General features: G+C 42.6%; 2 long non-coding RNA genes across 2 annotated transcripts; both read left to right on the plus strand.

The window, feature by feature from the left end:
* The first annotated feature begins 25,285 nt into the window (after nt 1-25,285).
* LOC142741018 (uncharacterized) lies at nt 25,286-76,723 on the plus strand. Its single transcript, XR_012880968.1, has 3 exons — nt 25,286-25,368; nt 39,636-39,705; nt 76,649-76,723. It is a non-coding gene; the product is annotated as an uncharacterized LOC142741018 (long non-coding RNA).
* Nucleotides 76,724-83,006: 6,283 nt separating this feature from the next.
* Nucleotides 83,007-107,977, plus strand: LOC142741026 (uncharacterized). Its single transcript, XR_012880972.1, has 4 exons — nt 83,007-83,155; nt 91,442-91,532; nt 99,400-99,551; nt 107,861-107,977. It is a non-coding gene; the product is annotated as an uncharacterized LOC142741026 (long non-coding RNA).
* The last annotated feature ends 36,202 nt before the right edge of the window (nt 107,978-144,179 follow it).

Here is a 144,179-nt window from a genome sequence, read left to right on the forward strand (position 1 = left end):
GATACCTCCAATTAAGACTCAATGCAGAGTTGAGTAATGTTTCTACGCTCCATCATACAGAAGGAGCTGCAGGTAGAAATAAATATTTACCTCCAGATGCTGCTCTGGTGCGAGTTGTCGAAGGCATTGAAAAACAAGGACCTTTATCTCGTGATACTGATTTGCCACGAGTTGTAGAAGATATTGAAAGAAAGGAAAGTATTTATGGAGATGATTTGCCAGGTGAAAACCAAGAAGCTCCTCATACAGAGAATGATGGTTTGAATAATATGAAACCAGTGCAACGAGTCCCGCTTGTTAGACGCAGTCAAAGAGCAAGGGTTAATTGGAGCGCGGCAAAGATGTATGGTGATATAGAAGAAACGTATAGTATAAGAAATAAAGCAGGTAAGCTGTCTTTTTTTTCACAAATATTATATTATATTATATGCATATTCCTTTTTATTTAAAACATTTCATTATCAAAGATGTTTTTTTATGTATTTTATTTTTTTTATAACATAACTTTGACTTTGGATGGGGGATTACATGTGTCTTTAATCCCATGTGAGTAAATTTCTGTTTAATGGATGGGCACCCAGAGTTTTTAGTTTGCAGGAATGCATTGCTACAAGATTGGATTTACCTATTGTATATACACAGAAGAATGCCTGCTAGCGGGACAATTGACATAGTAATTGTATTCATGTTATGTTGGCATCTCAGTGCTGTGTCGAGAAGAAGAGCATAGCTGGGGGGTTTCTAGGAAAAGATTGCAGAGGGTGCTGGAAGAGGATAGCTGCCGGGATGAATATTTAAAAGTTATCCCCCCTATTGGGACTATGAAAAAATGACAAATATATTAGGCTCCATTAATTCCAGGGCTCTGTACATATGAGGGGTTTAAGTACATGACATGAGACCGTAAAAACAACAAGCACAATAGACATGAGATAAATAATTGACAGACTGGCACAGTAGGTGAGAGGACCCTGTCCAGTGGCGTAACTATAGGGGTCGCAATTGCGACAGGGACCCGAATCTAGGGTGGCCCGCCGTCCCCCACACCACATCAATGTAAAGTTACTATTGTAACTGAGGCCTATTTCATATAGTACACGGGCCCCTGTTACTATAGTAACTGACAATACTTACCCTCCTTGTTCCGGAGTGCAGTGGAGGTCCTGACGTCACAGCGCTATGCGCTGCGCACAACATCCCGACCCTGGAAGGAGTCAGGATCTCCGCTGCAGCCGAAGACTAGGGTAAGTTTAATACCACGGTCTGCTAGAGCTGATGGGTCGGGGTCCGACTCCCGGGACCCCCGCCAATTAGCTGTTTTGAAGGGGGATCAGTGCTCGTATGAGCGCTACATCCCCTTCATTCTGGTCACTTTCTCACACTGAATCGATGACACGGACGTGTCAGCGATTCACAGTGTGAGCAAGTAAGGGAAATTAAGGGGAAGCAGCGCTCGTACGAGCGCTGCACCCCCTTCAAAACAGCTGATTGCCGGGGGTCCCGGCAGTTGGACCCCGACCCATCAGCTATTGATGGCCTATCCTGAGGATAGGTCATCAATGTTTAATGACTGGGACAACCCCTTTAATCCCTTAGTAACCAGCCCATTTTAGGCCCTAATGACCAAGCTTTTTTATTTGTTTTTTCTATAGTCGCATTCAAAGAGCTCTAACTTTTTTATTTTTTCGTCTACATAGCTGTATGAGGACTTGTTTTTTGCGGGATTAGTTGTACTTTTAATAGCACCATTTTTAAGGTACATATCATTTTTTTATTAACTTTTTCTGGGGGATTATAAAAAAAACCCCCCTGAAATTCCACCATTGTTCTATGCGTTTTTAAATTGTTGCCGTTCACTGTGCGGCGTAAATAACATGTTACCTTTATTCTATGGGTCTGTACGATTACGGCGATACCACATATGTAGAGGTTTTTTATGTTTTACGACTTTTGCACAATAAAAACACTTGAACTAAAATTATTTGTTTTTGCATCGTCGCTTTCCAAGAGCCGTAACTTTTATTTTTCCATCGATGTAGTGATTTTTTGGGCTTGTTTTCTGCGGGACGAGACTTAGTTTTGATTGGTACTGTTTTGGGGTGCATGGGACTTATTGATTCATTTTTATTATGACTTTTTTGGGGGGCAATGGATTTTTTTAAAATTTCGCCATTTGTTTTTTACGTTTTTTTTTACAGTGTTCACCTTACGTTTTAAATTGCATATTAACTTTATTAATGGAGTCATTACGGTCGCGGCTTTACCATATATGTGTACTTTTATTTATTTTTTACACTTTTACTAAATAAAACCACTTTTTATGGAAAAAATGGTTTTATTTTTTTTACTGTAATTTTTAATAATCTTTACTTCACATTTATTACTACTTTTATTAGACCCACTATGGGTCTTTACTGTGCGATCGCTGCTATAATGCTTTGGTATACTCGTATACCAGAGCATTATTGCCTGTCAGTGTAAATCTGACAGGCAATCTATTAGGACGTGCCTCCGGCGCGTCCTAATAGGCATATGTCCAGGGCAGACCCTTTTATTAAGCCCCCGGCTGCCATGACAACCCATCGGAGACCCGCAATTACATTTGCGGGCCGCCGATGGGTGACAGAGGGAGCTCACTCCCTCTGTAAACAAGTTAAATGCCGCGGTCGCTATTGGCGGCATTTAACGGGTTAAACGGCCGCGATCTAAGTAAACTTCGATTGCGGGCGTTGGAGCAGGAGCTCAGCTGTCAACAGACAGCTGAGCCCCGGCTCCAGCCTGCACGGGAGAACCGTGCAGGACTTAGACTAGGCGAACGTGAAAAGGCGTCAGCCTAGCCTAAGACCCCTTAGTGACGAACGTGAAAAGGCGTATTGTTGGTCACTAAGGGGTTAAGCCTACCATGTGGTAGTCTTGGATACAGGCCCCCAGCAGACAGTAATCTTATACTGTATAATATTACTGTCTGCTGGACCCTGTATCTAAGCCTACCTTGTGTTAGGCTGTGTTCACATCACCATTGCCCTTTTGTTGAGGGGTTCCGTCGCAGGTTTCCGTCGGGTAACCCCTCAAAGGAAAGGCAAATTGAAACCTCAGCTTCCATTTCCCTCACAATTGATCTCAATGGTGGCTGAAACGTTGCTAATGATTTCCGTTTGTCACCGTTGTGACAGGGTTCCGTTGTTCTTGACGGAACGTTGAAGGGTTACCCGACGGAACCCCTCAACGGAAGGGCAACGGTGATGTGAACGGGCACTGGGGTTTCCCACCCTAGTAATCCTACGCTGCTGCTTCTATGTTGTATCTGGCTGGTTATGAAAAATGGGGTGGGGGACAGTAGATGGGTGTACCTGGCTCCCACTGGTTTCTGTCAGTCCTGAGCTGACTGCACTGCTGGACATTTTCCGATTTAAAAGGGAAGAAACCATGATGTGTCTTTGATCTGCTGCTTTAACTTTCCTTGACCGACCACAGTGTCTACGGTCCTCAGCATTGCACGTTTCTTTGTGTTTCTTCAAAAGAGCTTGAACAGCACATTTTCAAAACCCAGTCTTCTTTGAAATCTTTGCCTGGGAGAGACCTTGCTGATGCATTATATCAACCTTGTGTCTTGTGGTGCTGAGTCTTGCCACGATGGACCTGTGACCTGAAACGGTCTTCCACAACCTCACCTTTGTAGCAGTTTGGCTGTTCCTCACCCTTGATTAAGCCTCCTACACAGCTGTTTCTGTTACACTTAATGACTGTGTTTCAACCTACATATGAAAATGATGATCGTTATCACCTGTCTGGTATGATTGATTAATCATACACCTGACTGCAATCCTACAAAACCCTTGACTTTGTGCAAGTGTATCTAGAAGAATTGATGCTGTTTTGAAGACAAAGGGTGGTCACACCAAATATTGATTTGATTTAGATTTCTCTTCTGTTCATTCACTTTGTATGTTGTTAATTGATATATATATATATATATATATATATATATATACATATATACATATACAGTACCAGTCAAAAGTTTGGCCACCTTTTCAGTCGATGGTATTGTTTTTTTGTTTTGGTTTTTAATGCTACTTAGGACAAATTGGTGCAGCCAGTCCAATAGATATGGCTTTCACTTTCCTAGAAAGTTTTGTTTTCTTCCAGTGGTGAGGGAGAAACTGCACATTCTCCTGTACTAACATGAGTCATGTAAGTTAATAAAATTCCTTATCCGTTTTTGTATATTTTTTGTGTATTTTTTAGGAAAAGGTAATGCAAAGTCACGAGTGGCTGTCAAAAAGGCAAAAATTTCAAAACAACCTGATAAGAAGCAGGAAGAACTTTTCCAAGGAAAGTCCAGAAATTGATAATGGTAATGGACGACAGATAGTGACAGGTGTGGGTCTTCCGTCAAAGGAAGTATTAAATATTTTCAAGGCTTTTTCCGCGATCGTAAAAAAGGGTGGGAATGCGATAAAACAATAAAAGCCATTGCACACTGGTCCTTTCAGCCATGACTAAGGACGCTTGGAGCGTCTGAAACGCGTAGGCTCTTTATCTACCACTACCACAAACTTTTCCCCACTATATCAGGACGTCACACCGTGTTCTCCATTCCTGATTTTTAATCCGCCAAACATTGGCCCATTAAACTTGGAAATAGTTTTCCATTTTAAACAACTGTCCGTGCTGGATTCAACCCTATTTCTTCTGGTCCTTTCTGCCGCTCTTTGTTCACAATGCTGCAGCCATAATGTACCCACATACCCACTTGATCATTTCAGCAACTCCCTAGCATCAGTAGTATACGGGCACGTCATTTCTTCAGCACTGTGAACAAAGAGCAGCGGGGAGCAAAGGAACTGCTGCGCTGGATGTGTCAAGTGAGTAAGGCTGGGTTCACACGACCTATTTTTAGACATAAACGAGTCGTATTATGCCTCGTTTTACGTCTGAAAATAGGGCTATAATACGTCGGCAAACATCTGCCCATTCATCTGAATGGGTTTGCCGACGTACTGTGCAGACAACCTGTCATTTACGCGTCGTCGTTTAACAGCTATCAAACGACGACGCGTAAAAATACAGCCTCGTCAAAAGAAGTGCAGGACACTTCTTTCAGACGTAATTTGAGCCGTACTTCATTAAACTCAATGAAGCACAGCTCAAAATTTACGGCTGTCAGAGAAGCCTCGCAAAATGCGAGGAGGAGAAATTACGGCTGAAACGAGGCAGCTGTTTTCTCCTGAAAACAGTCTGTCTTTTCAGACGAAAAAGCCTCTCATCGTGTGCACATACCCTAAAGGTTATTTTATTGTTTTATGACATCCTTTTTTTTTTTCTCCGATCTCAGAAAACCCTCCTTTTTATGTTTCACATATGTCAACTATACCATGCAGTTTTGTTTTTCTCCCATCTTTAACACATTGTTTCCTCAGGCTTTTTCTTAGCTTAACGTTAATGAGGCTCTGTCACCACATTATAAGTGCCCTATCTCCTACATAAGGAGATCGGCGCTATAATGTAGGTGACAGCAGTGCTTTTTATTTTAAAAAAACGATCTAGTTTCACAACTTTATTAGCGATTTTAGAATTATACTAATGAGTTCCTTAATGCCCAAGTAACCAATCGGCGTCATGCACTCCTCTCCATTCATTTACTCAGCGCATAGGGATCCTGCTAGATCCTTATGTGCTGTCTTATACTAACACATTAACGATACTGAAGTGAATAGACATACCACGAGATGTCTATTTACAATCTTTGTACTTCGTTACTGTTTCTGTGGTATTTACAGCAGAGCAAACGTAATCTCGCGAGATTACGCTGTAGATGACAGGTTTCAACGGGATTACGCTTTGCTCTGCTGTAACTACCATAGAAACAGTAACGAAGTGCAGAGATTGTGAATAGACATCCCGTGGAATGTATTCACTGTCTAAACACTTCAATATTGTTAATGTGTTAGTATAAGACAGCACATAGTGATCTAAAAGGATCCCTATGCGCTGACCAAATGAATGGAGAGGAGTGCATGACGCCGATTGGTCAGCGTCATACACTCCTCTGTACAACGCCCACTTGGTCGAAAGTAAAAACAAGCCCACTTTGGCATTAAGCAACTCATTAGCATAAATCTAAAATCGCTAATAGTGGTGAAAACAGATAGTTTTTTTTTTTTTTAAATAAAAAGCACCGCTGTCACCTATATTATAGCGCCGATCTCCTTATGTAGGAGATATTGCACTTATAATGTGGTGACAGAGCCTCTTTAACCCCTTCAGGACTGAGCCTCATTTTTTAAATCTGACGTGTGTTACTTTATGTGGTAATAACTCGGGAATGCTTTTACCTATCCAAGCGATTCTGAGATTGTTTTCTCGTGACATATTGTACCTTTCTGTTAGTGAAAAAATTTGGTCCATATATTCAATATTTTTGTGTGAAAAACACCAAAATTTAGAGAAAATTTGCAAAAAATTAGCATTTTCTAAATTCAAATGTATTTGCTTGTAAGACAGATAGTTATACCACACAAAATAGTTACTAGCTAACTTTTCCAATATGTCTACTTTAGAATGGCATCGTTTTTTGAACATGCTTTTATTTTTCTAGGACGTTACAAGGCTTATAAGTTTAGCAGCAATTTCTCACATTTTCAAGAAAATTTCAAAAACCCATTTTTTGGGGGAACAGTTCAGTTGTCAAGTGGCTTTGAGGGCCTTATATATTAGAAACCCCCACAAATCACCCCACTTTAAAAACTGCGCCCCTCAAAGTATTCAAAACAGCATTCAGAAAGTTTTTTTATAACCCTTTAGGCGTTTCACAGGAATTTAAGCAAAGTAGCGGGGAAATTTACAAATTTCATTTTTTTTTGCAGAAATTCCATTTTTCCTGTAATACTGAAGGTTTTTACCGGAGAAGCACAACTGAATATTTATTGCCCTAATTCTGCAGTTTTTAGAAATATTCCACATGTGGCCCTAGTGCGCAACTGGACTGAAATACCGGCTTCAGAAGCAAAGGAGCACATAGAGGATTTTAGGGCCTTGCTTTTCTTAGATTATATTTCAGGCACCATGTCAGGTTAGAAGAGGTCTTGTGGTGCCGAAACAAAGGAAACACCCCAAAAAATACCCCATTTTGGAAACTACACGCCTTGAGGAATTAATCTATGGGTGTAGTGAGCATTTTGACCCCACAGGTGTTTCATAGATTTCATTAGAATTGGGCAGTGAAAATGAAAAATTACATTATTTTCCAATACCATGTAGCTTTACCTCAAAATTTTTAATTTTTTCAATAAATGATGAAAAGCACCCCAACATTTGTAAAGCCACTTCTCCAGAGTACGGAAATACCCAACATGTGGTCATGCGGCTGTTTGGGGAAGCGGCAGGACTCAGAAGGGAAGGCACGCCATTTAGCTTTTGAAGTACAGATTTTGTTGGTTTGATTTCTCGGCACCATGTCGCATTTGTAAAGCTCCTAAGGTACCAGTACAGTGGAAACCCCCCAAAAGTGACTCCATTTAGGAAACTACACCCCTTGAGGAATTCAACTAGGGGTGTAGTGAGCATTTTGACCCCCACAGGTGTTTCATAGATTTCATTAGAATTGGGCAGTAAACATGAAAAATTTCATTTTTTTTTCCACTAAGACGTATCTTTAGGTAAAAATGTTTCATTTTCTCATCAAATAAAGGAGAAAAATCACCGTAACATTTGTAAAGCAACTTCTCCAGAGTACGGAAATACCCCATATGTGGTAATAAAGTACTGTATGAATACACATCAGGGCTCAGAAGGGAAGGGGCGCCATTTGGCTTTTGGAGAGCAGATTTTGCTGGATTGGTTTTTCTGCGCCATGTCGCTTTTGCAAAGCCCCTTGGGTACCAGTACAGTGGAAACTCCCCAAAAGTGACTCCATTTGGCAAACTACACCCATTGAGGACTTCATCTAGGGGTGTAGTGAGCATTTTGACCCCACAGGTGTCTCATAGATTTTATTAGAAATGGGCAGTGAAAATGAAAAATTACATTATTTTCCAATAAGACGTAGCATTAGTTAAAAAATTTTCATTTTCTCAACAAATAAAGGAGAAAAAACACCGTAACATTTGTAAAGCAACATCTTCAGAGTACAGAAATACCCCACATGTGGTCATAAACTGCTATTTGGACACACAGCAAGGCTCTAAAGGGAAGGAGCGCCATTTAGTATTTGGAGTGGAGATTTTATAAGATTTGTTTTTTGACACCATGTTGCATTGAGCTATAGTACCAGTACAGTGGTACCCCCGAAAAATTACCCCATTTTGGAAACTAGATCCCTCAAAGAATTGATCTAGGGGTGTAGTGAGCATTTTGACCGCACAAGTGTTTTGCAAAAATGAGTAAACAATAGATGTTGCAGATTGAAAATGGCTGTTTTCAACAAATATGCCATTTCAGTGCCCAATGTGTTGTGCCCAGCTTGTACCATCGTAGACACACATCCCATGAATTGTTAAGCGAGTTCTCCAGAATACCCCATATGTGGTCATAAATTGCCGTTTGGGTACACTGCCAGGCTCAGTTGGACCTCCATTTGGCTTTTGAAGCGCAGATTTTGCTTGGTGTATTAGTAGTATTTCAGCTTATAATGTGGGGGCATATGTGAGCTGGGCGGCGTACATCAGGGTATATGTAAGCTGGGCGGAGTACATCAGGGTATATGTAAGCTGGGCGGAGTACATCAGGGTATATGTAAGCTGGGCGGAGTACATTAGGGTATATGTAAGCTGGGCGGAGTACATCAGGGTATATGTAAGCTGGGCGGAGTACATCAGGCTATATGTAAGCTGTGCGGAGTACATCAGGCTATATGTAAGCTGTGCGGGTACATCGGGGTATATGTAAGCTGGGCGCAGTACATCGGGGTATATGTAAGCTGGGCGCAGTACATCGGGGTATATGTAAGCTGGGTGGAGTACATCAGGGTATGTGTAATATGTGCGGGTACATCAGGGTATATGTAATCTGTGCGGAGTACATCAGGGTATATGTAATCGGAAAAAATCGAGCAAAGAAGCAGCACTCAATAGCAAAAAATGAAATTTATTCACCCAACACAGCAACGTTTCACTTCCTCCATGGAAGCCTTTTCAAGCAATTAGTGAAAAGCACACACAGGTATATATAGGGAGCACAAAGCTCAATTAACAAATCATCTAAATAGCAGCAATTATACACTTCATATTGAAAAAAATACCCCGTGTAACAGTGTAACAAAATATTATATATATGTGTACAAGAGTCAAACATTGACAAATGGTATGAAGAACTTTAAAATTCCAACGAGTGTAATACGTGCCTATAAAATAGTGTAATGCATTAGTTGCATATTGATTAATAATCACATTATAATACACAATAGCTGGCACTCACCAATCTGGAGAAACAAGGACATCCTGAACAGAACATGTTTGGAATTAAAATTTCCGGCGTTACAAACACCGAACTGCGCATGCCCCAACTCTATCTGTCCATTGGGTAAGGCTATCACATGTGATCTGACTCGCCGTGACGATGCACAGCGACGCAACAGCTGACATGATTACATCACTAGCAGAGGCCCATCAAATCGCACAGTTGTGTTAGGGTCAATGCAACGTAATACGCCATGTTTGTTAAGGGCAAATATGCCAGAACTACAGTTTACAGGGTAGAGATACCACTAAAATACCTCTAATGAAGTCGTGAATAACACATTCCGCTAGTCTAGAAGGAGTGTATGAAAACTGTGTATAAGATGCACAGTGGTAGGTTTTGCTCAATTGGAATACCTTATGTCCCAAGAGACAAGAGAACGCCCGCTCACATAGCGTGCAGAACTCAAGTCCCACGAAGAAATGCTCAACCAATGCGATGATCTATCATCAACACAGAGGCGCATAGTATTACTCCTATTAAGGGATCTCTGGAAAATGAGCAAAAACCTGTACCTTCAAATCAGAACTCCCTCGTTGCGGAGCTATCATTCACGGCTCAAAACGTGTATATATATATGAGTCAATAAGCAACTCAAATGATACTGAACAAACATAGATGGCAGATGTCGTGTAGCTGTGCAAAATCAACAACATTATTGCAGTTCACATAGATAAAGAAAAATCGAAATAAAAATTTAAATGACATTTTTTTTATTCAATAACACTCTCCTATGACAGAAAAAAAGAGGCCACATGTGTACAGAATTCCTTGTTCCAGTTGGCAAGTGTCTTCCAATATCAATATCGAGACTTCAATCTATAAAAAAGAAGAAAGTATATTAAAAATTACAGTATAATAGCTTTCCTATTCCTATACATCAGACAATATCTAGAGTAGTGAAGGGATCATGAACAGATCTCATTAGGCAAAGGAATCCCCAAGATGTAATAAAATACTTATTTGAATACATTCAAGGGGTAATCAATATTGAGACCGTTAGGGTAGAGGGAATTTAGTCTATTGATCCACTGAACCTCCCGTTGTTTAAGGATCAATTCCCTATTCCCTCCCCGTTTGAGGGGGGGGGGAACCCTATCAATGATGCAAAATCTAAGTTGTACACTATGACCCATTTCCACAAAATGTCTCGCTACAGGGAGTTCTACCTTCTTTGTACGTATGCTAGACTTATGATTGTTTAATCTCAGTCTACATTCAGTTGTGGTCTCCCCCACGTAAATCAAATTACAAGGACATTGAAGAACATAAATAACATAGTCACTTCTGCATGTATAGTAGGAGGTAATCTTATAAGCTCTACCGGTAGTAGGATGCAAAAAAGAACTGCCTTTGAGAATAATCGCACAACTATCACAGGACAGGCAGGGAAAACAACCGTTCCGTGTCGAGTCCTGTTGTCTACCTCTGCCCTGAACATTCCTTGTACTGACATCCGTCACAACCAATCTGTCCCTTAAATTGCGGGGTCTTCTGTATGAAAATAAAGGAGGGGATTGAAATTCTATCACTTTATCATAGTAGTTACTAAGAATTCCCCAATGTTTTCTGATATTTGCCACATTAGGACTGCATACACTGAATGTGGAAACCATAGGGAGTCTATCCATTTTCTGCTGAATCTTCTTCCTATCCTGCCCTAGTTGGGCCCTATCCACTCGTTTAACTCTTTCCAGATGTGTCTTAAGAAGACGCTCTGGGTATCCTCTGTCTATGAACTTCCTAACCATCGTATTGAGTTTATGGTCTAAACTAATGGGATCATCAACAATCCGTTTAACCCTCAATAGCTGACTATACGGTAGGGATTTGATCATCCCCTTAGGGTGATGACTGTCAAAGCTGAGTAGATAGTTGCAGTCCGTGTCTTTAACAAATAAATCAGTTACAAGTTTATTATTTTGTATGCATACCAAGGTATCAAGAAATTGGACCTGACTATCAGAAACAACCATAGTGAATTGAATGTCGGAGTCTATCAAGTTTAAATGCTCAAAAAAACTGTTCAAACCAAGCAGGTCCCCTGTCCAAATGAGGAAGACGTCATCTATGTATCGCCACCACCCAAGTACCGAAGTGAAGTGGTGGGATACATAGATCGACGTCTCCTCCATGTCAGCCATGACAATATTGGCATACGTAGGGGCCACATTGGACCCCATAGCCGTTCCACGAAGTTGCATAAAATATTCATCATTGAACAGAAAGTGATTACAGGTAAGTACTATATCCAGCAAGCCCATCAAAAACTCTTTGCACTCACAGGAAAATTCAGTTCCATCAAGTGCTTTGCTCACACTCATCATACCCCTCGTATGGGTGATGGAAGTGTACAAGCTGGTCACATCAAATGAGACCAGCAAAGCCCCATTAGGAATCTCCATATCTCTAATTCTGCTCAGAAAATCCGCCGTATCCCTAATATAAGATCTAGCAGATACGGCAAAATTTCTCAAAACCTTATCAAGGAAAATGGCAGGGGGGCTAAGAAGCGATTCCCTGCCTGAGACTATGGGTCTCCCTGGGGGGTACTTTTATGTATTTTGGGCAGACAGTACAGTATAGGAGTTATCGGATATGCAGGTGTTAAAAAGGTATACAGATCCCTGTCTATCATATCATTAGCAAAGGCATTGTCAACCAACACTCTTATTAGTTTCTGAATATAAAAACACCGAAAAAGGCCATACTTACAAATGGACACAGCCAGGCCAGAAATGCTGATGAAAGGGCGAGCAGGTGCTTTAAATAATAATAGCCACTCCCACTAGTCTTGAGGGGAGTGGTGTGTGGTGCATGGGATGTGTAGTAAGAAATAATAAATGAATAGTGTGTGTGCAAGTGTAATACTATAAGTGAAATATAGGGGGCAGTAATAAATGAAGTGCCTCAATAGAAATAAATGGATAATGGGGTGCAAGTGAGTGAAACATGGAGGGATAGTGTGTACGTCATGAGGCACAACGTGTATAGCCAGGTAGAAGCCTATTTGTGACGCCTTGAAAATTCATAGAGCGGGCTACCCTGCTTGCTATGCCAAACAACAACACACCATGCTCTCCCAGCATCAAAGACCCGGCTGTGTCCAAGAGAAGCGAATATACATAATAATGTTGTTGTTTGGCATAGCAAGCAGGGTAGCCCGCTCTATGAATTTTCAAGGCGTCACAAATAGGCTTCTACCTGGCTATACACGGTGTGCCTCATGACGTACACACTATCCCTCCATGTTTCACTCACTTGCACCCCATTATCCATTTATTTCTATTGAGGCACTTCATTTATTACTGCCCCCTATATTTCACTTATAGTATTACACTTGCACACACACTATTCATTTATTATTTCTTACTACACATCCCATGCACCACACACCACTCCCCTCAAGACTAGTGGGAGTGGCTATTATTATTTAAAGCACCTGCTCGCCCTTTCATCAGCATTTCTGGCCTGGCTGTGTCCATTTGTAAGTATGGCCTTTTTCGGTGTTTTTGTATACGTCCCTGTGTTTTTATCGGTTCGTTTCTGAATATCTTTCATAGGATCTATCGAAATCCTCCTATATACAGCTGTGTCATTCAACTGTCTATAAACTTCCTGTAAATAAAGGGATCGGTCCATAACAACGACCGCACCCCCTTTGTCGGCAGGTTTGATGATGAGGTCACCGTTATGGATCAACCCCTCAAGTGCCACTTTTTCTCTAACGGATAGATTGTACGGAGTGTGCAAAGATAGCCCACAGCGACATTCACGGTTAAAATCTACAACATCCTTCAGGACGGAGGAGATAAACGTTTCAACCACCTGTATACAAGTTGGCGGCTGTGAACTGCTTTTATTAAACAAACCCCAACGTTTTAAACATAATTCATAATCGGGTTCTGTATTAACATTACTCACAGGATCAGGCTGTTGGGAATACCATGTCTTGTTTCTCACCGACCTGAAAAAATTATTCAGGTCAATGTCAAGCTGCAGCCAGTCCATATTTTTAATGGGGCAAAATGATAGCCCTTTATGTATATGTAATCTGTGCGGAGTACATCCGGGTATATGTAATCTGTGCGGAGTACATCAGGGTATATGTAATCTGTGCGGAGTACATCAGGGTATATGTAATCTGTGCGGAGTACATCAGGGTATATGTAATCTGTGCGGAGTACATCAGGGTATATGTAAGCTGGACGCAGTACATCAGGATATATGTAAGCTGGGCGCAGTACATCAGGATATATGTAAGCTGTGCGGAGTACATCAGGGTATATGTAAGCTGTGCGGAGTACATCAGGATATATGTAAGCTGGACGGAGTACATCAGGGTATATGTAAGCTGTGCGGAGTACATCAGGGTATATGTAAGCTGTGCGGAGTACATCAGGGTATATGTAAGCTGGACGGAGTACATCAGGATATATGTAAGCTGGGCGGAGTACATCAGGGTATATGTAAGCTGTGCGGAGTACATCAGGGTATATGTAAGCTGTGCGGAGTACATCAGGGTATATGTAAGCTGTGCGGAGTACATCAGGGTATATGTAAGCTGGACGGAGTACATCAGGCTATATGTAAGCTGGGCGGAGTACATCAGGCTATATGTAAGCTGTGCGGAGTACATCAGGGTATATGTAAGCTGGGCGGAGTACATCAGGATATATGTAAGCTGTGCGGAGTACATCAGGGTATATGTAAGCTGGACGGAGTACATCAGGGTATATGTAAGCTGTGCGGAGTACATCAGGGTATATGTAAGCTGTGCGGAGTACATCAGGGTATATGTAAGCTGTGCGGAGTACATCAGGGTATATGTAAGCTGGACGGAGTACATCAGGGTATATGTAAGCTGGGCAGAGTACATCAGGGTATATGTAAGCTGGGCGGAGTACATCAGGGTATGTGAGGTGGACGGAGTACATCAGGGTATATGTAAGCTGGGCGGAGTACATAAGGATATATGTAAGCTGGGCGGAGTACATCAGGGTATATGTAAGCTGGGCGGAGTACATCAGGGTATATGTAAGCTGGGCGGAGTGCATCAGGGTATATGTAAGCTGTGCAGAGTACATCAGGCTATATGTAAGCTGGGCGGAGTACATCAGGCTATATGTAAGCTGGGCGGAGTACATCAGGCTATATGTAAGCTGGGCGGAGTACATCAGGTCATAATAGGATGATGTAATAATGGGCCGGGTTTATTGGGTATTATACACAGGCCGGGTTTATTGGGTATTATACAGAATATCTGCGCTCCAGTGTTGCCTTATATTTGACTTCTTCATTAGCCCTATAAGCCGCACAAGGCCCTAAAGTTTCCTAATCTCCGCTGCGTCTACGGGGTCCACCTGTGGGGTCCAGCAGATGAGGATGTGGGGTATTTAGTGAAATTCTACTGGACCTAAAAATGAGTCTGACCGTCATTTAGAATCATTTTGCATCATTGCGTTTTGAGAGTTACAACGTATTATTTTTCCGGTGACTGAGCTGTGTGAGGGCGCGTTTTTTGTGGAACGAGCTGTAATTCTTATTGGTTCCATTTTGGGGTGCATGAGTTTTTTTTTTTTATCACTATTCCATTTTTTGGGAGATGAGGAAACCAAAAAACAGCAATTCTAGCACGGTTTTTTTTTTTTTTTTTTTTTTTTACAGTGTTCACCGTGCAGTATAAACAACATGTTCACTTTATTGTGCGGGTCGATACGATTACAGCGACACCAAATTTATATTGTTTTTTTACGTTTCACTACGTTCCCACAGTAAAAATACTCCTTTTCTAATAAAATCATGTTTTAATGCCGCCATTTTCTGACAGCCATAACTTTTTTTTATTTTTTCGTTGATATCGCTGCGGGAGGGCTTGTTTTATGTGTGACGAACTGTTTCTATTGGTACCATTTTGCTTTACTTGCAACTTTTTGATAATTTTTTCTTAAAAATTTTTTGAGACAAGATGACCAAAAAATAAAATGCTGTCGTTGTTTATTAAAAAATTTAAGGTGTTCACCGTGCGCTAAAAATGTGATATTTTTATAGATCAGGCCGTTCCGAACGCTGCGATACCTATTATGTATAGTTTTTTTTCGTATTTTCATTTTTTTTCTAATAATAAAGGAGTTGATCAGGGAAACAGGGCAAGTGTTGTTTTTATTATTTATTTATTTTATTTTTTTCTTTCACATTTTTTACTTTTTCTTTTACACTGACCTGGGGACTTGAAGATCTGGTCTTCTGATCCCCAGTACGATGCATTGCGCTACTTATGTAGTGCAGTGCATCGCAACTGTCATTCTTCATTTGACAGTTAGCGTATTAGGTCTTGCCTCGGGCAGGACCTAATAGGCTACCGTACCTTGGCAACCAGGAAGCCTAGTAACGGCTTCCTGGTTGCCATAGCAACAATCGCCACACGCGATCCATCGCGGGGGGCCCGGGGGTTACAGAGGGAGCTACCTCCCTCTGTCAACCACTTCAATGCGGTGGACCTCATTGACAGCCGCATTGAAGGGGTTAAATGGCTGCGATCGGCGGTAACCGCCATTGCAGCGGCATGTCAGCTGTGTATAACAGCTGACAGCCGCTGAAGATAAAGCGCGCACAGCTCCTGTGCTCGCTTTATCTGCCGGGCGTAACTACGCCCGTCTGCGTCAAGTCACTTGGTTTTCGGACGTACAGTTACGCCCAATAGCGGGAAGGGGTTAAAGAGGCTCTGTCACCACATTATGAGTGCCCTATCTCCTACATAAGGAGATCGGCGCTGTAATGTAGGTGACAGTAATGCTTTTTATTTTAAAAAACGATCTATTTTTACCACTTTATTAGCGATTTTAAATTTATGCTAATGAGTTGCTTAATGCCCAAGTGGGCGTATTTTTACTTTCGACCAAGTGGGTGTTGTGCAGAGGAGTGTATGACGCTGACCAATCGGCATCATGCACTCCTCTCCATTCATTTACACAGCAGCATTGCGTTCTTACTAGAACACAATGTGCAGCCACATACACAGACATTAACCCCTTTAGGACACAGCCTGTTTTGGCCTTGTGGACACAGATGATTTTTTCAAATCTGAAATGTCCATTTATGTGGTAATAACTCCGGAATGCTTTTACCTATCCAAGCGATTCTGAGATTGTTTTCTCGTGACATATTGTATTTTATGTTAGTGAAAAAATTTGGTCAATAAATTCAATATTTATTTGTGAAAAACTTCAAATTTTAGCAAAAATTTGCATTTTTCTAAATTTAAATGTATTTGCTTGTAAAACAGATAGTAATACCACACAAAATAGTTACTAGTTAACATCCCCATATGTCTACTTTATGTTTACATCATTTTTTTTCACATACTTTTATTTTTCTAGGACGTTACGAGGCTTAGAACTTTAGCAGCAATTTCTCATATTTTCAATAAAATTTCAATAGGCCATTTTTTCACGGACCAGTTCAGTTCTGAAGTGGCTTTGAGTGCCTTATATATTAGAATGTCCCCATAAATCACCCCATTTTGAAAACTGCACCCCTCAAGGTATTCAAAACCACATTCAGAAAGTATTTTAACCCTTTAGGCGTTTCACAGGAATTAAGGCAAAGTAGAGGTGAAAATTACAAATTTCATTTTTTTTACCGAAATGAATTTGTAATAAAAAAAAAATCTGTAACACAGAGGGTTTTACCAGAGAAACGCAACTCAATATTTATTGCCAAGATTCTGCAGATTTTAGAAATATCCAACATGTGACCCAAATGGACTGAAACACAGGCCGCAGAAGCAAAGGAGCACCTAGTGGATTTTGGGGCCCCCTTTTTTTTTTAGGAATATATTTTAGGCACCATGTCCGGTTTGAGGAGGTCTTGTGGTACCTAAACAGTCGAAACCCCCAAAAAGTGACCCCATTTTGGAAACTACACCACTCAACGCATTTTTCTAGGGGTATAGTTAGCATTTTGACCCCACATTTTTTATTTTTTTTTGCAATATTTAGTGGAATTAGTCTGTGAAGATGAAAATCACCTATTTTTCTGTGGAAACATAGAATTTTTTTCATTTTTACAAGGAATAAAGGAGAAAAAGCCGCCCAACATTTGTAAAGCAATTTCTCCCGATTACGGCAATACCCCATATGTGATCGTAAACTGATGTTTGGACCCACAGCAGGGCTCAGGAGGGAAGGAGCGCCTTTTGGATTTTGGAGCGCCGATTTTGCTGGATTGGTTTTCAGTGCCATGTCGGGTTTGCAACGCCCCGGAGGGACCAAAACGGTGGAAACCCCCCAAAAGTGACCCTATTTTGGAATCTACACCCCTCAAGGAATTTTTCTAGGGGTATAGTGAGCATTTTGGCCCCTCAGGATCTTTTTTTTTAGAACGAAGGTGACCAAAAAACAGCGATTTTTGGCGCTTTAAATTCTTTATTTATTACAGCGTTCACCGTGCGCAATAAATTACGTTTGAATTTATTCTGCCGGTCGGTACGATTACGCCGATACCATATGTGTATCGGTTTTTTTAAAGTTTTGCAGCGTTTGTACAATAAAATTAAGTTTCTATAAAATAATTTATTTTCTGAGACACGCTATTCTGAGCCGTAACTTTTTTTATTTTTTCGTCAAAAAAGCTGTGGGAGGTCTTGTTTTTTGCGGGACGGGTTGTAGTTTTTATTGGTACCATTTTGGGGTAAATGCGGCTTTTTGATCACTTTTTATTCTATATCTTGGGAGGGGTGGTGACCAAAAAATAGCGATGCTGACAGTTTTCCGTTTATTTTGTTTTCGGCGTTCACCGTGCGGAAAAATGAACATTATAGTTTCATAGTTTGGGTCGTTACGAACACGGTGATACCAAATATGTGTACTTTTTTTTTTTTAACATTTTCATTTTTTCCCTATAATAAATGACTTATTATAGGAAAACAAAACCTTTTATTTTGACACTTTTATAAAACATTTTTATCAACTTTTTTTTACTTTTTACACTTTCTTTTTTTGACCTGCAGCTCTGATCGCTGCTAGAATACATTACACTACCTAGGTAGTGTAATGTATTCCAACTGTCAGTGTGACGTCACAGTCACTCTGACAGTTGGTCTACGAGGATCAGTAGAGGCTGATCCTCATAGGCTGACATACAAGCATCAGAAGCCCCCACGATTGCATGGGGGCTGCTGATGCGCTACAAACTCGCTACATGCGGAGATCGCAATCGAGCCCCGCATGTAACGGGTTAATTGCCAAAATCGGCGGCGATGAGCCGCTGATCGGCAACACTGGAGTGTCAGCTGTCGGGGACAGCTGATCTTCAAGTTCCCGATGCACACTGGGAACGACACAGTGACTTTCTGTCACTCTGACCGGAAGCCTATCAGGACCAGCCGAAGGTTGGTCCTGATGGGCTTCCGTCCATGGCAGACCCGGAAGCCATTGTTTGGCTTCCGTTTGCCATAGTAACGGCAAACCCCGCGATTTCGGGACCGGGGTCTGCCGATATGTTAGAAATCCCCAAAATTCGGCGATTGCACCTGATCGCTGAATTTAAGGGGTTAATTTGGCGAAACCAGCGGCACCGGGAAAAACTCAGTAACTGTACGTCCTCGTGCGGGAAGTAACCTCCCGCGACGACGGACAGTTACGTCCTGGTGCGGATAGGGGTTAACGTTAATCTAGTGTCCTGATAATGAATATACATGACCTCCAGCCTGGACGTCATGTGTATTCAGAATCCTGACACTTCTGAATCTTTTCTGTGAGATTCCAGCAAGCCATGCGTAATCTCGCGAGATTACGAGGTAAACGAGATTTCGTTTCCCTTGCTGGAAATCTCACAAAAAAGATTCAGACGTGTTAGGATTCTGAATACACATGACGTCCAGGCTGGAGGTCATGCATATTCATTATCAGGACACTAGATTAACGTTAATGTCTGTGTATGTGGCTGCACATTGTGTTCTAGTAAGAACGCAATGCTGCTGTGTAAATGAATGCTGCAGGTTTTGTTTTTTTGTTCTTTGTACTCTCCTCCGAGTACTGCTTTTGGACATACCATGGTCTATGTCTTCCAATGACACGGGGGAGAAGAGAGAATATTTTTTTTGTTACTAGCCTGTAAAATTCCGTTCTTGCTGACTTCATTGGGGGACAGCCAGTTATTTTTTTGGAATTTCTACTGGATGGGTTTCTTTTGTTCTTGACTTTGTATGTTGTGTATATTGTGTTACATCTAAATGTTGTGCTTTTTTCTAAGTCATTCATTTGTTAACTCGCCTGAAGGAGCCTGTGTGCTCTGAAAGCTTGCATATAGAACTTTTATGGTTAGCCAATAAAGGTATCATACCTATTATACTTTTGACACAAAAGTATTTAACATTTCATATTATCTCTGGCTAACACGGTACTACACTATTTTTTACTGTACGTCGTGACTTTGTATGTAAAATTAGATTTATTTCCTTTCCCAACTATTATGAACATTGTAAACCGTAATAACTAGACAACATTTCTCTTAGGCTTTGTTCACACAGCTTATACGTTAAACATATCCCCAGGCCCACTTTCAACTGACTGACGCAAAAAGACCTTATATACTTTTTTTTTTTCTGCCGGACAGTATAGAGCAGTCGACTGCACTATTATATCCAGAGGCATCCCGTAAGAAACACATATGCTGCGCAGTATATGTTTTTTTTTAACTTCGGAGCCTATGGGTGACCTGCAACTGTATGGCATAAATCACAGGCATCCAGTTAACATAGGCAGCGTTCATTTTTCAATAGTTTTAATTACGTAATAGCCTGTGGTTAGCGGATGCTTTTGAGGCTATCCGTTTCACATATACGTCATGAAAAGATCTGGAGCTTCTCGGGGCATATATGTCGAACGGTGACCCTAGACGCCGTGTGAACATTGCCTAAATAATGTCCTGAATTTCCAGTCATATTATTTCTTCCAGTGCCTAGACAAATATGTTTAATTTTTATCTTGTTTGTTTCATCATTCACAATTACATTTGGACTGGAATCACACATGCAGTATTTGAGCAAAAAAGAAAGAGTGGATATAATAGAGAGGAGATAGATTTGTTTTTATTCCTGTGCTTGGCTCAAAACACTGCATCAATAACTGTCTCCTTATGATGCTCTTTTTCTTCTTTCGAAAATGAAAGTGACCTTAGTGTATTTACTTTTACAGAAAAATAAGCGCTAATATGAAGGATGTAAGAACACCATGTCCTGTTAACGACAACAAAGTCTTGTAAGTTATTGTATTTGATGGCATAAGATAATGAAATTTAAGTTTTTTCTTTTTTTTTACATAATGGTGGAACGTTCATATTCTACAATTCACTACAATTTTCATTCCTTAAACACCAAGTGGCCAAAGTATCTGGAGACTCCTCCTATTTATTGAGTTCAGGTGTTCCAGCCACACCTATTGCAAACCGGTGCATAAAATCAAGCACATAGCCCTGCAATCTCCATAGACAAACATTGGTGCTAGTAGTATGGGTCATACTGAAGAGCTCAGTGGCGCTTTTATAGGATGCCACATGCCAGTTCATAAACTTTTTGATCTGTTAGATCTACCTCGGTCAACTATAAGTAGTATTATTGTGAAATGGAAGCGTCTAGGAGTAAGAACAGCTCAGCCACGAAGCGGTACACCACACAAACTCAGCGTGGCCGTCAAGTACTGATGTGCGTGGCACATAACAGTCGCCGCAGCATCTGCAGAGGGCACTGTGGCAGCATCTGCAGAGGGCACTGTGGCAGCATCTAGGGGTGTGTGCCATGATCTACAGAGGGGTGTGTGCCATGATCTACAGAGGGGTGTGTGCCATGATCTACAGAGGGGTGTGTGCCATGATCTACAGAGGGGTGTGTGCCAGTATTTTTAGAGGGCTCTGTAGCACGATCTAAAAAGGGGCTGCCTAATCTTGACATTTGTGTGTCTGCCAAACGCTGCCAACTGAGCCGTCAGACTGCGTAGCGACACTTATCCCGTTAGTAACTGCCAATACGCCTTTTCACGGCGGCCACTAATGGGCTTTATTCTGATGCATAAGCCCTTTTACGGAGCTGCATCAGAATAAATAAACAGAGCAGGGAGCCGTTAACCCCTTTAGGACACAGCCTGTTTTGGCCTTGTGGACACAGCCTATTTTTTCAAATCTGACGTGTCGCTTTATGTGGTAATAACTCTGGAATGCTTTTACCTATCCAAGCGATTCTGAGATTGTTTTCTCGTGACATATTGTACTTTATGTTAGTGAAAAAATTTGGTCGATAAATTCAATATTTATTTGTGAAAAACTTCAAATTTTAGCAAAAATTAGCATTTTTCTAAATTTAAATGTATTTGCTTGTGAAACAGATAGTAATACCACACAAAATAGTTACTAGTTAACATCCCCCACATGTCTACTTTATGTTTGCATCATTTTTTTTTCACGTACTTTTATTTTTCTAGGACATTACGAGGCTTAGAACTTTAGCAGCAATTTCTCATATTTTCAATAAAATGTCAAAAGGCTATTTTTTCAGGGACCAGTTCAGTTCTGAAGTGGCTTTGAGGGCCTTATATATTAGAAAGTCCCCATAAATCACCCCATTTTGAAAACTGTACCCCTCAAGGTATTCAAAACCACATTCAGAAAATATTTTAACCCTTTAGGCGTTTCACAGGAATTAAGGCAAAGTAGAGGTGAAATTTACAAATTTCATTTTTTTTGCCGAAATTCATTTGTAATAAAAAAAAATCTGTAACACAGAAGGTTTTACCAGGGAAACGCAACTCAATATTTATTGCCCAGATTCTGCAGATTTTAGAAATATCCAACATGTGGCCCTAGTGTCCTAATGGACTGAAACACAGGCCTCCGAAGCAAAGGAGCAGCTAGTGGATTTTGGGGCCTCCTTTTTTTAGGAATATATTTTAGACACCATGTCAGGTTTGAGGAGGTCTTGTGGTACCTAAACAGCCGAAACCCCCCCAAAGTGACCCCATTTTGGAAACTACACCCCTCAAGGCATTTTTCTAGGGGTATAGTTAGCATATTGACCCCACAGTTTTTTTGCAGAATTTAGTGGAATTAGTCTGAAGATGAAAATCACCTATTTTTCTGTGGAAACATAGAATTTTTTCATTTTTACAAGGAATAAAGGAGAAAAAGCACCCCAAAATTTGTAAAGCAATTTCTCCCGATTACGGAAATACCCCATATGTGGTCGTAAACTGATGTTTGGACCCACAGCAGGGCTCAGAAGGGAGGGAGCGCCTTTTGGATTTTGGAGCGCAGATTTTGCTGGATTGGTTTTCAGTGCCATGTCGGGTTTGCAACGCCCCGGAGGGACCAAAACAGTGGAAACCCGCCAAAAGTGACCCCATTTTGGAATCTACACCCCTCAAGGAATTTTTCTAGTGGTATAGTGAGCATTTTGGCCCCTCAGGATCTTTTTTAGAGCTAGGGTGACCAAAAAACGGCGATTTTGGCGCTTTAAATTCTTTATTTATTACAGCGTTCACCGTGCGCAATAAATTACGTTTTAATTTATTCTGCCGGTCGGTACGATTACGCCGATACCATATGTGTATAGTTTTTTTTTACGTTTTGCAGCGTTTTCACAATAAAATTAAGTTTCTATAAAATTATTTATTTTCTGGGACACGCTATTCTGAGCCGTACCTTTTTTTTTTTTTTTTTTTTTTTTTTTTTTTTTTTTTTCAAAAAAGCTGTGGGAGGTCTTGTTTTTTGCGGGACGGGTTGTAGTTTTTATTGGTACCATTTTGGGGTAAATGCGACTTTTTGATCACTTTTTATTCTATATCTTGGGAGGGGTGGTGACCAAAAAATAGTGTTGCTGATAGTTTTCCGTTTATTTTGTTTGCGGCGTTCACCGTGCAGAAAAATTAACATTATAGTTTCATAGATTGGGTCGTTACGAACGCGGCGATACCAAATATGTGTACATATGACATACATGGCAGACCTGGGGGCCGTTGTCTGGCCCCCGGGTGCCATCACAAGCATCAGAAGCCCCCACGATTGCATGGGGGCTGCTGATGCGCTACAAACCCGCTACATTCGGAAATCACAATCGAGCCCCGCATGTAACGGGTTAATTGCCGAAATCAGCGGCGATGAGCCGCTGATCGGCAACACTGGAGAGTGTCAGCTGTCGGGGACAGCTGATCTCAAAGTTCCCGATGCACACTGTCGCCGACAGTGTGCATCGGGAACGGCACAGTGACTTTCTGTCACTCTGACAGGAAGCCTATCAGGACCAGCCGAAGGTTGGTCCTGATGGGCGTCCGTCCATGGCAGACCCGGAAGCCATTGTTTGGCTTCCGTTTGCCATACTAACTATCGGCAGACCCCGCGATTTCGGACGGGGGTCTGCCGATATGTTAGAAACCCCTAAAATTCGGCGATTGCACCCGATCGCCGAATTTAAGGGGTTAATGCGCCAAAATCAGCGGCAAAGGACCGCTGGCCGGCAAGAGGGGAGTGTCAGCTGTCGGCGTCAGCGGTCGGCGACAGCTGACCTCCTGGTTCCCGGTGCACACTGTCGCCGACAGTGTGCACCGGGATTAACTCAGTAACTGTACGTCCTCGTGCGGGAAGTAACTTCCCGCAACGACGGACAGTTACGTCCTGGTGCGGATAGGGGTTAAATCTCCCTCCTCTCAGCTGCCAGAGGTAGCTGAGGGCTGGGAGCATCCCTGCTCGAACGTGTGAGATCGATATAAGTATCGATCTTACCCATTTAACCCCTCAGATGCGAGCGCCGCATCTAAGTGGTTTTGGAGAGAGGGAGGGAGCTCCCTCTCATTCCACCGGCACCCAGCGGTAATGTCGCATTGTTATAGTAATGTTGTATTATTCTAGTAATGTCGTATTGTTATAGTATTGTTATATATAGTAATGTCGTATTGTTATAGCAATGTAGTATTATAGTAATGTCGTATTATTATAGTAATGTATTGTTACAGCAATGTAGTATTATTATAGTAATGTCGTATTGTTATAGTAATGTCGTATTGTTATAGTAATGTCGTATTGTTATAGTAATGTCGTATTATAGTAATGTCGTATTATAGTAATGTCGTATTATAGTAATGTCGTATTATAGTAATGTCGTATTATAGTAATGTCGTATTATAGTAATGTCGTATTATAGTAATGTCGTATTATAGTAATGTCGTATTATAGTAATGTCGTATTGTTATAGTAATGTCGTGTTATAGTAATGTCGTCGTGTTATAGTAATGTCGTATTATAGTAATGTCGTCGTATTATAGTAATGTCGTATTGTTATAGTAATGTCGTATTGTTATAGTAATGTCGTATTGTTATAGTAATGTATTGTTATAGCAGTGTAGTATTGTTATAGTAATGTCGTATTGTTATAGTAATGTATTGTTATAGCAGTGTAGTGTTATAGTAATGTAGTATTGTTGTAGTATTATAGTAATATAGTACTGTTCTAGTAATGTTGTAATGTCGTATTGTTATAGTAATGTCGTATTATTAGTGTTATAGTAATGTAGTTTTATTATAGTAATGTAGTGTTATAGTAATGTAGTATTGTTATAGTAGTTCAAATTACTAACTAACAATAATTTTGTAATGTATCAAATTTGAAAGTAATGCGGCCTGTCAACTTCACATTTTTTCAGTATGTGGCCCACCTACCCGGCCGAGTTTGAGATTCCTGGTTTAAATCTATAAAAGTAACTCGTTTGATCATACTTTACTTGTAGTAGAAGGTATTTTTTTTTATGTAGTTAACTATTGTGCTTGTCTTATTTTTCTACAGTCAGAGCGGGCCTGTTAAACGCCAAAGAGTAGTTCAATTTCCTAGACTAGTGAAATCACTTGCATGTGATTTGGATTTTCCAGGTAATTTTGTGTTTGTTTGAATGTATGTGCGACATTTTTTTAAATTATGTTTTAAAGCCAAGGAACCGAGGTTAGAGCAGGATGAAGTGGGAGCTGCATATAATTACATAGTTACATAGTTAGTACGGCTGAAAAAAGACACATGTCCATCAAGTTCAACCAAGGGAAGGGAAAAGGGAAGGGAAAAATAATTGCACTTGCTCTCTGATTGCCTAATGAGTGCGGGTCGTTTTTGTTTTCTTTTTTTCCAGATCTGCCATCTTTGTACTCCTTTAACCCGTTAGTGACTGCCCCATAGTGTTTTTACGGCAGCCATTAACGGGCTTTATTCCGATGCATAGGCCTTTTTACGGCGCTGAATCAGAATAAATAAACAGAGCAGGGAGCTGTTAAATCTCCCTGCTCTCAGCTACAAGAGGTAGCCCCCAGGTCTTCCTGTAGTGAATGCTTGCTAGGTAATGCCGGAGGCATTTTAAACGGACAGTCAGTAATACACTGCAATACAAAAGTCCCCAGATGATCGCATATTAAAGTCCCCTAGTGGGACTAGTAAAAAAAAAATAATAATAATTTATACATTTTTTTTAAATAAAAAGTGGGAAAAAAATAAATAAATGAAAAACCCACTTTTTCCCCTTACAAACTGCTTTATTATTAAAAAACAAAATAAAGTAGAAAATTTGGTATCGCCACGTCCTTAACGACCCCAACTATAAACTTATTACATAATTTAACCCGCAAGGTGAACACAGCAAAAAATAAAATAAAAAATCATACAAAAATTGCTGTTTTCTTTGAATTCAGCCTTAAACAAAAATGTGACTAAAAAGTGATCAAAAAGTCGCATATACTCCAAAATGGTACCGATAAAAAGTACAAGTGGTCCCGCAAAAAAAAAAAGCCCTCGCACAACTGTATCGGCGAAAAAATAAAGTTATGGCTCTTCAAATATGGAGACACCAATTTGGTATGATTGCTATTGCAACAACCCACTGAATAAAGCTATTGTGTTGTTTATACCTCACGATGAACGGCGTAAATTTAGGACACAAAAAAGTGTGGCGAAATTGCAGGTTTTTTTTCTACTCCAGGTATTTATTTCTGAAAAACACAAATTTAGAAAAAATTTGCAAAAATTAGCATTTTTCTAAAATTTAAACGTATCTGCTTGTAAAACAGATAGTAATACCACACAAAATAGTTACTAGTTAACATTTCCCATATGTCTACTTTATGTTTGCATCGTTTTTTGAACATTCTTTTATTTTTCTAGGACGTTACGAGGCTTAGAACTTTAGCAGCAATTTCTCACATTTTAAAGAAAATTTCAAAAGGCTATTTTTTCAGGGACCAGTTCAGTTCTGAGGTGGCTTTGAGGGCCTTATATATTAGAAAATCCCCAGAAGTCACCCCATTTTGAAAACTGCACCTCTCAAAGTATTCGAATCAGCATTCACAAAATCTTTTAACCCTTTAGGCGTTTCACAGGAATTAAAGCAGAGGTGAAATTTACAAATTTTATTTTTTTTGCCATAATTAATTTCTAATAATTTTTTTTTGTAACACAGAAGGTTTTACCAGACAAATGCAACTTAATATTTATTGCCCAGAAATATCCCACATGTGGCCTTAAGTGTCCTAATGGACTGAAGCACTGGCCTCAGAAGCAAAGGAGCACCTAGTGGATTTTGGGCCTCCTTTTTTTTTTTTAGAATATATTTTAGGCACCTTGTTAGGTTTGAAGAGGTCTTGTGGTGCCAAAACAGTGGAAACACCCCAAAAGTTACCCCATGTCGGACACTACACCCCTCAAGGAATTTATCTAGGGGTATAGTTAGCATTTTGACCACACAGGTTTTTCGCTAAATATATTGGAATTAGTTTGTAAAAATTTAAATCTAATTTTTTCTGAAAAAACATCGAAATTTTTTATATTTACGAGGAATAATGAAGAAAATCACCCCAACATTTGTAAAGCAATGTCTCCTGATTACGTAAATACCCCATATGTGGTAATAAACTGCTGATTGGACCCATGGCAGCGCTCAGAAGGGAAGTAGCGCCATTTGGATTTTGGAGCACAGATTTTGCTGGATTGGTTTTCGGTGCCATGCCGCCTTTGCAACGCCCTGGAGGGACCAAAACAGTGGAAGCCCCCCAAGTTACCCCATTTTGGAAACTACACCCCTCAAGGAATTTTTATAGGGGTATAGTGAGCATTTAGACTCCACGGGTCTTTTGCAGAATTTATTAGAATTAGGCGGAGAAAATTAATATCAAAATTTTTTTCCACTAAAATGTTGAATTTCCTCATTTTTCACAAGGGATAAAGGAGAAATAAACAACCAATTTTTGTAAAGCAAATTCTCCCGAGTACGGAAATACCCCACATGTGGTCAAAAGTTTTTTTTCATTAGAAATTAATTAACCCTTTCAGGACTGATCCATTTTTTGCTTTCTTTTCGTTTTTCACTCCCCGCCTTCCAAGAGCCATAACTTTTTTTCTTTTTCCGTCAGAGTGATGTGAGGGCTTATTTCTTGCGGGAGGAATTGTAGTTTCTATTGATACCATTTAAAGTGCCATAAAAAGTACTGGGAAACTGAAAAAAAATAGGAAAATATAGGAATATAGGAAAAAAATCTGATTTCATTTTTTGGGGTTTTCGCTTTTACAGCTTTCGCCGTGCAGTAAAAATGACAGCGATTTTGGCGGTTTACATTATTTAAATTTTTTACGGTGTTCACCGTGGAAGTTAAATAATGGTATATTTTGTAATAGTTCGGCCTTTTACGGCCGTAACGATACCAATTTTTGTTTATTTTTTTTACATTACTTAGAAGAAAAATGGGAAAAGTTTTTTGTTTTTTTTAACTTTAAACTTTTTTCTTTCTCACTACTAATAACTTTAATTCTTCTACACATTTTTTTTTTTTAAACTCGTTTTATTGAAGGAGATACATAAACACCATGATACAAGACATTTCTGGGCCCCCGCACAGCGGACATGCCCTACATTAAATACAAAAGTGCGTGTTACAATATCATATCAGCAATGCATGGCATTACAATCTCTTTCAAATTTAAACAGGTAATAAACTAAAACATAGTATACAAAAAACCTTTTCACAATCGTTCATAGTGCATGGTGCTCCATATTTTAGAAGCAATAATATATCACCATATGCAGAAGACAGAGATCCCACAAATCTCGATTCCATCTAAGCGATCTAGGGTACCTATAATATCTCATCTCATCTTAAAGCTTATACATTACCCAAACAGATAGGAGAGGCAACCTCCTCCCTTCCCTTTACAACACACATTAAGTGGGGGCTGCTTCAAGAGCCCTAGATAAAGCATTGTTGGAGTAGGATGTGAGTTCAGAATTACACCACTGATCCCACACCCTATGAAATTTATCCGGACATCTTCTATTAACATACACAATTCGTTCATAAGGTATCATGGAATTAATCATTTCTATCCACATAGATTTAGTGGGAGTACGAGGATTCATCCACCTAATAGCAATAGCCTTCCTAGCTATAAATAACGTCTCTCGAAGGCACGTACGTGTTGTATGAGCATACATCCCATCCTCCACCAATCCAAATAGACAAACTCCTGGTTCCAGTCTAACTGGAACTTCCAATACCCGGGATAACAGGTCAGTAACTTCAGTCCAGAAAACCTGAAGCAGAGGACATTCCCATATCATGTGATGAAAATCCGCAGGTTCATAAGGACACCTATGACAACTGGGGTTAGGCAGTCTACCCATTTTAAAAAGACTGACCGGGGTAAGATAGCTCTGGTGTATGATGTAGAGCTGTATAAGCTTGTTGTTAATGGCAGGAGAGACGAATCTATGTGACTCTAGTAGATCCAATCTAGAATCCTCATCTAGGGATGGGATCAAGGTCTGCCACCTGCCCATTGCTGGGAGATCCGCTTTATTTGCCTTCGCATGTATAAGGTAAGAATAGATAGATGAGATTAATCCTCCAGGTCCCTGTGATCTAATAACCCCAATCAAGGGATAGGTGGAAATAGGTGTTTCTCTTCCCCTATACTGGGTCAGTAGTGAATGGCGCAATTGTAAATACTTATAGAAAGCTCTTCTCGGAGCTTGATAGGTTTCCTCAACTTGAGTAAAGGACAGCATCACATTATTCACAAATAGATCTCCCACCGTATTTACCCCTAGTGTCGACCAAAATGTATCATCCTGTGAGGAGAGTAACTGATCTAGTGCCTCATTCTGCCATAGGGGTGTTTCCGCTATTATTTGGTCTTCTCCTGAGATTTTAAGTGCCGCCGACCAGACATTACGAGCCACCCTATGTATCGGTAAAGATTTCCTACTAAGGGGAAGTGAGGGTTCTAATACAGGCCAGAGTTTAGGAATATCTAAGTATTTTGCCAGACATAGTTCCAATCCTTCCGGTACTTCAGGTGACACCCAGGCAGCCATATACTTGAGCTGACCCGCCAGGTAGTATAAATATAAATCAGAGAGGGCCATTCCCCCTAGATCTCTGGGTCGTTGCAATTTTGCTAGCTGTAGCTTAGATCTAGAAGATCCCCATATGAATTTAATTAGTTGCGAGTCTATTTCTTGGAAAAATGCCCTTGGGATATATACAAATATGTGTTGCAGAATATAAAGACATTTAGGCTGAACCACCATTTTGATAAGATTGATACGTCCTGCTACGGAAAGAGGTAATCCTGACCAAATCTTAAATTTGTCTCGAAACATCGGTATTAGGGGAGCAACATTTGCCTGTATCATGTCAGCATCCAATCTCGTGATTTGAATTCCCAAATACTTAAAACTAGGAACCACCCTCAAACCCCCTACCAATGATCCCACCATACCATTTCTGCGCGGGGAAAAGTACATCAGACACGACTTGCCCCAGTTAATGGACAGTCCAGAAAAATCTCCAAACCTATCAATTATGGTCATTGCTTCATCTAGGGACTCATCAGGAGATGACATAAATAGCAACAGGTCGTCAGCATATAATGCCACTCGGTGTTCCGCAGAGTCTAGGGGTATACCCCGGTAAACCACATCCGATCTAAGTCGAATAGCTAAGGGTTCTACCACGATTGCAAATAATAAAGGTGAAAGCGGACACCCCTGTCTGGTACCACGAGCCAAATCAAAGTATGGGGAGAGCTGTCCGTTTAAGAACACCGCTGCTCTGGGATGAAGATACAATAAGGAGACCCAATGACAGAACACAGGGCCAAATCCAAACCTCCGCAGAACTTGAAGTAGATATGGCCATTCAATAGAGTCAAAGGCCTTTGCTGCATCCAAAGATGCCAAGGCCCAGTCCGCACCCTGCCGCGATGCAATCTGAGAAACAATTTGGACTCTGCGTAGGTTGTCCGACGTACTTCTCCCCTGTATAAACCCGGCCTGATCAGGATGGATAATAGAGGGCATAATACCATTAAGTCTATTTGCCAATACCTTAGTTAAAATTTTATAATCTACGTTAAGTAATGCTATAGGCCGATAGGAAGAACAGTCCAAGGGATCTTTATCTGGTTTAAGTATCACCACTACTGTGGCTTCATAGAAGGAGTCGGGCAGGGACCCCGCTAACAAGGATTTATGGTAGGTCTGAAGGAGTTCTGGGAGTAACTGCTCTTGGTATTTCAAATAAACTTCTAAAGGTATTCCATCCGGTCCCGAGGCTTTCCCCTTAGACATATCAGTCACTGCCTCATTCAGCTCTTCTATCGTGATCATACTATCAAGTAGGAGACTCTGTTCATTAGTTATAGAGGGGCAGGGGACAGATTCACAATATACCTGCAACTCTTCTGCCGTTTCCGTAGTTCTAGAGACATATAAGTCTTTGTAAAAAACAGAAAATGCAGAAAGTATATCTGACGTAGCAGTGAGAATAACCCCATTAGGGCTTCTAATTTTCAAGATAGCTGGGGAGGAAGTATTCTGATGGATGAGGTGTGCTAACAGGCTGCTGGATTGGTTTCCCTGTTCAAAATACTTCTGGTTTGCAAAGAACATTTTACGCTTGCTTTTTTCCGTCAAATACAGCAAATATTGTCTTCCCGCTTTTAACCAGCTGACCCTATTGTTCTCCGATGGGTCCGAGACATAAGTGGCCTCTAGTACCTTGCAGAAGTTAGCTAGTTCCTGTTCCCTTTTAACCGATTCCTTTTTAATATAAGAAATGGAGGACTGGAGACAGCCCCTCAAATAGGCTTTTAATGCATCCCAGTAAGCTGAGTGATTTGTACCATTTCCGTTGCCCTGTGTGTAAATATGAATTTGATCGGGAATGCGATCCTGCTGGGTAAATTGAGTTAACCAAAATGGATGTATTTTCCTACAGATATGGCTCCTTCTCTGGGACGTGACCAATTTAACCATCATAGGGGAGTGGTCAGAAAACACCCGGGGTAAATGTTCTACAGATGAGAGCATCGAACATGCTCGTACATTACCGCAAATGTAGTCAATCCGGGACAATGCATTTCTCCCCGGGGTATAACAAGTATATTCTAGAACATCCGGCCACATATACCTCCATAGATCATGCCATCCCACCTCTTCCAGAAATAGCAATAAAGAAGGGGGTCTAGCTATACCGGGGGGATCTGTCCCCACATCCGGACGAAATCTGTCCAATGTAGGATTTGCTACAGTATTATAGTCTCCCATGCAGAGGACCGTAGCTTGGGGATACTCTGATGCAAATTTGGCTGCCTCATATAGTACCGCTAGGGATTGTGTCGGGGGAATATAAATACCCAGTATGACAAAAGGATGACTCTCTATCCAGGCATGTACAAATATATATCTCCCATCTGGGTCTTTTTGCATAACTCCTGGCTCCCACCTTAGGGACTTGTGAATTAACAAGGAGACCCCCCTGGAATATGAGGAGTGCGTGGAGTGAGCTGACCATTGTATCCATGGCTTCCTCATAAATTTAATAGTGTCTGACATTAAGTGCGTTTCTTGCAAACATATTATTTGCGGGCCTCTTGCCCTGATCTGTGAGAAGATTTGATTGCGTTTACGTGGCTCTCCCAGTCCCCGCACATTCCAAGACATAACACTTAGAAACATCATGCACCGCTAAATGAACGATCCTTAAAATACAAAAGTAGAAGATTTAACAAAACAACAATAGTAGGAGGGTGAACTCAGTCGCCCTATCAAGAAAATCTTCCGAACTAGGGGAATATATCCCTTCTGAATCACGGGGGTAGCCTGTGTGAGACTGGAAACTCCACACAGACTATTACTCCAACTTCCCTCCTCCAGCGTCTCCAACCCACATAAGACAGGCATACAACCCGTCACATTAGAACCCGCAATAATATGGAGTATCTAGTCGCCTCAGATCGGTCTAGCAACCCATTCATGGACAATCCCAATCCAATATCAACAATATAAGCAAAAGTAAAATACAGTGGTTAGAGAGAGCATACATTCAATGAAAACGTATCAGATATGCATATATTATACCACAACGCAGCAACCTGGATCAACATCAAGAGAAGAGGATAATAAAAGTTCCCGGAGCAGTCCTCGGCTCCACAAAAGTCCCAGAGTCTCCGTGTCCACGATTCTAGGTGTCGGATAGTAAAACCACAATCATGGTCTGGGGCCTAGGTTATTTCGGCTGTTCAGCCATTCGTCAGCCTCTCCCGGAGTATTGAAAAAGATAGATTTATCATGATGTACAACTCTGAGCCGTGCTGGGAAGACCATGGAGTATTGAATCTGAAGATCTCTCAACCGTCGTTTAATGCCGACAAATGTAGCTCGAGCTTTCTGGAGTGCTGCAGAGAAATCTGGAAAAATCGTGACCGTAGCGGCGTTGTGTGTGATCTGGCCTTTTTGGCGCGCAGCTCTCAAAATGGCGTCTCTATCTTTGCTGCTGAGTAAGCGAACCAACATAGGCCTAGGCATGGCCCCTGGCGGTGGTGGTCTGGCGGGAACGCGATGTGCTCGTTCAACCGCATAGGCCGCAGACAGTGTAGCATCAGGCAGCGTATCTTTGAGCCATTGCTCCATAAATGTCCCTGGATCTCTGCCTTCAGCACGCTCTGGCAGGCCCAGGATACGAACATTATTCCTGCGCATCCTATTCTCAAGATCATCCGATCTTTGCGCCCATGCTTCTGCAGCCCTTTCCAAGGCCCCGATTTGCCGCGCCACAGGAGCAGAATCATCCTCTATTTGCGAGATCCGAGTTTCGGTATCACGAACCCGGTCTCTTAGCTTCTGGAGATCCTGACGCATCAATCCAAGGTCCACCTTAACCTCATCTATTTTCCCAGTAAGAGAAGTAGTAGACTCACGTATAGCAGTCAGGAGCTGTGCTGTGACTTGTTTCAGTGATGGTTCCGGATCCTCATCTCCCTGAGGGTCCGCCTCGTCATGCTGCTGTCCAGGAGTAACGGCGCCATGATGGCTACTTGCTCTGGCGAACTCTTTAAGGCGGTCAGCGGCCGCCGAATTGCGTGTCTTGCTCATTTTGAGCTCTCCTCTACTGTGCCTGCGATTGCCCCACGTTCAAGAAGTTTTTGCGGGAAGTTTTACAGCAGGATTAATGCAGAAACACCGGAGCCGGGACGGAGCTCTCACAGCATGCGACTGCTCGCGGCGGAAGTCAGCCACGCCCCCCCTCTTCTACACATTTTATTAGTCCCCTTGGGGACTTGTACCAGCGATCATTGGATCCGCGGGTACAATATGCTGCAATACTAATGTATTGAAGTATATTGTTATTTTTCCATTCTTCTGTAACCGCACGATCGCTGTTCCTGTCCGTTAGTCCTGGTTGTCCGCTGTAATACACTGCCGGCACCCGCAGCGTATGGAGCGGGCTCAGCATGTGAGCCTGCTTCATACGTCAACCCCCGCACCATGACGTGCTATTAAGTCCTAGTGCGCAAACGGGTTGATGCACGGCGGATGGTGTGAATATTGCAATTTTCCACTGATATGCCATCTTAGTGCATAATATGTTGTGCCACTGAAGACAAATACCTCATAAAATGTTAAGCGGGTTCTCCAGGGTATGGCAATGCCATATATGTGGACGCAAACTGCTGCAGGGCTCAGAAGGGAGGGACGCCATTTTACTTTTGGAGCGCAGATTTTGCTTGGTAGTTTTTCTGTTTGGGGTTTTGCTGGTATTTCAGTTTATAATGTGGGGGCATATGTAATCTGTGCGGAGAACATCAGGGTATATGTAATCTGTGCGGGGTACATCAGGGTATATGTAATCTGTGCGGGGTACATCAGGGCATAATAAGAGGGTATAATAATGCGGTAAATAATTCAGAGATGTGTAACTGGTGTCGCACTGAGAAATGGTGTCTGATGTTACTCGCTTTTAGAAAACACTGCACATTTTGCATCGCCATATTCTGAGAGCCAGAACTTCTTTATTTTTTCACCACCGGAGCCGTGTGAGGGCTTATTTGTTGCGGGACAATCTGTACTTTTCATTGGTACCATTTTGGGATACATGCGATTTTTTTTTTTTTTTATCCCTTTTTATTACATTTTTTTTGCACGCCAGGTGACAAAAAACAAGCAATTCTGACAATGTTTTTTTAGGTTATCTTTTGCGGCGTTCACCGTGCACTATAAATGACAATTTTACTTTATTCTGCTTGTTGATACGATTACGACGATACCATATGTATGTAGGTTTTTTATGTTTTGCAGCGTTTGCTTAATAAAATCACTTTTTTATCAAATAATTTATTTTCTGTGTCACCATATTCTGAGAGCTGTAACTTTTTTATTTTTCACTCCAAAAAGCTGTGTAAGGGCTTGTTTTTTGCAGGACATGTTGAAGTTTTTATCGGTACTATTTTTGGGTACATGTGACTTTTTGATCACTTTTTATTCTCTATTTAAGGAGGGGTGGTGACCAAAAAATATAGATTCTGGTGTAGTTTTTTTCTTTTTTTTTTTTTTATTGGGGTGTTCATCGTGCGGGAAAAAAATAACTACAGTTTTATAGTTGGGGTCGTTACGAACGCGGTGATACCAGATATGTGTACTTTTTTTTAACGTTAATTTTTTTCCTATAATGAAAGTCTTATTATAGGCAAAAAATGCAGTGTTTGTTTACATAACTTTTATTTTTACACTTTGTTTGAAAACATTTTTATAACTTTTTTTTTTTTACTTTTTTCACTTGTCCCACTAGGGGACACTTAGACTTGCAGCTCTGATCGCTGCTGGAATACATTACTGTAATGCATTCCAACTGTCATAGTGACGTGATCGTCACAATGACAGGAAGCCTCGGAGGACCGGCAGGAGGCTGCTCCTCCGAGGCTTCCGTACATGGCAACCCGGAGGTCATTGTCTGACCTCTGATTGCCACGACAAGCATCGGCAGCCCCCACAATCACTTCGTGGGGGCTGCCGATGTGCTTCAAATCCCTTAATGTGGCGAACGCAGTCGTCGCCGCATTTATGGGGTTGATTGCCGAAATCAGCGGCGATGGTCCGCTAACCTGCAAGATTGGAGTGTCGGTTGTCGGGGACAGCTGACTTCCCGGACACTGTCCGTTAGGACAGTGTGCGCCGGGAACTACTCCGCAACTGTACGTCCTGATGCGGGAAGCAACCCTCTGCAGGACGTACTATTGCGGAGCAGGGCGGGAAGAGGTTAAGGTCTAAAATAGGCTGGTCATTAAGGGGTTAAAGCTCTGCCTCTGGAAGGGCTTCAAAGGAGACTGTCCATATCACGATATACTGCAATACATTAGTATTGCAGTATATTATCCAAGCGATCCAACAATCGCTGGTTCAAATTTCCTAGGAGGACTGAAAAGTAACAATTTATGTTTTAAAAATAAATAAATAGTGTATTGAAAGTAAAAAAAAAAAACCTTTTCTCATATTTCGCCTAAAGTAAAAAAAAAATTAAAAGTAAACATAACTGGTATCGCCGCGTCCGTAAAAGTCCAAACTATCACAATATAGCATCGTTTAACCAGCTCGGTGAACGCCGTAAAAAATAAATAAATGATAGAACACGCAAATTGTTGTTTTTTGGTCACCTTAGCTATCCATAAAAAGTGATCAAAAAGTCACATATACCCTGAAATGGTATCGGTGAAAACTACAGCTCGCCTTGCAAAAATTAAGCCCTCACATGGCTTTGTTATGGCTCTCACAACATGGCGACACAAAACATTTTCTATTTTTTTGTTTTTGCAAATAGGTTAAAAAAATGAAATTAAATAATGAGGTAAAACAAAACCTATAAGTTTGGTATCGCCATAATCGTATTAACCTGTAGAATAAGATGCACATGTCGTCCACTAAAATTTTGAATTTTTTTCATTTTCACAAGGGATAAAGGAGAAAAAGTCGCCCTATGGGTATGTGCACATGACCTATTTTCAGACGTAATTCAGGCATTTTACGCCTGAAAAAATGGCTCCATTACGTCTGCAAACATCTGCCCATTGCTTGCAATGGGTTTTACGATGTTCTGTTCAGACGAGGTGTAATTTTACGCATCACTGTTAAAAGACGCTGCGTAAAATGACGGCTCGTCATAAAAAGTGCAGGACACTTCTTGGGACGTTTTTGGAGCCGTTTTTCCATAGACTCTATATAAAACCGCTGCGAAAACGCCGCGAAAAACTCGAGTTGCTCAAAAAACGTCTGAAAATCAGGAGCCCTTGAAAACAGCGCCTTATTTTCAGAAGTTTTTTGTTAAGCGTGTGAACATACCCTAAATTTGTAACGCAATGGTAATAATTAATTTTTTTAATAGAAATGAATTAACCTTTGCAGGACTGCTCCTTTTTTGCTTTTCCATTTTAGTTTTTCACTCCACGCCTTCCAAACGCCATAACTTTTTTTATATTTCCATGGCAGAACGAGCTGTAGTTTTTATTGGTACCATTTTTTGGTACATACAACTTTTTGATCACTTTTTATTACATTTTATTTAGAACTTTGGTGACAAAAAAAAGTGATTTTGGCGGTTTTAAATTCTTTATTACGGCGTTCATAATGCGCTATAAATGACCATTTTATTCTGCGGGTCGGTACGATGACGGCGATACCATATGTACATAGTTTTTTTTATGTTTTGCAGCATTTGCACAATAAAATCACTTCTTTATAAAATAATTTATTTTCTGTCACCATATTCTGAGAGCCGTAACTTTTTTATTTTACAGTCAAAAAAGCTGTGGGAGGTCTTGATTTTTACGGGATGGGTTCTAGTTTTTATTGGTACTATTTTTGGGTACATGAGACTTTTTGATCACTTTTTATTCTATATTTTGGGAGGGGTGGTGACCAAAAAATAATGATTCTGGCATTGTTTTTAGTTTTTTTGCGGCGTTCACCGTGCGGTAAAATTAACATAGTTTTATAGATTGGGTCGGTACGAACGCGGTGATACGAAATGTGTACTGTTTTTTAACGGTTTGATTTTTTTCCCTATAATAAGAGACTTATAGGAAAAAAAATCTTTTATTTTTACACTTTTGTAAAACAATTGTAACTTTTTATTTACTTCTTTACTTTTTAGTTTCTTTTTTTACCTGCAGCTCTGATCGCTGCTAGAATACATTGCAGTACCTAGTTGGAATACGTTACACTACCTGTCAGTGTGACGTCACAGTCACTCTGACAGTCTACGAGGACCAGCTAGAAACTGACCCTCATAGGCTTGCATACATGGCAAACCCGGGGGCCGTTGTCTGGCCCCCCGGGTGCCATTACAAGCATCCGCAGCCCCCACAATTGCATGGGGGCTGCTGATGTGCTACAAAGGCCCTACATGCGGAGATCGCAATCGAGCTCTGCATTTAACAGGTTAATTGCCAAAATCAGAGGCAATTAGCCGCTGATCGTTAACAGTGGAGTCATCGACTGTGTGCATCGCGAACGGCAGTGACGTTCTGTCACTCTGACAGGAAGTCTATTAGGAGGCTGGTCCTGTTTGGCTTCCGTACATGGCAGACACGGAGGCCATTACTTGGCCTCCGGTCGCCATGCTAGCCATCTGCAAGCCTCACGATTTCATTGTGAAGTCTGCCGATGTGCTAGAAACCCCTAAAATGCGGTGATTGCAATCGATCACTGCAATTAAGGGGATAATTGCCAAAATCAGCGGAAATAAGCCACTGATCGGCATACAGTGGAGTGTCAGCGGTCAGGGACAGCTGGCCTCCCGATGCACACTATCGCCAAGACACTGGCCACATGGACGTACAGTTGCGTCGTTGTGCGCCTAGGGGTTAATAAGTGTAAAAATACACATATATGGTATTGCCGCAATGGTAACGACTCGAACAATGCGGTTAACACATTGATTAAACCGCCGGGTGAATGTCGTAGAAAAAAACCTCAAACGGAAAAATTCATTTTTTTTTTCTATTTCTATTCCTTTCCAAAAATTAATCAGATGAAAGTTAATCAATAAGCCACATGTATACCAAAATAGTACCAATGAAAACGACACCAAACGCAGAAAACAAGCCCACATATGGCCATATGTACGAAAAATAGAAAATTTACGGCTCTTGAAATGCGGCGATGTAAAAATAAATATACAGTATATATTTAAACAAAAAAAAATTTTTTTTTATTATTGTGCAAACGTAGTAAAGCAATAAAACCTATACATATTTAGTATCGCCACAAACATACCGACCCATAGAGTAATGGTAATATGTTATTTACGCGTCATAGTGACAAGCATAAATTTGCAACGCAAAAAAACTATTCTGGAATAGATGGTTTTTGTTTTGTTTTTTTAAATTCTCTCCCAAAAAAAAGTTACGTTTATCAATATACTATGTGCACCCAAAAATGCTGCAATTAAAATCTACAACTTGTCCCGCAAAAAACAAGCCCTCATATGGCTATGTCGTTGAAAAAATAGAAAAGTTATGATGGCAGCATCTGACCGCTTTCTTGGCTGTATGTGCTTTTGCACAGGCGCTGAACAGTAGCTACACGGCACTAAAACTTTGAATCCTGCACTCTACTTTAAACAAGTATGTATTTCCGCTCGATCTGATATAATTTAAGATTCTAGGCTTTAATATCACTTGAAAATCTAAGCTTTAGCCATTTTATTAAAGTTGTGGCCAGCATTTAGAGTCATGAGGTATGAGACGTATGTCCTTGGCAGTGAGAGGGTGAAGTGTATCGATCGTCTTTTTCATCCTACCTAATGACCATTTCCTTCACATTACTATATAGATATAGAATTTGGGGGCGAAGTACTAGACCTCACACCTGAAGATAGAGGATGAATTAAATGTTCGTTCAGGTATGTATATTGTCCTTCCATGTTCCTTAATATTTTACTTTGTATTGTATAGAATTAAATTTTTCCTTTGTGCAAAGTCCCACATTCTCAGAAGACAGCAGGGTTTGTGTGGTTATCGCGTGGGGAGCCGTTGGTTGGCACGGGTGCTTCATAGGAGACTGTCAGAATCACGATATCCTGCAATACATTAGTATTGCAGTATATCGTGCAAGCGATCTAACGATCGCTGGTTAAAGTCCCCTAGGGGGAAAAGTAAAAAACAAAGTTTTTTTTTAACAAATAAAAAAAATTAAAAGCTAAAAAAAAAAAACTTTTCCCATTTTCCCTCAAGCACAATGTAAAAAAAATAAAAAGGTAACATAACTGGTATCGACGCGTCCGTGAAAGTCTGAACTATTACAATATATCATTATTTAGTCCGCATGGTGAACGCTGTAAAAAATTAAAAACATCAGAATTGCTGTTTTTTTGGTCCCTTTTCCCACAAAAAATGAAATAAAAAGTGATCAAAAAGTCTCACGTACCCCAAAATGGTACCAATATAAACTGCAGCTCGCCCCGAAAAAAAAAACTCACACAGCTAAATCGACAGAAAAATAAAATCGTTATGGCTCTCTGAATGTGGCGACAAAACTCTAATTTTATTTTTAACAATCAGTTTTTTCCTTGTAAAAGTAGTAAAACATAAAGAAACGATATAAGTTTAGTATCACTGTAATCATATTGACCCGCAGAATATAGTTATCATGCCGTTTTTACTGTACGGTGAACGCCGTAAAAACAAAACCACCCAAAAGGTTGAGGAATCGCTGTTTTTGTTTTTTACCAATTCCACCCCACATATATATATTTTTTCTCGTTTCCCACTACATTATATGGTACAAAAAATGTTGCTGTGAAAATCTACAACTCGTCCCGCAAAAAACAAGCTCTGATACGGCAATATTGATTGAAAAATAAAAGTTATTACTTATCGAAGGTGGGGAGGAAAAAACAAACGTGAAAATCCGAAAAATGGCTGCGGAGAGAAGGGGCTAAAGAAAAGTGAAAAAAAAAGTTGTAAAAAATATAATAAAAGTTTCAAGTAATAAAATAAAACACAATCGCCCTTTTTTCCCTTCTCAAGTCCTTTTAGTATTGAAAAAGATAAATAAGCCATACATATTTGGTATCGCCGCAACCATAACGGCCTAAACTATAAAAAATTGTATGATACTTATTCCACGCAGTGAACGACGTAAAATAAAACGGAAAAAACAATGCCAGAATTTCTGTTTTTGGTCACTTTGCCCTACGAAAATGTAAATAAAAAATGATCAAAAAGTCGCATGTATCCAAAAATGGTACCTATAAAAACTATAGCTCTTCTCGCAAAAAACAAGCCCTCATACCGTTCCGTCGACTAAAAAACGTAAAAGTAATGGTTCTCACAACGCTGCGACAGAAAAAATACATTCTTTTTACATAAGTAATTTTATTGTGCTAAAAGTTGTCAAACATAAAAAAGTGCTATAAATTGGGTATCGCCGAAATCGTACGGACCCGCAGAATAAAGTTAACATGTAATTTATAAAGCATGGTGAACGCTGTATAAAAAAACAAACAAAACTATTCCAGAATTGCTGTTTTTGGTCCCTTGTCTTAAAAAATAGGATAAAAAGTGATCAAAGAGTTTCATGTACCCAAACATGCTACAAATATAAAACTACAGCTCGTCCCGCAAAAAAACAGCCCTCATACCACTACGTCTATCAAAAAATAAAATTAGTTAAGCCCGGAAATAAAAATATGCGGTTGTGCAGATCAGAGGGGAACATTTCGTCTGTTTCAAGAGGCGATTTATCGGAGCCCTAAAATTAGGGAACCAGGAAGGGGAGGGCCCAAACATATCTGCTGGAAGTGAGGGCGCCCGTATTATAGCAGGACAACACTTCCTAGCAAAATTCCCCAAACTGCAAAGGTGCGGAGTGTGGACCAAAAGGGGGATAAGAAAGGACTCCATTTATCAGTGTGACACTGGCCTGTGCAGAAAGGATTGCTTCACAGCGTAACACATCTATGGATTATTTATTTACCCCATTATTATACCACCTGACTATGCCCCTTATGTAATCTGCCCAGCTTACATATGCCCCACCATTATAAACTGAAATACCAGCACTACTCAAACAAAACTACTAGCAAGCAAAATCTACACTTCAAAAGCCGAATGGCGCTCCCACCTATCTGAGCCCTACAGTGTGCCAAAAAAGCAGTTTACTTCCACATATATAGCACCGCCAAACCCAGGAGAACCCTATTAACATTTTTTGGGGGGTGTCTCTCCAGGGCATAAGCTCGGCACAACATATTTGCCACTGAATTCGCACATTTGGGGAAAAATTTAACATTTTCATTTGCACCATCCGCAGCGCATTCATTTATGGAAAAGACCTGTGGGGTGAAAATGCTCACTACACCCCTTAATAAATGCATTGAGGGGTGTGGTTTCCAAAATGGGGTCACTGCTCAGGGGTTTCTTTTATTATATCACATCAGAGCCCTGCAATTGTGAACCAATACTTTGTAAGTTGCGAAATTAGGCCTCAATTTCACATGGTACTCTTTCACTCCTGAGCCCTGTCAATACTCCAGGCAAAAGATTAGGGCCACATGTAGGGGGTTTCTAAAACCGGGAAAAACAGCATAATAATTTGAGAGCTGTCTTGTTATGATTGCACAAGCCGGGCACCACATATTGGCAGATCTATGGAAAAAAAAATCCCATTTTCACTCTGCAACATTGAGTGCACACCAATTTCTGCAAAACACCTGTGGGTTTAACAAGCTCACTACACCCCTAGGTGAATACCTTGAGGGGTGTAGTTTCCAAAATGAGGTCACTTCTGGTGGCTTTCAACTGTTTTGGTCCCAAAGGGGTTTTGCAAATGCTACATAGCGACCAGAAACGAATCCAGCAAAATCTGCCATCCGAAATGGCGCTCCTTCTCTTCTGATCCTTGCCATGTGCCCAAACAGCAGTTTATGACCACATACGGGGTATTTCCGTACTTCAGGGAAGTTGCTTTACAAATGTTAGGGGTTTTTTTCCCTTAATTTTTCATTTTCTCACTAAATATTGAGCTAAAGCTACATCCTATTGAAGAAAAAGGGTTGTTTTTATTTTCACTGCCCAATTCTAATAAAATCTATGAAACACCTGTGGGGTAAAAATGCTCACTACACCCCTAGATGAATTCCTCAAGGGGTGTAGTTTCCTAAATGGAGTCCCTTTTTAGGTGTTATTACGGTTTTGGTCTCTTAGGGGTTTTGCAAATGCGACATGGCATCCGCAAACCATTCCTGCTAAATTTGAGCTCAAAAAGCCAAATGGCGCTCTTTCCCTGCCGTGTGTCCAAACAGCCATGTATTACCACATATGAGATATTGTTTTGCTCGAGAGAAATTGCTTTACAAATGTTGCGGTGCTTTTTCTCCTTTAGTCCTTGTGGAAATGAGAAAAAATTAGCTAAACCTACATTTTCTTTGAAAGAATGTACATTTTCATTTTCACGGACTACTTCCAATAATTTCTGCAATAAACCTGTAGGGTCAAAATGCTCACTATGCCACTAGATAATTTACTTAAGGGGTGTATCTTCCCAAATAGGGTTACTATTTCCTAAAACTGCAGAATCTGGTCAATAAATATTGAGTTGCGTTTCTAATTCCTGTGAAACGTCTAAAGGGTTAAGAAACTTTCTATATGCCGTTTTGAATACTTTGAGGGGTGAAGTTTTTAAAATGGATTGACTTATTGGGGGTTTCTAATATATAAGGCCCTAAAAGCCACTTCACAACTGAACTGGTCCCTGAAAAAAATAGCCTTTTGAAATTTTCTTGAAAATGTGAGAAATTGCTGCTAAAGTTCAAAGCCTTGTAATATCCTAGAAAAATAAAATGTTCAAAAAACGATGCCAATCTAAAGTAGACATATGGGGGATGTTAATTAGCAACAATTTTGTTTGGTATAACTGCCTAACTTACAAGCAGATACATTTAAATTTAGAAAAATTAAAATTTTTGCAAACTTTCACTTAATTTTTTGTTTTTTCATAATTCAATTCTAAATGTACCGAGCAAATTTTAACCTTCACATAAAGTCCAATGTGTCACGAGAAAACAATCTCAGAATCCCTTGTATAGGTAAAAGCATTCCGAAGTTATTACCACATAAAGTGAAACCTGTCCGATTTGAAAAATGAGGCTCTGTCAGGAAGGTCAAAAGTGGCCAAAGCGGGAAGGGGTTAAAGTCAATGAGTTCTGTCGGCCACTGTTGGTTTCCGTCATGGGACGGATTCAGCAGCTCCGGTTTTTCGTTCTGCTATGACAGAACGCTTATGTGAACGAAGCCTTACCTAAATTTGGCTTTATACCTCCAGACACCTTATGGACTGTTGGTGGAACAGCACACGGTGCTAGAGTTGTTTAGCTAATTACTACTGCTAACTAAAAAGTAAAGCACAGAAGGAAAATGGGGGAGGGAAGGATGAACTAGCAGTACAATATTAAGCCCTTCACGACAGCCATATGGCTTTATATGTTCCAGCTGCCGATGCCCTGTGCAGTTGTCACGAATCTAAACATTGGCAGCCGGAAACGGGGTTCAATGTGTGCAGTGCTGTTTCAGTGCAAGCACTTTCATGTCTGCCCGGGCTTTGAGATGCCCGGAATACAACCTCCCTGTAGATAGCTGCAAACACAACCCTCCTGTAGATAGCGCCACCTAAGCTCCCCCTAGGAGCGGAATACCCAGCCAGAGCATCGGCAACACTCTGGCCTGGGGACAACTCTTTTAGAGGGAGCACCTGACGTCGCAGTCCATATATGGACAGATGTCAGGGGCTCCCTCTAGGAGCGGATCCCCGGCCTGAGCGCTCTTACCGGGGGTTCCGCTCCTAAAGGGAGCTTAGGTAGCGCTGTCTACAGGGGCACTGTAGCACTATATGGGCACTACCTATAGGGGACACTGGTGCTGTCTACATGGGCACTGTGTGGGCACTATCTACAGCTGGAACTGTAGCACTTTATGGGCACTGGCATCTACAGGGGCAATGCGGTACTATCTAAATGGGCAGTGTGGTGTCTTCAGGGGGTTGGGACAAAAAGCCCTAACGAACACACCTCATCCATGTTTTTTTATTGGCCATGAAAAACGGATGGCAAATGTAGTTTAAAAACGGTCAGACAGATGGGAAATAGATTCAAATTTTGAGGCCCTCTGATGCAAAACAGCCTTGAAAAACTAACAGTTGATCCATTTTAAACTGCCTTTTTTTTCACGTCGTGTGAATATAGCCTTAAATCCCTCTTCACTCTCCCCTCACAGCAATCCAGGCTGGCCGAGAGAGAAGACTAAGGCTACGTTCACATATGCGCCAGGTTCCCGTTCCGTCTGTTTCCGTTTCCATCACCGTTGATTTCAATGGTGACGGATCCGGTCCCAATAGTTTCCGTTTGTCTCAGTTGTGCAAGGGTTCTGTTGTTTTGACGGAATCAATAGCTTAGTTTACGCTATTGGTTCCGGCACAACGACGGAACCCTTAATTGTTAGAGCTTCAACAGTAATATATATATATTACACACACACACTACCGTTCAAAAGTTTAGGGTCCCTTAGAAATTTCCTTATTTTTGAAAGAAAAGCCCAGTTTTTTTCAATGAAGATAACATTAAATTAATCAGAAATATACTCTATACATTGTTAATGTGCTAAATGACTATTCTAGCTGCAAACGTCTGGTTTTTAATGCAATATCTACATAGGTGTATAGAGGCCCATTTCTAGCAACCATCACTCCAGTGTTCTAATGGTACATTGTGTTTGCTAACTGTGTTAGAAGGCTAATGGATGATTTGAAAACCCTTGTGCAATTGTTAGCACCGCTGTAAACAGTTTTGCTGTTTAGAGGAGCTATAAAATTGACCTTCCTTTGAGCTAGTTGAGAATCTGGAGCATTACATTTGTGGGTTCGATTAAACTCTCCAAATGGCTAGAAAAAGAGAGCTTTCATGTGAAACTCGACAGTCTATTCTTGTTCTTAGAAATGAAGGCTATTCCATGCGAGAAATTGCCAAGAAACTGAAGATTTCCTACAACGGTGTGTACTACTCCCTTCAGAGGACAGCACAAACAGGTTCTAACCAGAGTAGAAAGAGAAGTGGGAGGCCCCGCTGCACAACTGAGCAACAAGACAAGTACATTAGTCTCTAGTTTGAGAAATAGACGCCTCACAGGTCCAAAACTGGCAGCTTCATTAAATAGTACCTGCAAAACGCCACTGTCAACGTCTACAGTGAAGAGGTGACTCCGGTATGCTGGCCTTCAGGGCAGAGTGGCAAAGAAAAAGCCATATCTGAGACTGGCTAATAAAAGGAAAATATTAATATGGGCAAATAGCACACAGACATTGGACAGAGAAAGATTGGGAAAAAAGTGTTATGGACAGACGAATCGAAGTTTGAGGTGTTTGGATCACACAGAAGAACATTTGTGAGACGCAGAACAACTGAAAAGATGCTGGAAGAGTGCCTGACGCCATCTGTCAAGCATGGTGGAGGTAATGTGATGGTCTGGGGTTGCTTTGGTGCTGGTAAAGTGGGAGATTTGTACAAGGTAAAAGGGATTTTGAATAAGGAAGGCTATCACTCCATTTTGCAACGCCATGCCATACCCTGTGGACAGCGCTTGATTGGAGCCAATTTCATCCTACAACAGGACAATGACCCAAAGCACACCTCCAAATTATGCAAGAACTATTTAGGGAAGAAGCAGGCAGCTGGTATTCTATCTGCAATGGAGTGGCCAGCGCAGTCACCAGATCTCAACCCCATAGAGCTGTTGTGGGAGCAGCTTGACCGTATGGTACGCAAGAAGTGCCCATCAAGCCAATCCAACTTGTGGGAGGGGCTTCTAGAAGCATGGGGTGAAATTTCTCCCGATTACCTCAGCAAATTGACAGCTAGAATGCCAAAGGTCTGCAATGCTGTAATTGCAAATGGAGCATTCTTTGACGAATGCAAAGTTGGAAGGAGAAAATTATTATTTCAAATAAAAATCATTATTTCTAACCTTGTAATGTCTTGACTATATTTTCTAGTCATTTTGCAACTCATTTGATAAATGTGTGAGTTTTCATGGAAAACACAAAATTGTCTGGGTGACACCAAACTTTTGAACGGTAGTGTGTGTGTGTGTGTGTGTGTGTGTGTGTGTGTGTGTGTGTGTGTGTATATATGTATATGTATATATATATATACCGCGTTCCCCAATTTTTTTTTTTAGAAGTAAAAAGCTTAAAATGCACGGTTTCAAATTATTATGCACAACAGAGATCAAAACGTTTTAAAGGTTGTAAAGAGAACTAAAATGCTAATTTGTTGAATTTGCAGCATCAGGAGGTCATATTTACAGAAATCAAAAGCTCTTTCAATAAAAAAACACTGAACAGGCCAAGTTACATGTTAACATAGGACCCCTTCTTTGATATCACCTTCACAATTCTTGCATCCATTGAATTTGTGAGTATTTGGACAGTTTCTGCTTGAATATCTTTGCAAGATGTCAGAATAGCCTGCCAGAGCTTCTGTTTTGAAGTGAACTGCCTCCCACCCTCATAAATATTTTTCTTGTGGATGCTCCAAAGGTTCTCAATAGGGTTGAGGTCAGGGGAACATGGGGGCCACCCCATGAGTTTCTCTCCTTTTATGCCCATAGCAGCCAATGACACAGAGGTATTATTTGCATCATGAGATGGTGCATTGTCATGCATGAAGATAATTTTGCTACAGAAGGCACGGTTCTTCGTTTTGTACCACGGAAGAAAGTGGTCAGTCATAAACTCGACGTACTTTGCAGAGGTCATTTTCACACCGTCAGGGACCCTAAAGGGGCCTACCAGCGCTCTCCCCATGATTCCAGCCCAAAACATGACGTCGCAGCGTTGTTGGGACATGGTGGCCATTCACCAACCATCCACTACTCCATCCATCTGGACCATCCAGGGTTGCACGGCACTCATCCGTAAACACGGTTTGAAAATTAGTTTTCATGTATTTCTGAGCCCACTGCAACTGTTTCTGCTTGTGAGCTTTGTTTAGGGGTGGTCGAATAATAGCTTTATGCACACTTGCAAACCTCTGGACGATCCTACACCTTGAGGTTCGTGGGACTCCAGAGGCACCAGCGGCTTCAAATACCTGTTTGCTGCTTTGCAGTGGCATTTTAGCAGCTGCTCTCCTAATCCTATTAATTTGTCTGGCCGAAACCTTCCTCATTATACCTTTATCTGAGCGAACCCGTTTGTGCTCTGAATCAGCCACAAATCTTTTCACAGTACGATGATCACGCTTAAGTTTTCTTGAAATATCCAATGTTTTCTTACCTAGTGCAATACCTTGGACAATTTCACGCTCTTCGGCAGCAGAGCGATCCTATTTCTTTCCCATATTGCTTGAAACCTGTGGCCTGCTTAATAATGTGGAACGTCATTATTAAGTAGTTTTCCTTTGATTTGGCACACCTGGCAAACTAATTATCACAGGTGTCTGAGATTGATTACAATAATCCAAAGAGCCCTAAGACAATACCATCCATGAGTTTAATTGAAAAACTAATAATTAAATGTTTGACACTTAAATCCAATGTGCATAATAATTTCTGTGTAAACTCAGGGTCCTGTTCCAATTTTTGTTTCGCCCATTCTGCAAATTCAGTGCGCCAATCAGGGTCATCCTCGTTGAGATGCTGCAGCAGCTGGAGTTTGTAAGGGATGTTCGACTGATACCACTCTCCAGTGACATACGGCGAGTGCTACGCTGTGGGCTCTTGCTGAATCAAGCTAGGACAGCCACTGATGTTTCTTCATTAGAGACAGTTTTCATGCGTCCACATTTGGGCAAATCCAACACTGAACCAGTTTCACGAAACTTGGCAAGCAGTTTTCAAACTGTAGCATGAAAGATGGGTGGTCTCGTAGGGTGTCTTGCATTGAAATCTGCTGCTATGACCCGGGTACTGCGTTCACCAGACATCAACACAATTTCTATCCGCTCCTCACGTGTTAACCTCTGCGACATGTCAATGGCTGTAAACAAAGAGAAGCTTGTAAATAACTCATGAAAGAATAAAGTAATGTTAAAACCAAGCACACCATTGTTTTTCTTGTGAAATTCTCTAAGTTTGATGTCACATGACCCTCTTCCCATTGAAAAAACTAAAGTTGGATACAAAATGGCCGACTTCAAAATGGCCGCCATGGTCAAAACCCAGCTTGGAAAGTTTCCCCCCTCCCATATACTAATGTGCCACAAACAGGAAGTTAATATCACCAACCATTCCCATTTTATTTAGGTGTATCCATATAAGTGGCCCACCGTGTGTGTGTGTGTGTGTGTGTGTGTGTGTGTGTGTGTATATATATATATATATATTGCGAGCAGGGTCCTCACTACCCAGGTTTGAATTGTAAATGAACTTTGTCACTATGTAATGTCTGATATTGTTTGTTTCATGTTCCCTCTAAATTGTAAAGTGCTGCGTAATATGTTGGCGCTATATAAATAAAGATTATTATTATTATTATTATTATTATTATATATATATATATATATACACACACACATACTTACAGTGGTTTTTTTTTCACATCTTTAGTGTTTTGTCTGCTCATAATAAAAATTCAAAACATAGAATTAATTAAACTAATCTAGAAAATTAAAGCCTCATAAGTCTTGTAAAAAGAAAAACAAAGTAAAATGAGTTGTGATATTCAAAGCGGTTGCAAAGATATTATTGTTTAACTCCTTCAGGACCCAGCCTGTTTTGGCCTCGTGAACACACATGATTTTTTCAAATCTGACTTTTCACTTTATGTGGTAATATCTCTGGAATACTTTTACCTATCCAAGCGATTCTGAGATTGTTTTCGCGTGACATATTGTACTTTATTTTAGTGAAAAAATTTGGTCGATAAATTCAATATTTATTTGTGAAAAACGTCACATTTTTGTAAGTATGTGCATTTTTCTAAATTTAAATGTTTTTTCTTGCAAAACAGATTAGTAATAGCACACAAAATAGTTAACTAGTAGCATTTCCCATATATCTACTTTGTTTGCATAGTTTTTTTTCACATCCTTTTATTTTTTCTAGGACGTTACAAGGCTTAGGCCTCATGCACACGAACGTGCTTTTGCGGCCGCAATTCCCACGGGAGAATTGCGGCCCCTTTCATTCCTATGGGGCCATTCACACAACCATGGTTTTCACAGTCCGTGCATGGCCCAGGAGCCCGCACCGCAGAAAGTACGGACAAGTCTTATTACGGCCGTGTTCTGCGGTCCGGGCTCATTCAAAATAATGGCCGCGGCCATGTGCACGGCACGTGATTTGCGAGTGGCTCGTGGCTGTCACTCCGTGGCTGGCCAACCCGAAAATCACGGCCATGCACATGGCTACAGTCTTGTACATGAGGCCTTAGAACTTTAGCAGCAATTTCTCATACTTTCAAGAAAGTTTCAAAAGGCTATTTTTTCAGGGACCAATTCAGTTATTTTTCAGTTATATTAGAAACTCCCCATAAATCACCCCTTTTTGAAAACCGCACCCCTCAAAGTATTCAAAACCACATTCAGAAAGTATTTTAAACCTTTAGGCGTTTCACAGGATTGTGTCAGTCACTCTGACAGTAAGTCTACAGGCTGGTCCTCTTAGGCTTCAATACATGGCAGACCCGGAGGCCGTTGTCTGGCCTCCGGATGCCATCACAAGCATCAGCAACCCCCACACTTGCATGGGGGCCGCTGATGTGCTACAAACCCCCTAAATGCGGCGATCGCAATCAAGCCTCGCATTTATCGGGTTAATTGCCGAAATCAGCGGCGATGAGCCGCTGATCGGCAACACTGGAGTGTCAGCTGTCGGGGACAGCGGACCTCCCTCTTCCCGATGCACACCTTGTCACCGACAGTGTGCATCGGGAACGACACAGTGACTTCCTGTCACTGACATGAAGCCTATCAGGACCAGCTCTAGGTTGGGCTTGATGGGCTTCCGTCCATGGCAGACACGGAGGCCATTGTTTGGCTACCGGTTTCCATGCTAAGTACCGGCAAACCCCGCGATTTCGGACCGGGATCTGCCGATATGCTTGAAACCCCTAAAATGCGGCGTTTGCAACCGATCGCCACATCTAAGGGGTTAATTCGCCGAAATCAGCGGCAAAGGACCGCAGGCCGGCAAGAGTGGAGTGTCAGCTGTCGGCGACAGCTGACCTCCCGGTTCCTGGTGCACACTGTCACCGGAAACAACTCGATAACTATACGTCCTCGTGCGAGAAGTAACCTCCCGCAACAACGTATAGTTAGTTACTTGTGCGGATAGGGGTTAAAGAAGTGCATATCAGATATGGGAAATTTGACTTGGACACAGGGACATCAATGACCCTTGGTCATGAAAGGGTAAAATAAGAATACATGTTCTAAAGTTGTTGAGGGCAGAAAACTTGTCCCAGGCTTACGTAAAAATGTATGAACTTCAAACATGCAAAGCTTACATAATACATTTAAAAATATAAATAAGAACTCAAATCACTTCGGTTATTCAAACCTAAGGGGTCCTACTGGCTCCATTATGTTAATCCATTGCGTCTCCTTTGGTAGTAAATATACAGTATTGCATTTTTCAACCAGGTAGAACTTACCTTTCACCAAATGTTCTTTCAAGTTTTTACATCACGAAATTACAGGTTTTCTTAACCCACCTCTGCCAGCAGAATCAAATGCTTTTGAGGGTTTTTTAAATTATATTTTAAATTGAATTATGTAAACTTTGCGTGATTTGAATTTGCTACATTTTGTGTACGGCTTATTTTTTTGTCAAGGTGGATTATAAGTATCGTGTCTGGGCGGTACTATTGAGGCCAAAATGAAGTGCGGATAGCGCGAAACGGCCGTCGCCTATGTATCAAGTTTGGATCGCCTATGTTTTAATATGACTGAATAAAAGGACTGATTTTAAGGATTGATGAGTGCCGCAGATTTCCACTTTCTGTGTTGTTTATGATTAACTGTACCTTGCTGTTGATAAGCACCGCTATGATTTGCCTGGAGGAATATTTATGGTCTTTTGTTTCCCCGTGGATTTTATTTGCTGTATATGATCTGTATAATGTGCTCTCTTGAACTCGTGCTAATTAAATAGATTAATTGTTTCAACCCTTAAAGGGGTTTTGTCATGAAAGACATTTATGGCATATCCACAGGATATGCCATAAATGTCTGATAGATGCGCTTCCCTATGTCCCGCGACCCCTTCCGCCTGGTGAGCCGGCCGCTGGCTTTGGAGCGGTGGGGGAGTAATTTATTTTGGGGTTTGTTTTTTTTTATCCGATTTCACAGATTGCAGCCAGTTTTTTTTGTATTTAATAACTTTTCTTAACCCCTTCGCGCCATTTCACGTACAGTTACGTGATGGGAGATGGTCTTTTCGCGCATCTCCACGTAACTGTACATGAAACAGATGGAGCTGGCTCAGGAGCTGAGCCAGCGACATCACCGCCGGGTGACAGCTGTATGTTATAGCTGGCACCCTGAGGTATCGGCCTCCGATCCGACCGATTAACCCCTCACATGCTGCATTCAATAGAGATCGCAGCATGTGAGGAGTTTATAGCCACCGGCACCCCAGCAACGTGATCGCTGGGTTGCCGGTGGCTGCAAAGGCGATCGGAGGGCTAATACTTACCTCCCGGTCTGCCAGTAACGAAATCCTCCTATGCCCCGTTGTCGGCGGGGCCCAGAAGGCTTCCGGTACCATCGGCAAGATGGCGCCGACTCAGAAGCTGAGCCGGCGTCAGCAGTGGGTGTCCGCTGTATGTTACAGCGGACACCCCGATCTATTGGCAGGAACCGGAGCTAGCTCCGATTCCTGCCATTAACCCCTTCAATGCAGCGATTCAATGCAATCGCTGCATCAAAGTGGTTTGTATGAAATCGGCAGCCCTGCCATACGATGGCAAGGCTGGCGACTGTTACTATGGCAACCGGATGCCTAACAATGGCTTCCTATCTGCCATTACGTTAGCCGATTTGATCGGCTTGCTGTCAGTGAACAACTGACAGTTCTAATACATTGCACTACATAGGTAGTGCAATGTATTAGAACATCAAACAAACAGTTGGACCTTCAAGTCCCCTAGTAGGACTAAAGAAAAGTGTAAAAAAAGGAAAAATAAAAGTTGTAAAAAATACAATAAAAGTTTCAAATAATAACACAAAACACAATCGCCCTTTTTCCCTTATCAAGTCATTTATAATTGAAAAAAATAATAAAGCAATACAAATTTGGTATCGCTGCGACCGTAACAACCTTAACCCGTTAGTGACCGCCAATACGCCTTTTAACGGCGGCCACTAATGGGCTTTATTCTGATGCATACGCCTTTTCACGACGCTGCATCAGGATAAAGTAAACAGAGCAGGGAGTGTCAAATCTCCCTGCTCTCAGCTGCTAGAGGCAGCTGAGGGCTGGGAGCGTCCCTGCTCTGCCGGGTGAGATCGATATTAGTATCGATCTCACCCGTTTAACCCTTCAGATGCGGTGCGCAATAGCGTGCACCGCATCTGAGTGGTTTTGGAGAGGGAGGGAGCTCCCTCTCTCTCCCACTGACACCCGGCGATACGATCGCCGAGTGTCTGTGTCTCTAATGGCAGCCGGGGGCCTAATAAAGGCCCCCAGGTTTGCCTGGAGCGACTGCCTGCTAGATCATGCCGGAGGCATGACCTAGCAGATGCCTGTCCGTTTTAAACGGACAGGCAGTAATACACTGCAATACAAAAGTATTGCAGTGTATTACAATAGCGATCGGAGAATCGCATATTATAGTCCCCTAGTGGGACTAGTAAAAAAGTAACAAAAAAGTTTAATAAAGTTAATGAAAAAAAAAATGTGAAAAAAATGAAAAACCCAGCTTTTCCCCTTACACAATGCTTCACTATTAAAAAACCAAAATAAAGTAAAAAAGTTACACATATTTGGTATCGCCGCGTCCGTAACGACCCCGACTATAAATCTATAACATTATTTAACCCGCACGGTGAACGCCGTAAAAAATGTAATAAAAAACTATGGAAAAATTGCATTTTTCTGTGAATCCTGACTTTACATTTTTTTTATAAAAAGTGATCAAAAAGTCGCATCTACTCCAAAATGGTACCAGTAAAAACTACAAGTCTTCCAGCAAAAAAAAGCCCTCATACAACCGCATCGGCGAAAAAATGAAAACGTTACGGCTCTTCAAATATGGAGACACAAAAACAAATAATTTTGAAAAAAAAGCGTTTTTACTGTGTAAAAGTAGTAAAACATACAAAAACTATACAAATTTGGTATCGTTGCAATCGTAACAACCCGCGGAATAAAGTTATGGTGTTATTTATATCACACGGTAAACGCTGTTGATTTAAGATGCGAAAAAGAGTGGCGAAATTCCAGGGTTTTTTTCTATTTCCCCCCCCCCCCCCAAAAAAGTTAATAAGTTTATCAATAAATAATATGTCCCCCAAAATGGTGCTATTAAAAAGTACAACTTGTCCCGCAAAAAACAAGACCTTATACAGCTATGTCGACGCAAAAATAAAAGTTATAGCTCTTGGAATGCGACGATGGAAAAACGTAAAAAATGGCTTGGTCATTAAAGGAACAGTGTCATCACAATTTTTTTTAAAATATGTTAACGATGTTAGTGCTTTATTAAAAATGTTTATATTTATTTGTGTGTTTTGTGTTTTACTTTTTCTTAATTTTACACTTTTTCTTCCCTATGGGGGCTGCCATTTTTTTTTCCATTTCTGTATGTGTTGATTAACGACACATACAGACATGGAATACGGCAGCCACAGTCCCATAGGGACTGCGAACGGCTCCCGTCCCATCCACTTCAATGTACGCCGTCTGTGTGGGAACTGCGCATGTGCCGCTCCCACACAGTCCAATTTGAAATGCGCGCCGTCCGGCACCATTTTCGTGTGGACCGGAAGTCGCGCCCGGACAGTAAGATTACTACTTCCGGTCGCGGCTTCCGGACTTGTGCATTTGGACCAGCGGCAGCAGACGGAGCGGACGGGCCGGAGGGAGCCACGGCGGCAGGAGCAGGTAAGAGATTTATATGTATGTTCGTGTTTGTGTACGTTTACTACTGTATGTAAACCTACTACACTGTGTGTTAGCTCAAAAAATGGCGACACACAGTGTAGGAGGTTAGACCGTTCAAACCCCTCGTTTATCCCGGCACTAGCCAGGATAAAGCAGGGGGGGGATGCTGAGAGCTCACTAGAGCGAGGGCTTTTTACCCAATTTTGCAGCATAAAGCAATGTGGTTGCTTTACCACATGCAATGCTGCAATTTTGGGAATAGCTCCATCTAGTGACCAGCAATGGGAAATATTATAAATTAGAATTAATTTATAATATTTCCTGACTCGTGAAAAAAATAAAAAAAATTTGAACAATGTTTAACCCCTTCCCGCTCCTTGACGTACTATTACGTCATGGCAGCTGTATCGTTCGCGCTCCATGCCGTAATAGTACGTCTATAGAGATCGCGGCTTTTTAGGGGTTAAGCTGCCATCGCCGGCCTGCTACGCGATAGCGGTCGGCGATGTTGACTATGGCAACCGGACACCAAACAATGGCGTCCGGCTATGCCATAGACGGAAGCCTAGTGGGTCCTGACAACGTCAGGACCCACTATGCTTGCTGTCAGTGAGTAGCTGACAGTTCTAATACACTGCACTACGCATGTAGTGCAGTGTATTAGAATAGCGATCAGAGCCTCCTGCCCTCATGTCCCCTAGTGGGACAAAGTAATAAAGTGAAAAAAAAGTTAAAAAAAGATGTGTAAAAATTAGAAAATAAAAGATTTAAAAGTAATAAAAGTAAAAATCCCACCTTTTCCCTTATCAGTCCTTTATTATTAATAAAAATATATAAACAAACAAACTATACATAATTGGTATCGCCGCGTCCGTAACGGCCTGAACTACAAAATTATTTCATTATTTATCCCGCACGGTGAACGCCGTAAAATAAAATAATAAACCGAACCACAATCACAATTCTTTGGTCACTTCACCTCCCAAAAAATGGAATAAAAAGAGGTCAAAAAGTCGCATGTACCTAAAAATGGTACTGATCAAAACTACAGTTCGTTACGCAAAAAATAAGTCCTCACACGGCTTTATTGATTGAAAAATAAAAACGTTATGGCTCTTAGAATAAGGTAACACAAAAAGTGAATGATTGTTTACAAAACGTATTTTATTGTGCAAACGCCATAAGACATAAAAAAAAACTATAAACATCTGGTATCGCCGTAATCGTATCGCCCCGCAGAATAAAGTGAATATGTCATTTATAGCGCACGGTGAACGCTGTAAAAAAAAACGAAAAAAAACCAATAGTAGAATTGCTGTTTTTTAGTCACCACGCCACCTAAAAATAGAATAAAAACTGATCAAAAAGCCGCATGCACCCCAAGAAAACTACAATGGATTCCTCAAGGGGTCTAGTTTCCAAATTGGGGTCACTTTTGGGGGCTTTCCACTGTTTTGGCACCACAAGACCTCTTCAAACCGGACATGGTGCCTAATAAAAAAGAGGCCTCAAAATCCACTGGGTGCTCCTTTGCTTCGGAGGCCGGTGCTTCAGTCCATTACCGCCCAAGGGCCACATGTGGGATATTTCTCTAAACTGCAGAATCTGGGCAATACGTATTAAGTTGCGTTTCTGTGATAAATCCTTTTGTGTTATAAAAAAAATGGTATAAAGAGGATTTTCTGACAAAAAAAAAATTTAAATTTCACCTCTACTTTGCTCTAAATTTTTGTGAAACACCTAAAGGGTTCATAAACTTTCTACATGCTGTTGTGAATACTTTGAGGGGTCTAGTTTCTAAAATGGGGTATTTGATAGGGGTTTCTAATATATGGGCCCCTCAAAGCAACTTCAGAACTGAACTGGAACCTAAAAAAATAAATAAATGAGGCAATACTTCGCTTCTTACATTATACTGATAATGAGCCGTGCCCACCCCGAGATTACCCCAGTTTTGACCGTTTGTCTAAACGGAGACCCCTATTAGACCGTTCCAGTGCCCGGTTTTCCCAAGCATTCACCCCCAAGAAGTGTATTTCTATTGATGAGTCCCTGGTACATTTTAAAGGGAGGGTTCAATTCCGCGAGTACCTGCCGGGTAAGAGGGCAAGGTATGGCGTGAAGATGTATAAGCTGTGCAAGAGTGCATCAGGGTATACCTACAGGTTTAGGATATATGAAGGAAAGGCCACCCCCAAACCAGACTGCATCCTGGACTACAATAGGTACATGGGAGGGATGGACTTGTAAGATCAAGCCCTGAAGCCCTACAGCGCCATGCGGTGTGGTATAAGAAGCTGGCCGGGAACATCATATAGATGGCTTTGTACAATGCATACGTGCTACGTCGATGTGCAGGCCAGACGGGAACTTTCCTGGAATTTCAAGAGGTGATTATCAAGAACCTAATCTTTAGGGACCAAGAAGGGGGGGCACCCAGTACTTCTGGAAGCGAGCCCACACGCATCGTACCAGGGCAACACTTTCCAGGGGAAGTTCCCCAAACTGGCAAGAAGGGAAAAAGTCAAAAGAGGTGCAAAGTCTGCTATAAGAGGGGGATAAGGGAGGACACAATATATCAATGTGACACGTGTCCCGAATAACCAGAGCTCTGTATGAAAGTGTTTTAAAATTTATCATACATCCCTTGGTTTATAATTTACCCCAATTTTACTTACCCTGATGCACTCCGCACAGCTTATCCCCCCTCGTCTTTCCCCTCTGGGCCCTGCTGTGTGTCCAGGCAGCTGATAACAGCCACATGTAGGGTATTGCCATACCCGGGAGAACCCACATTACAGTTTATGGGGTGTAGGTCTCCGGTCAAAATGCTCACTACACCTCTAGATGAATGCCTTAAGGGTGTAGTTTTTAAAACGGGGTCACTTCTTGCGGGTTTCAACTGTACTGGTACCTCAGGGGCTTCTGCATACATGACTTCGCACTAGAAAATCCCGAGTAGGCCAAATGGTGGTCCTTTCCTTCTGAGCCCTCCCATGGGCCCAAACGGCAGTTTATCACCACAAATGGGGTATTGCCGCACTCAGGACAAATTGGGCAACAAAATTGAGTATTTTATTTCTTGTGAAAATAAGAATTTTTGAGCTAAAATGACATATTATTGGAAAAAATATATTTTTTTTAAATTCCCAGCCCAATTCAAATAAGTTCTGTGAAGAAACTATGGGGTCTAAATGGTCACATTACCCATAAATGAATTCCTTGAGGGGTGTAGTTTCCAAAATGGGGTCACTTCTGGTGGGTTTCCATTGCTTTGATACCTCTGGGGCTCTGCAAATGCGACATGGCACACGAAAACCAAACCAGCAAAATCTGTACTCCAAAGAACACACAGCGCTCCTTCCCTTCTGAGGCCTCCCATGGGCTCAAACGGCAGTTTATTGCCACAAATGGGGTATTGATGCACTCAGGAGAAATTGGGCAACAAAATTGAGTATTTTGTTCCCTGTGAAAATAAGAAATTTTGATCACAAATGACATTTTATTGGAAAAAATGACATTTTTTTAATGTCACAGCCCAATTGAAATAGGTGCTGTGAAAAAACTGTGCGGTCAAAATGCTAACAACAACCATAAATGAATTCCTTGAGGGGTGTAGTTTCCAAAATGGGGTCACTTTTGGTGCGTTTCCATTGCTTTGATACCTCTGGGGCTCTGCAAATGCGACATGGCACCCGAAAACCAATCCAACAAAATCTGGACTCCAACAAACATATAGCGCTCCTTTCCTTCTGAGCCCTCCCATGGGCCCAAACGGCAGTTTATCACCACAAATGGGGTACTGCCACACTAAGGACAAATTGGGCAACAAAATGGGGTATTTTGTTCCCTATGAAAATAAGAAATTTTGATCACAAATGACATTTTATTGGAAAAAATGACATTTTTTTAATTTCAGAGCCCAATTCAAATACGTGCTGTGAAAAAAATGTGCGGTCAAAATGGTAACAACAACCCTAAATGAATTCCTTGAGGGGTGTAGTTTACAAAATGGGGTCACTATTGGGGGATTCCTACTGTTTTGACACCTCTTCAAACCTGGCATGCTGCCTAAAATATATTCTAATAAAAAAGAGGACTCAAAATGCACTAGGTGCTTCTTTGCTTCTAGGGCTTGTCTTTTAGTCCACGAGCGCAGTAGGGCCACATGTGGGACATTTCTAAAAACTGCAGAATCTGGAAAATACATATTTAGTAGCGTTTCTCTGGTACTCTTTTAATAGAAAAATATAAAACATTACAAAATAAACGGTATTTACAAAACAAACACAACAAAACAAAACTTATGTACATTTCTGTACAATTTACCCAGCCTGGCCCTTCTTACATAAATCCCCATGCATACATAACTATGATCCCATACTCATTCATACACACACCTAAACCCCCCCAACCCCAAGAAAACATAACTATAACACTATATACAACATACTCTTAAAAACCACGTGCCAACCAATGGCCCCCTAAAAAAAAAACACCACATATATAAAACAAAATAAATAATAATCACAATAAAAATAAACAAAATAATAATAATAATAAACTCTAAAAATAAAAGTTACCATCCCATGGTGCACTTACTTCAGTGCACCATGTAAATGAAAAGAAAAGAACAAAACATAAAAAACAACAAAACAAACCCCCAAAAAAAAATGTTTTTTTTTTTTTTTTTTTTTTTCCTTTTTTATTAACTTATCCACATTCATACCTAACCCTGTACATACTACCTTATCCATCACCACCCATCACCTCCCCCAACCAGCATCACGCCTCATGTCCTTCCATGTCCGCATAGTTCAGATGCTGGCCCCCACCACCCAACACATCACCCAACCAGCCCGATCCCACGTCTCATGTCCTCCTCACGTCCACGTAGTCCAGAATCAGGCTGGGCACACCCCCAGGCCCCCCACCCCACCTATCTACTGCCCATCTTACCTAAACATTCACACAAACCCATGCATAGACCTATACACCATATCGACACATAACTATAACCAAATACCATACTATATACATAAACCCGAAAACCTAAGTTTGGCTGCTTGTAAGCCCTTTTTCTGTCTCCAAAAAGCTCAAAACAAAAACCTACTTGTGCTTACTCAGCCCATCACCAGAGGAGAGAGAGAGGAAAGCCCCCCTAGAGCACCAGCCCAGAGGCCAAAGCCAACCCCCAACCACCACCCCGGTCCCTATCGCTAAACCTATCCTGCTTGCCCTATCTCTATCCCTTATTACTTTATAAACTAATCTGTCCCTCCTGCTGTCTCTCATTCTGTCCCTATCGCTATTTCCCGGTGTCATGGCCAGGTGCAGACCCCCACCTCCAGTCTAATACCCAGGGGCACTCCCTCCCCTCCCCCTGAAGGTTGGTTCCACCTAGGGCACCCTAAAATTGAAGCCCCTCCAAAGTCGAGAGGCCTTGGATGCACCCAGTTTCTCAACCTCCAGAGACCGGACCTTCACCAGGTCACCCATGATATTCCTACACACCTCGTCCTCCAGGAGGATTTTACACTGAGTCGATACTAAGCACCGTGCGTTCCACGTGAAATACCTGATCACTAAACTAACTAAAAAAGAAGTGCAATGATCCCTTCCACCCAGGTCTCCGAATGCCCCATAGGCCCAACCAGCGTAGGAGAGGTTGGTCAGACCGGGCCAACCGATGGAGGCACCCACCCGTTTGTAAACCTCTGCATTGAAGGGACACTGAAGCAAGAAATGGTCCATGCTTTCCAGCGTGTCATCGCACTCCTCCCGAGGACAACCTCTTTCATCGGAGTTTCTAAACTTCAGATTGCCCCTTACATACAGCCTCCCATGGAAGCAGCGCCAAGCCAGATCCCAAAACTTCTGGGGAATCCTCACAGAGTTTAAAAGTTTTAATCCCACCCCGAGGTCGCTACTTGGGCAGTCCCTGAGCGCCAGGGGCTTCTGGAAGCAGGTCAACAAGACCTTTCTGTCAAGAAATTTTCTCGACATGGTCTTGATCTCCCTCGCCTCCAGACCCCACCGACGAACAACCTTCAGAACCGGGGCGGCATAAGCCGGGAGGTGCCCATGGGGTACACGCAGGTCTTTCGCTTGGCCTCCTGTCTCCCATTCCTGGAAGAAAGGCCGAAACCATCCCCTGCAGGAGGATATCCACAGAGGAGCCCTTTCTCTTTCAAAGAGGTTCGCCAAATTAATTTTAATGAAGGTGTTTACTAGAAACACCACTGGGTTAACCATACCTAACCCACCTAGTTTCCTCGGTAGGTAAGTAACCTCCCTCTTGATTAGGTTAAGCCTGTTTCCCCATAACAGTTGGAAGAACAGGCTATAGACCCGAGTCCAGAGAGGCTCTGGCAACATGCACACGCTGCCAAGGTAGAGCAACATGGGCATCAGGTAAGCCTTGGCCAGGTGAACCCTTTCCCTAAGGGACAAAGACCATCCCTTCCATTGGCCAACCTTCTGGGCAGCTATTGATAGCCTACCTTCCCAGTTTTTCTTGGGGTAATCACCCGGGCCAAATTCAATGCCTAAGATTTTAGCAGACCCTTTGGGCTCTGGGAGGGTGTCCGGGAGATCAAAACTAGGATCCCCTCCCCCCAGCCAGAGACTTTCACACTTGTCCCGGTTGATCCTGGACCCAGATGCCCGTGAGTAGCGCTCAACTTCTGACATCACCCACTCTGCCTCCCCTCTCGAGGAGACAAAGATAGTGACGTCATCCGCGTACGCAACCACCCTCTGAGTGGCTTCCGGCTCCTCCAAGTCCATCCCCACCCCCGCCAATGGCCCACGATCGAGCCGCCTAAGAAAGGGGTCGATCGCGAAAACATACAGCAAGGGGCTTAAGGGACAACCCTGGCGGACACCAGACCCAACCTCAAAGGGGGTTCCAGTCCAACCGTTCACCAGTGCAAAAGACTCAGCCCCAGCGTATAGGGTCTGGAGCCAATTAACAAACTCACCCGGTAGGCCATACCTCAGAAGGACTGACCATAGGTACTTGTGATTCACCCGGTCAAAAGCTTTGGCCTGATCCAAGGACAGCATGTACCCCTCCCATCGGCCAGAATGTCCCTGCTCCACTGCCTCTCTGACACTGAGGACAGCACTAAAGGTGCTGCGGCCTGGAACAGAGCAATGCTGGGCCGACGAAAGGAGCCGGGGTGCAAACTTCACCAGCCGATTAAACAGTACTTTTGCGAGAACCTTTCTGTCCGTATTGAGGAGCGCTATGGGACGCCAGTTCTCAATACGGGTCGAATCCTTACCCTTTGACAGAATGATCAAGGCCGACTTGCCCATTGACTTTGGCAGAGCGCCCGAGGAGAGGCACTCATTAAAAACCGCAGTCAAGAGGGGAACTAAGGTTCCCTTAAAAGCCTTATAAAACTCAGATGTTAAGCCATCTGGGCCTGGCGACTTTTTGATGGCCAACCCATCAATCGCCAGCATAACTTCCTCTTCCTTGATCGACTCTGTCAAAACACCAAGCGAGGGGTCTGCTCCTGGCTCAGGGATGGTTTCAGCCAGGAAAGCCGACATTTCGTCTCGGTTTAGATCCTGCTCACCCAAAAGCTGCGAATAAAAGGATCTGATGACCTCCAGGATCCCTGATTTGGATCTCATCAGGGAGCCTGTACTATCTACCAGTCCTGTCACCACCTTACGACTCACTGACATCTTGCAGTTCTTGTAAGGGTCGGGCGAGCGGTACCTCCCGAAATCCCGTTCAAGAACCAAAGACGTGTGCCTATCATATTGGCATCTTTTGAGCAGAGCTTTCACCACGGAGATTTCCTCACGGCTACCTCCGGTTGAGACTAGATGTTCGAGTTTCCTCCTCATGTCTTGATACAGGCGATACCTGCTCATAGACCTGAGGCACGAGATCTGACGGAAAAACTCAGCCACCCGTTCTTTGAACACCTCCCACCACTCAGACTTAGTACCACCTAGATCCAATAAAGGTACCTGGCTCTGAAGAAAATCCTCGAAGGCCTGTCTTATCTCTGCTTCTTCCAGGAGAGTAGAATTCAGCCTCCATATACCTCTTCCCATCTGGAGGGACTCTGCAACATTCAAAGAAAAAATAATCATACAGTGATCGGAGAACTCCACCTCAACGACGGACACTGCCGAAGAGATGGCGTCCTCCTTTAAAAAAAACCTGTCTATCCTGGACCTACGACTACCACTATGATAGGTGAACCCCGAGTGGCCTGGGGTATACCGAATGTGGATGTCCTCCAGGCGAGCATCACTAGCTATTCTATTCAACTCGACACTATCATAGGCCAGTACCTTTCTGGAACCTCCTCTGTCTTGGGGCCTAACGACAGTGTTAAAGTCCCCTCCAAAAATGACTTGTCGGCCTGTAAAAAGGAAGGGCTTAATCCTCATGAAGAGACTTTTCCGGTCCCACTTTGTCTGGGGACCGTAGATGTTGATAAGTCTTAGTTCTTGTCCCCTCATGAGAACATCTAAGATCAAGCACCGCCCCATTTCTAACTCGATCATCCGCCGGCATGTGACCGGTGCGGTAAAAAGTACCGCCACCCCGCTATATGGCTCAGCCGCAAGAGACCAGTAGGAGGGCCCACGTCGCCACTCCCTCCTAGCTTTCACGACCTCTGCCAAAAGTGACAGTCTGGTCTCCTGCAAAAACAAAATGTCAGCTTCAACCCGGCCGAGAAAATCAAAGGCTGCAAATCTAGCCATATTCGACTTAATGCTGGCAACGTTAATCGATGCCAGCGTCAACGGAGTGGGTGCCGCCATCATAAATGATTGAGTTAGACGGTTTTCTTCTTCCCACCCCTTGCTTTCTCCTCTGAGGAGGACCCCTCACCCTCTTTACCTCTTTTTTTTTGTTTTTGAGGAGTCCATAACCTCCACCACCCCCCTCCCATTCTCATCTCCTGGGTCCGGGCCGACCCCCTCCCCCGGGGACAGTGGCCCCCGCAGAAGAGGAGGCTCAACGACACCTAGACTCCCTACCGTGCTCTCCCCCCCGGCCTGGGGGTCTGGAATATCCATGAGAACACGGTATCGGTTGGGGGAGCACACCAGGGGGGTGCAGGTTTTGTCTTCCTTGGCCGGGGCAGGGCCAGATGTTTTTAGCCCTGTTTTGATGTTACCCGGTGTCCCCTGTTTTGTTTTAGGCTGTGACCTCCCTTCCTCTTCCACACTTTCATAGTGGGAGGACTGGGAGTCCTCAGCCCTCTGCTCTCTCTCTATCCTCCTTATCTCCTCGTCCAGTACGGCCCCCCCCAGAGCATCAGTATCCTGGGGGGCATCCAGGTCCGAGCCAGAGGAGTCCCCAGTTTCCTGGGTCCTCCTCAGCTCTCGTTCCCTTCTGCGTTTTTCCGCCCTTCTCTGACGAGAAGGGGGTCCCCTCCTGGCGTTCGTCCTTTGCTCTTGGGCTCTATCGTCTCTGTCCACCCCCTCGCCCACGGAGACCTCCCTCCTTACATTCTCCGTAGGGTTGGAACAGACATTGACGACTGAGCGCGGACACCGACTGAAAGGGTGACCTAGGTCACCACACAGGTTACACCTAATCTGCTCACACGATGCGGCCAGATGGCCTACCCCCCCACAATGAGCGCACTTCTGCACAGTGCAGCTTGCGCTCAAGTGTGAGGGGTCGCCACACCGGTGACACAGCTTCGGCTGCCCCTGGTAGAAGACAAGGATTCGATCTCTTCCCAAGAAAGCAGATGATGGTATGTGGGACACCGTCTGCCCCAGACGCTTAAGTTTGACCATAAACGTCCAGGCTCCCGACCAGATGCCAAACTCATCGCAGTTCTTCCGTGGCATCTCTGCTACCTCTCCGTATCTTCCCAACCAGGTCATGATGTCCACACAGGAAAGCGACTCGTTACGGGTAAGAACGGTCACTTTCCTGAGACCATTCTGGCGAGAGATTGCTTGCGCAGCAAACCCTCGCCAGCCGGGCTCGCTTTTCACCAGCTCATAGTTCCCCCAGAAGACCTCAAGGCCCCCCGGCTGAACAAAGCTGATGTCAAACTCAGCCGTACCATGAGGATGTATCAAGGCGTAGATGTCACTCGCCTTGAAGCCCATCTCCAGCAGCAGCTCCACCACCCTCTTACGAGGAGGGCACGCATCATTGCCACGCCACTGGAGACGGACCACATTCCTCCTGGCCACGGCCGGCCCGGTTGTTGGGAGCGACCACTGATCTCCCCGTCTCTCTCGGAAGGCATCCAGACCATACCTATTTATCCAAAAGGATAGGTCCTTCTGCACTCCCCCTACTGTTATCGTCTGCTTCCCCTCCCTTAAGGCTTCTAGGAGGCGCTGTTGCAAACTGCCGTCCCCGGGCCCAGAAGATGAGGATGGGTGGGCCGACGGTCCCCCCACCACAACGCCCGCATACGACCTGCCGGGCGCTCTGGCAGAAGGAGCAACCGGCCCGCCACTGGTTGACACTCCCCCCACAATATTACAACCCACATTAACATCCACAACATTACCACCACCAACAATATTACCAACACTACTAACATTACCATTAATATTTACATTTTCACTTACATTCCTCTCCACAACTTTCATACCGGCCAGGCTGGTTACAGAGTTCTTCCTCTTGTCGATGGGCTTTTTATAAGTTGTTTTTGTCGTTTTTGGGGTCTCCACATCATCAGGTGCCGCTACTTCTGGGGTGCCGCCGGATATCTCAGGCGGCAATCCCTCAGCACCCTCCGCTTCACCGACCTCCATATCTGCTGCGCCACCAATACAATGTTCGGGAGGAGGGGTGCCGTCACCCCCCGTGCCCGCTAAACCCCTCCCACCGCCTTGCGGCGATGCAGATGGAGGGGCCGCAGGCACCGCTAGAGCCGCTCCCGGCACCAAACCAACCCCCCCTCCCGTCGGGGGTTGGCCAGCAGTGCCGGAGCCTCTCCTACCGCCACCACTCGCTTCCGCAACACTTTCTGGTGCGTCCGCCGGCCGAGTCACATGACCAGCGGACTTCCGGTTTTCCGGCGCCACATCCGGTTTCCGGTTCCCCCCGTCCCCCGGCCTCCGGCTTGCGCCAGAGACCGGCTTCTGAGGTTCCCCATCCGCCGGATACGGGGACACGCCCCCTAGCGCCACGTGGCCATCGACGCCACCTCCTTTACAGGAGACGGCGTCTGGCGCCATCTTGGCCACATTGCTCAAAACCAGCACCATATCTTTCTGCCCACATACCCGCCACGACCCCACTGCAGAGGCCGGAGCTGGGGGATTTGCGGGGTTTGCGTCCCGAACCGAGCTCTCACCCGGTCCGGAACGCAAGGAAGACAGGTAGGAATATTTGTAAGATACTCCACCTGTCTTCCCCTTTGCATTTTTCCGCCTCAACTTCCATAATTTTTTCTTTTTTTTTTTCTCCTCCTCCGGTGGCAACTCATCTCCAAAAGTAAAGTTCTGGAGGGACACTGGGGACTCCTGCAGCCGTATTTGCGTGAGCAACCCCGGGGGGTGCCCACTGCCCGATTCAAAGTTTTGCACAACTTGGCTGCAGGAAAGTTCCCCACTTGCCCCTCCGTTACTGCCTTCCCAGGGGTCCTCCGAGCCCGTCTCCTCCCGGGTTGGCGTCCTCTCCACCTCCACGCTTTCCTCCATTTCTGTGGCCCCCACTTCTGCGGCCTCCACTTTTGCGGCCTCCACTTTTGCGGCCTCCACTTTTGCGGCCTCCACTTTTGCGGCCTCCACTTTTGCGGCCTCCACTGCCTCTGCACTTTTAGCAGCCAATGCCTTTACTCCCCTTTTGCAGGGGGTTTCATTACTTTGCGTGGGGGACGCCATCAGGGAAAATCTTTCATCATTCTCCAATTTCTCCCCGAAGGCTCCCCCACCGACCACAATCTCCATCTTCCTCTCCTCCACCATATTAATTTCCTCCAAAATTGTCTTTACCTGTAGATTATACCGGGACCTCTTGGCGCCTGATGTTTTCGCGGCTCGTCCCCTTGCGACCGCCAGATCTTCACGAAGCCGCCGCAGGGACTTACCGAGGTCCCGGTATTCTTCCAGCCGGGCAGCTAGGCGGGAGCTGAAGGTTTCCACCGACTCTCCCGACCGCAGTAGCCCCCATTCCTCTACCGTGCTCTGGTCCTCAGGTCTGGCATCTGGCCTTGCTGGGCCTTCTGGTCCTCCACCTGGATGATCCGCCATGTCTCTCCTCCTGGCTCCTTCCAGAGCCCCAGCATCAGGGGGGGCCGCACAGATCTTTCCACGGGATGACCTTCTCACCCCTGATGCTGGCTGCACGCTCCCAGCAGGTTGGGAAGACCCCCTACCCCCCGCCTGCATGCTCCAGGGGGTAGAGGTCTGAGGCTCCATGTATGAATGGAGCCTCCTTCAGGGAAGCTCCCTTAGCCCAGGCAGGTGATAGAAACCTGGGCTGGTGAAAGAAAGGAAACTCCCTGGATCTCGGGTGTGGTCCACTCAACACACTCACAGCACACACACAGCAGCTCCCAAACACACAACCTCCCTCCTTGCTAGTCACTGCTGGTGTGGCGTTTCTCTGGTAAAACCTTCTGTGTTACAGAAAAAAAAATGAATAAAATTGAAATTCAGCAAGAAAAATGAAATTTGCAAATTTCACCTCCACTTTGCTTTAATTCCTGTGAAATGCCTGAAGGGTTAAAAAACTTTATAACTGCTGTTTTGAATACTTTGAGGGGTCTAGTTTTTAAAATGGGGTGTTTTATCAGGGTTTCTAATACATAGGCCCCACAAAGCCACTTCAGAACTCAAGAGGTACCTTAAAAAAAAGGCTTTTGAAATTTTCTTAAAAATATGAGAAATTGCTGTTTATGTTCTAAGCCTTGTAACGTCCAAGAAAAATAAAAGAATGTTCAAAAAACGATGCCAATCTAAAGTAGACATATGGGAAATGTGAACTAGTAACTATTTTGGGTGGTATAACCGTCTGTTTTACAAGCAGATGCATTTAAATTCTGAAAAATGCAATTTTTTCAAAATTTTCTCTAAATTTTGCAATTTTTCACCAATAAACACTGAATATATCGACCAAATTTTACCACGAACATGAAGCCCAATGTGTCACGAGAAAACAATCTCAGAATCGCTTGGGTAGGTTTAAGCATTCCGACGTTATTACCACATAAAGTGAAATATGTCAGATTTGAAAAATGGGCTCTGAGCCTTAAGGCCAAAACTAGGCTGCGTCCTTAAGGGGTTAATCACCTACACACTAAATGTTTAATTAAAAAAAACAAAACATGTTTTTCTGGCAACACATTGCCTTTAAGGTCTCAAATAGGCTGGTCATTAAGGGGTTAACTATAAAAGTATTTTATTTATTCCGCACAGTGAACGCCGTAAAAAAAATAACTAAACAATACTGACATAATTGCTATTTTTTGGTCACTTTGTCTTCCAATAATTAAAATAAAAAGTGATCAAAAAGTCGCATGTACCTATAAAAACTATAACTCGTCTCGCTAAAAACAAGCCCTCATAGAGCTCCGTCGGCGAAAAATTTAAAACGGTTATGCTCTCACAACTTGGCGACAGAAAAAATCCATTCCCTTTACAAAAGTTATTTTATTGTGCAAAAAGTTGTAAAACATAAAAAAGTGGTATAAATTGGGTATTATCGGACTGACCCGCAGAATAAAGCTAACATGTAATTTATAATGCGTGGTGAACGCTGTATAAAAATAACTAAAAAAATGTCAGAATTGCTGTTTTTTGGTCACCTTGCCTACCAAAAAAAGATAACAAGTGATCAAAGAGTCACATGTACCCCAAAATGGTACCAATAAAAACTACAGCTCGTCCCACAAAAAAAAACGGCCGTCATACCACTACGTCTATGAAAAAATAAAATTAGTCAAGGCACCAGTAAGCCGGGAAATAAAAATATGCAGTTGTGCCGGCCCAAGGGGAACGTTTCTTCTGTTTCAAGTGGCGAATTATCAAGGCCCCTAAAATTAGGGAACCAGGAAGGGGAGGGCCCAAACATATCTGCTGGAAGTGAGGGTGCCCGTATTATACCAGGACAACACTTTCCCAGCAAAATTCCCCAAGCTTCAAAGGTGCCGAGTGTGGACCAAAAGAGGAATAAGTAAAGACCATTTATTAGTGCGACACCGGCCTGTGCAGAAAGGATTGTGTCACAGCATAACACACATCTATGAATTATTGTATTGTTTTTTTTTACCCCACTATACCACCTGACTATGCCCCTTTTATATACTCCGCCCGCCTTACATGTAACCCCACGTTATAAACTGAAACACCAGTAAGACTCAATACAAAACTACTACAAGCAAAATCCAAGCTCCAAAAGCCAAATGGCGCTACCTCCCTTCTGAACCCTACAGTGTGCCCAAACAGCAGTTTACTTCCACATATATGGCATCGCCATACCCGGGAGAACCCTTTTAACAATTTTTGTGGTGTGTGTCTCCAGTGGCACAAGCTGGGCGCCACATATTGGCATATCTATTGAAAAACCATTTTCACTCTGGCAGAAATTGGTGTGCACTCGATGTTGCAATCACCTGTGGGGTTAATATGCTCACTACACCCCTAGGTGAATACCTTGAGGGGTGTAGTTTCCAAAATGGGGTCACTTCTGGGGGGTTTCCAATGTTTTGGTCCCACAGGGACTTTGCAAATGCGACATAGCGACCAGAAACCAATCCAGCAAAATCTGTACTCCAAAAGCCAAATGGCGTTCCTTCCCTTCTGAGCCCTACTCTGTGCCCAAACAGCAGTTTATGACCACATATGTGGTATTGCCGTACACAGGAGAAGTTGCTTTACAAGTGTTGGCGTGCTTTTTTTCATTTATTTGTTGAGAATATGAAACATTTTCAGCTAAAACTACGTCTTATTGAAGAAAAAGGATTTTTTTTATTTTCACTGCCCAATTCTAATAAAATCTATGAAACACCTGTGGGGTCAAAATGCTCACTACGCCCCTAGATGAATTCCTCAAGGGGTGTAGTTTTGTGAATGGAGTCACTTTTGGGTAGTTTCCACTGTACTGGTACCTTAGGGGCTTTGCAAAAGTGACAAGGTGTCAAGAAACCAATCCATCAAAATCTGTGCTCCAAAAGCCAAATGGTGCTCCTTCTCTTCTGATCCTTGCCGTATGCCCAAACAGCAGTTTATGACCACAAATGGGGTATTGCCGTACTCCAGAGAAGTTGCTTTACAAATGTTGGGGTTCTTTTATTCCTTTATTTGTTGAGAAAAGGAAAAATTTTGAGCTAAAGCTACGTCTTATTGGAAAAAAAGGATTTTTTTTTATCTTCACTGCCCAATTCTAATAAAATCTATGAAACCCCTGTGGGTTCAAAATGCTCACTACACCCCTAGATAGATTCTTCAAGGGGTGTAGTTTCCTAAATGGAGTAACTTTTTTTGGTGTTTTCACTGTTTTGGTCGCTATGGGGCTTTGCAAATGCGACGTGTGTTCCGCAAACCATTCCTGCTAAATTTGAGCTCCAAAAGCCAAATGGCGCTCTTTCCCTTCGAAGCCCTGCCGTGTGTCCAAATAGCCGTTTATGACCACATGCGGGGTATTGTTTTACAAAAGTAGTGGTGCATTTTCTCCTTTTTAGTCCTTGTGGAAATTAGAAAAAATTAGCTAAACCTACATTTTCTTTGAAAGAATGTAGATTTTCATTTTCACGGCCTACTTCCAATAATTTCTCCAAAAAACTGCGGTGTCAAAATGCTCACTCTACCACTAGATAACTTCCTCAAGGGGTATAGTTTCCAAAATGGGGTCACTTTTGGGGGATTTCCACTCTTTTGGTGCCGCAAGAGCTTTTCAGACCCGACATGGAGCCTAAAATATTTTCTAATAAAAAGGAGGCCCCAAAATCCTCGGTGTTTCTGAGGCCTGTGCTTGTCAATAAGTGCACTAGGGCCACATGTGGGGTATTTCTAAAAAGTGCAGAATCTGGGCAATAGATATTGAGTTAGTTTCTCTGGTAAAGCTTTCTGTGTTACAAAAAAAATAGATGATAAAATGAATTTCTGCAAAAAAAAAAAAGAAATGTGAAAATTTCACATCTACTTTGCCTTAATTCCTGTGAAACATCTAAACTGTTAAGAAACTTTCTAAATGCTGTTTTGAATACTTTGAGGGGTGAAGTTTTAAAAATGGGGTGACTTATCGAGGGGTTCTAATATATAAGGCCCTAAAATCCACTTAACAACTGAACTGGCCCCTGTAAAAATAGCCTTTTGCAATTTTCTTGAAAATGTGAGAAATTGCTGCTAAAGTTCTAAGCCTTGTGATGTCATCGAAAAATAAAAGGATGTGCAAAAAACGATGCCAATCTAAAGTAGACATATGGGTGATGTTAATTAGCAACAATTTTGTGTGGTATTACGATCTGTCTTACAAGAAGATACATATAAATTTAGGAAAATGCTAATTTTTGCAATTTTTCGCGAAATTTTGGTGTTTTTCACAATTAAATACTTAATGTATTGAGCAAATTTTGCCAGTAACATCAATTTTGCCAGTAACATAAAGTCCAATGTGTCACGAGAAAACAATCTCAGAATCGCTTGGATGGGTAAAAGCATTCCGGAGTTATTACAACATAAAGTGACACATGTCAGATTTGAAAAAATAGGCTGTGTCCTTAATGCCAAAACAGGCTGTGTCCTTAAGGGGTTAAAGAAGACCTCCAGTGGAGAGACAACTTTCCAGGTCTGCATTCCCACCTAACTGTATACCACACTCTACACTTTTTATGTATTCTGTACGTACTTTTTGGCCTGCTGCCTTGTCTGCTTTTTTAAAAAAAAAAGCCTCCATCTTGATGCTTCGATTTCCCCAGCTTTTTCTTCCTCTCTGCTATCAATCCCATGATGCTTCAGCACAGCATCACATGACCAGCTAAAGACCATACCATTTCTGCATGCTGGGAGACACTGGTTATCATTTTCTATATTCTCCTAAATAAGTTGAGAAACCATAAGTATACAGACAGGGTCGATGCACTATATTCTTCTACATTATACCTGTGTGACAGGAACCTGTCTAAGTATGAGTGATAGCTGATTATAGAAGTCTCTGTCCCCCCCCCCCCCCTGTGCAAAACTAGTGTGGTACAGGAACTGCTGAAGCCCGTGATGGGTGACACATAGACTTAAAGGGGTTGTTCACTTTCTGAACACTAGTGACCTATCCACCGGATAGGTCATCCGTATATAATTGGTGCGTGTCCAACATCCGGACCCCACACCGATCTTCAACTCTCACCGGATGTTTGGAACGGGATGCAGTAGTCTGAGCCAGAAGCAGATGGCTCCGACCACTGCATAGCAGCCGTTTGGCAGAACTGCAGCTCTGCTCCTATTCACTTGAATTGGAGCAGAGCTGCAATACTGCAGCTCGGCCGCTATTTTTTGACCAGAGCCATCTGCTTCCTGCAACATCGTCCGGAGGTGCCTGATTGGTGCATGGTGTGGGTGTCGGACACACACCGATCATATACTGATGACCTATCTAGTGGATAGGTCATCCGTTTTCAGAAAGTGGACAACCACTTTAAGCTCTTTCTGAGCTTGGTGGTTTAAGTGGCTTGTGATATACGTGGAGTTATAAAACCGGAGTTAAAGCCCCAGTAAGTACTCTACATTTCTTTTGCTTTGACAATTGTTCACTGTTTTGTAGTAACTTTGATAATGGACAGCAAGATTGGTGGTTTTCTTCAGTGCACAGTTTGCCATATCTATGCACGACTGGAGCCGGAGTTCCAGGGTGAATACCTCTGTGGCAGATGTGAGCATGTTGTTCACCTGGAAGCTCGCATTAGAGATCTGGAGGAGCAGAATGCAACACTGAGGAAGATTGACAATCTTGAGCGGAGCTTACTGCTCACGGAGCATGCATTTAGTGGGGTAGAACTGGAGGGTGAAGACATGGGTCAGCAAGACCAGGTAAGTAGCTGGGTTAATGTAGTTAGGGGCAGTAGAAAGGGATCAAAGAAAAGGAAGGCCAATCCTGTTTCTGACATTCCAAGCAAAATTGCCAAGTTGGGTGATGATGCGAGGGTGTCGGTCTCAGAAATGGCAGCCCTAGTGGATACTGATCTCCCTAACAGCCGGGAGAACAGCCCAGCGAGTAGTCGCGGGGTGGTATTGCAGGTAAGCCAAGACAATTGATAGTTGTAGGGAATTCTATAATCAGTAAGACGGATAGAATAATTTGTCGCCAAGACCGCCTCAACCGAATGGTTTGCGGTCTCCCTGGTGCCAGGGTTCGGCATGTGGTGGAACGGGTGGACAAATTGCTGGGAGGGGCTGGTGATGATCCAGCTGCCGTGGTCCATGTGGGTACCAACGACAGAATAAATGGTAGGTGGAGGAGCCTTAAGAATAATTTTAAAGAACTAGGCTACAAGCTGAAGGGAAGGACCTCCAAGGTTGTATTTTCAGGAATACTGCCTGTGCCATGCGCATCACAGGAAAGACAGCGGGAGCTCAGGGAGTTAAATGCATGGTTGAAGTCTTGGTGTAGAGGACAAGGCTTTGGGTTCCTAGAGCATTGGGCTGACTTTTCATTGGGGTACAAACTGTATTCTGCAGATTATTTGCACCTAAATGGAAGGGGGTCCACTGTGCTGGGGGAGAGAATTCTAGCTGGGGGGGGGCGGAGTATTTAAACTAGGGCTGAGGAGGGAGGTCAATGTAGAAAATAAAGGGGTAGTGCGAGGTCAGACTATATTGGTGGGGGGAGAAACAGACGGTGGGGAGAGGACTAGGCAACAAGATAAGGAGATCCTTTCGTTACAAAACAGCAGTGAAAATAAAAAAAGCCCAAATGTCAAATCACATTTCTGATACTAAAAGTGAAACATTTAAAGGCAAGTTAAAGTGTATGTTCACAAATGCCAGTAGTCTAGCAAGCAAAATGGGGGAGCTGGAGGCCTTGGTACTGGAAGAAAATATAGATATAGTTGGTGTTGCTGAAACATGGCTAGACTCTTCTCGTGAATCTACAGGGTTTTACACTTTTTTGGAAAGACAGGGCGAATAGGAAAGGCGGTGGTGGTGTATGTCTGTATGTGAGAAGTGATATGAATGTGAGTGTGAAAGAGACAATAGTGGGTGAAGACTGAGGATGTTGAAACCTTGTGGGTGGAATTACAAAGGGAGGTAAACGCTGAAAAAATTACTTTTGGTGTTCTCTACAGACCCCCCCCCCCATATAACTGAGGAGATGGAAGTTCAGCTATATAAACAGATGGAGTGGGCTGCACAGGCAGGTACTGTAGTGATAATGGGAGATTTTAATTACCGGGATATTAATTGGTGTCATGGTGCGGCTTCAACTGCAAAGAGGAGACCTTTCCTCAACCTGTTGCAGGAAAATTTTATGGGCCAGTTTGTGGAAGACCCGACTAGAGGTGAAGCTCTGTTGGATCTGGTCATTTCTAATAATGCAGAGCTTGTTGGGAATGTCAATGTTCGTGTTAACCTCGGTAAGTGGTCACAATATAGTTACATTTTACCTATACTGTAAAAAAACACACAGGCTGGGAGGGCAAAAACTCTTAATTTTAAGAAGGCCAATTTCCCCAAGATGAGGCCTGCAATTCAGGATATAGACTGGGAAGAACTAATGTCAAATAATGGTACAAATGATAAATGGGAGATTTTCAAATCTACTTTGGGTAATTATACTGCAAAATTTATTCCTATAGGTAACAAGTATAAACGACTAAAATTATACCCCACATGGCTTACACCTTCTGTAAAAAGGCCAATACATGACAAAAAAAGGGCGTTTGAAAAATACAAATCTGAGGGTATAGCTGTAGCCTTTGTAAAATATAATAGAGCTTAATAAAATCTGTAAAAAGGTAATAAAATCAGCAAAAATACAAAATGAAAGGCAGGTGGCCAAGGATAGTAAAACAAATCCCCAAAAATTCAAGCATATTAATGCAAAAAAGCCAAGGTCTGAATATGAAGGATCCCTAGATAGTGGTAATGGGGAGTTGGTCACAGGGGATCAAGAGAAGGCAGAGTTACTAAATGGGTTCCTCCGCTCTGTATATACAACAGAAGAAAGAGCAGCTGATGTAGCCGCTGCCAGTGCTGTTAATATATCAGTTGATATACTGAATTGGATGAATGTAGATATGGTGCAAGCTAAATTAAATAAAATAAACATACACAAGGCCACGGGACAAGATGGCTTACACCCTAGAGTTCTTAAGGAGCTTAGTTCAGTTATTTCTGTCCCCCTCTTCATAATATTTAGAGATTCTCTCGTGACTGGTATAGTGCCAATGGACTGGCGCAGGGCAAATGTGGTGCCTATTTTCAAAAAGGGCTCTAGGTCTTCGGGTAATTATAGACCAGTAAGCTTAACATCAATTGTGGGGAAAATGTTTGAGGGGCTATTAAGGGACTATATATAGTATTATAAGTGACAGCCAGCACGGTTTTACTAAGGACAGAAGCTGTGAAACCAACCGGATTTGTTTTTTATGAAGAGGTGAGCAGAAGCCTAGACAGAGTGGCCGCTGTGGATATAGTGTTTTTGGACTTTGCAAAGGCATTTGACACTGTCCCCCATAGACGTCTAATGGGTAAATTAAGGACTATAGGTTTAGAAAGTATAGTTTGTAATTGGATTGAGAATTGGCTCAAGGACCGTATCCAGAGTGTTGTGGTCAATGATTCCTACTCTGAATGGTCCCCGGTTATAAGTGGTGTACCCCAGGGTTCAGTGCTGGGACCACTATTATTCAACTTATTAATGATATAGAGGATGGGATTAATAGCACTATTTCTATTTTTGCAGATGACACCAAGCTATGTAATATAATTCAGACTATGGAAGATGTTTGTGAATTGCAAGCTGATTTAAACAAACAGTGTTTGGGCGTCCACTTGGCAGATGAAGTTTAATGTAGATAAATGTAAAGTTATGCACCTGGGTACGAACAACCTGCATGCATCATATGTCCTAGGGGGAGCTACACTGGGGGAGTCACTTGTTGAGAAGGATCTGGGTGTACTTGTAAATCATAAACTAAATAACCGCATGCAACGTCAATCAGCTGCTTCAAAGGCCAGCAAGATATTGTCGTATATTAAGAGACATGGACTCACGAGACAGGGATGTAATATTGCCACTTTAAAAAGCATTAGTGAGGCCTCATCTAGAATATGTAGTTCAGTTCTTGGCTCCAGTTCATAGAAAGGATGCCCTGGAGTTGGAAAAAATACAAAGAAGTGCAACGAAGCTAATAAGGAGCATGGAGAATCTAAGTTATGAGGATGAAGATTAAAAGCACTAAACCTATTTAGCCTTGAAAAAAGATGACTCTGGGGGGACGTGATTAACTTATATAAATGGCACATACAAAAAATATGGTGAAATCCTGTTCCATGTAAAACCCCCACAAAAAACAAGGGGGCACTCCCTCCGTCTGGGAAAAAAAAGGTTCAACCTGCAGAGGCGACAAGCCTTCTTTACTGTGAGAACGGTGAATTTAGGGAATAGCCTTCCGCAGGAGCTGGTCACAGCAGGGACAGTAGATGGCTTTAAAAAAGGGTTAGATAATTTCCTAGAACAAAAAAAATATTCGCTCCTGTGTGTAGAAATGTTTTACTTCCCCTTGGTTGAACTTGATGGACATGTGTCTTTTTTCACCCATACTAACTATGTACCTATGTAATTATGTATAGAAAGCGTGTCACCGAGCCTAATGCACACTGCTGCTAAGCAACCATCCCAGTCTGATATATAGAGCGAGAAGGAGCAAGAATAATAACAGGTGAGAGACTGACACATGGAATACCATAATGTGGTATACATTGGAAAGTTTAGTTTCTTCCGCAATAATTTTTAGGGTCTTGTTTTTGGGGCATTCACCATGCAGGATGTTTTTGTGTTGCCATATCATTTTTTATTTTTTTTCTCCATCAGCATTGCTGTGTAAGTTCTTGTTTTTTTGCCGCATGAGTTGACTTTTTCATTGGTACCGTTTTGGGGTACATAAGACTTTTTAATCAAAGTGTTAACTCCTCTAACCATCTATATCACTTCTGCAGGCACTGAGCTAAACCAGTTTTTTTGCTTGGTGTCTGTAAAAAGCAGTGTCTGCAGGGACAAATTTTCTTTTTTTTCTTTCTGCCTTTTAGGCTAGGAATACAGGGCTGACTAGATCTCGCTTTTACCTTAACAGAGAAGGGAAAACAGTGTGGCATAACCTCACTGTTGCCTGTCCTGTCTAGAAGAAAAGGTGGTACAGTGACCCCCCCCCCCCAATCCCCTGTAACCCGCCAGCATAAAGTCATCCGGGGGCCAATCTACGTCTAACCAGTGGTTCCATGGTTACCTGATTGGCTACGTTACTGTAGGCTGCTCTGGCACTTTCCACATAATTAGCACATTTACGGGGGCATGGGCAGCACCTCTTTCGGCCGTACCAGCTTACCTTCCTGCAGTCTCTTGGCCCCTCAGATTTGTTTTTCTCAGTATTCCTAAGCAGTAATTTGCAAGCCCTCACTACTACCCTCTGCATACAGAGACATAGGTGTGTGTCGCCACCATTTCTGAACCCAGAGTAGTTACCCATTTTGCCTGTTCGCTGTAATACCAAAAGACCTTGATTCAAGCTTGAAGGGGTGTCCCCACTGGAGTCCGCCTCGGGTAGAGGGTTTTGCGATTGCTTCGGTTTCAGGATGTTTGACTGTCTGACGTCCAAGACGCACGATGCGCAAAGTTGTTTTCACAGGATACAAAATAGTTTGCTTCTTTACCACCAAATTATTCTGCCACTGACATACTTTTCCACGGCTTCTGCATTTTTCTGGTCATCCAGTCCCTTTCTCTTCCAGGGAGTGATTGTGCCGGTTCCTTGGCAGAAACGTTTGCAGTGTTTCTATTCAAACCTCTTTATAATTCCCAAAAAATAAATAGTTTGCTCAGTGTTGAACCTAAAATACATCAACAGGCATGTCAAGCTCCAGCGCTTTCAGATAGAATCCCTGAAGTCAGTCATCCCATCTCCTCGGTCGACTGCAAGAATGCGTACCTACACATCCCTATTTGCAAGTACCACCAACCGTTTCTTTGCTCCGCCATTCTGAATGACCACTACCAGTTTGCGCCGCTCTCTTTCGTATTGTTGACAGTTCCACGAGTGTTCACGTAGGTTCTCTCAGCTGTGATGGCCCTTTGTCACTCTTGGGGAGGTCGTGGCCTTTCCCTACCTGGATAACATAATAATAAAGGTTTCCTTTATGTTGACCAATTTGGAGAGCCTTCTTATCACCTTGGACATTTTGTCCCACTCTGGTTGAATAATCAACATTTCCAAATCCTCTCTATCCCCCACTCGGTCCTTGCTATTCCTAGGCATGCATTTCGACACATCTCAGGCCAAGATTCTTCTCCCACAGGAGAAACTCCACTTCCTCCAACAGAAGGTCTAGTCTTTCAAAAGTCACCGTCCAGTCTGTTTGTCATTGCATGAAGGTTCTGGGCCCTGATCGTCTCCACCATGGAAGCAATTTCATACCCTCCGTTTTGCACTCGTTGCCTTTAACAGACTGTACTGGCTTTTTGAGACTACTACTCTGGACCACTATGTTTTCCTTCCCCTGTCCGTCCGACACTCATTTATTAGGTCCAATAATAATTTCACGGCACGCAATGTTACATAGTTAGTACGGTTTAAAAAAGACACATGCCCATCAAGTTCAACCAAGGGATGGGAAAAGGGAAGGTAAAAATTTCTACACATAGGAGCTAATATTTTTTTGTTCTAGGAAATTATCTAAGCCTTTTTTAAAGCCATCTACTATAGCTACTGTGACCAGCTCCTGCGGTAGACTATTCCATAGATTCACAGTTCTCACAGTAAAGAAGGCTTGTCGCATCTGCAGATTGAACCTTTTTTTTCTCCAGACGGAGGGAGTGCCCCCTTGTTTTATAGGGTTTTACATGGAACAGGATTTCACCATATTTTTTGTATGTGCCATTAATATATTTATATAAGTTAATCATGTCCCACCTAAGGCCTCATGCACACGACCGTAAAAACTCCCGTTATTACGCGTCGTAATTACGACCCGTAATAACGGGCTCATAGACTTCTATTGGCGACGGGTGCCTTCCCGTTTTCTCACGGGAAGGTGCCCGTGCCGTTGAAAAAGATAGAACATGTCCTATTTCAGGCCGTGATAACGTGCACCCGTCATTACGGCAGCGTTGCTAAGCGACGTCAGTAAATAGTCACTGTCCAGGGAGCTGAAAGAGTTAACTGGTCGGCAGTAACTCTTTCAGCACCCTGGACAGTGACTACCGATCAGAATAAACCTGTAAAAAATAAGACGTTCATACTTACCGAGAACTTCCTGCTTCCTCCAGTCCGGTCTCCCGCCCGTTGCCTTGGTGACGCGTCCTTCTCGACATCCGGCCTGACGTCCTGGATGACGTTTCAGGCCATGTGACCGCTGCAGCCAATCACAGGTCAATCACAGGCTGCAGCGGTCACATGGACTGCCGCGTCATCCAGGGATGTCGGGCTGGATGTGAAGAGAGGGACGCGTCACCAAGACAACGGCCGGGTAAGTATGAATTTCTTTAACTTTTATGATAGAAAGGGCTGTCCCTTCTCTCTATCCTGCACTGATAGAGAGAAGGGGCTGCCGATTAGTACAGTGCTATTTTGCCGCCAAAAACGTGCCTGTAAATACGGGTGGAATACGGGTGACACCGGACCCGTATTTACGCCAGTATTTACGGGTGGGAAAAAATACGGTCGTGTGCATGAGGCCTTAGTCGTCTTTTTTTTTCAAGGCTAAATAGGTTTAACCCCTTCCCGACATTTGACGTATCCATACGCCAAAGTCGGGTAGGGGAAGTATGGAGCGGGCTCACGCAGTGAGCTCGCTCCATACGTTGTCGGCTGTATGTTACAACCGACACCTCAGAGTAACTGATTGGTCAGCGTCATACACTCCTCTGTACAACGCCCACTTGGTCATATAGTATAACACGCCCAGTTGTCCATTGAAAAACTCATTAGCATAAAGCTAAAATAGGTCATAACTCAGTCAAAATTGATCAAAATTGATCGTTTTTCTAAATAAAAAACACTGCTGTAATCTTATACTGTGGTGACAGAGCCTCTTTAAGCTCTTTATAATTTAAAAAGGCTACAGCTGTACCCTTAGATTTGTATTTATGAAATGCCCTTTTTTTGTCATGTATTGCCCCTTTCACAGAAGGTGTAAGCCATGTGGGGTTTAATTTTAGTCGTTTATACTTGTTACCTATAGGAATACATTTTGCACTATAATTACCCAAAGTAGATTTGAAAATCTCCCATTTATCATTTGTCCCATTATTTAACATTAGTTCTTCCCAGTCTATATCCTGAATTGCAGCCCTCATCCTGGGGAAATTGGCCTTCTTAAAATTAAGTGGTTTTGCCCACCCAGCCTGCGTTTGTTTTTTACAGTATATGTAAAATGTAACTATATTGTGATCACTGTTACCGAGGTTTTCACGAACATTGACATTCCCAACAAGCTCTGCATTATTAGAAATGACCAGTTCCAACAGAGCTTCACCTCTAGTCGGGTCTTCCACAAACTGGCCCATAAAATTTTCCTGCAACAGGTTGAGGAAATTTCTCCCATTTGCAGCTGAAGCCGAACCATGACACCAATTAATATCCCGGTATTTAAAATCTCCCATTATCACTACTGTACCCCCCTGTGCAGCCTGCTCCATTGGTTTATATATTTGACCTTCTATCTCTTGAGTTATATTGGGGGGTCTATAGATTACACCCAAAGTAATATTTTAAGTGTTTACCTCCCTTTGTAATTCCACACACAAGGTTTCAACCTCCTCACAATCTTCACCCACTATTGGGGTAATTTTCTGCCGCTAATATGTCAACAGACATTTTATTCAGATAAGACACCCGTTGAAGACGTAAGAACGCATATATTTGGCCTTTAGCTTCCTCAAGGGTCAGGTCTTCACTCTTTTGCTTCTTTTCCAACAGCCCCTGGCATCAAAATCACCCATGCACACTGTTTTTTTGGGGATGTTTGCTAAGGGAGTTACACTTTCGATACCGCCCTATCCCCAAACTTCAGCTACTTGGAATATTAATCTGGTCATTGAGGTTAAGCAGTCGTCTTGACAGCATTTCCCTCTGTTTTCAATCTTTGCTAATGGCCACCTGAAAAGCCCTTTTTTCATTTGGCGTATCTCCGTTTTGGTGGCTTTATCTTGTAAGTCTCCATTCCTCGTTATGCACCAAGACAAAGGACATACTCCTGCCCTCTTTTGGTTCCTCCCCTTAACATATTCTTTTAGTCCCATTAGGGGACTAGACTATAGACATAGCAACACATCGGCACTCCGCAATTGCGTGTTGGGGGTGTGATGGGCTATGAACCACTTAGATGTCACAGTCCGCATTTTACCACAGCATCTAAGGGGGTCAAATGGCCAGGATCGGCATCCTCTCCGTCCTGGCCGTTAAAGCAAGGTGTCGGTTGTATTATACCATCGGCACCCACATATAATGGCGCAAGCACAGCTCCTGTGCTTGCGCCATCACTATGATGTACAATTATGTAATTTTGCGGAAACTGTAAAGTTCCCATGATGTAAGTTTTTGTAATGGGATGGGGTTAAAGGGGTATTAACATCACTCGAAGTATAATATGCCATTGCCTTGCGATCGGTGGGGTACGACTGCTGGGACCCCCACCGATCCTGAGATTGAAGGTGCCTCAACACCATTTAAGTGCTGCAGTTCCCTGCACAGCTGGTGCATGGAAATTGGTGTGGCCACTTCATTCTCAGGATTGATTTGGGTTCCGGCAGTCTGATCCCCACTGTTCTCAAAGTAATGGCATATCCTAGCTATATGACTTCACTTTGTGCAATGGAAATAACCCTTTAGTAAATATCTAATCCACAGTTAATTACTTATCATATTGTTATACTGCTAATGCAATTTAGGGAAAAAACAGAAAAAAAAAAAAAAAACTGATGGTCCTACCAAATGATTCATTAAGACCCCACATAGTATATTACTTTATTTAATGCTAAATGCAAAAATGTATTTGTCCACCATTTTACTTTCATACAGTTAATGTTTTACATATCCGTTTAATTAGAATCTGTAGAAACTGATGATGCTGGTATATGGAAGTGGGACAATAAATGTATTTCTACAAAGACTCACTTATAGATACTAGTCAGTGTAAAAATGCATTGTTTTACCAGTCCCTCTTATATTCCACAGGAGCCAGGCCAGGGGGCAGTATACCTGCAATGCAGGCTCTATTAATCTGCTGCTTGCTTTAAAACTGTGGTGGTGGAACTTTGACACTGCGCTTCAATTTGTTGGGTGCCCACTTGCTGGAGCATCATAACGCTGCCGTGGGGTCGAGGCTGACATCATTTTCTTGATTCTAGGCAAATAAAGAATCCTACTTATTTAAAATGGAAAATGAATTGATCTCCCAGACTTTCTATTACCTCGTCTAAAAGCATAGCTATCTGTTACAAATCAATGTGATTGGTTAAACTTTCAAAATACTTTGTATTAAAAATTATTTTTACTTTTTGGGATACAGCTGCTTTGTAATCTGTATACAGAGCAGCTATATTGTGCGCTAAGACCTGAATCTGTCAGGTCCCCGGGACTGATGGATTCAGTTTCAGCGGGTCCTGCGTGTAATCGATCCCATCTAAGTTATAAACGTAGATGTGATCGATGGCCGCTTGATCACGCAGGACCCGCTTACACTAAACCAGTCCGTTTTGCGGACCATGATAGATACAGGTTTCAGCGCTAGGTACAGATGCTCTGTATACAAAGCAGCTATATCACAAAAATAATTTTTAATAAATACTTTAAAGGTTGGATCAATCACACTGAGACATTTTAATTAAAAAAAAGATTTCAAAGTTGTAAACTTTGTTTATTTTAATAATATTGCTCCTTATATGTTTCTTTACGTATACATTTATTTACTTACTCTGTTTATTTTATGACAGAATGCGTTGCCTAAAGTGAAAATAGCTAATTTATTGGCAATGATTTCTGTACATCCTGCAATAGCTTCAGCAACAATATATTTACTACTGGGAAATTGATAATCGCCCCTCAAAAAAAGACTGAAAGGAGCGTTGTTGTGTCTGAGATTGTGGTGGGTAAATATTTTTTCAATGAACGCTAACTTTTCAAACAACTTATGCTAATCTAATAGTATACCTGATATAGAACAACTTTGTAATTTACTTTTACTATTAGAAATGTTGTGGTTTTATTCATGCAAATTCAGTGTGAAATTACTGCACCTATGTTTATCCCTTCCTGTAACCTGCTGTCTACCCCCTGTTGAGTAAAAATACATCTCTAGTTACAAAGGAGAAGGACTGCAGGAAGTGGTGTCTCTTTACAGCCAGCCCATAGAAGTCTATGGAGAGGAGAGGCGGGAGCAGGGAAAGAGGAGACACAGGCTGCTGGCAGACCTTCTTTTTTTTGTAGTAAGCGTTAAATCCCTGTCCATAGGATGCATTAGGCGGGGGGGCCACACGCTGAGTATTTCTCACTACAAAAAATGGCTGTGATATTGCTGTGATAAATAGCTGTCCTTAGGAATGCATTGAGTAGCTTGAAAATCTCTTCAAAATCGCTCCAGTCAAGCGATTTGCTAGTGTTTTTTTTTTCATTTCTACATGCTGGAATTTCAGAGCTACACACTTTGTCAGGAGAGATTTTGAAGAGATTTTCAAGCTACTAAATGCATTCCTATGGGCAGCGATTTATCAGTCATTTTTTGTTGTGAGATAAATAGGCCTAGCCCAGAGGTTGCACTACATTTATTCCTGCAGCGTAAAAATACTTCTGAAGAGGCAAAAGAGACTGTAATCCAGCACTTGAAGATTAATAAAAGGAATCGAGGTTCCAATTGTATTTGTATTACAAATTTTTAGAAGTGCAAAAAGGGTTGAATCGCATTGGTTATTCGCCTACACGTTTCAGACACAGCCTGTGTCCTTAATCATGGCATGTATGAAAGTCAATGTCTGTTCCCGGCGTTTATATCCGGTATGGGCGTTCAAGGTAAATCTCAAAATCACCTGTGTTTACCGGAAGTAAAAAAACACAAGGTGCAACAAGAATTTTCTGTATAGCAATCATTTAATGAGAGTATTTTCCGTTATATATTTTTTCTCATTCAATCACTATTTAAGCAAATATGCGCTCTTCTGTGAGAGCTCTACAGTATGGAGTGCATATGCAATGACTGAATTTATTTAACTAATGAATTCGAAAGACCGGATATGAACGAAACGGGATACGGATAATGAGCTATGCAATGTAAAAATGAAACTGAAAAATAAACAACGAAAAACGGTTATTAAAATATAAAATGCTTGGTGGAAAGCATTAGTAATATCTCTCCATACAAACTGTTTAAAATGTTCAGCTATACACTACCGTTCAAAAGTTTGGGGTCACCCAGACAATTTTGTGTTTTCCATGAAAACTCACACTTCTATTTATCAAATGAGTTGCAAAATGACTAGAAAATATAGTCAAGACATTGACAAGGTTAGAAATAATGATTTTTTATTTGAAATAATAATTTTCTCCTCCAAACTTTGCTTTCGTCAAAGAATGCTCCATTTGCAGCAATTAGAGCATTGCAGACCTTTGGCATTCTAGCTGTTAATTTGTTGAGGTAATCGGGAGAAATTTCACCCCATGCTTCCAGACGCCCCTCCCACAAGTTGGATTGGCTTGATGGGCACTTCTTGCGTGCCATAGGGTCAAGCTGCTCCCACAACAGCTCTATGGGGTTGAGATCTGGTGACTGCGCTGGCCACTCCATTACAGATAGAATACCAGCTGCCTGCTTCTTCCCTAAATAGTTCTTGCATAATTTGGAGGTGTGCTTTGGGTCATTGTCCTGTTGTAGGATGAAATTGGCTCCAATCAAGCGCTGTCCACAGGGTATGGCATGGCGTTGCAAAATGGAGTGATAGCCTTCCTTATTCAAAATCCCTTTTACCTTGTACAAATCTCCCACTTTACCAGCCCCAAAGAAACCCCAGACCATCACATTACCTCCACCATGCTTGACAGATGGCGTCAGGCACTCTTCCAGCATCTTTTCAGTTCTGCGTCTCACAAATGTTCTTCTGTGTGATCCAAACACCTCAAACTTCGATTTGTCTGTCCTTAACACTTTTTTCCAATCTTCCTCTGTCCAATGTCTGTGTGCTTTTGCCCATATTAATCTTTTCCTTTTATTAGCCAGTCTCAGATATGGCTTTTTCTTTGCCACTCTGCCCTGAAGGCCAGCATCCCAGAGTCGCCTCTTCACTGTAGACGTTGACACTGGCGTTTTGCCGGTACTATTTAATGAAGCTGCCAGTTTTGGACCTGTGAGGCGTCTATTTCTCAAACTAGAGACTAATGTACTTGTCTTGTTGCTCAGTTGTGCAGCGGGGCCTCCCACTTCTCTTTCTACTCTGGTTAGAGCCTGTTTGTGCTGTCCTCTGAAGGGAGTAGTACACATCGTTGTAGGAAATCTTCAGTTTCTTGGCAATTTCTCGCATGGAATAGCCTTCATTTCTAAGAACAAGAATAGACTGTCGAGTTTCACATGAAAGCTCTCTTTTTCTAGCCATTTGGAGAGTTTAATCGAGCCCACAAATGTAATGCTCCAGATTCTCAACTAGCTCAAAGGAAGGTCAGTTTTATAGCTCCTCTAAACTGCAAAACTGTTTACAGCGGTGCTAACAATTGCACAAGGGTTTTCAAGTGTTTTCTAATCCTCCATTAGCCTTCTAACACAGTTGGCAAACACAATGTACCATTAGAACACTGGAGTGATGGTTGTTGGAAATGGGCCTCTATACACCTATGTAGATATTGCATTTAAAGCCAGACCTTTGCAGCTAGAATAGTCATTTACCACATTAACAATGTATAGAGTGTATTTCTGATTAATTTAATGTTATCTTCATTGAAAAAAACTGTGCTTTTCTTTCAAAAATAAGGAAATTTCTAAGTGACCCTAAACTTTTGAACGGTAGTGTATGTGACACACATATGTCAGATTTTTTATTTATTGTACTGAGCAGCTATTTATGATCAGCACATATCGTACGGCCGCAACCATTTAACACTTACGGATATATAATAACTCCTAAATAATCTTGAAAGATATTTTAGAAGATGTTTTAAACTTGTTAATTATAATAGTAACAAAGGGGATTATTAAATTACAGTAAAGCCCAAATTTTGAATATGACAGACATGTACCATCTGATATTGAATGGTTTCTACACTACCGTTCAAAAGTTTAGGGTCATAATGATTTTTATTTGAAATAATAATTTATTTCTAACCTTGTCAATGTCTTGACTATATTTTCTAGTCATTTTGCAACTCATTTGATATAAGTGTGAGTTATCATGGAAAACACAAAATTGTCTGGGTGACCCCAAACTTTTGAACGGTACTGTATGTCAAAAAACATAAATCATAAATGAATTTAAATTCAAAAAAGGAAAGCGGATGGAACCGTCAGTTAATTGACCAGTAGTGGAACATCCGTTCCTTTTTCAGGTTAAGCCCCCTCGGGAACCTAGTTTTAGGGCTATATATCCAGAAGGCTTCCCTGTTCAATAGGGTCTGTTTCATATTGCCACCTCGTGCAGAACATATTGTTTTCTCAATGGCATATGTTTTAAATGAATTAATTTCCCGGTTATGACACTTAAAGCGGCACTGTCACCACATTATAAGTGCCCTATATTGTACATATGATCGGCGCTGTAATGTAGATTACAGCAGTGTTTTTTATTTAGAAAAACGATCATTTTTGACGGAGTTATGACCTATTTTAGCTTTATGCTAATGAGTTTCTTAATGGACAACTGGGTGTGTTTTACTTTTTGACCAAGTGGGCGTTGTGGAGAGAAGTGTATGACGCGACCAATCGGCGTCATACACTTCTCACATTCATTTACACAGCACCTAGCGATATAGCTATATCGCTATGTGCAGCCACATAAACACGCTATAACGTTACTGCACTGTCCTGACAGTGAATATACATTACCTCCAGCCAGGACGTCATGTCTATTCACAATCCTGACACTTCTGTAGCGTCTCTGAGATTTACAGCAAGGCAAGCGTAATCTCATTTTAAATGACCGGTTACATCGTAATGAAACCCCAATATTCCTGGTATCTCCAATGCTGCCAGGCATTTCATTAAGTGTCATAACCGGGCAATTATTTCATTTAAAACATATGCCATTGAGAAAACAATATGTTCTGCACGAGGTGGCATTATGAAACGGACCCTATTGGACAGGGAAGCCTTCTGGATATATAGCCTTAAAACTAGGTTCCCGAGGGGGCTTAACATGAAAAGGGAACTGATGTTCCACTACTAATCAATTAACTGACGGTTCCATCCTCTTTCCTTTTTTGAATTGAAATTAATTTATGATTTATGTTTTTTTCTTTTTTTTTATATAGAAACCATTTAACATCAGATGGTACATCTTATTTGTCAGTTTCGTATTCAAAATTTGGGCTTTACTGTAATTTAATAATCCCCTTTGTTACTATTATAATTAACAAGTTTAAAACCTCTTCTAAAATATCTTTCAGTATTATTTGAGTTATTATATATCCGGAAGTGTTAAATGGTTGCAGCCGTACGATATGGTATCATAAATAGCTGCTCAGTACAATAAGTAAAAAATTCGACATATATATTTGTCACATATAGCTGAACATTTTAAACAGTTTGTATGGAGAGATATTATTAATGCTTAACACCAAGCATTTTATAATTATTTTAATAACAGTTTTTCGTTGTTTATTTTTCAGTTTCATTTTTAGGTTGCATAGCTCATTATCTGTCTCCCGTTTTTCGTTCATATCCGGTCTTTCGAATTCATTAGTTAAATGTATTCAGTAATTGCATATGCACTCCAAAATTATACTGTAGAGCTCGCACAGAAGAGCGCATATTTCCTTACATAGTAATTGAATGAGAATGAAAAATATATAACCCGAAATACTCACATTACATGATTGCTATACAGTAACTTCTTGTTTCACCTTGTGTTTTTTACTTCTGGTAAACACAGGTGATTTTGAGATTTACCTTGAACGCCCATACCGGATACAAACGCCGGGAACAGACATTGACTTTCATACATGCCATGATTAAGGACACAGGACGTGTCTGAAACGCGTAGGCAACGCGATTCAACCCTTTTTGCACTTTGACATTTCAAAATTGTGTAATACAAATAAAATTGGAACCTCGATTCCTTTTACTAACAGTCCAGCACTGGATTACAGTCTCTTTTGCCTCTTCTGCAGTCGGTCGTGCGGAGATCCGTGCGCTGTCTTAATGGGACACAACAAATGGTTAGCTGGAGGATCCCCCCCTTCCCCTCATGTGTTTCTGTTTAAAAATTCTTCTCCTTGGCTAAAAAAAACACTCCTCCAAAATGCTAAGTTGCACTGGGCATATTATGTATTTTTGAAAGCTTGCCCGTTATGCAGGGAAACATTATCATAACGAGAATACTGTGCAAGCTCTGTTCGCAGTTAATGTACTGGAAGTGAATAATTGGGCCACTGGATCTGGGAGAATGGTCTTTTCCCTCAAATCTTTCTTCAGATTTACCAGAAGTTGGGCAACCCATAGGTGGATCTCTTCTTGTCTCGTCTCAACCACAAGGGCTCAGCCTAGGTGGCCAGGGAGCGGGATTCCAGGGCCATTGCATTCGACTACTTAATCACTCCTTAGAAGGGATTCTCTCTTCTATATCTCATCACTCCTCTTCCGCTACTACCCAAAGTCCTCAAGGGAATCAAGGCAGAAGGTGTTCACGCGATCCTGGTTGCTCCGGACTGGCCTCGCCAGGTCTGTAACACCAACCTAGTCAACCTACTCACAGACACACCTTGGTGTCTACCGCTACGACCTTACCTCCAAGGTCCACTGTTCTACCCCACTTTACCTCAGATTCATATAACGGCATAAATGTTGAAGCTAGTCTTGATCAGAGACTTGGCTTAGCTTTTCTTAAGGGTCAGGTCTCTGCTCTTGTCTATTGTTCCCAGCAAACATTGTTCTTTCGCTCTCAGGTAAAAACCTTTCTGCAAGGGGTTTCTCATGCTGTTCCTCCTTTTCGACGTCCCACTAAATCCTGGGATCTTAATCTGGTTCTGGGTGTCCCCTCCCTTTAAACCCTTATGGGAAATTTTGCTACTTTCCTTGTGGCCATTACATCCATCAGACAGGTTTAGGAACTGGCTGCTCTGTTTTGCAAGTCTTATTTTCTGATTATCCATAAGGAAGTTGTGTTCTGTCCTCTCCCGTTCTTTGTTCCAAAAGTGTCTTTGCCTTTGACATCCATAAGGAGAGAGTCCTTCCTTTTACTCCTTCACGTGCTCCCCGCCGATCGCTAAAACAAAGCGGCAGAAGCACTCCGGTGAGCGCTGTGCTGCTTCGTTTCTGATCAGCTTTCCTCTAAAATCCGAGGGAGTTGTGTATGCGCTCAATAGAAAGTCTGAGCCCGTATATCGCTCGCTCCTCTTTCTGAGGAAAGCCGATCAGAAATGAGGCGGCGCAGTGCTCACCTTAGGGCTCCAGTCACTTCATTTTAGTGATCAGTGGGGGGGTCTCAGTGTCTGACCCCCACCGATCAAAACCAATCATGTTTTTATGTAATACATATTTTTTTAAGAATTTTGTGGGGTTTTTTTATTTTACTTGGTTTCCATCTATATTCAAAAATATCCTAAAATCATAGTTTTCACCCTGGCCAGTGAGCCTCAAAATAAACTCAAACTTCCAGTTCTGTAGCGGTTACTTCTCAGCAGACATGTCATTATTACAAGCAGGATTACAATGAAAGTTAACACCTCTCTATACACCATTAACGTTGAAATTGCAACACCAAGAAGGGCCGTAAGGTTATTCAAATCGAGGAAGTAGCGGATGTCGCTAAGATCTGCAATGATCAGATTTTTAAGCACCTAGCTCCAATCTGTGGAATGAGGGAGTGGCATAAATGCCAGATTGAAAGCAAAGTTGTTGTTTTTTTAGCCACATGAAACCTCCAAAATCAGATCAACTTGTGTGGGATGATTGTGTGATGCCTCCTGTTCGTCGACATGCCAGTTTTCACCACTCTTCGCAAACTGAGAGGGACAGAATCCTTGAACTGAGAGATCTTGGTTTATCACTCCGGCAGATCTCTACGCGCCTAGGCAGAGATGTCAGCACTGTTCAATGTTGCCTGTCCCGGGGGTTGTGAGGACAACAACGAATGGGAATGACCGCAAGAGGTGCGCCTATGCGAATCTCTGCACTGACGGATCATCTAAATTGGAAGAATGGCGTGTAGTAATCCATTCTGTACTACAAGTCAAATCAGATGTCACAGCCCAAGCCTAAGGCAGCAACCAGTGTCGACACAAATCATCAGAAGGTGTCTGCACAACATTGGGCTACGAGCCAGACGTCCAGCTACAGGTGTTCCATTGACCACACGCCACCACTCTCAAAGGCTATCATGGTGCACAGCAATAGAGGCCGGAATGGAGGTCTATCCTCTTCAGCGAAGGCCTAAGTGTGCTACCATGGCCTGCAGCATCTCCGGACTTGTCTCCCATCGAGCACATCTGGGATGTCATTGGTCTGCAATTGTAAAGAGAGCTGCTAGCAGCCAATCTTGATAATTTGCGTGCCCAAGTGCATTCAGCATGGTAGAACATTCCTCAGAAAACCATTGATGACCACATTGATAGCATGCCAAGAAGTATAAGCGCTTGTATTTCTGCACATTGCGCTCATATCCGATACTGAATAAATCAAGATCTTTGGAATATTTTGTTTCCATTTCTTTATCATTTGTATATCATTAGCACGTCTATCGATCCTGTGATTTCCAGAATTCCAAAACTTTTCTTCCTTGGTTTTGCAATTTCAATGTTGAGGAGTGTTGATAACACAGGATCCACCATTGATAATAGGCGATGGATACAGCTCTCTTCCTATCCCTTCCTGCACCACAAACGATTCACAGTTCACAGAGCATGCCTAGAAAACTCTCCCATAGAAGTCAATGGGTCACCACCTGTGCACAGGTTCCTATGGTCCATGTGGCTTCTGTAAAGCAAATCTCTAAGTGCGGTTAACAGCAGCTCAGACAAGATGGCTGCCCCCATAATCATGTATAGATAATAGAATATAAAAATAAAAACAAAGTATTGTTTCACTCTCTGTTTTTAATTATGAATAAAATATATAGGTAACATTTTCCCTTTCATTTCAAATAAGTTGTCCTTGCTTATTTCAACAAAAGTCTAGATGACTAATTACTAATAGGTTGTTTTTTGGTTATTTCAAATGGTTGTATGTCTTCGTTATTTATAGATTTACTATGTCGAACAAGGTCGAGTGAAGCTTAATCTCCATGAGTCAGAACGGATTTTAAAGGATGGAGACTTCTTTTTCGTCCCTCCAGGTAAAAAAATAATGTAACTTTCTTATTTTTTGTCTTAAGACCTAAGCTATATAGGAGAACTACCAAAGGTGTACATTGAAAATATAAACTTTTTATGCTGACCTATAGTCTTTTAAAGTTACAAGCCCAAAGCTAATGCTTATGCTCATAAGTGTGCGCATTTTTGCCTGTAATATGGTTTGCAAAACAGAACCATTCTGCAGGCACCGTACTACTGCCACTTTGTTCTGAGTGAAGTACCAATTCATAGTCGGGGCTTATCTTTAGAACTTGGTCCGACACATGCCATGCGATGGAGCTTGCTGCGTTTATTATGTAGACCCAGCATGCATGGCCCTATTGAAATGCTGTGACCCGGTAATTCAAAAACCAAATCTGCTTGTGTTCATGAGAGTTAAAGGGGTTGTCCGAGATACCAAAGTTTTTTTCAAAAACTGTGTCATACGTTAGCCCTTATACAGACATCCTAAATAAAGCATTATTTTAAAAAAAAATTCGACTTGCCACATCTCTTCTTTGAATTTAGCACAGTTTGTTTACATGCAGTTCAGGTCTGGTTTGTTGATCTTTCCTTCTGATGAAACTTGTTTTCTGTGCACGCTCATTGCAGGCTGCAATGAGCGTGCACGTACATTCCAAGAGTTCATGTGAGCTGTCCTTGCTCCTCCACGCTGACCTCCTTCACTGGACTTGTCTCCTTGCTGACATTCTTGAAGGATGGTGAGCAAATGTTATCTCCCCATTATGTTTTTCACATTTTCCACCAAATTGCTGCGTAAATCAAGCACCAAACACGCGTGTGCGGTGCGTGGTTTTCACGCACGCATTGACTTCAATGTGAGTGTAGGTGCATGATAACGCACCAATAGAGGACATGCAGTATGTTTCACGCAGCGGACACTCGCTGCGTGAAAAGTCACGCAAGTGTGAACGGCCCCATTGAAATAAATGGGTCGCGTGTGCTATGCATGGTTTAGACGATCAGCACACGGACGAGATTCACCCTGGTGTGAATGGGGCCTTAGGCACGAGTTACACAAGCGTGAATCATGTCCGTGTGCTGTGCTTAGCAAAAACGCACAACACACGCGACCCATTTATTTCAATGGGGCTGTTCACACATGCGTGACTTTTCACGCAGCGAGTGTCCGCTGCGTGAAACATACTGCATGTCCTCTATTGGTGTGTTATCATGCACCTACACTCACATTGAAGTCAATGCGTGCGTGAAAACCACGCACCGCACACGTGTGTTTGGTGTGTGATTTACACAGCAATTTGGTGGAAAAAAGAAGAAAAAAAATGGGCTGGCTTTGTGAGTGCGTGAATAACGCATGAGAATCGAAAAGCACACTGATGCATAACGCACACACACACGGACGGGATTGACGCAAGTTTTTCACGCGTGGAAAATACACACGCTCGTGTGCATGATGCCTTACTAATGTTAGGGCGGATTTACACGAGCGTGTGCGTTTTGTACGCGCAAAAACCGCAGGGTTTTGCGTGCGCAAAAGGCACTTGACAGCTCCGTGTGTCATGTTCATATGGATGTGCGGCTGCGTGCTTTTCGCGCAGCCGCCATCATTATGACACTCCGTTTGGATGTTTGTAAACAGAAAAGCACGTGGTGCTTTTCTGTTTACATTCATTCTTTTACTGTTGTTGCGCGAATAACGCGCGTCCCACGGAAGGGCTTCTGTGGGGTGCGCGTGATTTTCACGCACCTATTGACTTCAATGGGTGTGTGATGCGCGAAAAACGCCTAAATATAGAACATGTCATGAGTTTTACACAGTGGACTCACGCTGCGCAAAACTCACGGACAGTCTGCACTGCCCCATAGACTTGTATAGGTCCGTGCGACCCGCGTGAAAACCACGCGGGCTGCACGGACGAAAATCACGTTATTTCAAATGGAAAATGAATTGATCTCCCAGACTGTTAGGGATCTGCCAGGTACTTCATCTAGGTATACTCCTGGGATTAATCAATCCACACCTGAGGCCAGACCTGTTCGACTGACACCATCTCCCACCAACCAGGGTGGCAGGCTCAGGAGTGGGAGAGCCTATCGCGGCCTGGTCTGTCGGAGTTAGCTCCGCCCCCTGTCCTTTATTACCTGCCCTGTTCTCTCCCTCAGTGCTTGTAATTCTTTTGGATTCCTGGCCCCACTGCTGCTTGCTCCAGCCTGCTTCTGCCGTGCTTCTGCCTTGCTGCAGTTCTGCTTGACCTGCCTTGCTTTGCCCCTGGCTTGCTTCTGTCTCCTTGCCCGCTTGGGTGTACTCACTTCGTCCTGGTCCTGACTGTCCGTTCGCCGCTCTGTTTCCTCGTGGCGTTCCGTGGCTACTGCCCCTTCCCTTGCATGTTCCCTGTTTGTTTTCCTGTGCACTTAGACAGCGTAGGGACCGCCGCCCAGTTGTACCTCGTCGCCTAGGGCGAGTCGTTGCAAGTAGGCAGGGACAGGGCGGTGGGTAGATTAGGGCTCACTTTCCCTTCACCTCCTTCCGGCCATTACATAATTACAAGCCCTTACCTAGTCTACCATTTCTCCTACGCTGACGCTATCATGGACCCCCTTGAGACCCTGGCCCAGCAGATGCAGGGCCTCTCCCTACAGGTCCAGGCCCTGGCCCAAAGGGTCAATCAGGGTGACGCTGCTTTAGTAGTACCCCTCACCTCACCTCTAGAACCCGACCTCAAGTTACCTGACCGGTTCTCAGGGGACCGTAAGACGTTTCTCTCCTTCCGGGAGAGTTGCAGACTGTATTTCCGCCTAAAGCCCCACTCCTCAGGTTCCGAGAACCAGCGGGTGGGTATCATCATATCCCGACTCCAGGAAGGGCCCCAAGAGTGGGCCTTCTCCTAGGCTCCTGACGCCCCTGAACTTTCCTCTGTTGATCGTTTTTTCTCTGCCCTCGGACTCATTTACGACGAGACTGACAGGACTGCCTTAGCCGAGAGTCAGCTGGTGACCTTACGTCAGGGTAGGAGACCGGTTGAGGAATACTGTTCTGATTTTAGGAAGTGGTGCGTAGCTTCTCAGTGGAACGATCCGGCCCTAAGGTGCCAGTTTAGGTTAGGATTATCTGACGCCCTGAAGGATCTGCTGGTTAGCTACCCCTCGTCTGACTCCCTTGACCAGGTTATGGCCCTAGCAGTACGACTTGACCGACGTCTCAGGGAACGTCAGCTAGAACGCTTCAGTGTGCTCCCCTCTGACTTTTCTGCGATCCCCCCCGAGGTCCCGTCTCCTCGCCCCTCCACGGAGGACTCGGAGGTACCTATGCAACTCGGGGCCTCCATGTCCCCTCGACAACGTAGGGAGTTTCGCAGAATGAATGGTCTCTGCTTCTACTGTGGGGACGACAAGCATCTACTGAACACCTGTCCCAGGCGCAAGAATAAGAAGCCGGAAAACTTCCGCGCCTAAGTGATCATCGGGGAGGTCACTTGGGCGCACAGGTATTTCCCGTTAATGTGAAACGCAATAAAATTTTGCTTCCCTTTCAGGTCTCGTTTGCTGGCCGGGCTGCCACGGGCAGTGCTTTCGTGGATTCAGGGTCATCTGCTAATATCATGTCTGCGGAATTTGCTATGTCTCTAAAGATACCTTGTATTGATTTACCTTATCCTATCCCTGTAGTAGGAATCGACTCAACTCCCCTTGCTAATGGTTATTTTACTCAGCATACTCCTGTTTTTGAACTCCTTGTTGGCTCCATGCATTTGGAGCAGTGCTCTGTACTGGTGATGCAGGGATTATCGTCTGATCTGGTATTAGGTCTTCCCTGGTTGCAGTTGCATAATCCCACGTTTGATTGGAATACTGGGGATCTCACCAAATGGGGTAATGAATGTCTTATGTCATGTCTTTCTGTTAACTCTATTTCTCCCCGGGAGGAGGTAAACACGCTTCCTGAGTTTGTTCAGGACTTCGCCGATGTGTTTTCTAAGGAGGCCTCCGAGGTGTTGCCCCCCCATAGAGATTACGATTGCGCTATCGATTTGGTGCCTGGTGCCAAGCTTCCTAAGGGTAGGATATTTAATCTTTCATGTCCTGAACGTGAAGCCATGAGGGTGTATATCCAAGAATGCCTGGCCAAGGGTTTCATTCGCCCCTCGACTTCTCCTGTAGGTGCTGGCTTCTTCTTCGTGGGGAAGAAGGATGGTGGTCTTAGGCCGTGCATTGATTATCGTAACCTGAATAAGGTCACCGTAAGGAACCAGTACCCACTTCCTTTGATTCCGGATCTTTTTAATCAGGTTCAGGGAGCCCAATGGTTTTCTAAGTTCGATCTACGGGGGGCATATAACCTTATCCGCATCAAAGAGGGGGATGAGTGGAAAACTGCGTTCAACACACCCGAGGGTCATTTCGAATACCTGGTCATGCCCTTTGGGTTGTGTAATGCCCCTGCTGTCTTCCAGAATTTTATTAATGAAATCCTGAGAGAGTACCTGGGTAATTTTCTTGTTGTGTACCTTGATGACATACTGGTGTTTTCCAAGGACTGGTCCTCCCACGTGGAGCATGTCAGGAAGGTGCTCCAGGTCCTTCGGGAGAATAATCTGTTTGCTAAGACTGAAAAATGTGTCTTTGGGGTACAGGAGATACCATTTTTAGGGCAAATCCTCACTCCTCATGAATTCCGCATGGACCCTGCCAAGGTTCAGGCTGTGGCGGAATGGGTCCAACCTGCCTCCCTTAAGGCGTTACAGTGTTTTTTAGGGTTCGCCAACTATTACAGGAGATTTATTGCCAACTTCTCGGTCGTCGCTAAGCCTCTTACGGACCTTACCCGCAAGGGTGCTGATGTCCTCCATTGGCCCCCTGAGGCCGTCCAGGCCTTTGAGACCCTCAAGAAGTGCTTTATCTCGGCCCCCGTGCTGATTCAGCCCAACCAAGAGGAGCCATTTATTGTGGAGGTTGACGCTTCCGAGGTGGGAGTGGGGGCCGTCTTGTCCCAGGGTACCAGCTCCCTCACCCATCTCCGCCCCTGTGCTTACTTCTCTAGGAAGTTTTCGCCCACGGAGAGTAACTATGATATTGGCAACCGCGAACTTCTAGCCATTAAATGGGCTTTTGAGGAGTGGCGGCACTTCCTGGAGGGGGCCCGACACCAGGTAACGGTCCTTACGGATCACAAGAATCTGGTTTTCCTAGAATCGGCCCGGAGGCTTAATCCTAGACAAGCTCGGTGGGCACTATTCTTTACCAGATTTAATTTCTTGGTTACCTATAGGGCTGGGTCCAAGAATATTAAGGCTGATGCTCTGTCACGTAGTTTCATGGCCAATTCTCCTTCTGAGAAGGATCCTGCTTGTATTTTACCCCCTGGTATAATCGTCTCTGCCACGGATTCTGATTTAGCTTCTGATATCGCGGCTGATCAGGGTGCAGCTCCCGGGAACGTCCCTGGGGAAAAACTGTTTGTTCCCCTGCAATACCGGCTGAGGGTACTCAGGGAAAACCATGACTCCGCTCTATCTGGGCATCTTGGGCACCAAACACCTCATTACCAGAAACTATTGGTGGCCTGGGTTGCCTAAAGATGGTAGGGCTTACGTCGCCGCTTGTGAGGTTTGCGCTAGGTCCAAAACCCCTAGGTCCCGACCTGCGGGCCTACTACATTCCTTGCCCATTCCCCAGAGACCTTGGACCCATATCTCCATGGATTTTATCACCGATTTGCCTCCATCTCAGGGCAAGTCGGTGGTGTGGGTGGTAGTCGACCGCTTCAGCAAGATGTGCCACTTTGTGCCCCTTAAGAAGCTACCTAACGCCAAGACGTTAGCTTCTTTGTTTGTGAAACACATCCTGCGTCTCCATGGGGCCCCAGTCAATATCGTTTCTGACAGAGGGGTACAATTTGTTTCCTTATTTTGGAGAGCTTTTTGTAAAAAGTTGGAGATTGATCTGTCCTTCTCCTCCGCCTTCCATCCCGAAACTAATGGCCAAACGGAAAGGACCAACCAATCCCTGGAACAATATTTAATGTGTTTCATCTCTGACTGTCAATTCGATTGGGTCTCATTCCTTCCCCTTGCTGAATTTTCCTTGAATAACCGGGTCAGTAACTCGTCAGGGGTCTCCCCGTTTTTCTGTAATTTCGGGTTTAACCCAAGATTCTCCTCCGTCTCCCCTGGTTGTTCCAATAATCCTGAGGTAGAGGAGGTTCATCGGGAACTGTGCACTGTCTGGGCCCAGGTTCAGAAGAACCTAGAGGCGTCCCAGAGCGCACAAAAGATTCAGGCGGATAGTAGACGTTCTGCTAACCCCCGGTTTGTCGTCGGGGATTTGGTCTGGTTGTCGTCCAGGAACTTGCGCCTTAAGGTCCCGTCCAGGAAGTTTGCTCCCCGATTTATTGGACCTTATAAGATCATTGAAGTCCTCAACCCTGTATCCTTCCGTCTGGAGCTCCCCCCATCATTTCGCATACATGACGTCTTCCATGCCTCCCTCCTTAAACGCTGCTCCCCGTCCTGGTCCCCCTCGAGGATACCTCCTGTTCCCGTTCTCACCCCTGAGGGGGTGGAATTCGAGGTGGCCAAGATTATGGACAGTAGGATGGTCCAGGGCTCCCTCCAGTACCTGCTCCATTGGAGAGGATACGGGCCGGAGGAGAGGACTTGGGTACCTGCCCGTGATGTTCACGCTGGGGTATTGATCAGGAGGTTCCACCTTCTCTTCCCCACTAAACCGGGTCCCCTTAGTAAGGGTCCGGTGGCCCCTCATAAAAGGGGGAGTACTGTTAGGGATCTGCCAGGTACTTCATCTAGGTATACTCCTGGGATTAATCAATCCACACCTGAGGCCAGACCTGTTCGACTGACACCATCTCCCACCAACCAGGGTGGCAGGCTCAGGAGTGGGAGAGCCTATCGCGGCCTGGTCTGTCGGAGTTAGCTCCGCCCCCTGTCCTTTATTACCTGCCCTGTTCTCTCCCTCAGTGCTTGTAATTCTTTTGGATTCCTGGCCCCACTGCTGCTTGCTCCAGCCTGCTTCTGCCGTGCTTCTGCCTTGCTGCAGTTCTGCTTGACCTGCCTTGCTTTGCCCCTGGCTTGCTTCTGTCTCCTTGCCCGCTTGGGTGTACTCACTTCGTCCTGGTCCTGACTGTCCGTTCGCCGCTCTGTTTCCTCGTGGCGTTCCGTGGCTACTGCCCCTTCCCTTGCATGTTCCCTGTTTGTTTTCCTGTGCACTTAGACAGCGTAGGGACCGCCGCCCAGTTGTACCTCGTCGCCTAGGGCGAGTCGTTGCAAGTAGGCAGGGACAGGGCGGTGGGTAGATTAGGGCTCACTTTCCCTTCACCTCCTTCCGGCCATTACACAGACTTTCTATTACCTCGTCTAAAAGCATAGCTATCTGTTACAAATCAATGTGATTGGTTAAACTTTCAAAATACTTTGTATTAAAAATTATTTTTACTTTTTGGGATACAGCTGCTTTGTAATCTGTATACAGAGCAGCTATATTGTGCGCTAAGACCTGAATCTGTCAGGTCCCCGGGACTGATGGATTCAGTTTCAGCGGGTCCTGCGTGTAATCGATCCCATCTAAGTTATAAACGTAGATGTGATCGATGGCCGCTTGATCACGCAGGACCCGCTTACACTAAACCAGTCCGTTTTGCGGACCATGATAGATACAGGTTTCAGCGCTAGGTACAGATGCTCTGTATACAAAGCAGCTATATCACAAAAATAATTTTTAATAAATACTTTAAAGGTTGGATCAATCACACTGAGACATTTTAATTAAAAAAAAGATTTCAAAGTTGTAAACTTTGTTTATTTTAATAATATTGCTCCTTATATGTTTCTTTACGTATACATTTATTTACTTACTCTGTTTATTTTATGACAGAATGCGTTGCCTAAAGTGAAAATAGCTAATTTATTGGCAATGATTTCTGTACATCCTGCAATAGCTTCAGCAACAATATATTTACTACTGGGAAATTGATAATCGCCCCTCAAAAAAAGACTGAAAGGAGCGTTGTTGTGTCTGAGATTGTGGTGGGTAAATATTTTTTCAATGAACGCTAACTTTTCAAACAACTTATGCTAATCTAATAGTATACCTGATATAGAACAACTTTGTAATTTACTTTTACTATTAGAAATGTTGTGGTTTTATTCATGCAAATTCAGTGTGAAATTACTGCACCTATGTTTATCCCTTCCTGTAACCTGCTGTCTACCCCCTGTTGAGTAAAAATACATCTCTAGTTACAAAGGAGAAGGACTGCAGGAAGTGGTGTCTCTTTACAGCCAGCCCATAGAAGTCTATGGAGAGGAGAGGCGGGAGCAGGGAAAGAGGAGACACAGGCTGCTGGCAGACCTTCTTTTTTTTGTAGTAAGCGTTAAATCCCTGTCCATAGGATGCATTAGGCGGGGGGGCCACACGCTGAGTATTTCTCACTACAAAAAATGGCTGTGATATTGCTGTGATAAATAGCTGTCCTTAGGAATGCATTGAGTAGCTTGAAAATCTCTTCAAAATCGTTCCAGTCAAGCGATTTGCTAGTGTTTTTTTTTCATTTCTACATGCTGGAATTTCAGAGCTACACACTTGTCAGGAGAGATTTTGAAGAGATTTTCAAGCTACTAAATGCATTCCTATGGGCAGCGATTTATCAGTCATTTTTTGTTGTGAGATAAATAGGCCTAGCCCAGAGGTTGCACTACATTTATTCCTGCAGCGTAAAAATACTTCTGAAGAGGCAAAAGAGACTGTAATCCAGCACTTGAAGATTAATAAAAGGAATCGAGGTTCCAATTGTATTTGTATTACAAATTTTTAAAATGTCAAAGTGCAAAAAGGGTTGAATCGCATTGGTTATTCGCCTACACGTTTCAGACACCGCCTGTGTCCTTAATCATGGCATGTATGAAAGTCAATGTCTGTTCCCGGCGTTTATATCCGGTATGGGCGTTCAAGGTAAATCTCAAAATCACCTGTGTTTACCGGAAGTAAAAAAACACAAGGTGCAACAAGAATTTTCTGTATAGCAATCATTTAATGAGAGTATTTTCCGTTATATATTTTTTCTCATTCAATCACTATTTAAGGAAATATGCGCTCTTCTGTGAGAGCTCTACAGCATGGAGTGCATATGCAATGACTGAATTTATTTAACTAATGAATTCGAAAGACCGGATATGAACGAAACGGGATACGGATAATGAGCTATGCAATGTAAAAATGAAACTGAAAAATAAACAACGAAAAACGGTTATTAAAATAAATATAAAATGCTTGGTGGAAAGCATTAATAATATCTCTCCATACAAACTGTTTCAAATGTTCAGCTATACACTACCGTTCAAAAGTTTGGGGTCACCCAGACAATTTTGTGTTTTCCATGAAAACTCACACTTCTATTTATCAAATGAGTTGCAAAATGACTAGAAAATATAGTCAAGACATTGACAAGGTTAGAAATAATGATTTTTTATTTGAAATAATAATTTTCTCCTCCAAACTTTGCTTTCGTCAAAGAATGCTCCATTTGCAGCAATTAGAGCATTGCAGACCTTTGGCATTCTAGCTGTTAATTTGTTGAGGTAATCGGGAGAAATTTCACCCCATGCTTCCAGAAGCCCCTCCCACAAGTTGGATTGGCTTGATGGGCACTTCTTGCGTGCCATAGGGTCAAGCTGCTCCCACAACAGCTCTATGGGGTTGAGATCTGGTGACTGCGCTGGCCACTCCATTACAGATAGAATACCAGCTGCCTGCTTCTTCCCTAAATAGTTCTTGCATAATTTGGAGGTGTGCTTTGGTTCATTGTCCTGTTGTAGGATGAAATTGGCTCCAATCAAGCGCTGTCCACAGGGTATGGCATGGCGTTGCAAAATGGAGTGATAGCCTTCCTTATTCAAAATCCCTTTTACCCTGTACAAATCTCCCACTTTGCCAGCACCAAAGCAACCCCAGACCATCACATTACCTCCACCATGCTTGACAGATGGCGTCAGGCACTCTTCCAGCATCTTTTCAGTTCTGCGTCTCACAAATGTTCTTCTGTGTGATCCAAACACCTCAAACTTCGATTTGTCTGTCCTTAACACTTTTTTCCAATCTTCCTCTGTCCAATGTCTGTGTGCTTTTGCCCATATTAATCTTTTCCTTTTATTAGCCAGTCTCAGATATGGCTTTTTCTTTGCCACTCTGCCCTGAAGGCCAGCATCCCAGAGTCGCCTCTTCACGGTAGACGTTGACACTGGCGTTTTGCCGGTACTATTTAATGAAGCTGCCAGTTTTGGACCTGTGAGGCGTCTATTTCTCAAACTAGAGACTAATGTACTTGTCTTGTTGCTCAGTTGTGCAGCGGGGCCTCCCACTTCTCTTTCTACTCTGGTTAGAGCCTGTTTGTGCTGTCCTCTGAAGGGAGTAGTACACATCGTTGTAGGAAATCTTCAGTTTCTTGGCAATTTCTCGCATGGAATAGCCTTCATTTCTAAGAACAAGAATAGATTGTCGAGTTTCACATGAAAGCTCTCTTTTTCTAGCCATTTGGAGAGTTTAATCGAGCCCACAAATGTAATGCTCCAGATTCTCAACTAGCTCAAAGGAAGGTCCGTTTTATAGCTCCTCTAAACTGCAAAACTGTTTACAGCGGTGCTAACAATTGCACAAGGGTTTTCAAGTGTTTTCTAATCCTCCATTAGCCTTCTAACACAGTTGGCAAACACAATGTACCATTAGAACACTGGAGTGATGGTTGTTGGAAATGGGCCTCTATACACCTATGTAGATATTGCATTAAAAACCAGACCTTTGCAGCTAGAATAGTCATTTACCACATTAACAATGTATAGAGTGTATTTCTGATTAATTTAATGTTCTCTTCATTGAAAAAAACTCTGCTTTTCTTTCAAAAATAAGGAAATTTCTAAGTGACCCTAAACTTTTGAACGGTAGTGTATGTGACACACATATGTCAGATTTTTTATTTATTGTACTGAGCAGCTATTTATGATAAGCACATATCGTACGGCCGCAACCATTTAACACTTACGGATATATAATAACTCCTAAATAATCTTGAAAGATATTTTAGAAGATGTTTTAAACTTGTTAATTATAATAGTAACGAAGGAGATTATTAAATTACAGTAAAGCCCAAATTTTGAATATGACAGACATGTACCATCTGATATTGAATGGTTTCTACACTACCGTTCAAAAGTTTAGGGTCATAATGATTTTTATTTGAAATAATAATTTATTTCTAACCTTGTCAATGTCTTGACTATATTTTCTAGTCATTTTGCAACTCATTTGATATAAGTGTGAGTTATCATGGAAAACACAAAATTGTCTGGGTGACCCCAAACTTTTGAACGGTACTGTATGTCAAAAAACATAAATCATAAATGAATTTAAATTAAAAAAAGGAAAGAGGATGGAACCGTCAGTTAATTGACCAGTAGTGGAACATCCGTTCCTTTTTCAGGTTAAGCCCCCTCGGGAACCTAGATTTAGGGCTATATATCCAGAAGGCTTTTCTGTTCAATAGGGTCTGTTTCATATTGCCACCTCGTGCAGAACATATTGTTTTCTCAATGGCATATGTTTTAAATGAATTAATTTCCCGGTTATGACACTTAAAGCGGCACTGTCACCACATTATAAGTGCCCTATATTGTACATATGATCGGCGCTGTAATGTAGATTACAGCAGTGTTTTTTATTTAGAAAAACGATCATTTTTGACGGAGTTATGACCTATTTTAGCTTTATGCTAATGAGTTTCTTAATGGACAACTGGGTGTGTTTTACTTTTTGACCAAGTGGGCGTTGTGGAGAGAAGTGTATGACGCGACCAATCGGCGTCATACACTTCTCACATTCATTTACACAGCACCTAGCGATATAGCTATATCGCTATGTGCAGCCACATAAACACTCTATAACGTTACTGCACTGTCCTGACAGTGAATATACATTACCTCCAGCCAGGACGTCATGTCTATTCACAATCCTGACACTTCTGTAGCGTCTCTGAGATTTACAGCAAGGCAAGCGTAATCTCATTTTAAATGACCGGTTACATCGTAATGAAACCCCAATATTCCTGGTATGTCCAATGCTGCCAGGCATTTCATTAAGTGTCATAACCGGGCAATTATTTCATTTAAAACCTATGCCATTGAGAAAACAATATGTTCTGCACGAGGTGGCGTTATGAAACAGACCCTATTGGACAAGGAAGCCTTCTGGATATATAGCCTTAAAACTAGGTTCCCGAGGGGGCTTAACATGAAAAGGGAACTGATGTTCCACTACTAATCAATTAACTGACGGTTCCATCCTCTTTCCTTTTTTGAATTGAAATTAATTTATGATTTATGTTTTGTTTTTTTATATAGAAACCATTTAACATCAGATGGTACATCTTATTTGCCCAAAAGTGTCAGTTTCGTATTCAAAATTTGGGCTTTACTGTAATTTAATAATCCCCTTTGTTACTATTATAATTAACAAGTTTAAAACCTCTTCTAAAATATCTTTCAGGATTATTTGAGTTATTATATATCCGGAAGTGTTAAATGGTTGCAGCCGTACGATATGGTATCCTAAATAGCTGCTCAGTACAATAAGTAAAAAATTCGACATATATATTTGTCACATATAGCTGAACATTTTAAACAGTTTGTATGGAGAGATATTATTAATGCTTTCCACCAAGCATTTTATAATTATTTTAATAACAGTTTTTCGTTGTTTATTTTTCAGTTTCATTTTTAGGTTGCATAGCTCATTATCTGTCTCCCGTTTTTCGTTCATATCCGGTCTTTCGAATTCATTAGTTAAATGTATTCAGTAATTGCATATGCACTCCAAAATTATACTGTAGAGCTCGCACAGAAGAGCGCATATTTGCTTACATAGTAATTGAATGAGAATGAAAAATATATAACCCGAAATACTCACATTACATGATTGCTATACAGTAACTTCTTGTTTCACCTTGTGTTTTTTACTTCTGGTAAACACAGGTGATTTTGAGATTTACCTTGAACGCCCATACCGGATATAAACGCCGGGAACAGACATTGACTTTCATACATGCCATGATTAAGGACACAGGACGTGTCTGAAACGCGTAGGCAACGCGATTCAACCCTTTTTGCACTTTGACATTTCAAAATTGTGTAATACAAATAAAATTGGAACCTCGATTCCTTTTACTAACAGTCAAGCACTGGATTACAGTCTCTTTTGCCTCTTCTGCAGTCGGTCGTGCGGAGATCCGTGCGCTGTCTTAATGGGACACAACAAATGGTTAGCTGGAGGATCCCCCCCTTCCCCTCATGTGTTTCTGTTTAAAAATTCTTCTCCTTGGCTAAAAAAACACTCCTCCAAAATGCTAAGTTGCACTGGGCATATTATGTATTTTTGAAAGCTTGCCCGTTATGCAGGGAAACATTATCATAACGAGAATACTGTGCAAGCTCTGTTCGCAGTTAATGTACTGGAAGTGAACAATTGGGCCACTGGATCTGGGAGAATGGTCTTTTCCCTCAAATCTTTCTTCAGATTTACCAGAAGTTGGGCAACCCATAGGTGGATCTCTTCTTGTCTCGTCTCAACCACAAGGGCTCAGCCTAGGTGGCCAGGGAGCGGGATTCCAGGGCCATTGCATTCGACTACTTAATCACTCCTTAGAAGGGATTCTCTCTTCTATATCTCATCACTCCTCTTCCGCTACTACCCAAAGTCCTCAAGGGAATCAAGGCAGAAGGTGTTCACGCGATCCTGGTTGCTCCGGACTGGCCTCGCCAGGTCTGTAACACCAACCTAGTCAACCTACTCACAGACACACCTTGGTGTCTACCGCTACGACCTTACCTCCAAGGTCCACTGTTCTACCCCACTTTACCTCAGATTCATATAACGGCATAAATGTTGAAGCTAGTCTTGATCAGAGACTTGGCTTAGCTTTTCTTAAGGGTCAGGTCTCTGCTCTTGTCTATTGTTCCCAGCAAACATTGTTCTTTCGCTCTCAGGTAAAAACCTTTCTGCAAGGGGTTTCTCATGCTGTTCCTCCTTTTCGACGTCCCACTAAATCCTGGGATCTTAATCTGGTTCTGGGTGTCCCCTCCCTTTAAACCCTTATGGGAAATTTTGCTACTTTCCTTGTGGCCATTACATCCATCAGACAGGTTTAGGAACTGGCTGCTCTGTTTTGCAAGTCTTATTTTCTGATTATCCATAAGGAAGTTGTGTTCTGTCCTCTCCCGTTCTTTGTTCCAAAAGTGTCTTTGCCTTTGACATCCATAAGGAGAGAGTCCTTCCTTTTACTCCTTCACGTGCTCCCCGCCGATCGCTAAAACAAAGCGGCAGAAGCACTCCGGTGAGCGCTGTGCTGCTTCGTTTCTGATCAGCTTTCCTCTAAAATCCGAGGGAGTTGTGTATGCGCTCAATAGAAAGTCTGAGCCCGTATATCGCTCGCTCCTCTTTCTGAGGAAAGCCGATCAGAAATGAGGCGGCGCAGTGCTCACCTTAGGGCTCCAGTCACTTCATTTTAGTGATCAGTGGGGGGGTCTCAGTGTCTGACCCCCACCGATCAAAACCAATCATGTTTTTATGTAATACATATTTTTTTAAGAATTTTGTGGGGTTTTTTTATTTTACTTGGTTTCCATCTATATTCAAAAATATCCTAAAATCATAGTTTTCACCCTGGCCAGTGAGCCTCAAAATAAACTCAAACTTCCAGTTCTGTAGCGGTTACTTCTCAGCAGACATGTCATTATTACAAGCAGGATTACAATGAAAGTTAACACCTCTCTATACACCATTAACGTTGAAATTGCAACACCAAGAAGGGCCGTAAGGTTATTCAAATCGAGGAAGTAGCGGATGTCGCTAAGATCTGCAATGATCAGATTTTTAAGCACCTAGCTCCAATCTGTGGAATGAGGGAGTGGCATAAATGCCAGATTGAAAGCAAAGTTGTTGTTTTTTTAGCCACATGAAACCTCCAAAATCAGATCAACTTGTGTGGGATGATTGTGTGATGCCTCCTGTTCGTCGACATGCCAGTTTTCACCACTCTTCGCAAACTGAGAGGGACAGAATCCTTGAACTGAGAGATCTTGGTTTATCACTCCGGCAGATCTCTACGCGCCTAGGCAGAGATGTCAGCACTGTTCAATGTTGCCTGTCCCGGGGGTTGTGAGGACAACAACGAATGGGAATGACCGCAAGAGGTGCGCCTATGCGAATCTCTGCACTGACGGATCATCTAAATTGGAAGAATGGCGTGTAGTAATCCATTCTGTACTACAAGTCAAATCAGATGTCACAGCCCAAGCCTAAGGCAGCAACCAGTGTCGACACAAATCATCAGAAGGTGTCTGCACAACATTGGGCTACGAGCCAGACGTCCAGCTACAGGTGTTCCATTGACCACACGCCACCACTCTCAAAGGCTATCATGGTGCACAGCAAGACAGCAATAGAGGCCGGAATGGAGGTCTATCCTCTTCAGCGAAGGCCTAAGTGTGCTACCATGGCCTGCAGCATCTCCGGACTTGTCTCCCATCGAGCACATCTGGGATGTCATTGGTCTGCAATTGTAAATAGAGCTGCTAGCAGCCAATCTTGATAATTTGCGTGCCCAAGTGCATTCAGCATGGTAGAACATTCCTCAGAAAACCATTGATGACCACATTGATAGCATGCCAAGAAGTATAAGCGCTTGTATTTCTGCACATTGCGCTCATATCCGATACTGAATAAATCAAGATCTTTGGAAGATTTTGTTTCCATTTCTTTATCATTTGTATATCATTAGCACGTCTATCGATCCTGTGATTTCCAGAATTCCAAAACTTTTCTTCCTTGGTTTTGCAATTTCAATGTTGAGGAGTGTTGATAACACAGGATCCACCATTGATAATAGGCGATGGATACAGCTCTCTTCCTATCCCTTCCTGCACCACAAACGATTCACAGTTCACAGAGCATGCCTAGAAAACTCTCCCATAGAAGTCAATGGGTCACCACCTGTGCACAGGTTCCTATGGTCCATGTGGCTTCTGTAAAGCAAATCTCTAAGTGCGGTTAACAGCAGCTCAGACAAGATGGCTGCCCCCATAATCATGTATAGATAATAGAATATAAAAATAAAAACAGAAAGTATTGTTTCACTCTCTGTTTTTAATTATGAATAAAATATATAGGTAACATTTTCCCTTTCATTTCAAATAATTTGTCCTTGCTTATTTCAACAAAAGTCTAGATGACTAATTACTAATAGGTTGTTTTTTGGTTATTTCAAATGGTTGTATGTCTTCGTTATTTATAGATTTACTATGTCGAACAAGGTCGAGTGAAGCTTAATCTCCATGAGTCAGAACGGATTTTAAAGGATGGAGACTTCTTTTTCGTCCCTCCAGGTAAAAAAATAATGTAACTTTCTTATTTTTTGTCTTAAGACCTAAGCTATATAGGAGAACTACCAAAGGTGTACATTGAAAATATAAACTTTTTATGCTGACCTATAGTCTTTTAAAGTTACAAGCCCAAAGCTAATGCTTATGCTCATAAGTGTGCGCATTTTTGCCTGTAATATGGTTTGCAAAACAGAACCATTCTGCAGGCACCGTACTACTGCCACTTTGTTCTGAGTGAAGTACCAATTCATAGTCGGGGCTTATCTTTAGAACTTGGTCCGACACATGCCATGCGATGGAGCTTGCTGCGTTTATTATGTAGACCCAGCATGCATGGCCCTATTGAAATGCTGTGACCCGGTAATTCAAAAACCAAATCTGCTTGTGTTCATGAGAGTTAAAGGGGTTGTCCGAGATACCAAAGTTTTTTTCAAAAACTGTGTCATACGTTACCCCTTATACAGACAACCTAAATAAAGCATTATTTTTTTAAAAAATTCGACTTGCCACATCTCTTCTTTGAATTTAGCACAGTTTGTTTACATGCAGTTCAGGTCTGGTTTGTGGATCTTTCCTTCTGATGAAACTTGTTTTCCGTGCACGCTCATTGCAGGCTGCAATGAGCGTGCACGTACATTCCAAGAGTTCATGTGAGCTGTCCTTGCTCCTCCCCGCTGACCTCCTTCACTGGACTTGTCTCCTTGCTGACATTCTTGAAGGATGGTGAGCAAATGTTATCTCCCCATTATGTTTTTCACATTTTCCACCAAATTGCTGTGTAAATCAAGCACCAAACACGCGTGTGCGGTGCGTGGTTTTCACGCACGCATTGACTTCAATGTGAGTGTAGGTGCATGATAACGCACCAATAGAGGACATGCAGTATGTTTCACGCAGCGGACACTCGCTGCGTGAAAAGTCACGCAAGTGTGAACGGCCCCATTGAAATAAATGGGTCGCGTGTGCTATGCATGGTTTAGACGATCAGCACACGGACGAGATTCACCCTGGTGTGAATGGGGCCTTAGGCACGAGTTACACAAGCGTGAATCATGTCCGTGTGCTGTGCTTAGCAAAAACGCACAACACACGCGACCCATTTATTTCAATGGGGCCGTTCACACATGCGTGACTTTTCACGCAGCGAGTGTCCGCTGCGTGAAACATACTGCATGTCCTCTATTGGTGTGTTATCATGCACCTACACTCACATTGAAGTCAATGCGTGCGTGAAAACCACGCACCGCACACGTGTGTTTGGTGTGTGATTTACACAGCAATTTGGTGGAAAAAAGAAGAAAAAAAAATGGGCTGGCTTTGTGAGTGCGTGAATAACGCATGAGAATCGAAAAGCACACTGGTGCATAACGCACACACACACGGACGGGATTGACGCAAGTTTTTCACGCGTGGAAAATACACACGCTCGTGTGCATGATGCCTTACTAATGTTAAGGCGGATTTACACGAGCGTATGCGTTTTGTACGCGCAAAAACCGCAGGGTTTTGCGTGCGCAAAAGGCACTTGACAGCTCCATGTGTCATGTTCATATGGATGTGCGGCTGCGTGCTTTTCGCGCAGCCGCCATCATTATGACACTCCGTTTGGATGTTTGTAAACAGAAAAGCACGTGGTGCTTTTCTGTTTACATTCATTCTTTTACTGTTGTTGCGCGAATAACGCGCGTCCCGCGGAAGGGCTTCCGTGGGGTGCGCGTGATTTTCACGCACCCATTGACTTCAATGGGTGTGTTATGCGCGAAAAACGCCTAAATATAGAACATGTCATGAGTTTTACACAGTGGACTCACGCTGCGCAAAACTCACGGACAGTCTGCACTGCCCCATAGACTTGTATAGGTCCGTGCGACCCGCGTGAAAACCACGCGGGCTGCACGGACGAAAATCACGTTCGTGTGAATCCGCCCTTAGACAGTGGCCATTAATAATTAACTAGTAATAAATGTTGAAATAAATGAGAAGGACATAGAAAAAATATTGTAATGAAATAAAATAACACACACAACACTGGTTAACGATTTTATTAAAAATAAAAAAGGTGTCTTTCAAGTAGTCCTTGAACTTGATGTAGTACCAAGGACCCAACCTGTAAAAAACACATAATGACTAAGAACTACTAAGAAAAAAAAAAAACGAGGGATGCTTAGATGCTATTGATTCCGTCGGAAAAACGGAAACCTGCCGGAATGGTGACGAACGGAAACCATTAGCAATGTTTCCGTCACCATTGATATCAATGGTGACTGAAACGGAAGCTGTGGTTTCAGTTTGACTTTCCGTTGCGGGGTTCACCCGACGGAAACCTCAGACGGAACCCCGGAACGGAAAGCTAACGCTGATGTGAACAGGCCCTAAGGCTTCTTTCACACTAGCGTTTCTATACGTTTACCTCTCTTCCATCAGAGGAATAGAGGATCGATACGTTAAACGGAAGGCAACGGAAGGCTTTCCGTTTGTCTCCGTTCGCTAAGTTTCCGTTTTTTTTAAAGTGCAGTCTGCAGAACTTTTATTTACGTTCAAAAGAACGGAAACCTAGCGAACAGAGACAAACGGAAAGCAACTGATACAAAAGAATTACCATTGAAAGCAATGGTAATTCTAATGGAACTGTTGCTTTCCATTTAACGTATCGATCCTCTCTTCCTCTGATGGAAGAGAGGTAAACATATATTAATTCTAGTGTGAACTTGGCCTAATACAACTAAGATATTAATAAAAATAAAATAAAAACTACAACCATTCTGGGGCTTTGAACCAGCAACCTTCCTAATGTAAGGCAGCTAAGCTAACCACTACACTATACAAGCTGTCATATTCAATACCTGCGAAACAGTAGTAGTTGAGGCTTTATTGAATAACAACAGGCAAAAATATTTCAATCTATCCTGCAACGTCTGTGTGTCTTCTGCATGTGGGTGGTGACTGGTCAGAGACTGTCAGACTGGCTGCCGCATTCAGTGTGCACTGGGAGTGACTGCAAGGGTATGTTCACACTACAGCGTCCGTAACGGCCGAAATTATGGGGCTGTTTTCAGGAGAAAACAGCCCCGTCATTTCAGCCGTAACGGCACGTGCAGGCGCTTGAACGCCGCGTCCGTTACGAACGTAATTGGCGCTGCTTTTCATTGGAGTCCATGAATAACGGCTCCAATTACGCCCCAAGAAGTGACTGGTCACTTCTTTGACGCGGGCGTCTATTTACGCTCCGTCTTTTGACAGCGGCGCGTAAATATACGCCTCGTGTGAACAGACAAACGTCAGCCCATTGCCTTCAATGGGCAGATGTTTGTCAACGCTTTAAAGCCGCAATTTCTGACGTAATTCGGGGCAAAAACGCCCGAATTACGTCCGTGATTAGTGCGTGTGAACATACCCTAAGACTCACCAGTCACAGCCCTGCTTGTAACTTTCCCACACTAAGGAAAGCTACAAGCGGGGCTGCATGCGGCACGTGTGCTGCTTGTTATAGAATCCTTATCAAAGTCTACTATGTGTAGGCTTTGGCAGCGTAAGAAGTAAAGATAATGCCACTGTACCACATAGACTGGGCTAGTCCGCAGGTGCCGTCCTTTTTCACGGTGAACACGCATAGGCGCGCTCACAGTGAAAAGCTGCATAGGCTAGGCGGGCACTAAGCAACCAGCACCCGCAGAAACGACACGTCACCAGTGACGTGTCGTATCCCATCCGAGGTCCCTCTGGGGCGAGACCATGTGATCGGGATACGACACGACAGTGGAAGAGGATGAAAAAGTGACGTCAGAAGTCATGTGATCCGAAGAAAAGAGCAGCCAGAGAGGAGAACAGAAGCAAGATCGCACAGGTACAGTGAAGGAAATAAGTATTTGATCCCTTGCTGATTTTTTAAGTTTGCCCACTGTCAAAGACATTAACAGTCTAGAATTTTAAGGCTAGGTTAATTTTACCAGTGAGAGAGAGAGTATATAAAAAAAGAAAAAAAAAAGAAAATCACAGTCAAAATTTTTATATATTTATTTGCATTGTGCACAGAGAAATAAGTATTTGATCCCCTACCAACCATTACGAGTTCAGCCTCCTCCAGACCAGTTACACGCTCCAAATCAACTTGGTGCCTGCATTAACCCCTTCCCGCTCCTGGATGTACTATTAGGTCATGGTAGCTGTATCGTTCGCGCTCCATGACCTAATGGTACGTCTCGGGAGTAACGGCCGTTTCATCCGTCCTCCTGACACATACAGGAGCTGTGACAGCTGCTGTCTCGTACAGCAGCTGTCACAGCTCCTACAGCGGGGACCGATCGCTGTGTCCCCGCTGATTAACCCCTTAAAAGCCGCGTTCTATAGAGATCGCGGCTTTTTAGGGGTTAATCCGCCTTCGCCGGCCTGCTACACGATAGCGGCCGGCGATGGTGACTATGGCAACCGGACACCAAACAATGGCGTCCGGCTATGCCATAGACGGAAGCCTAGTGGGTCCTGACAACGTCAGGACCCACTATGCTTGCTGTCAGTGAGTAGCTGAAAGTTCTAATACACTGCACTACGCATGTAGTGCAGTGTATTAGAATAGCGATCAGGGACTCCTGCCCTCAAGTCCCCTAGTGGGACAAAGTAATACAGTAAAAAAAAAGTTAAAAAAAGATGTGTAAAAATAAGAAAATAAAAGTTTTAAAACAATTAAAAGTAAAAATCCCCGCAGAATAAAGTGAATGTGTAATTTACAATGCACGGTGAATGCTGTAAAAAAAATTGATTAAAAAAACAATAGTAGAATTGCTGTTTTTTAGTCACCACGCCACCTAAAAATAGAATAAAAACTGATCAAAAAGCCGCATGCACCCCAAGAAAACTAAAATGGATTCCTCAAGGAGTCTAGTTTCCAAATTGGGGTCACTTTTGGGGGTTTCCAATGTTTTGGCACCACAAGACCTCTTCAAACCGGACATGGTGCCTAATAAAAAAGAGGCCTCAAAATCCACTAGGTGCTCCTTTGCTTCGGAGGCCGGTGCTTCAGTCCATTACCGCACTAGGGCCACATGTGGGGTATTTCTCTAAACTGCAGAATCTGGGCAATACGTATTAAGTAGCGTTTCTCTGATAAATCGTTTTGTGTTATAAAAAAAATGGTATAAAGAGGATTTTCTGACATGAAAAAAAATGTAAATTTCACCTACTTTGCTCTAAATTTCCGTGAAACACCTAAAGGGTTCATTAACTTTCTAAATGCTGTTGTGAATACTTTGAGGGGTCTAGTTTCTAAAATGGGGTGTTTGATGGGGGTTTCTAATATATGGGCCCCTCAAAGCAACTTCAGAACTGAACTGGAACCTAAAAAAATAAATAAATGAGGCAATACTTTGCGTCTTACATTATACTGATAATGAGCCGTGCCCACCCCGAGATGACCCCAGTTTTGATCGCTTGTATAAACGGAGACCCCTATTAGACGGTTTCAGTGCCCGATTTTCCCAAGCATACACCCCCGAGAAGTGTATTTCTATTGATGAATCCCTGGTACATTTTAAAGGGAGGGTTCAATTCCGCGAGTACCTGCCGTGTAAGAGGGCAAGGTATGGCGTGAAGATGTATAAGCTGTGCAAGAGTGCATCAGGGTATACCTACAGGTTTAGGATATATGAAGGAAAGGCCACCCCAAACCAGACTGCATCCTGGACTACAATAGGTACATGGGAGGGATGGACTTGTCAGATCAAGCCATCAGAGAAGCCCTACAGCGCCATGCGGTGTGGTATAAGAAGCTGGACGTGCATTGTACAATTCGTACGTGCTACGTCGATGTGCAGGCCAGACGGGAACTTTCCTGGAATTTCAAGAGGTGATTATCAAGAACCTAATCTTTAGGGACCAAGAAGGGGGGGCACCCAGTACTACTGGAAGCGGGGCCACACGCATCGTACCAGGGCAACACTTTCCAGGAGAAGTTCCCCAAACTGGCAAGAAGGGAAAAAGTCAAAAGAGGTGCAAAGTCTGCTATAAGGGATGACACAATATATCAATGTGACACGTGTCCCGAATAACCAGAGCTCTGTATGAAAGTGTTTTAAGATGTATCATACAGTCCTTGATTTTTAATCTACCCCAGTTTTACTTACCCTGATGCACTCCGCACAGCTTATCCCCCCTCGTCTTTCCCCTCTGAGCCCTGCTGTGTGCCCAGGCAGCTGATAACAGCCACATGTAGGGTATTGCCGTACCCAGGAGAACCCACATTACAGTTTATGGGGTGTAGGTCTGCAGTCAAAATGCTCACTACACCTCTAGATGAATGCCTTAAGGGTGTAGTATTTAAAACGGGGTCACTTCTTGCGGGTTTCAACTGTACTCGTACCTCAGTAGGCCAAATGGTGGTCCTTTCCTTCTGAGCGCTCCCATGGGCCCAAACGGCAGTTTATCACCACAAATGGGGTATTGTGGCACTCTGAACAAATTGCGCAACAGAATGGGGTATTTTGTTTCTTGTGAAAATAAGAAATTTTCAGCCAAAACTACATATTATTTGAAAAAAATAATTTTGTTTTCATTCCCAGCCCAATTCAAATAAGTTCTGTGAAAGAACTATGGGGTCAAAATGGTCACAACACCCATAAATGAATTCCTTGAGGGGTGTAGCTTCCAAAATGGGGTCATTTGTGGTTGGTTTCTATTGCTTTGATACCTCTGGGGCTCTGCAAATGTGACATGGCACCCGAAAACCAATCCATCAAAATCTGGACTCCAAAGAACAAATAGCGCTCCTTTCCTTCTGAGCCCTCCCATGGGCCCAAACGGCAGTTTATTGCCACAAATGGGGTATTGCCGCACTCAGGTCAAATTGGGCAACAAAATTGAGTATTTTATTTCTTGTGAAAATAAGAATTTTTTAGCTAAAATGACATATTATTGGAAAAAATATATATCTTTTTTTTTTAATTCCCAGCCCAATTCAAATAAGTTCTGTGAAGAAACTATGGGGTCTAAATGGTCACATTACCCATAAATGAATTCCTTGAGGGGTTTAGTTTCCAAAATGGGGTCACTTCTGGTGGATTTCCATTGCTTTGATACCTCTGAGGCTCTGCAAATGCGACATGGCACCCGAAAACCAATCCAGCAAAATCTGGACTCCAAAGAACACATAGCGCTCCTTTCCTTCTGAGCCCTCCCATGGGCCCAAACGGCAGTTTATCACCACAAATGGGGTATTGCCACACTAAGGACAAATTGGGCAACAAAATGGAGTATTTTGTTCCCTGTGAAAATAAGAAATTTTGATCACAAATGACATTTTATTGTAAAAAATGAAATTTTTTTCATTTCACAGCCCAATTCAAATACGTGCTGTGAAAAAAAATGTGTGATCAAAATGGTAACAACAACCATAAATGAATTCCTTGAGGGGTGTAGTTTTCAAAATGGGGTCACTATTGGGGGATTCCTACTGTTTTGGCACCTCAACACCTCTTCAAACCTGGCGCGCTGCCTAAAATATATTCTAATAAAAAAGAGGCCTCAAAATGCACTAGGTGCTTCCTTGATTCTAGGGCTTGTGTTTTATTCCACGAGCGCACTAGAGCCACATGTGGGACATTTCTAAAAACTGCAGAATCTGGACAATACATATTTAGTATTATTTCTCTGGTAAACCTTCTGTGTTACAGAAAAAAAAAATGGAATAAAATTGAAATTCAGCAAGAAAAACTACATTTGCAAATTTCACCTCCACTTTGCTTTAATTCCTGTGAAATGCCTGAAGGGTTAAAAAACTTTCTAAATGCTGTTTTGAATACTTTGAGGGGTCTAGTTTTTATAATGGGGTATTTTATCAGGGTTTCTAATACATAGGCCCCTCAAAGCCACTTCAGAACTCAAGAGGTTCCTTAAAAAAAAGGCTTTTGAAATGTTCTTAAAAATATGAGAAATTGCTGTTTATGTTCTAAGCCTTGTAACGTCCAAGAAAAATAAAAGAATGTTCAAAAAACGATGCCAATCTAAAGTAGACAAATGGGAAATGTGAACTAGTAACTATTTTGGGTGGTATAACCATCTGTTTTACAAGCAGATGCATTTAAATTCTGAAAAATTCTATTTTTTTAAAATTTTCTCTAAATTTTGCAATTTTTCACCAATAAACACTGAATATATCGACCAAATTTTACCACGAACATGAAGCCCAATGTGTCACGAGAAAAGAATCGCTTGGATAGGTTTAAGCATCCCGACGTTATTACCACATAAAGTGAAATATGTCAGATTTGAAAAATGGGCTCTGAGCCTTAAGGCCCAAACTAGGCTGCGTCCTTAAAGGAACAGTGTCATCACAATTTTTTTTTTTAATATGTTAAAGATGTTAGTGCTTTATTAAAAACGTTTATATTTATTTGTGTGTTTGTGTTTTACTTTTTCTTATTTTTACACTTTTTCTTCTCTATGGGGGCTGCCATTTTTTGTTCCATTTCTGTATGTGTCGATTAACGACACATACAGACATGGAATACGGCAGCCACAGTCCCATAGAGACTGCGAACGGGTCCCGTCCCATCCACTTCTGTGTACGCCGTCTGTGTGGGAACTGCGCATGCGCCGCTCCCACACAGTCCAACTTGAAATTGGCGCCGTCCGGCGCCATTTTCCTGTGGACCGGAAGTCGCGGCCGGACAGTAATATTACTACTTCCGGTCGCGGCTTCCGGACTTGTGCACTTGGACCAGCGGCAGCAGACGGAGCGGACGGGCCGGAGGGAGCCGCGGCGGCAGGAGCAGGTAAGAGATTTCAATGTATGTTCGTGTTTGTGTACGTTTACTACTGTATGTAAACCTACTACACTGTGTGTTAGCTCAAAAAATGGCGACACACAGTGTAGGAGATTAGACCGCTGAGAGCTCACTAGAGCGAGGGCTTTTTACCCAATTTTGCAATGCTGCAATTTTGGGAATAGCTCCATCTAGTGACCAGCAATGGGAAATATTATAAATTAGAATTAATTTATAATATTTCCTGACTCGTGAAAAAAATAAAAAAAATTTGAACAATGTTTAATCACCTACACACTAAATGTTTAATTAAAAAAAACAAAACATGTTTTTCTGGCAACACATTCCCTTTAAGGGATTAAAGACAGCTGTCTTAAATGGTCACCTGTTTAAAAGACTCCTGTACACAGACTCCATTAATCAGTCTGACTCTAACCTCTACAACATGGGCAAGACCAAAGAGCTTTTTAAGAATGTCAGGGACAAGATCATAGACCTGCATAAGGCTGGAATGGGATACAAAACCATAAGTAAGACGCTGGGTGAGAAGGAGACAACTGTTGGTGCAATAGTAAGAAAATGGAAGACCTACAAAATGACTGTCAATCGATCTGGGGCTCCATGCAAAATCTCACCTCGTGGGGTATCCTTGATCCCGAGGAAGGTGAGAGCTCAGCCGAAAACTACACGGGGGGAACTTGTTAATGATCTCAAGGCAGCTTGGACCACAGTCACCAAGAAAACCATTGGTAACACATTACGCCGTAATGGATTAAAATCCTGCAGTGCCCGCAAGGTCCCCCTGCTCAAGAAGGCACATGTACAGGCCCGTCTGAAGTTGGCAAATGAACATCTGGATGATTCTGAGAGTGATTGGGAGAAGGTGCTGTGGTCAAATGAGACTAAAATTGAGCTCTTTGGCATTAACTCAACTCGCCGTGTTTGGAGGAAGAGAAATGCTGCCTATGACCCAAAGAACACAGTCCCCACTGTCAAGCATGGAGGTGGAAACATTATGTTTTGGGGGTGTTTATCTGCTAAGGGCACAGGACTACTTCACCGCATCAATGGGAGAATGGATGGAGCCATGTACCATCAAATCCTGAGTGACAACCTCCTTCCCTCCACCAGGACATTAAAAATGGCTCGTGGCTGGGTCTTCCAGCACGACAATGACCCGAAACATACAGCCAAGGCAACAAAGGCTCAAAAAGAAGCACATTAAGGCCTCATGCACACGACCGTAAAAACTCCCGTTATTACGGGTCGTAATTACGACCCGTAATAACGGGCTCATAGACTTCTATTGGCGACAGGTGCCTTCCCGTTTTCTCACGGGAAGGTGCCCGTGCCGTTGAAAAAGATAAAACATGTCCTATTTCAGGCCGTAATAACGGCACGGACAGTCCATAGAAGTCTATGGAGCTCTCGTAATGACGGGTGGCTACATGTGTGCACCCGTCATTACGGCAGCGTTGCTAAGCGACGTCAGTAAATAGTCACTGTCCAGGGAGCTGAAAGAGTTAACTGATCGGCAGTAACTCTTTCAGCACCCTGGACAGTGACTACCGATCAGTATAAACCTGTAAAAAATAAGACGTTCATACTTACCGAGAACTTCCTGCTTCCTCCAGTCCTGTCACCCGCCCGTTTCCTTGGTGACGCGTCCCTCTCGACATCCGGCCCGACGTCCTGGATGACGTTTCAGGCCATGTGACCGCTGCAGTCAATCACAGGCTGCAGCGGTCACATGGACTGCCGCGTCATCCAGGGATGTCGGGCTGTATGTGAAGAGAGGGACGCGTCACCAAGACAGCGGCCGGGTAAGTATGAATTTCTTTAACTTTTATTACAGAAAGGGCTGTCCCTTCTCTCTATCCTGCACTGATAGAGAGAAGGGGCTGCCGATTAGTGCAGTGCTATTTTGCCGCAAAAAACGTGACCGTAAATACGGGTGGAATACGGGTGACACCGGACCCATATTTACGGGCACGGGTTCGTAAATACTGGTGCAAAATGGGTCGAATACGTGTGACACCGGACCCGTATTTACGCCAGTATTTACGGGTGGGAAAAAATACGGTCGTGTGCATGAGGCCTAAGGTCATGGAGTGGCCTAGCCAGTCTCCAGACCTTAATCCCATCGAAAACTTATGGAGGGAGCTGAACATCCGAGTTGCCAAGCGACAGCCTAGAAATCTTAATGATTTACAGATGATCTGCAAAGAGGAGTGGGCCAAAATTCCATCTAACGTGTGCAAACCTCATCATCTACTACAAAAAAAACGTCTGACTTCTGTGCTTGCCAACAAGGGTTTTGCCACCAAGTAATCTGAAGAGAAGTGGATGATACTTCTCGTCAGAAAGCCCAGCTAGTAAAAGTAGTAAACACGCCCCGATGTACGCACATAATACATGGCACAGATCTAACATCCATCTCTCTTCTCTTCATACAGGTATATAATCCATTTCATTCCTGCATGAACCTCATCCCTGCTGTAGCTGCATTTCAAAAAGCTGAAACTTTTATTTTATGGTATATAATCCATTTCATTCCTGCATGAACCTCATCCCTGCTGTAGCTGCATTTCAAAAAGCTGAAACTTTTATTTTATGGTATATAATCCATTTCATTCCTGCATGAACCTCATCCCTGCTGTAGCTGCATTTCAAAAAGCTGAAACTTTTATTTGATGGTATATAATCCATTTCATTCCTGCATGAACCTCATCCCTGCTGTAGCTGCATTTCAAAAAGCTGAAACTTTTATTTGATGGTATATAATCCATTTCATTCCTGCATGAACCTCATCCCTGCTGTAGCTGCATTTCAAAAAGCTGAAACTTTTATTTGATGGTATATAATCCATTTCATTCCTGCATGAACCTCATCCCTGCTGTAGCTGCATTTCAAAAAGCTGAAACTTTTATTTGATGGTATATAATCCATTTCATTCCTGCATGAACCTCATCCCTGCTGTAGCTGCATTTCAAAAAGCTGAAACTTTTATTTGATGGTATATAATCCATTTCATTCCTGCATGAACCTCATCCCTGCTGTAGCTGCATTTCAAAAAGCTGAAACTTTTATTTGATGGTATATAATCCATTTCATTCCTGCATGAACCTCATCCCTGCTGTAGCTGCATTTCAAAAAGCTGAAACTTTTATTTGATGGTATATAATCCATTTCATTCCTGCATGAACCTCATCCCTGCTGTAGCTGCATTTCAAAAAGCTGAAACTTTTATTTGATGGTATATAATCCATTTCATTCCTGCATGAACCTCATCCCTGCTGTAGCTGCATTTCAAAAAGCTGAAACTTTTATTTGATGGTATATAATCCATTTCATTCCTGCATGAACCTCATCCCTGCTGTAGCTGCATTTCAAAAAGCTGAAACTTTTATTTGATGGTATATAATCCATTTCATTCCTGCATGAACCTCATCCCTGCTGTAGCTGCATTTCAAAAAGCTGAAACTTTTATTTGATGGTATATAATCCATTTCATTCCTGCATGAACCTCATCCCTGCTGTAGCTGCATTTCAAAAAGCTGAAACTTTTATTTGATGGTATATAATCCATTTCATTCCTGCATGAACCTCATCCCTGCTGTAGCTGCATTTCAAAAAGCTGAAACTTTTATTTGATGGTATATAATCCATTTCATTCCTGCATGAACCTCATCCCTGCTGTAGCTGCATTTCAAAAAGCTGAAACTTTTATTTGATGGTATATAATCCATTTCATTCCTGCATGAACCTCATCCCTGCTGTAGCTGCATTTCAAAAAGCTGAAACTTTTATTTGATGGTATATAATCCATTTCATTCCTGCATGAACCTCATCCCTGCTGTAGCTGCATTTCAAAAAGCTGAAACTTTTATTTGATGGTATATAATCCATTTCATTCCTGCATGAACCTCATCCCTGCTGTAGCTGCATTTCAAAAAGCTGAAACTTTTATTTGATGGTATATAATCCATTTCATTCCTGCATGAACCTCATCCCTGCTGTAGCTGCATTTCAAAAAGCTGAAACTTTTATTTGATGGTATATAATCCATTTCATTCCTGCATGAACCTCATCCCTGCTGTAGCTGCATTTCAAAAAGCTGAAACTTTTATTTTATGGTACTCTGCTTTCCTGTCTTGCTATATAGTGTAATGTTATCTCAAAGTTTTGTCAAAGTGTTTGATCGTCGTTAAGTTTTATGATCATCCAGACCTGCTAGTTTGTTTGTTTATCTCTGCATAGCTTTTCACCTCATGTGTCTAGTTGATTTGATTAATAGCTGAACGAGCTTAATTAGGCCTAGATCTGAGCATCTACTCCCCTATAAATTTAGATGTAGCATATGGGGAAGGCACTCGTGCAGGGGGGCACGACGGCAGAAGTCATCTCTGTCTAAGTGTCATACTGTCAAAGTGTCCTGGCAGTTATACATGGCAGTTGCACAGGGTCAGTGACAGGTAAGCTGCATTACCAAACCAGACAAACTAGCCCACGCTCTCAATATTAGATTTCTAACTATCTGTAAACAAACATGTTTGCCACCGCTCTCATCATTATAGCTGCTCTTGGTTTTCAATCCTATCGCCCATTTAAGACTTGCCCAAACACAGTCCGCATCAGTCCTTCTATCCTGGCCTCACCCATGTACAGCTCCCATTCACTATTCACTTTCCTCAGTCAACTTAACCCATCTCATCCCACTGCCCAACATAAAAAACGCTCTCATAAATCACAGAACCATCTGCTGTCTCTCTCAATTCTCCTGCTATTAGCTGCAGGGGACATCTCTCCCAACCCTGGGCCTCCCTTTTCTTCTGCCAAGCTCAACCACTTACCTGCCACACATAGAAACCCTGCAAATCTTCTTGCCATTCCTTGTAGGTCTTCTCCTGTCTCTTTTAACTGTGCTCTCTGGAACTCTCGGTCCGTGTGCAACAAACTCACCTTTATTCATGACTTATTCCTTTCTAACTCTCTCAACCTTCTGGCTCTTACAGAAACATGGCTACACCTGTCTGACACTGCTTCCCCTGCTGCTCTATCTTATGGTGGTCTCCAGTTCTCTCATGCCCCCAGACCTGAGAACAGGCAGGGTGGAGGAGTAGGTATACTTCTTTCCCCACACTGCACTTTCCAGGTCATTCCCCCGGTCCCCTCACTCACATTTCCCTCTTTTGAAGTCCACACTCTCAGACTCTTTCACCCTTTTCCCCTCCGAGTGGCAGTTGTCTACCGCCCACCGGGCTCACCCCGCCAATTCCTGGACCATTTTGCTGCCTGGCTTCCACAATTTCTATCCTCTGAAACACCCACTCTCATCATGGGTGACTTCAACATCCCCATTGATAACCCAATCTCCTCATCTGCCTCCCAGTTTCTATCTTTAACCTCGTCCCTCGGTCTGTCACAACTTACTAACTCTCCTACACATGAAGACGGGCATTCACTTGACCTGGTCTTCTTCCGGCTCTGCTCAGTTTCTGACTTTATTAACTCTCCTCTCCCACTTTCTGACCACAATCTTCTCTGCTTTACTATCAAATATTCTCTGCCTCCTCAGGTCATCCCTACGTATCAGACAGACATACAGAAATCTACATGCCATTAACACTGTGAAATTCATAGACAGTCTACAGTCCTCATTGTCCCCTATCTCTTCCCTCTCCTGTCCCAATCTGGCTGCCAAACTTTATAACAACACTCTCAAAAATGCATTGGATGAAGCAGCCCCCACTACACTCCGAACCACCCGACAAAGACGACGACAACCCTGGCACACGCCTCAATCCCGCTTTCTTCAGCGGTGCTTGAGATGTGCCGAACGACTGTGGAGAAAATCGCATTTGGATGCAGATTTCCTCCATTACAAATTTATGCTCAAAACTTACAACTCGGCCCTTCACCGCGCCAAACAAGTCTACTTCACTTCTCTCATCTCCACACTATCTAATAATCCAAAACGCCTCTTTGATACTTTTCACTCCCTCCTTAGTCCTAAAGTGCAGACACCGATCACAGATCTCAGTGCTGAAGACCTGGCCAATTATTTTAAAGTTAAAATTGACAACATCCGACATGATATTATCTCCCAGTCCCCTAGTAACATCGATCCCCTTCCCCCCCACACTCCCTCTTCTTCACTCTCAGCATTTGACCCAATAACTGAAGAAGAAGTCTCGAGGCTCCTCTCTTCTTCTCGTCCTACTACCTGCCCTAGTGATCCTGTCCCCTCACACCTCCTCCAGTCCCTCTCCCCAGCTGTCACTAGTCACCTCACTAAAATATTTAACCTCTCTCTTTCCTCTGGTATCTTTCCCTCCGCTTTTAAACATGCCATTATAAACCCATTATTGAAAAAACCAACACTTGACCCATCCAGCGCTGCCAACTACCGACCAGTCTCTAATCTGCCCTTCATCTCCAAACTCCTGGAACGCTTGGTCTACTCTCGCCTTATCCGCTATCTCTCTGCTAACTCCATTCTTGACCCCTTACAATCTGGTTTCCGCACTCTACACTCCACAGAAACTGCCCTTACTAAAGTCTCAAATGATCTCTTGGCGGCTAAATCGGACGGTAAATCCTCTCTCCTGATTCTTTTGGATCTCTCTGCAGCCTTTGACACTGTAGACCACAAACTCCTACTTAACATGCTCCACTCTATTGGCCTCAAGGACGCGGCTCTCTCTTGGTTTTCCTCCTATCTCTCTGACCGCTCATTCAGTGTGTCATTTGCTGGTTCCACTTCTTCTCCTCTTCCCCTTGATATCGGGGTTCCTCAGGGATCAGTCCTAGGTCCACTCCTCTTTTCTCTCTACACAGCTCCTATTGGACAAACCATCAGCAGATTTGGCTTCCAGTACCATCTCTACGCTGATGACACCCAATTATATACCTCTTCCCGTGACATCACCCCTGCTCTAATACAGAACACCAGTGATTGTCTGTCCGCTGTCTCTAACATCATGTCCTCTCTCTATCTGAAACTGAATCTTTCTAAAACTGAGCTCCTTGTGTTCCAACCATCTACTAACCTCCCTAAACCTGATGTCTCTATCTCTGTGTGTGGCACTATCATAACTCCTAAGCAGCACGCCCGCTGTCTCGGGGTTATTTTTGACTCAGATCTTTCCTTTACTCCTCACATACAATCACTTTCACGCTCCTGTCATTTTAACCTAAAAAACATCTCCAGAATCCGCTCTTTTCTTACGGAGGAAACTGCCAAAACTCTCATTGTTGCTCTGATTCACTCTCGTCTTGACTACTGTAACTCATTACTAGTCGGTCTTCCCCTCACTAAACTCTCCCCTCTCCAATCTATCCTCAATGCAGCAGCCAGGCTCATCTTTATGACCAACCGCTACACCAACGCCTCTAATCTGTGCCAGTCACTGCACTGGTTGCCCATCCCCTTCCGAATAAAATTCAAACTTATTACTCTCACCCACAAAGCTCTCCACAGTGCTGCACCTCCTTACATCTCCTCCCTCATCTCTGTCTACCACCCTACTCGGGCTCTACGTTCTGCCAACGACCTTAGATTAAAATCCTCCATAATCCGAACCTCCCACTACCGTCTCCAGGATTTCTCTCGTGCTGCACCCGTCCTCTGGAATGTGCTACCCCAGACAATCAGATTAATTCCCAATATCCACAGTTTTAAACGTGCCCTGAAAACACATCTATTTAGACAGGCCTATAAAATTCCCTAATCTGACTCCTTTTCATGGCCCTCCATTTAGATTAGTCATCAGAATAAGATTCCCTCACACTCCTTCTCTTCATGTCCGTCATACACGGATACTGGCTGGTGACCGGCTCATGCAGCTTTATGTTACCACCGCATGTGTATAAAAATGGCCGGACCATTGTACAGAACAAACACTGTTACACTTTGTGTCTCCCTTATGTCCTCATAGATTGTAAGCTCTTGCGAGCAGGGTCCTCACTCCCCAGGTTTGAATTGTAAATGAACTTTGTCACTATGTAATGTCTGATATTGTTTTCATGTTCCCTCTACATTGTAAAGTGCTGCGTAATATGTTGGCGCTATATAAATAAAGATTATTATTATTATTATTATTACATAATACACGCCCAGTTGTACTTTTACTTTTCAACTCGCCCAGTTGTACTTTTGCAAGCCTCATTTGCATAAATACAAAAATGGTCATAACTTGGCCAAAAATGCTCGTTTTTTAAAAATAAAAACGTTACTGTAATCTACATTGCAGCGCCTATCTGCTGCAATAGCAGATAGGAGTTGCAAAATCTGGTGACAGAGCCTCTTTAAGTCTTGTTTGCCAAAGGGATCAAATACTTATTTCTCTGCAAAATGCAAATAAATATATATAATTTTGACAATGTGATTTTTCTTTTTTTTTTTTTTTTATATAATCCATCTCTCACTGGTAAAATTAACCTAGCCTAAAAATTCTAGACTGTTCATGTATTTGACAGTGGGCAAACTTACAAAATCAGCAAGGGATCAAATACTTATTTCCTTCACTGTAAGTATATTATTCAACTGTAAATATGTGCATTGTGGATTTAAATTTACTGTAAAAATATATCTCGGACAACCCCTTTAAGGCTACTCTGCTGGGAGATTCTGATAATAGTTAGTCCCCCTCCTAATTTCTTTAAGGTGCAGTGTTGTCATGGACGCACTGTGTGGATTCAGATTATTATCCTCATTAATATGCACACATATTGGCCACTATTTTAGCCAGATATTGGGGATATTTGGTTGATTTGAGTTCACATGACAAATTATGTGTCGATTGCAGAAATAAGTGGCAGATGACCGCAGTGAGATGCAATTATTTCCCTATATTCAATGCTTAGTAGCTTATAAATGCAACAATCAGACTATGAACACTCATTACTGGGTACTAAGCTGTATTAAAAGGAACCTGTCACCGGCATTTCACCTAGTAAACCAGAATACCTGGTGGTAGTGGGTGAAAAATAATTTCTATATAACCTATAATTGTCGTCTTAGTCAGCTCTAGCTTTAGTATTCAGCTTTTTAGTGTTTCTACACCGTATGCTAATGAGCATAAAAGAGTCGAGTCTTCGTTTGAAAAGAGTCGAGTCTTCAATCTGCAAGTCTTTCCGAGCTTACCGCTCCTCTGTACTTTTGATTGACCGCTCCTCACCTTCCCCAGCACACAAAATCCCGTTCTTGTGCATTGATGTCCTCTTCTGGTGTGGGCGCACAAAGGGACACCGGATTATTATGAGAAAAGGCGCAAAATGTTTGCAGACCGTTATTTACAGTTATAGGAGGAGTTTAGGAGAGGGGATAATGCCAATGAACTTTTGATGGCAGTGGCCAGTGAGGGGATAAGTAACGTTCAATAGGTGAAATTCTGGTGACAGTTTCCCTTTAATGTTTTGGGAGGGAAAGGAAAATCAACAGTACTCTAAAACATGACTCTTTGTAGAATTTTCAGACTTGTAATGTTTTGACTGCAAAAGCCAATAGTATTTAGTTTATTAAAACATCTTTGTTTTTCAGGCAATAGTTGGACTATAGACAATCTTCAAGACAAGGAAGCAGTGCTGGTCTTCAATTTTCTCAAAATACACAAACATTTAGCGTGATGTTAGAATAGGTTTTATGTTTGTTATATACAACTAGGGACAGTTTTATGAATAATACTTTACTCGTTAATGTTACGTAGATTTTAATATGGTGTGAAATACAGGCAGCTTTGGTGTTAAATAGGTCTACCGAATTATAAGAATGGGGATGCAGAATCTTAAAATGTGGAAATAGAAACGTAATATGCCCACCTTATTTATTCTGCTCTGGTTACATGCTGTGACTGCTAGCAGGTTCTTGCTCCTCTTAGGGCCTGTTCACATCAGCGTTCATTTCCGTTTTGGGGTTCCGTCGGGTGAACCCCGCAACGGAAAGTGAAACTGACAGCACAGCTTCCATTTCAGTCACCATTGATCTCAATGGTGCCCGGAAACATCGGTAATGCTTTCCGTTCGTCACCATTCCGGCTGGTTTCCGGTTTTCCGACGGACTGAAACGGAAGCTGTGCTGTCAGTTTCACTTTCCGTTGCGGGGTTCACCCGACGGAACCCCGGAACGGAAGTGAACGGTGATGTGAACAGACCCTTAGCTTTCAAGGCAAGGAGATAATAGGATGTCAATGTAACCTGGCATGATCAGTAGCAAGCACTCTAATACTGTCTTGTCACATGGCGTTTCATTGTATGGACTGAAAATGGTGCAAAATCCTAAGTATATTAGAAAGTATTTTTTTATTTGGCAATTTAAAGGGAACCTCTCTGGAACCAATTTTTTATTATTGCTCCACTACACTTAAAATGAAAAAAAGAGGGGCGTTGCCTGGATGCTGTCTGTGGCGGACGCTTAACTCGGAGCTCCGTCCTCAGACCTCGAAGCAACGGTAAATAAGCGACAAAGTCGACTTACCTGGCATTTTCCGGAGTGCAGGCGAGATGATGACCAGGAAGAGAGGCAACAAAACCGGCCCGAAACGCCTGACAGACTTCTTCTCCACCCGCAGCATGAGGCGGGACGGCATCCAAGATGGTGTCGGCTTGAACTCCCCAGAAGATTCCGGCGCTTGTGGCAGAAGCTCCAGCCCAGCGTCTCCTACAGCCTCTCTGGGTGAGTCTTCACACACTCCGGTGTGCCCCAGACAGGGATCTAAGGAGAGAGAGGGAGAAGCGTTATATGCAGCTAGCCCTTTGCAAACACCCCATGCTGACAGGGCAGAGGAACAGAGGCCGGAGAGGGAGGAAGAAGGGACTATAGCAAACCATAGACAGAGCCCAGGGATCTCGGAAGAAGATACTGCAAGGGAAGGAGACCCAATATCTAATCTGCCCACCACAGACCAGGTGGCGTCAGAAAAGTTTATTAAAGGCATGGTAATGGCGCTCAGAGGATCTTTGCAACAGGATATGGCCAAAATCACTGCCAAGCTAAATACTTCCATAGAAGAGCTGGGTACTAGAGTGGATCATGTGGAAAACAAGATGGGAGATTTCACACAGGCCCATAATGATCTGGTTGATGCGCACTATGTGTTAGAGGAGGAGGTGGAAGCTATGAAAAATAAAATGGCGGATATGGAGGATCGAAACAGGCGGAACAATGTTAAGTTTCGGGGCATTCCGGAATCGGTGGCACAAGCGGATCTTCAGGGGTATCTCCAGAAGTTGATTAAAACCCTATTGCCCGACACCCACCCTCCGGATTGGATTATTGATCGTGCTCATCGTCTGCCGAAACCCAAAGCTCTGCCGGCGGACATACCACGCGACGTGATCTCCCGCGTTCATTTTTATCATGTGAAGGAGGCCTTGATATTCGCTGCGCGGAAAAGAGAGCCCTTACCAGATCCATTTGGTGGCGTCCATCTATATGCGGATCTCTCGCAGGCTACGTTGCAAGCAAGGAGGGCCTTCTCTCCGATAACCCTGTTGTTACGGAACCATAAAATACCCTATAAGTGGGGCTTCCCTACTAAGCTGTTGATAAGGAAAGATGATCGTACCCATGTCCTGTTCAAGCCTGCTGATGGGGATAAATTGATGTCGGACTGGGGCTTCCTGCTCTCTGGCCCACAGCGGAAAGTATCTCCTAGGGGACCGGCGAGGATCTCCCCAGAATGGTCAAAGCATACCGAAACTCGCTGAAAGACTGGCTTTATTGGCTAAACGAGAGGTCGAGTCTCATCTGGTCGAACTTTCACCCCCGAAACCTTTACGGGATCGCCAAGGTTGATGGGATCCTACTGGAACTGTTCCTGGCTCCGGAGAATGTTGTTTTTCCAATACGAATACAGTTTTTTATGTTTCTGTTTTTCCTGGTTGTCCTCCCGGTTGTTTTATCCAAACAGCTTTTTCAAGAATATCCTTTTCAGTATTGTCCAAGTATGCAATGTCAAATTGATACAGTGCCTTACCTATGTTATATTGCAGCTCTGTAATAGGGATCATGGTGGTTAAGATAATGTCCCTTAATGTTAAGGGTCTAAATAGTCCTTTTAAGAGGTCGTCGGCCTGGAAGGAGGCTCTGAAGGCTGGGGCGGATATTATGTGTCTGCAAGAAACACATTTCCAGCAATTGAAATGTCCGACCTTCGCAAATGCTAGATTTCCCCATGTTTTTATGTCTAATGCTGAAAGGAAAAAGGCGGGGGTCTTGATAGCCATCAGGGATACGATAGATTTTAAATTTGTGGACTCCCGGGTGGATGTGGGGGGGAGATTTCTTGCTCTGATATGCTCCATTAACGATACCCTAATCACACTAGTCAATATATATGCTCCTAATGTTTCTCAGATTAGATTTCTAAACAAAACTATACGGAAAGTTCGCAAAATCCAGCAGGGGCAGCTTATTTTATGCAGAGATTTCAATATCATTCCAGACAGAATTTTAGACTCCACCAGTAGGAGCAAGAGATCTCTCCCTACTTTGTCAAAGTGGGTTCAGCAACAGGAAATATACGACGTGTTTAGATGTCACAATGCTTCGTCAAGAGAATTTTCCTTTTACTCGCCGTGTCACCACACCTTCTCTAGGATAGACCTATTTCTGGTAGATAATTGGTTGCTGAATTCACTGATAAAAGCTGATGTGGGAGACATTACTTGGTCGGACCATGCCCCGGTCTCCATGCAGGTGGCGTTGTCACCCTGGACTCGCCCGCATAGGTCATGGAGGAACAATACTTTTCTGATGGCCTTGACCCAATATAGAGGGCGTATTTCCTCCCAGATAAAGGAAGACTTTGACCTGAATGATTCCCCGGACATAGACCCATTTGTGTTGTGGAACGCCCATAAGGCGGTGATGCGTGGGCTTTTGATCCAACAGAGTTCCCATTATAAAAAACAGATGAACACAGATCGCATACTAGCACAGATCAAAACCCTAGAGATGCAACAGCAATCCTCCCTGTCTCTCACGGTTCATGACGCCCTGGCTAAACTGAGGCGTGACTTGAGAGAAATACTGATAGCAGACTTTGACAAAAGTTTGACCTCCCTTCGCATGACATAATACACCTCACACAACAAGGCGAGTAAATATATGGCGAATAGAGTTAAACAAAAACGGCAGAAGTCGAGGATACCGTTTTTGATAGCAGAAGGGAAGGAGCCAAAGATCTCGAATCCCCAAGGGATTGCAGACAGGTTTAGCCAGTTCTATTCCAAATTGTACAATTTACAAGACGACCCCATTATAATACCGCCTACGGCAGAGGCAATAGATACATTCCTAGATCAGATTCAACTGCCTAAAATAACTTCTCTTCAACTAGATCAACTAAACGCTCCTATTTTACCGGACGAGGTGTCCAAAGTTATAAGACTGGCTAAACCAGGTAAGGCCCTGGGGCCGGATGGGTTCTCATCTGAATATTACAAATTTAACGAATCTATTTTGTCCCCTTACTTAGCTTGTATTTTTAATGTAGCCATAGCTAGGGGAAGTCTCCCGGCCGAGATGTTGCAGGCTACTATTGTAACAATTCCAAAACAAGGGAAGCCTCCGACTCTCCCGGCTAATTTCCGACCCATCTCATTGCTAAATTGTGATACAAAGCTTTATGCAAAATTATTGGCCCAACGTCTTTTGACGATACTTCCCACAGTAATTCATAACGATCAAGTAGGTTTCACTAAGGGGAGACAGGCGCCAGATGGCACAAGGCGCATTATAAATTTAATTTCCAGGGTGGAGGCTGGTCGAACGCCCTCTGTTCTCCTTACTCTGGATGCAGAAAAGGCGTTCGACAGGATACACTGGGGATTTGCCTTCGAAACTATGAAGAGATTTGGGTTTTCGGGAGCCATACTAGGGGCGATCGGGGCCCTGTACTCTGCACCTTCCGTCCGGGTGCTGGTTAACGGGATGCTGTCTGAGCCATTTAATATCACCAATGGAACAAGACAGGGTTGCCCATTGTCTCCTTTGCTTTTTACCATGGTGATGGAGCCAATGGCAGAATTGATACGGATGGATATGGGGGTACGAGGGATATCCGTAGGTCATAGACAGCATAAAATTGGACTGTTTGCGGACGATGTCATACTGACCCTTACAGAACCAATGTCCTCTCTCCGCAGAGTTGCAGAGATTTTGAGACATTTTGGCAAAGTATCCTATTATAAAGTAAACGCCTCCAAGTCTCAGATATTGGGAGTGGCCATACCACTGACACTGCGACAAGATATTCAGAGGGAGTTTCCGTTTGGTTGGGAGGAGATGTCGATTCCTTATTTAGGCATAAAATTGTGCTCGCCAACATCTAAACTAGCCCATATTAATATTCTCCCTCTTCACGATAAATTGCAAGACGAATTAAAACGCCTGTCGGATACGGAACCATCCTAGATGGGCCAAGTAATTCTGTATAAAATGCTTGTCCTCCCCAAGATACTTTGTGTTTAGGACAGTGGTGGCACCTCTGCCGGCCTTTATCCTTCGTAAGTTACAGGATCAGCTGATGCGGTTTATATGGAAAAATAAGAAGCCTCGGATAGCTAGGCACCGCCTTTACATACATAGGCAGAAAGGAGGGATGGGGGTACCGAGCCTAGTGGCTTATCATAAGGCTATAGTGATACGACAATTGCGATACTGGTGCAATACATTCTCTGGCTCTAGTTGGCCGACGATTGAACAACACCTAATGGGGGATGTTCCTCTTACCTCGTTACTTTTAATCCATGCAAAATTTCCTAAAAAGGTACTTCCTAAATTTCCCACAGTACGAGTTTCGTTACAAGCATGGAGACATATTCTGATAGTGACGCCCTCCTCTACCTCGGGGTGCAAGCTCTTCTTACCATTGGATTCTCTTGAGCTTTTAATACCTGATCTGAATCTGCGTAATTGGGCTAGGTTGGGAGTGGCGTCGCTGGAAGATCTTTATAGGGAGGACAGTATTAAATCCTTCTCAGAATTGAGAGAGAAATTTGCCTTGGCTCACTCTGAGTTTTTTAAGTACTTGCAGATTCGACATCTCCTCCCGACACGGGCACACGCCCAGGTCTGCATTCCCTCCAGGATATACCATCTGCTATTCGAAGCCTCCGTAATAGTCTAACTTAACAAAGTCCTTCTATGAAGTGCTTTTGGAGGATACGATGGCCAAAAATCCACAAATGGTACAGTGGGAGAGGGACTTGGGATCCACTTACACCATAGAGGAATGGTCCAGGGCCATTAAGTGGATGCGAAGGTCTACCATGAACTCAAACCTCCTGGAAGTCTATCACAAACTGGTGTTGCGATGGTATACTCCCCTTCAAATATCCAAGATATTTCCCGGGACTGGCTCTGGTTGCTGGAGGGGTGGGGACCCTATACCACGTATTTTGGGAATGCTCCATTATCGCTCCAGTGTGGGTTTCAGTGTTCAATCTTGCTTCTAGATTGCTGGGGGTTCAGCTGACACCAAGTGCAGATCTAGCCCTTCTGTCCCTAAATATGGGCATAATTTCACCGGAAGATATATATATGTCTATCAGTTAAATTATTGGTGGCCAAAAGCTGGAAGTCCGTTTCGGTCCCGTCCTTGAGGGAGATTATAGAAAAGGTCTCATCCCATTGTGTATATGAAAGATTATTTGCACTTCGTCAAAACAGAATGAGTAGGTTTAAAACCCAGTGGCAAAGGTGGACTGACATGTTCCCAGGTTGAGGCAGATGAAGATAACTGGGGGCTTCCACACTGACTACAGTGACTATAATTGGTGAGGTGGTTAATATTGGTGGAGCACAATATAGGATATAAGAATGTTCTATGAAAACCTTCCTTGTTTCCCTATCCCTTCCCATCTTCCCTTCCAAGATGATGTTTTCAGTTTACCTACCTCAGTTGTACTGGATGGTATTATTTTGTTCTTTGATCATCTTTTTGATGGTACAGTTTGTATGCATATGTACAACAATGTTTTTCTGTCTTTTAAACCAATAAAAATCAATGTTGTTTGAAAATGTAAAAAAGAAATAACTTTGCAGTCAGTCTTCCTTAAAGGAGCAGAACCCATAATTTAATTTATTCTTTGTCTTGTTGGAAAGGCACATTATGTAAATTGTGGTGAAGGTAATTTTCTTAGGCTGGATTCACACGAGCATGTTCGATGCGTAAAGGACGGAACGTATTTCGGCCACAAGTACCAGACCGAACACACTGCAGGGAGCCGGGCTCCTAGCATCATAGTTATGTATGACGCTAGGAGTCCCTGCCTCGCTGCGGGACAACTGTCCCGTACTGTAATCATGTTTTCAGTACGGGACAGTAGTTCCACGGAGAGGCAGGGACTTTTAGCATCGTACATAACTATGATGCTAGGAGCCCGGCTCCCTGCAGTGTGTTCGGTCCGGGACTTGCGGCCGAATACGTTCCGTCCTTTACGGACCGAACATGCTCGTGTGAATCCAGCCTTACTGGTGGCTGTATTTGTGTGAGTTATTCACTCCCTTCTGGTCCTCAACTGTCATGTGACCAGCAATAGGTCTCCAACTGCCACAGCGTCTCATGTGTGGACAGGAAGTCGGTTTCTCCATTGATTCCTATAAGACTCACATGGAGGCCGTGATAGTAATGAATAGAGAAACTGATGCTGTGTCCGTTGTAGAGTCCTATTGCTGGTCACGTGACACATCTGAGGACCAGAAGTGAGTGGATTACTCAAAAATACAGTCACCAGTAAGAAGATTACCTTCACTACAATTTACATAATGTGCCTCTCTAGAGAATAAAACATTTTGGGGGAGTGCTTCTTTAAAAATTTCCTACTGTTTTATGTCTATAGCTCCAATCCAGACCTATGTGTCTCCATGGTAACAAACCTCAAACAAACCCTGTGTAGTCTGATGCTGCCGTAATACTCACTCCCATCTGTCCATCTCCCATCTCTTTGCTAACATACATTTGTAAGGTTAGAAACCAGTGGTGAACAGATGTGAGTATACTGCGGGTTTAGACTAAACACAGATTTGTTTGTAATCCGTTACCTGGAAGCTGAGACACTAAACGGATTTTTTTTTTTAAAAACTATTTGAACATGTCATTTATTTTTTATTCAATATGCATTGAGCAATTTAAAAAAAAATGGTTGTGAAGCACATATCCTTTCAGCCCTATTTTGTTGGTTTCAGAAGGCAATTTTTTTTTTTAAGAACCAGAAAAGTTTTCTTACATTGTATAATTAGCTTATTTTTTTTATATCTGACTAGTCTGACTTTTTATTAGTACTCCAGTGCATCTAAAAGAAATAAAATAGTCTTCATTAAAAAATTCTACAATTTGTGAATACTGCTCCCATGCAGACCTACGTGTCTCCATAGAAACCAAGTATATACAGTTCCTGTGTATAGTCTGATCTTAGTCTTGTTACTCCCTTCTATCTGACGCCTCTTCTACTTTCTGTAAGTAAGCAAAAATGGTGGCAGATGGGTAGTTGGTTTCCATGGAGACACCTTGGCCTGCATATTCGCTATATGTACAAAACACTTGTATTTGATTTATTGAGACTATTTAAAATTTCAATTGAAGCATAAAAATAAATGGGTTTACAGAAAAACCCATAGCCTTTAAAGGGGTTCTACTTTATGAGAAAACAAAAAAAACACTAACAAAAACTAAAGTTGCTCTTTAATATAAATCTCTTTTCTTTTTTTGCTCCGTTTTCCTGTTCATTGTATGCAGTCAGCAAAACATTGGATATTTTTAAAGGGAACCTTTCACCTGCCCATACATGTGCAGCATGTAATAGGCAGGGCTGCACAAACCCTGGGGCACTTTACATTTTTTTTCCCTATCCTCCCCTGTTATTTAGATATCGGTGCCGTTTATATTTGGTGCCCGATGTTTAAATAACCCCCTAAACGGTCATTGGGGCGTGTAATTGGCATGGGGGCGTGTAACATCGCTGTGTCACTGTCCAATCAGCTACGGACAGTGTCACAGCCAGAAAAAAGCGTGTGCACGCGCAGTTCTGAGCTGTGCACGCACGCTCTCGCTCTTCGGCTCTCAGGAGAGAAGGACGACAAGACTGATCTCTCGCGATTGATCACGGTCTTGTCGTTCTTCTCTGCCGAGAGCTGAAGAGTGAGTGTGCTGCGCGTGCACACACACACACACACCTCTCTCCAGCTCTTGCTGTGACGCTGTCTGCAGCTGATTGGACAGTGTCACAGCGATGTTACACGCCCCATTGACCGTTCAGGGGGTTATTTAAATGTTGGGCGCCAAATAGAACGGCACTGATATCTAAATAACGGAGGAGGATTGTAAAAATATGTAAAGTGCCCCAGGGTTTGTGCAGCTGTGTATGGGGAGATGAAAGGTTCTCTTTAACTTTTGTTTGCCACGGTTACATCCAGGAAGCTGGACTTCCATTGTTTTGACTTTGCTATTTAGCTTTAATTGTAAAAACAAAGTGTTCTTAACCCCTAGGCGCACCAGGACGCAACTGTACGTCCATGTGGCCAGTGTCTTAAGGCACAGGGACGTACAGTTACTGCGTGGTTCCCGGTGCACACTGTGCAGAGTGTGCTCCACTGTATGCCGATCAGCGGCTTATTTCCGCTGATTTCGGCAATTAACCCTTTGATTGCGGTGATCGATTGCAATCACCGCATTCAGGAGTTTCTAGCTCATCGGCAGACCTCACGATGAAAACGTGAGGTTTGCAGATGGCTAGCATGGCGATCGGAGGCCAAATAATGGCCTCCGTGTCTGCCATGTACGGAAGCCTATCAGGACCAGCCTCCTGATAGACTTCCTGTCAGACTGACAGGACATCACTGCCGTTCGCGACGCACACTGTCGATGACAGTGTCTGTGACCGTGTGCATCGGGAACCGGGAGGTCAGCTGTACCTGGCAGCTGACACTCCACTAGTTGCCGATCAGCGGCTCATTGCCGCTGATTTCGGCAATTAACCCGTTACATGCGGGGCTCGATTGCGATCTCCGCATGTACAGGGTTTGTAGAACATCAGCAGCCCCCATGCAATTGTGGGGGCTGCTGATGCTTGTGATGGCACCCGGGGGCCAGACAACGGCCCCCGGATCTGCCATGTATGCAAGCCTATGAGGATAAGCCTCTGGCTGGTTCTCGTAGACTAACTGTCAGAGTGACTGACGTTACACTACCTAGGTAGTGTAATGTATTCTAGCAGCGATCAGAGCTGCAGGTAAAAAAAGAGTGTAAAAAGTAAAAAAAAGTTAATTGTTTTACAAAAGTGTAAAAATAAAAGATTTTATTTTTTCCTATAAGAAGTCTCTTATTATAGGAAAAAAATGAAACCGTTAAACAGTACACATATTTGGTATCACCGCGTTTGTAACGACCCAATCTATAAAACTATAATCTTATTTTTACCGCACGGTGAACGCCGCAAAAAAAACAAACTAAAAACAATGCCAGAATCACTATTTTTTTGGTCACCACCCCTCCCAAAATATAGTATAAAAAGTGATCAAAAAGTTGCATGTACCTGAAAATAGTACCACTAAAAACTACAACTCGTCTTGCCAAAAACAAGCCCTTACACCGCTTTTTTGACTGAAAAATAAAAAAGTTACTGCTCTCAGAATATGGTGACACAGAAAATAAATTTTATAAAGAAATGATTTTATTGTGCAAACGCTGCAAAACATAAAAAAACTATATACATATGGTATCGCCGTAATCGTACCGACCCTCAGAATAAAGTAAAATTGTCATTTATAGCGCATTATGAACGCCGTAAGAAATAAAGAATTTAAAACGCCAAAATCACTGTTTTTGGCCACCAAAGCTCTAAATAAAATGTACTAAATAGTGATAAAAAATTGTACCAATAAAAACTACAGCTCGTCCTGACAAAAATAAGCCCTCACACCGCTCAATTCATTGAAAAATAAAAAAGTTATGGCGTTTGGAAGGCGGGGAGTGAAAAACTAAAATGGAAAAGCAAAAAAGGATCAGTCCTGCAAAGGTTCATTAATTTCTATTAAAAAATATATATTACCACATGTGGGGTATTGTCATACTCTGGAGAGATTGCGTTACAAAATTAGGGTTACTTTTTCTCCTTTATCTGTTGTGAAAATTAAAAAATTCAACATTTTAGTGGACAAAAATGTTTATTCATTTTCACGGCCTAATTCTACTAAATTCTGCAAAAGACCTGTGTGGTATAAATGCTTACAATACCCCTAGAAAAGTTCCTTGAGGGGTCTAGTTTCCAAAATGGGGTCACTTTTGGGGTGTTTCCACTATTTTGTTCCCTCCAGGGGGTTGCAATCGCGACATGGCACTAAAAACCAATCCAGCAAAATCTGCGCTCCAAAATCCAAATGGCGCTCTCTCCCTTCTGAGCGCTGCCGTGCTTCCAAACAGCAGTTTATTACCACATGTGGGGTATTTCCATAATCGGGAGAAGATGCTTTACAAATGTTGGGGTGAATTTTCTTCTTTATTCCCTGTAAATATTAAAAATGGCTGTTATTTCAGAAAAAAAAGTAGATTTTCATTTTCACAGACTAACTCCAATAAATATAGCAAAATACCTGTGGGGTCAAAGTGCTAACTATACCCCTAGATAAATTCCTTGAGGGGTCTAGTTTCCAAAATGGGGTCACTTTTGGGGAGTTTCCATTGTTTTGGCCCCACAAGACCTTCAAACTCGACATGGCACCTAAAATATAATCTAAAAATAAGCAGGCCCCAAAATCCACTAGGTGCTCCTTTTGCTTCTGAGGCCGGTGTTTCGGTCCATTAGGACACTAGGGCCACATGTGGGATATTCCTAAAAACTGCAGGACCTGGGCAATAACTATTGAGTTGTATTTCTCTGGTAAAACCTTCTGTGTTACACAATTTTTTTTTATTACGAATGAATTTCGGCAAAAAAAAGAGAAATTTGTAAATTTCCCCTCTACTTTGCTTTATTTCCTGTGAAACGCCTAAAGGGTTCAAATACTTTCTGAATGCTGTTTTGAATACTTTGAGGGGTGCAGTTTTTAAAATGGGGTGATTTATTGGGGGATTCTAATAGATAAGGCCCTCAAAACCACTTCAGAACTAAACTTGTACCTATAAAAATAGCCTTTTGAAAATTTCTTGAAAATGTGAGAAATTGCTTCTAAAGTTCTAAGCCTTGTAACATAAAATAAAACCTACATTGTTTATATTCCTAGCTGTATTCAAAGAACTTGAAAACAAGTAGAAATTAGGTTTGCCTAATTTTTCCTGTCACAACTATATTACCTTGTGTATAAAGTGTAGCATCCCTATACATGGCAGAGATTTGTTGCTGGAAGGTAATAAAAAAATAATAGATCTCTTCACAAATTGCACTGTATAGTTATACAAAGGTATGTTATGTAAATTAAGTGCATCTTTGTTATTAATATTGTTTTGTGAACAATTTTTTTTTATTCGGAATTTAAAATTAAAAATTGTGATGGATTTCTGTTCTTGTCTCCACTTAATAGAGAAAATTTACCCTGGTATCTAACACTAATTCACCTATGAAAAGCTAACCAGCTATTAGAATTTGTTTGTACTGCAGTTCCTTAGCAATATTAAAGTTACGTCGCTGGGATGTCACGGCCTCAAAACCTGAGCCGCCATAATCACTAGCTGGTGTCCGCTATATATTACAGCTGACATGCTGCGGTAATGGCCAGGATCCAAGCTAGCTCCAATCCGGCCGATCCCTTAGCAGTCAATAGTGTTGTGGCATGAATATATATATATATATGCATTTGGGACCATAAGGAGTAAAAAGTTATAAAGAAAAACATGTATTACAATATATTCTGAGAAAGGTAATGGAATAGATTTGCAGAAATTCTGTAGATAGTAGAAATTGGCGCCCGTACAGGGACTTACTAGAAACTAAGGGGTCTGTTTTAAGGATGTTTGGGTTCTGGGCGTACAGCCAAGATAGATAAGGACAAAACACCGGATTAAAAACTAGATGTAAGAAATAAGAACAATTATACATAGAGACATAAATCACGAGGGAAGAAACCACAAGAATGTATACGTCTAAATGATTCATATGTGTCTGCACGTAATTATATGATATTTTTACTATATAAACTCTGTGTCTCTGCAAATAAAGTCAGAAGGATTTTTACCTTGAGAAACGTCTCAGTGTATCTGTTGCTTCTCCGAGCTCGCACCCCCCCACCTGATTTGAACCTGCATGGAGATCAAGGCGTAAAGTGACCTCAGTGCGATCACAGAAATTGGCGCCCGAAACAGGGACTTGACAAGGAGGAAGGCACCCCACCCAGGGGATCTCCCGGGACTAGAGTGGCGACCACCCGGACGAAGGAACGTGCAGACCACTGCTGCAGCAAGGTAAGAAGACTTAATTCTTACAAACTCTGCTCTGCACCTTCCTGTCTGGTAGGTCACCTTCCCGGTAGTACTCCTGAGGAATAGAGGGGCCACATGAGGGTATTTTTTAGTGTAAAAATCTGGTCAAGTCTATATGTAATCCTACCCTCAGGATAAAGTGCCTGATCTCCATGACAGTATTTGTATGAATGTTGTAGAAACCCAGTTTTGTGTCACAAATGCATTTTAGAATAAGGAAATTGTTTTTGGAAAAAAATTCAGATAATCCGGCAAATTACCAGAAACATGTGTACATGCTTCAGGTGACTACGGGGATTATGATAGGCTAAATTTTAGCCCGGAAATTGAAAATTTTGTGCAATCCGATAATCCGGCAAAATACCGAGAACGTGTGTACACGATTGGAGTACTTGCGGGGATTATCATGCGCTGATTTTCAGCTCAAAATTCCAGAATTTTCTGCAGTCCGATAATCCGGCATGTCAAATGAACAGCTTGATTTTACGTTAGCCTTGTTATTTGGATTAGGAATATTTGTCATATTACTCTTATGGTGCGGATGGCACGTACTCTAGTGGTGTCTCAGACGAAGAAAGTAAGCTAGTTATAAAAGGACTGTAAAAGGAAGATTCTCTGGCCAGAGTAGAAAAGTAAGTACGGAAACTAGAAACTGTCTAAAATAGATGAGAATGGAATTCATCTGTCAGTAGCTAAAATCTGTAACAAAATACGGGTGTGCCAAAAGGCCACCACTTACAGTCACAAGATGAGGAACTTGGTGTTCCTATTAAGGAGTTTCGAAGGGATAAGTAACTGTCTAAAATAGGTGAGAAAGGAATTCACCTATCAGGAAAATTACCCCCTACATAACTTAGGGTCTGCCCATAGGCGACCACTTATAACTAGGCAACAATGGGGAACTTGGTGTCCCTATTACGAGATGAGCACCCACAAGGACTGACAGCCAAACAGGCAGTAGCAGAAAGAGAAGGTAAAAAGGCAACGCAGGGAACAAAAAAATTAATGAAAGCATGTGGTCTAGAATCCCATGGACGGTTAGACGCAGAAAAATGGAATGAATGTTGTGACACAAAGCGTGGATGGCTGAAAGATAAAGGTGTGAAAGAAATTATTTAATTCCACCATTTTGTCTTCTATTCTATACTTCGATTTTTAACTTGAATATAAGAGTGATATTTTGAGAGAATGTATTTCTGTTTTTGCTGTGTTAAGGAATTGAATCAGCAAGAATAAAGGCTGAGGTGAAACTGCCTCAAGACGCACCTCTACGGAGAAGGCATGGTGGGGGCAGTGCAGTGATAAGTAAGAGGACCCTATCGTCCTCAGACAGGATTGTATTCTATTTTTCTGTGTTTGTCAAGTAAATAGTTTTTAACCACTGCCTGAGCAGCAGAAGGACAATAAGTGCGCGTGTACTGAAGCTGCACATGGCTTGTCTCCCTCATGAAAAATCATACTGCTTAGAAGATACCTTTCTTAGATTGTTTGATATAGATGATATAATGAGCAGATCCTTTGTGGGATTATTGTTTAGTTGGTTGTAATTTGGCTCAGTTGGAAGTGTATACAGAGTGTACGTAGGAGATACGTAGTGTGGGACTTTTCCTAACAGCCAATAGCCATAGTGTTTGTTAGTGAAGATAAAAACTGAGAGAGAAGGGTATGAGTCCCCTCCATCATAGCAGGGCTATGGGCAACAGTCACGGCAAACGAGAGTCTGGCCGATCACCAGATTACAGAGTAGGTTGAGGTATGACATATGGGTGAGCAAGCACCTGTTAAAATGGTGTAAGTTTACTAGGGGATTGTAAATCCAGAATCACAGAGTCAAATGACAAAGCAGATTGGAGTAGATGGATTGTAGCATCTTTTAGAAAGCAACACAGAGTCCAACGTATCTTTATAGTAGTCAGTATAGAATATATACTTTAATAATTTCAGTTATTTTGTATATTCATTATCTTCATAGATCTTTTTAGCATCTTTTAGTGACAAATGTATGTAACGTTAATACACTGAAGTAAAGTGCAGGAGGTTGTCAGAGGAAATTCATATTTTATAAAGTAAAGTTTAAAGCAAAGGAAGTTATAGAAGTAGTAGTTGTTTTAATGTTGCAAATGACCTTATAGTAAATTCCCATATGGTATAATTTAGAATCAACTAGTGTGATAAGAGAAGGGGGAGGTGAAGAACAGCTGCTAGTGAGATAAGAAATGTAATCTTGTTCTTGAAATGAATGGACACAACATTAAATGCTGATATAGATATTTTGTATAACTTTGTGTCATTTTGTAGATTGAATCAGGAAAAGTGATAAATGTAATAATGTATAAGCAGTCCTTCACAGCCAAACCACCAGACACCTCTGTCTTATATTATGAGACCCTTGATCCTGTCATACATTCTGCACAGAGTGCAGAGTTGCTTGCCCTGATCAAGGCATGTAAACTGGCAGAGGGAAAAAGAGGAGGGCGGCTCCAAGCCGCAGATTGGGCAAAAGGTATTCTGGAGAACAAAGGGAAGTTGGAAGGTAGAAAGTTGATGGAAAGTGCTTTAGAGGGATTTGCAGAAGAGGAAGTTAGGAATAAGAAAGGTATTGTATGTATTAGAAAACAGGACCAGCCGACGCCCGGTAATGGCGTCCGTACCTCATGTTGAGTGTGTCCTCATTGTTGGTGGGAAACCCCCTGCGCACTGTTTCCAATGGGAGAGGCTGCCCCCCCTGCCCCTGATGTGGCCACGCCCGGCCCAACCAAATCAGTATGAAATAATCACCTTGTTAATTTTGTCATTTGTAGTGTTTTTTTCTATTTACAGAAGTTCCAGTCTAGTTCACTGATGAACCAACACGTAATCATAATATAGAGATGGTGGCCGACAGATTGTATTTTTTTAAAGATTATGTGGTTGATGTTTTGAACATAGATAATTCCTTTACAATGTTGTGATGAATGATTGCAGATACGTATGTTGTTTTGCCGGCATTGAAAGTGTTAAGATTGTGAGACTAGACGAAGCTGTGAGTTTGTGACCCCCCTCCCTCCCCACTAAAGTGTGCTGTGTTTGGGAGGAGGAGGAGGGCGGGCTGACTGGGTGCAGTCTGCAGTGCTGATGAGACAAAGGGATTTCAATATGCACTGCTGAGAGATATATATATCAGTAATGTCTACAAACTGAAATAAATTTCTTCTCTTTTGCGCATGCGCTGTTGTTTATAAAAGTTACGATATTTATGTGTTATGATGTGATCAGATTTCATGTGTTTTGATGTTAATTCAGATGTATTAAACTACAGATACTGTGAGACACGGGTGTTTGAAAATGTATGTGCCCCCCACCGTTCCCTATTTTTATATACAGTTTATTGGTTTGCAGTAATTAATGTTATCAGATATAATATTTTCTGTTTTATTGAATAACTAACTACAATTGTTTTATTTTTGATTTCACATAGAAATTATGTCATTGTAAAGATCAAATGTATTTGTCAGGAAAAAGTCATTTTTGTTTCAGGCTGTTGTACATTACAGGGGGTTAAATTAGTGTTATGTTGAGATGTAGTTTTGAACTCTGCTACATTACTCTCGCAGAGTCCACAAAGGGGGGAAGGGTGAAGGAACTGATCAGGTACAATTTTGGTTTATGTGTAAGAGACCATCCCCCTCCAGCAAAGTTACACAGGAGGCGATGTGACATCACTCACACGAGTCTTTATGGATTTAGATGAGGGAGAAGGCAAAACAAAACTTGTCTGGACATTGTTAATTTGATGTAAAGTTTTTAGGAATGTTTTATTTTTATTTGTTTTTGTATTAATCAAGTATTTGCAGAACCTGATAAAAGTGAGATTCTCAAAGTATTCTGGATTATCAGCTGAATGAGGAGGAGTTGTGTTTGGTAGCGGCTTGTGACACCAATCCATGGAGTACCTCTACGCAAGCATACGTCCAAGCATATGCTTTGTACTGTACTGAACAAAATGGACATGCCACTGCAGTTCTCACACAAAGTCATGGACCACAGCAGCGCCCGGTAGCATATTATTCAGCTAGACTAGACCCTGTGGCCCGAGGTTCCCCATCATGTGTGAGAGCTATCATTGCTGTAAATTCAATGTTAAACAAGGCCTCAGATTTGGTCCTGGCATTTCCAGTCCAAGTTTTTGCACCACATGATATTACTGCTATTCTTACTCAAGTATAGCCGAAGCACTTGTCAACAGCAAGACATTTGAGATTAACCTGTGCACTTCTTCTTCCTGAGCAGGTTACTTTACACCGCTGTACTACATTGAACCCAGCTACCTTACTGCCTTTGGAGCAAGGGGGAGAAGACGTAGGTAAAGTATGGTCACAATTTTTGCCTGAAACTGATGAACATGATTGTATGGCCCTTATGGCCCAGGAAGCAGTGGGGTGTGCACATGTAAAAGATACCCCACTCCAAAACCCAGACCTAATACTCTTTGTGGATGGTTCAAGGTATTTTGTAGAAGGATCTTTTCTTACAGGATATGCAGTAACCACCGAAGATGTAGTCCTAGAAGCAGCCTCCTTACCAGCGTCCCGCTCAGCACAAGAAGCGGAGCTTAAGGCCCTGGCAGCAGCATGCCAACATGCAGAAGGAAAGACAGCAAATATATACACTGACTCTCGATATGCTTTTGGCATTGCACATGACTATGGCCCTATATGGAAGGCTAGACAGTTTTTGACCTCTGCAGGTACACCTGTAAAGAATGCAGACTTTGTAAAATACTTGATGGAGACCCTGATGTTACCCACAGAAGTAGCAGTAGTAAAAATTAAAGCTCACACTAAGGTGAGTTCACCAGAGACAAAAGGAAATGCTTTGGCAGACCAAGCCGCAAAAGCAGCAGCCTTAAAGCCAGTAGGTCCAGTAACAGTTATGATGTACCAACATCCTGAAGACTCCGTGGTCAACATCAGCCCCACAATACTACAAAATCTGCAAAACCAAATATCCAAAGAAGAAATAACTAGATGGCAGAATCAGGGAGCTACCCTGAGAGCGGATGGACTATGGCAACAACAAAA

This window comes from Rhinoderma darwinii, chromosome 1 (genome assembly GCF_050947455.1).
Source record: "Rhinoderma darwinii isolate aRhiDar2 chromosome 1, aRhiDar2.hap1, whole genome shotgun sequence".
NCBI classification, from domain to species: Eukaryota; Metazoa; Chordata; class Amphibia; order Anura; family Rhinodermatidae; genus Rhinoderma; species Rhinoderma darwinii.